The following is a 144,179-nucleotide window of genomic DNA, read 5'->3' as shown; positions in this document are numbered from 1 at the left end:
TGGATTAAGATTAATTATAGTATCTAAAATATATGTAGGAGGTAACGTCGGAAAGGAAGAGAGTATAGTACTTAGGAAATTTCTAACTTGGAGATACCTAAAAAAATGAATTCTTGGTAAGTTATATTTGTTAGATAATTGCTCAAAGGACATAAGGCAACCATCTAAAAATAAATCCAAAAACCGTGAAATACCATTAGTCTTCCAAATTTGAAAGGCACGGTCAGTGGAAGAGGGAGGGAAAAATATGTTACCTAAAATAGGAATCGCAAGCCCAAATTGATTAAGATCGAAAAATTTTCAGAATTGAAACCAAATACGTAAGGTATATTTAACTATCGGGTTACAAACCAGTTTACAGCCTTTCAAATCAAAAGGAAAAGAAGAACCTAAAATGGAGCCAAGTGCATAACCTTGAGCAGATTGTAATTCCAATGCTACCCATTTAGGAATGGATAGGGTATCTTGATCAAGTAACCAAAATTTTATATGTCGAATATTAATTGCCCAATAATAGAATCTAAAGTTGGGTAATGCGAAACCTCCATCTCTCTTAGCTTTCTGTAGATGTATTTTACCCAATCTGGGGTTTTTATTTTGCCAAATAAATGAAGAAATTTTAGAGTCAACTTTATCAAAAAAGGATTTGGGAACAAAAATCGGTAGTGCCTGAAATACATATAAAAATTTTGGAAGAATAAACATCTTAACAGCATTAATACGACCAATCAAAGATAAATAAAATGGAGACCATTTAAATGAGAGTTGAGTAATGTGATCGATTAAGGGTAAGAAATTAGTCTTAAATAAATCTTTATGTTTACAGGTAACTTTAATCCCAAGATATGAAAAATGATTATTAACCAATTTAAACGGAAGATTCTGATATAAGGGAACTTGCTTATTGATCGGAAAAAGTTCGCTCTTACCGAGATTTAACTTATAACCTGAAAAAAGACTAAATTGTGCTAATAAATCTAAAGCAGCAGGGATAGATTTTTGAGGATTAGAAATAGATCAAAGTAAGTCATCAGCATAGAGTGATACTTTATGGGACTTTAAACCCCGAGTTATTCCAATAATATTTGGAGATTCTCGAATGGCAATTGCAAGAGGTTCTAATGCAATATTAAATAATAAGGGACTAAGAGGACAACTTTGTCTGGTACCTCGAAAAAGAGGGAAAAAAGGTGAGCTTAAAGAGTTAGTACGGACTGAGGCCATAGGAGAGTGACATAGCAATTTGATCCAGGATATAAATTTTGGGCTGAAATTGAACATTTCAAGCACCTAAAATGGCCATTCGACTCTGTTGAAGGCTTTTTCAGCATCTAAGGAAATGACGCACTCAGGATCATTTTGTGAGGGAGTATAAACAATGTTTAACGGTGTACAAATATTATAAAAAGAGTAACGACCTTTAATAAAACCCGTTTGGTCTTCCGAAATAATAAGGAAATGCTCTTTCTAATCTGTTTGCTAATAATTTAGAAAAGATTTTAGAATCAACATTTAATAAGGATATTGGTCTATAAGATGCACATTGAGCAGGATCTTTATCCTTCTTTCAGTCCACTCTTGATTAACAGTGTGAAAATTAACAATAGACAAACACCAGAACTGAACGACAAATTAATTAAAATGCAACTGGACACTGGTCAGGGGCGGCGCTAAGCTGGTGCTACCTGGTGCTATAGCCCCAACAGAAGTTGCAATAGCACCAGCGTAGCACCACCAAGAAATTAACTGAAATTTCACATACAAATTGCAGCTGCTTTGCTTTCTCTGTACAGTTTTGAATACAGCTTGTTTTTCCAGTTGATCTAGTGAAACAGCGCCCCCAATTACCATAGCACCCACACAGCAATAAAGTTCTAAACTCTGTCAGATCCACTCTACACTTCTGCTTATTCATTCATTGTCAATGTCTTGCTGGTTGCTGTCATCAGATCAGTTAAGCTGATCTAAGATCTCTTAAGGTGGTGATGTCACTCACTCTCACTCATATAAGAGATTGATAGTATACATACAGCCGCAGATTCATGGTCTCACGAGACTAACAGATGCCACACACGCACACACACACACATTGTGCTTTTACAAGCTAGCGTCGGCCTGGCACGTGCATTATTTTGGCCAGCATGAAAAATTGTTCAATTTTTAGTGAGAAAACGACCTCATCCAGAGGAATCAGTGTGTTTCAGCCTGAGCCTGTCTTAGTTGAAAGTGACATGCAGAAAGAAGTAAGTGGGGGTTGAGGACGATAGCAGTTCATCAAAGGAGCGTGAGGGTGAAGTAGAGGACCAAGAAATGGAGCGGGATTCGGAGGAGAACGTGGGTGAAGCTGCTCTAAGTGTGAGTGGGAATACTGCCAGCGATGTTAGCCAGCAGCCTGAGGAAGGACCCCATTGGCCAGAATTGAAAAAGTACCCTTCGCAACAGTTTGGCAATCAGCAAAGGAGTTTTATTCATGGCTGGTTTGACTGACTGGAATATTCGATCACGCATGCAAGCATTTCCTGTGTGGAGGACATGGGTTCCATTCTGAGTCTACCTTCACTGTCACTGGTTACTACAACTGGCGGAAAGCTACAACAGCTTTCAAAACCCACCATGTAAGTGCAGCTCATAAGTTTTGCTATGGAGCCACGGGCCGAATTCAGATTGAGAAAACAAGACGGTTCAAATTGGGAAATATGCTTGATAAAGGACATGCAAAGATTGTCCAAGAAAATCGTGAGTATATGAGAGCAGTGGTTGAGTCTCCAGCAAGGACAGACAATGAATGACAGAGTGGAATTTCTAGCTCTAATGAGACCCTACCGCAATGCATTTATAGATTTATACAAACTAATCTGCATATCACTGACTTTACCTGTGACATCTGCCTCATGCAAACGGAGTTTGTCTTGCCTCAGACGCCTCAAAAACTACCTGAGGAATAGCAGCGGCGATGCTCGGAACAGCAACTTGGCTCTGTCGGCCATAAACAGCCGGAGGACCAAGGCACTTGACATCCAGAAAATCATTGATGCTTTCACCACCAATCACAATAACAGACGGATTGTGCTTCTCTGTAACCATCAATGGTGACTGTAGTTGATTTTTAAAAAATTTGGGCCAAGACTATTGCTGATTATTATTATTATTATTATTATTATTATTATTTTGTGGTGGATACCCCATAGTCCTTATGTTTCCTGAAAATCCTAAACTATTACATTTACTGCTATTAAGCCTACTGGTTTTGCTTAGACTTCCAAGTGGTGATTCTGTTGATTTTTGTTTTAAATTCAGTAGCCGAATTAGTTGAGGTATTGCATGGTCAGAGTATGATTTGTCCAACTCCTGGTAAGGCCTTGCATCTGTGTTTGCCTGATTTGACTTTAACAACAGTGTATCTTTTGGCATTGTCTGTCTATGTAATGCGAATAGCAGTAGACATTGTGAGTTAGTGTTGTGTTTTTCAGTTGAAAAGCATGCATTTAATGCTGATTGCGGGATTGGTGCATGATTCACATTGTGCGCTGTGGGTCGGATGCTTGTTTGTTGATGCTCTGTGTAGCCCAGGTTGTCTCCAATGCTGTTGACACTGTCACAGTTAACTTCTATATTAGATCTATCAATTGCTGTTGCCTGTGAATCAACAGAGGCATTTATAGTAGGCACATAATGCTTGAAACTGACTTTCCAACGCCATGCAAATGCATATTACCATACAGTATGTCCCTCAGCACCATCACTGAATAATTCAGCCCCACTGTAGCACCAGCAAGAAAAAATCTCTGGTGCCATCACTGACACTGGTTCAATCAGAAGATTTGTCAGATGACGTTTGTGGATGAGGAAACCACGAGGAGAGATCAAATTGTAAGGGGAACAATAAAGCGATTAATAAGAGAAAACTCCAGTGAACAAAATGCACCTTCCCAAGATCAAGAAGAACAAACTATAAAAAGAAAGGTGGTGACCACCGTCAGAACCACTTCCTACAGTCTCAGAGTCAATTCCTACAATCACAATGGAGGATTTACCAGAACCTGAGTTTGATTTCACTGCTCTAAGTCCTAGCTGCTAACCAGATTGCACACACAAAATGCTGGAGGAACTCAGTGGGCCAGGCAGCATCTACGGTAAAAAGTACAGTCGATGTTTCAGGCCAAGTCCCTTTGGTCAGAAAAAAATGAGGAGTTGATTTAAAAGGTGTGTGGGGGAGGGGAGGCAGGGAGAAGCACAAGATGATAGGTGAAATCGGGAGGGCGAGTGATGAAGTAAAGAAGTTGATTGTTGAAGAGTTACTGGGCTGGAGAAAGGGGAAACTAATAGAAGACAGAAGGCCATGGGAGAAAGAAAAGGGGGAGGAACACCAGAGGGAGGCGACGGGCAGGCAAAGAGATAAGGTAAGAGAGGGAAAAGAGGAAGGGGAATGAATGGTGAAGGGGGACGTTACCAGAAGATAGTGAAATGGATGGTCATTCCATCAGGTTGGAGGAATATAAGGTGTGTTCCTCCAACCTGAGTGTGGCCTCACCATGACGGTAGATGAGGCCATTGATATACATATTGGAATGAGAATGACAAGTGGAATTAAAATGGGTGGCCACTGGGAGACCCGCTTCTTCTGCTGGACAGATCGTAGGTGCTCGGCAAAACGCTCTCCCCATCTACGTCAGTTCTCACTGATATTCCAGGAGGCCACAGCGGGAGCACTGGACACATATGACCCCAACAGACTCACAGGTGAAGAGTCGCCTCACAGGTGTATGCATTCACCTCACCTGGAAGGACTGTTTGGGGCCCTCTTTTGCCAATTCTCTTGTCAACCAGATTAACCTCCTTTGTCAGGAAATAAGTTATCCCACAAGCGTAAGAATTCCTCTGCAGTAACTGAATCTTTAGTCCTGAATAGAACAATTTAAAAGTTACTGTGCTGTGGATGTCTGTATGTAGAACTTGTATTGTATAATATACAGTGATACAGTGGAGGTGCATTCAACATTGAGTTGGAGTTTATAGCTAAGCAGAGAGGAGTGTTGTGTGTTTGATATTTCAATAATATTTGAGTAATCTTGTGTATAGGTTGATTAAACATTCTTGTTCATTTAAAAATAATATATTACGGGTAATATGTAAAACACGTAGATTGCGTCAACACGCAGCACATAATACGTGTGCGCCTCGCTTAAAATAAACTCGAACTAGATCTGAAGTAACTGTATAAATTTTACAGTTCGGAATGTACCGATCACCAATGCGAAATTTTTATTGTTTGCATTGTTTCTTCTTCTTCTCTATTTCTTTATCATGAATAAAGTCGAGTTTTGAAAGGGGAAAACTTCGTGATAATAGGGCACAAACGACACAAAATCTGAATTATTTAGCGAGCACCCTTTCGGGGTTTCGCAGCACCGGACATGTTTTTCCACGTTCTTTTATGGTTTGTGCTGTCTTTCGGAGTTGCAGGCAGGAACGTGGCTCCGTTGTAAATCGCGCTGCCGGGCGCGATCTCACCCCAACAACAGTCAGGAGTCTAAAAGATTTACATTCACAGGCACAAAGGGTTAAATAGTACATTGGTTTTAATGAAGCAACACACTAACGGGAGGTGAGTATTGTAACCAGCAAGGACTGGTTCAGCACGTACTGGTGATGTGTACATGCCCGAAAAACTTCTATAGATGTACCGTGGAGAGCATTCTGACAGGCTGCAGCACTGTCTGGTATGGGGGAGGGGGAGGGGCTGCTGCACAGGACCGAAAGAAGCTGCAGAGGGCTGTACAGACTACCCAGGACATCTTCAGGAGCGGAGTGTTAGAAAGGCAACGTCCATTATTAAGGATCTCCTGCACCCAGTCCACGTTCTTTTCTCAGTGTTACCATCAGGTAAGACATACAGAAGCCTGAAGACACACACTCAGCGATTCAGGAACAGCTTCTTCCCCTCTGCTATCCGATTCCTAAATGGACTTTGAACCCTTGGACACTACCTCACTTTTTAAAATGTATAGTATCTCTGTTTTTGCACGTTTTTTAAAAAAATCTATCAATATACGTAATTGATATACTTGTTTATTTATTTTTATTTTTATTATTATAATTATTATTATTTCTCTGCTAGTTTATGTATTGCATTGAACGGCTGCCACTAAGTTAACAAATTTCATGTCACAGGCTGGTGATAATAAACCTGATTCTGATTCTGATTCTGAAATCTTGTCAGCTCCATCTTGGGTACTAGCCTACAAAGTACCCAGGACATCTTCAAGGAATGGTGTCTCAGAAGACTTGGTCCAGAAGGGGAGGACTGTTAGCTCAATATTCTGGGGATCTGCTGTTCTAGACATGACACAGCGAAAGGGATTAAATGGAGAGGTGGTGTTACTGGTCGGGGAAACAGTTCCGACTGTGTTCTGTCAGGACGGACTGAAGAGCTTGACTAGTGAGACTTTATGGTTGGAACTGAAAACAAGGTAGTTATGACCACATTAATGGGGCTGTGTCATTTACCAACTAGGATTTAGAGGAACAAATATGTAGAGAGACCTCAGACTGTTGTAGGAAATGTAATGTTGTTATAGTAGGTGATTTTTCCACATATTGACTGGGACTTCCATTCTGTAAAAGAACGAGATGTGATAAGAGGTTGTCAAATGTGTTCAGAAAACTTTCCTTAATCAGTACATGGAATTCCCAATGAGAAAGTGTGCAATACTTGATCTGCTATTGGGAAATGAGATAGAGGTGACAGAAGTTTGTGCAGAGGAACATTTTGCATCTAGTAGTCACAATGCCATTAGTCTCAAAGAAAATATGGAAAAAGATGAGTCTGGTCCTTGGATTGAGATTCTAAATTGGAGAAGGGCCAATTTTGATGGTATCAGAGATGATCTGTGAAGCCTGGAATGGGACAGGCAGTTTTCTGGCAAAGGTGTACTTAGTAAGTGGGAGGCCTTCAAAAGTGAAATTATGATAGTACAGAGCTTGTATGTGTATGTCAGAATAAAAGTAAAGGTAAAAAATGTATGGAACCTTGGTTTTCAAGAGATATTGAGGCCATGGTTAAGAAAATGAAGAAGGTGCACAACCTGTATAGGCAGGGAGGAGAAAATGAGGTACTTTTGGAGTATAAGAAATGCAAGAGAACACTTAAGAAGGAAATCAGGAAGGCGAAACAAAGGCATGAGGCTGCCCTTGCAAGACAATGGGTTCTTGCATCTGTATTTACTCGGGAGACAGACATCGATTCTATGGAAGTGATACAAAGTAGCAGCAAGGTCATGGACCCTGTACAGATTACAGAGGATGAGGTGTTTGCTGCCTTGAGGTAGATTGGGATGGATAAATCCCCAGGGCTTGACAAGGTGCTACTTTGGACCCTGCAGGAGGCAAGAGCAGAAATTGCAGGGTCTCTAGCAGAGATATTCAAATATCTTTGGCGACAGTTGAGGTACCAAAGGATTGGAGGATCACTATGTTGTTCCACTGTTTAAGAAAGGCTCTAAAAATATACCAGGAATTATAGGCCTGTGAGCCTGACGTCAGTAGTGAGAATATTATTGGAAAATATTCTAAAGTATTCTTGGAAAATATGATTGGAAAATATTCTAAGTATTCTAAGTATGAGTATTTAGGTAGACAGGGACTGATTAACTTTGTGCCTGGTAGCTTGTGCCTAACCAAACTTGTAGAGTTTTTCCACATGCTAAAGACCATGTAGACAACATCTTGGCTGTGGGAAAGTTTGATAAGTCAACATTCTGAAAGGTTGATTTGACTCTAATGATAATGTTGATGTTAATCACTTTTAACAGTTGAGGGGGGAGAAACACTTGCAGTTTTTGAGCCATCAGTAAATCTTGGTGACAGCTGCTGCACAGAGGTCCAAAGGAATAAACGGGTAGTAAATTTATTCAGTAAACAGCACACATTCAAATTTCATCCAAAGCCCCTTTTCCTGCAGGTCCTGTCACTTGTCACATTGTATTTCATTTACCACTTCTTTGCCCATTTCCCAGTCTTTCTGCAGACTCTCTGTTTCCTCAACACTAACCACTCCTCCACCTATCTTTGTATCATCGGCAAATTTAGCCATAAATCCATTAATTCCATAGTCCATATCATTGACATACATCATAAAAAGCAGTGGCCCCAACATCTACTCCTGTGGAACTCCACTGGTTACCGGCAGGCAGCCAGAATAAGATCCCTTTATTTCCACTCTGTTTTCTGCCGATCAGCCAATCCTCCACCCATGCTGGTAACTTTTCTGTAATTCTATGGGATCTTACCTTGTTAAGCAGCCTCTTGTGCTGCACTTTGTCAAAGGCCTTCTGAAAATCCAAATACACCACATCTACTACAACTTCTTTGTCTACTTGGCTTGTAATTTCCTCAAATAATTGCAGTCGGTTAGTCAGGCAGCATTTTCCTTTTAGGAAACCATGCTGGCTTTGGCCAAACTTGTCATGTGTCTCCAGGTACTCTGTAATCTCATCCCTAACAATGGATTCCAACAACTTCCCAACCACTGATGTCAGGCTAACAGGTCTATAGTTTCCTTTCTGCTGCCTCACACCCTTCTTACATAGCGGAGTAACATTTGCAATTTTCCAGTCATCCGGTACAATGCCAGAATCTATTGATTCTTGAAAAATCATTGTTAATGCCTCCGCAATCTCTCCAGCTACTTCCTTCAGAACCCGAGGGCACATTCCATCAGGTCCAGGAGATTTATCCACCCTCAGACCATTAAGCTTCCTGAGCACCTTCTCAGTCGTAATTTTCAGTACGCATACTTCACTTCCCTGACACTCTTGGATGTCTGGTATACTGCAGATGTCTTCCACTGTGAAGACTGATGCAAAACATGCATTCAGTTTCTCTGTCATCTCTGCATCTCTCAGTACAACATCTGCAGTATCATTTTCTATTGGTCCTATATCTACCCTCAACTCTTTTACCCTTTATATACTTAAAGTTTTTTGTAGCTTCTTTGATATTAGTCGCTAGCTTCCTTACATAATTCATCTTTTCCTTCCTAATGACATTCTTAGTTTCCTTCTGCAAGTTTTTAAAAGCTTCCAATCCTCTGGCTTCCCATTAGCTTTGGCTCCCTTGTATGCCCTCGCTTTTGCTTTTACTTTGGCGCTGACTTCACTTGTCAGTAACTGTAGTGTCCTTCTTCCATTTGAAAATTTCTTCTTATTTGGAATATATCTGTCTTGCACTTCCCTTATTTTTTCACAGAAACTCTAGCCATTGCTGCTCTGCTGTCCTTCCTGCTTGAGCTCCTTTCCAGTCAACCTTGGCCAGTTTCCTCTCATGCCATTGTAATTTCCTTTATTCCACTGAAATACCGACACATTGGAATTTAGTTTCTCCTTCTCAAATTTCAAAGTGAATTCGATCATATTGTGATCACTGTTCCCTCAGGGTTCCTTAACCTTAGGCTCTCTTATCACCTCTGGATCATTACACAACATCCAATCCAGCACAGTCGATCCCCAAGTGGGCTCAACAACAAGCTATTGTAAAAAGACATCCCTTAGATATTCTACAAATTCTTTCTCTTGAGGTCCAGTACTGGCTTGGTTTTCAAAATTCACTTTCATGTTAAAATCCCCAAAGATTATCATGAGATTGCCCTTCTGACACGCCTTTTCTATCTCCTGCTGTAATCTGTAATCCACATCCTTGCTGCTGTTTGGAGGCCTGTATACAACTGCCATTAGGGTGCTTTTACCCTTGCCATTTCTTAACTCAACCTATCTTTCTGATAGACCATATATCCTTGGACGTTCAGCTCCCAATGGCAGCCATCCTTTAGCCAAGTTTCAGGGATGGCCACAACGTCATACTTGCCAATCTGTAACTGAATTTCAAGATCGTCCATTTTATTTCTTGTGCTGGTGCATTCAGATAGAACATTTTCAGTCCAGTATTTGTTGCTTTCTGTTTTAACTGCACCACACTTCTATTGCCCTGTAACTCATCCCACTGGCTGCAATTATGCCTCAGCTCCCGCCTGTCTTTTCTATTGTCTCTGTTGCACACTATCTTTGATTTATTTCTGTTTTCCCTTCCTCAGCCCTATCACTCTGGTTCCCCTCCCCCCCTGCCAAATTACTTTAAACCCTCCCTGACAGCTCTATTAAATTTGACCGCTAGGATATTGGACCCCTTTGGGTTCAGGTGTAACCCATCCTTTTTGTACAGGTTGTACCTCCCCCAGAAGAGGACCCAATGATCCGGGAATCTGGAGCCCTGCCCCCTACACCAGTCTCTCAGCCATGCATTAGTATACCTGATCATGCTATTCTTGCACTTGTTAGCATATGGCACAGGCAGCAATCCTGAGATTACTACCCTAGAGGTCCTGCTTTTCAGCTTCCTACTCAACTCCCTGAATTCTGTCTTCAGGACCTCCTCCCTTTTTCAACCTATGTCATTGATATCAATGTGTACCAAGACTGCTGGCTGTACACCCTCTCCCTTCAGAATACTCTACACCTGATCCAAGACATCCTGTACCCTGGCACCTGGGAGGCAACACACCATGCGGGTATCCCTATCAGGCTGAGAGATCCTCTTCTCTGTTCCCCTTCCTATGGAATTCCTTATGACTACCGCATTCTTCTTCTGTCCCTTCTGTCAGGTCATCCCCCTCAACAGCATCCAAAATGAAATAACAATTACTGAGGGGGATGGCCACAGGGATGCTCTCTACTATCTGAGATCTTCTTTTCCGTTCCCTGACAGTCACCCACTTGTCTAACTCCTGCAGCCTCAGGGTTCCCAACACCCTGTAGCTCCTATCTACCTCCTACTCACTTTCCTAGTAAGCTGTAGGTCATCAAGCAGCAGCTCCAGATCCCTAACACGGTCTCTCAGGAGCTGCTTCTCTGAGCACCTGGTGTAGATGTGGCCAGCTGGGAGACTGGAAGATTCACAGGACGCCCAAAGGAAAGTACTAACCCTACAGGCATGCTCCCTATTTCTCAAAAAATGCAAGGAAAACCGAAGTTCACTTACCCACTTACCTTCGCCAAAGCCCGAATGAGCCAAGGCCTTACCACTCTGACTCAGACCGCTCCGATGATGACCACTCCGCTAGGCAGTGTCTTCCTTTTCTGCCTGAACCTTCCCTGTTCTCCAACACACAATTGGTGCTCTGGTTATTGGTGAGTTCCCACAAATCTTTCCCCTTTTAAACTTTGTTTCCGGACTGGCGCGCTGCCTTCTTTCTCTTAGCTTTCCAGCTCACAATTGGTGCATAATTAGTGTTATAATGGATGACAAAGAAATGGAAGACTAACACAATGAGTACTATGCATCTGTCCTTACTGTGGAAGACACTAGCAGTGTGCCAGATGTCTGTGAGTATCAGGGAGCAGGAGTGCGTGCCATTGCTATTGCAATGGAAAAAGTGCTAGGCAAACTGAAAGGTATTGAGGGGGGTAAGTCACCTGGACTTAGATAGATGACATCCTAGAGTCCTGAGAGAGGTTGCTGAAGAGATACGGATGCATTGGTCATAATTTTTCAAGAATTACTTGATTCTGGCATAGTGTCAGAGGACTGGAAAATTGCAAATGTCAGCCCACTCCTTAAGCAAAGAGGAAGGCAAAAGAAAGGAAACTTTATGCCAGTTAGTCTAAGCTCTGCAGTTGGGAAAGTACTGGAGTCTATTATTAAGGATGAGGTTTCAGGGTACTTGGAGACAAATGATAAAATAAGTCAAAGTCAGCATGGTTTCTGTAAAGAGAGATCTTGCCTGACAAATCTGTAAGAATTCTTCGAGGAAATAACAAGCAGGGTGGACAATGGAGAGGCAGTGGATGTCATTTACCTGGACTGAGGCGTTACAAATTAGATACTGGCATGGATAGAGGAATGGCTGACAAGAAAGAGGAAGCGAATGGGAATAAAGGGGCTTTTTCTGTTTGCCTGCCAGTGACTAGTGGTGTTTCTCAGGGGTCAGTATTGGGACTGCTACTTTTCACATTGGTTGTCAATGATTTAGATAATGGAATTGATAGAGTTGAGGCAAAGTTTGAGGCTGACATTAAGATAGGCACAGAAGTAGGTAATGCTGAGGAAGCAATGCATTGCAGCAGGACTTAAACAAATTGGAAGACTCGGCAAAGAAGTAGCAGACGGAATACAGTGTTGGGAAATGTATGATAATGCATTTTGGTAAAAGGAACAATAGTGCTGACTATTATCTAAATGGGGAGAAAATTCAAACATCAGAGATGTAGAGGGACTTAGGAGTCCTCGTGCAAGACTCCCTAAATGTGAATTTACAGATTGAGTCTGTGGGATAGAAGGCAAATGAAATTTTGGCTTTTATTTCAAGAGGAGTAGAATGTAAAAGCAAGGAGATAATGCTGGTCTTTTTAAGACACTAGTCCGGCCACACTTTGAGCATTGTCAACTGTTCCCCTTCCTGAAGTCAGCAATCAATACCTTGGACTTCCTGGCATTGAGTGCAAGGTTGCCGTTGTGACACCATTCAACCAGTTGATTTATCTCACTCCTGTACTCCTCCTCTTCATCATCATCTGATATTCCGCCAACAGTTAACATCAGTTAATTTATAGATGGCATTTGTGGGTGTAGAGAGAGTAGAACAGTGGGCTAAGCACTCGTCCTTGATGTACACTTATGTTGATTGTCTGTGAGCAGGAGATTTAATTACCAATTCACACGGACTGTGATCTCTCAGATGAAGAAGTAAAGGACACGTTTGCAGACGGAGTGACAGAGCCCCTCGTGTATTGAAGCTTGTTGATTAGAACTGAGGGGATGGGCAGCACGGTAGCGGTGTGGTTAGCAGAACAGTTTACAGTACAGACGACCAACGTTCAATTCCCACTGCTGTCTGTAAGGGGATTGTATGTTCTCCCTGTGACTGTGTGGGTTTCCTCCGAGTGCTCTGGTTTCCTCCCACTGTCCAAAAACGTAGCGGTTTGTAGGTTAATTGGTCATTGTAAATTGTCTTGTGATTAGTCTAGGGTTAAATCAGCTGCAACTGTGCACTGTGGCTCAAAGGGTCTGTGCTGTATCTCAATGAATAAAGTATATGACTGTAATCAATAAGCAACAGCCTGACAGGTATTACTTTTGTACAGGTGAGGAAGAGCCAAGTGGAGAGCCAGTGAGACTGCATCTGCTCTGGACACATTGTGGTGATAGGCATTGCAGTGGGTCCAGGTCCTTGCTCAGGCAGGAGGTAACTCTATCCGTGACCAACCTCCTTAATGCACTTCACCACAGTAGATGTGAGAGTTCCCAGGTGATAGTCATAGAGGCAGCTCACCCTGCTCTTGGACACTGGTGTGAGAGATATCCTTGTGAAGCAGATGTGTAATTCTGACTGCTGCAGAGAGAGTCTGATTGTGATGTCCTTGAACCCCACTGGTAACAGATTGCATCCTGAAAATGCTTTATCGTTAGTACTGTGCCCTGACGCTATGGGCTCTACGTTCATAGTTACACAACATGGATAAAGTTCATACCTGCCACTGTCATTGGTGGCTGTAAGAAAATTCAGCTGTAATGTGATAGTTGTGTTCTGAAGAATTCCTGTTTTAGAGACAATCACGGTATTAAAAAAAGTTAAGCCAATGTGAAAAGCGGGGGTGGGGGGAGGGAAGTAGTGACTGGAGAGTATTCGACTTACAATAACAAAGTTATTTCCTCCAACAGGTTTTTCAAAATTATTTTATTACTTAAGAATGTGTTACCATGTGAAAATGTTCTCTTCAGTTCCCTAATATGTCAGCAGTAAAAGCAGAACCTGCCCTTTTAATAGTCATTTGTGTCTGGTTACTGCAGAGACGTTACACCAACATTGCTTGTCCTTCTGCTTCTCAATTTCTAAATTAATTCTTCACTGCATCTCTAGTTTCCGATCAATACCGATCACAAAATTCAGCCTGCATAACACAGAGAGTGTTCCTGAATTCATTAATCGTGTAGTATCCAACAAGTGCTCTGAAAAAAATTTGTATAGCAAAATTATTTGCATAATTGTGTCGATCTGCCTCTCTACCAGAGGCCTTTAGGTTCAGACCCAGGGAATAATTGTCAAAAACAGTTTATTTAAAAGTATATACTGTTTATTAGCAAGCTTGTGTCTCTCAGTTGAACTGCAGAGCCCCGCTCACAGAGTTTCGGAAAATCTGCAACCCAAGTGAGCCCCCAAGTACTGTCTGGGCTGCTGATATACATTCGTTACCACATACATACTTTGATATGGGTAGATGGAGCAGCTTTCTCATGCAACAAACACTTGTTTGTTCATACATTTATTTTTTTTATTTCAAAATATACTTTATTCAAAAATAAATATATACAATGAACCATTCAATAACTTTTCATCCTTTACATACGTTTCCATTATAGTCAGTACATATCCGTATTTATAGCCACCCACGTGGCACTCCAGTAGTTCAGCTTACCATATCATTGTTGAGGGGTATACTCCCCACCCACCGACCCCTCCCACTCCCACGGGTGGAGAAACCTATACTGTGGTCCTTCCCCACTGGGCCCTTGCGGTGGCTGCACCTGGTTTCAGTGCATCCCTCAGCACGTACTCCTGCAGCCGAGAATGTGCCAGTCGGCAGCATTCTCCCACGGACATCTCCATGTGCTGGTAGATCATCAAGTTTCGGGCCGACCAAAGAGCGTCTTTCACCGAGTTGATGATCTGCCAGCAGCACCGGACGTTGGTCTCCGTGTGCGTCCCCGGGAACAGCCCGTAGATCAGAGAGTCCTCTGTTACGCAGCTGCTGGGGATAAAACGTGACACTAGCCCGTCCACCCTCCTCCACACCCTCTTTGCGAACTGGCAGTGTGCAAAGAGGTGGGTCGCAGACTCCTCCTCACTGCAGTCCTCCCGTGGGCAGTGGGGTGCGGAGACGACGTTCCGGGCGTACAGGAGGGCTCTGACTGGGAGGGCCCCTCTCACCGCCAGCCAGGCGAGGTCTTGGGTCCTGTTGGTTAGATCTGGCGATGAGGCATTTTGCCAGATGAACTGGACAGACTGCTCAGGGAACCACCCCACTGTGTCCATCACGTCCTTCTCCTGCAGTGCCTGCAGGACATTACGTGCCGACCACTGCCTGATGGCCCTGTGGTCAAAGGCGTTCTCCTGGAAGAACTTTGCTACATAGGACAGGTATGCCGGCAACGACCAGCTGACTGGGGCGTTGCGCGGGAGTGGGGCCAGACCCATCCTTCGTAGCCAGGGCGACAGGTAGAACCTGGGCACATAGTGGTACTTGGTGCCCACATACCTGGGTTCTACACACAACCTGATGCAGCCACATACGAAGCTGGCCATCAGGGTGAGGGCAACATTGGGGATGTTCTTGCCCCCGTTGTCCAGGGACTTGTGCATGACGGTCCGTCTCACCCGCTCCATCTTGGATCCCCAGACGAATCTGAAGACAGCCCGGGTGATTTCCGAGCTGTAGGAGCGGGGGACGGGCCAGACCTGCACTAAGTACAGCAGCCCTGAGAGCACCTCACACCTGATGACCAGATTCTTGCCTGTTATCTGCCCTCCCCACAGTCCCAGTTTCTGTTTCACCTTGGCAGTCCGCTCCTGCCAGTTCTTGTTGCACGCCTCAGCCCCTCCGAACCAGATCCTCAACACCCTCACGTGGTCAGACCTGATGGTGAAGGGGACGCTGGATCGGTCGGGCCAGTTGCCGAAGAGCATGGCTTCGCTCTTCGTGCGGTTGACCCTGGCCCCCGACGCTAGTTCGAACTGTTCGCAGGTGCCAATCAACCTGTGAACTGACCTCGGATCAGAGCAGAAGACGGTGACGTCGTCCATGTACAGGGAAGTTTTCACTTGGGTCCCTCCACTGCCTGGCAGCGTCACCCCTCTTATGCCCTCATCCCTCCTGATGGCTTCCGCAAAGGGTTCTATGCAGCAGACAAACAAGACAGGGGAGAGGGGACAGCCTTGCCTGACTCCAGACCTGATGGGGAAGCTGTCTGTTTCCCACCCGTTGACCTGGACTGCACTACGGATGTCTGTGTAGAGCAGTCTGATCCAATTCCGGATTCCCTCCCCAAATCCCATTTTGGAGAGCACGTCCGCCATGTACGTGTGCGATATCCTGTCGAAGGCTTTCTTCTGGTCCAAGCTGACCAGGCAGGCATCCACCCCCCTGTCCTGCACGTAGGCGATGGTGTCCCTCAGCAGCGCGAGGCTGTCTGAGATCTTCCTGCCCGGTACAGCACAGATTTGGTCCGGGTGGATCACCTGTCCCAGAGCAGACTTGACCCTGTTGGCGATAGCCTTGGACAGGATCTTGTAGTCCACATTCAGGAGAGAGATGTCTCCAATTTCTAATGTCCTCCCTTTCCCCCTTCTGCCTATAGATGAGGGTGATGATGCCCTTCCTCATGGACTCAGACATACTGCCGGCCAGAAGCATAGCGTTGTACACTTCCAGCAGGTCTGGGCCCATCCAGTTCATACATTATTCTCACAGCAGGACTTGTCAAGCTGCCAATAAGTGTGTTAGGTTTTAGCCCTTTTAATTCTGCATATAATTCCTGATTCCCTCCTTTTGTCAACCAGGATTACACTGGACAACAAAGATTTTGCTTCCTGAATACCTTTAGGTGTATCTGGTTTATTTTGAGCTACTGATCATGAAAATCACTATTAAATTTCTCTGTCATGCTCCATTTTTTGAAATCACTTAAGTTAATTATTTCAATTCATAATTCAAGTCAATTAAAATGTTGTCTACAATGTAAGCTGGAAAGTTTCCCATCTTGTCCAGGCATACTCGGGCATGTTTAGGCGGCGCGGCTGCTGCATGGCAGGACAGGTTTTAGTAACAATTATTGGGTTCAGGACTGTAAGGATGGAATTTGCTATCACCAGGCACAAAAATTTCTATGAAAGATTTTCATATTTGAGACAGATGCTTCCCAGAATAACTGATGCCAAGATTAAGGAAAGCATTTTTATTGGTCCACAAATCAAACAGGTCATCAATGACAGGCAATTTGAAGAATTTCTAGTGGGACCGGAGAAACTCACATGGAAGGCATTCAAGGAAGTTGCTGAAATTTTTTTTGGCATCTACAGAGCTCCAAACTACATGCAGCTGGTTGAAAGCATGCTTCAAGCAAATAAAACCATGAAATGCACATTTCGCTAAAGATTCATCTTCTGCATTCCCATTTAGACTTCTTCCCTGCAAATCTTGGTGCTGTTAGTGATGAACATGGTGAAAGGTTTCACCAGAACATTGCGGTCATGGAGAAAAGGTACCAGGGCAACTGGAATCCATCGATGCTGGCAAATTATTGTTGGAACCTCAGACACAGAGTACAAATGAAAATCATTAACAAAATATTTTTAACTTAGTTGAACTATTGCAAAGCATCAGCACCATCATGTAATTAAAGACATTACATTCAATAAAAGTTAATTGGTTGTTTCTCCAAATTCCTATGTGATGTAAGTAGTTTGAAATTATATTTGTGTTCACCTTCAAGCAGCCTATCAGAAACAAAAGAAAATTCTGAGGAAGCAACAGTTCTGAAAAAATTTGTTGTCCAGTGTTATCAATGTCAGGGTTGTTGTACATCATAATTTTCATATCTGTGTTAGAAGGGTGGATAGCAACCCTTGGGATAAGCCAAAGGGCTTTCTGCGTCATCAAAGTCTCCATCCTCATCAATTGCACCTTGGTCTCTCTGAGGTCCCTTTCCTTCTAGGGGGACTCTTTGTATAAATATCCCTGTGGGTGAAGGGCAAATACACCGGCTGACAAGGGGCCCGACACGTCAGGAAAGTGCAATAGGTATGAATACTCCTGCAATGATGATGGCATCATGTAGCAGTATACCGCTCCATCCTGCAAAGATGCCACTGAAGGGCCACAATCCCCCTTTAGAGCTAAAGCAATGTAGGTTGGCCCTGGTTTTCTGAATTTTATTTATCTCCTTTTTGAATGTGAATGGAGACAGAGGTAATGTTCTCTGATTCATCTGGGATGTAGGTGCAGCACTCTTGTCCTATTACAGCACATGCACCTCCTTTTTTAGCTAGAACAAAATCGAGGGCCATTCGGTTCGGCAAAACCATCTGTCGTAGCGCCATCATTTCAGCGGTGATGGCCCTCATCTGATCCTGGACACCATCCATGGCCTAGGCGGTACTATTGGCCATCTCGAAAATGGCGGCCAGGTTGATGATTTCCCTTGAATTGTGGGCCGCCCTGCAGAAGGGGAAAGCTATCATCCGGAAGCACTCTGGTTGTGAGATTCCTCGTATTTGCCAAAGGAGGGAAGGGTGCTAGTCCAGGGTTTTCAGCATTCGCATGTGGGGTACAAGGTAAGCCAAGAAGCAGCATCCCATCTGATTTCTGCTCTCTCGTTGGGTGTCCCATCAGCTAGTTGTCTCTCCTGGGAGCCACAAGTAGGCCCTTTCCCTGCAAACCCTTCGGATTGGCTGATGCAGGTGCCGGGGTTTAGCTGTTTTAAAAAGAATAGGATGGGAGGTAGAAAGGTGGGGGGCTGAGTAGCATTGCTGGTCAGGGATAGTATCATGGCTATAGAAAGGGAGGACGCTACAGAGGCAGTGTCCACTGAATCGGTGTGGGTGGAAGTCAGAAAAAGGAAGGGATCAATCACTGTGCTGAGAGTAGTCTATAGGGCCCCAAATAGCCCTTGGGACACCGAAGAGCAGATAAGCAGGCAGATTTTTGAATGGTGCAGGAAATACAGGGTTGTAGTTATGGGTGATTTCAACTTCCCTCATATTGACTGGCACCTCCTGACTGCAAGGGGGATAGATGGGGCAGAATTTGTCAGGTGTGTTCAAGAAGGATTCCTGACACAGTATGTGGACCGGCCGACGAGATGAGGGGCCATACTGGATGTAGTTCTGGGTAATGAACCTGGTCAGGTGGCAGACCTCTTGGTGGGGGAGCATTTTGGTGAGAGTGACCACAACTCCCTTAGCTTCAGCATAGCTATGGAAAAGGATAAAAACAGACAAAATTGGGAAGTGCTTAATGGGGGAAGGGTAACGCTGAAGGAATGAGGCAGGAAGTAGCGAGAGTAATTTGGAAACAGATGTTCAAGGGTGAAAACACAGAAATAATGTGGAGGAAGTTTAGGAACCACTTCTGCTGGGTTCCGGATAGGTTTGTCCCACTGAGACAAGGAAAAGGGAACCGTGGGTGACAAAACACGTTAGGCAACTCGTCAAGAGGAAGAAAGAAGCATACGTTAGATGTAAGAAGCAGGAAGGGCTCATGAGAAATACAGGGTAGTCAGGAAGGAGCTTAAGAAAGGACTTAGGAGTTCTCGAAGGGGGGCATGAGAAGGCCTTGGCATGTAGGATTAAGGAGAACCCCAAGGCATTCTATGTGTATGTGAAGAACGGAAGGATGACAAGAATGAATGTGGTGCCACTAAGGGATAAAGAAGGCAACATGTGCCTGGAGGCGTAGGAGGTTGGGGAGGTCCTAAATGAATACTTTGCTTCAGTATTCACAAGTGAAAAGGACCTTGATCAGGGTGAGGTCGAAATAGAACAGGTCTGTCTGCTGGACAATGTGGAGATGAAGGAAGAAGAAGTGTTGGATCTTCTTAAAAATATCAAGATTGATAAGTCCCCAGGGCTGGATGTGATATACCCCAGGTTGCTGTGGGAACTGAGAGAAGAGATCGCTGGAGCAGTAGCTATGATCTTTGAATCCTCTTTGGTTGCAAGGGAGGTGCTGGAGGATTGGAGAATGGCAAAAAGGTAATAGGGAGAATCCTGGGAACTATAGACCAGTGAGTCTTATGTCGGTGGTCTGCAAGCTATCGGAAAGGATTCTTAAGGATAGGATCTATGAGCATTTGGAGAAGTACTGTTGACTCAAGGATAGTCAACATGGATTTGTGAAGGGAAAGTTGTGCCTCACGAACCTAATTGAGTTTTTTGAAGAGGTAACAAAAGAAATTGATGACGGTAGGACAGTAGATGTTGTGTACATGGATTTTAGCGAGGCATTTGACAAGGTCCCGCACTAGACACTCATCCAGAAAGTCATGAGGCATGGGATCAGTGGAACCTTGGCTGTTTGGATTAAAAAAAATTGGCTTACAGGAAGAAAGCAGGGGGTAGTAGTGGAAAGAAAGTATTCTGCCTGGAGGTCGGTGACTAGTGGAGTGCCGCAAGGATCTGTCCTGGGACCCCTGCTCTTTGTGATTTTTATAAATGACCTGGATGAAGAGGTGGAAGGATGGGTGAGTAAGTTTGCGGACAACACAAAGATTGGAGGAGTTGTGGATGGAGCTGTAGGTTGTCAAATGTTACAAGAGGATATAGACAGGATGCAGAGTTGGGCAGAAAAGTGGCAGATGGAGCTCAATCCAGATAAGTGTGAAGTGATGCATTTTGGAAGGACAAGCCAGAAGGCTGAGTACAGGGTTAATTATCTGTTACTTAAGAGTGGACAAACAGAGGGACCTTGGGGTTCAAATCCACTCATCCCTCAAGGTCGCTGCACAGGTTGATAGGATAGTTAAGAAGGCCTATGGGATGCTAGGCTACATTAATAGGGGCATTGAGTTCAAAAGTAGAGAGGTCCTGTTGCAACTCTACAAATCTCTGGTGAGACCACACTTAGAGTACTGTCTTCAGTTCTGGTCACCTCATTATAGGAAGGATGTGGAAGCTATGGAGAGGGTGCAGAGGAGATTTACCAGGATGTTACCTGGATTGGAAAACAAGTCTTATGAGGCAAGGTTAGCAGAGCTGGGACTTTTCTCTTTGGTGCGTAGAAGGATGAGAGGGGACTTAATAGAGGTCTACAAAATTATGAGAGGCATAGATAGGGTGAATAGCCAGTACCTGTTTCCCAGGGCATGAACAGCAAACACCAGAAGGCATATGTACAAAGTTAAGAGAGGGAAGTTTAGGGGAGACATCAGGGCTAAGTTCTTTTACATAGAGGGTTGTGGGTGCCTGTAATGACTTACCAGGGATCGTGGAGACGGATAGAATATTAGGGGTATTTAAGATCCTCTTGGACAGGCACAAGGATGAAAGAAAAATAGAGGGTTATGGGGTAGTCTGGGTTTCGTACGTTTTTTTTAAGGAATATATGGGTCGGCACAACATCAAGGTCCGAAGGGCCTGTACCGTGCTGTGGTATTCTAGTGTCTAGTGTCTAGTTCCATTCAGGGGGCATGGTGGCTTGGCTGTTGTATAAATGGCACAGATGCTATTGCCCAGAAAGCAAGTCCCCTTACCTTTGAAATTACAGTAGCAGATCGTACTCGCCGGTTGGTCGATCTGACAATGGTGGAGGACCATGAAGTCTGACCTCCCCATTGGATGGCGTTTTCCAGCGGGATGAGTGTACCAACCATCAAAGCAGTGGCACCCACAGTCTCCAGTCACATCACTGGTGTAATTCTGGGCCTCACTAGTGTGAGTGTCATCAGAAAAGGCACAGACTGACCGTTGTTCACTGCTCAGTGGAATGGCCATTAGGGGAACCCCTATCTTCCCGTGGGGAGGAATCACTGCACACACCCAGCAGGCAGATGAGTTAGCTTTCCCAGCATAATTATAGCAAAGGGACAGGAAGGTGTATGGCTTGGTTACTACAACACAAGTGCTTAAGATTACAAGTATAGACGGTAATAGCTTAGTCATGAATGCACACGTTTGATGTGTCCTAGATATGTCCATTTTGGAAGTCCTTGTAGTTTGACTGCCATCGGAGTGGTCAGTAACACTTGGTAGGGTCCTTTCCAGTGAGGCTCAAGCTTCTTTCTAAGATGGTTCTTTACGAGAATAAAGTCTCCTGGGCAAAATCGATGTTTATTTTCCATTTCCTCTCATTCCCTGTGGACTTCCTTCACTTGCGAATGCAAGTCGTGGAGAGGTTTGGATAGTGCCAGGATATACCCTATAATTTCAATCGACATTTGATTCAGGTCCATCTCAGGTAATTTTGTGGTCGGCAAGGCAGACTTACAAGGGGTTCTTAACGGTCTGCCATATACTATTTCGTCCGTCAACAGACCATGTTTGAAGTGATAATGAGTTCCCATCTGGAACAAGACTATCGGTAGCCCTTTGAGCCAATTTTTACCAGTTTCTTGTCCTAGTTTAGCCAGTTTGTTTTCCAGCATCCTATTAGCCCCTTAAATCAGGATGGTGGCCTGAGGTCTGTGGGGCAATGGAATGTCTGTTTAATACCCAGAGCCTGGCACCATTGGGTATTAATCTCAACCATAAAATCAGAGCCGTTGTCAGATACAACTTTCTTCAGTTCCTCAATCTGGGAATGATTTCTTTCAACAAAATACGCACCACGGTATCTGCTTTGTTATCTGCATTGGGATATGCTTCAATCCATCTACTAAAAGAATTAGAAGACAATACTTGTAATGGTGCATGCACGGTATTTCAATAAAATTGAGTTGGAGTTGGCAGAAAGGTTACCTTGGCAAAGGGGTATATCTCTTTGGGCATGGGGTGCCTTTTCCTGGATTGTGGTCTTGGCATATCAGACATCGTCAAGCAACATTCTCTACTGCTTTTCTCTGGGTCCGGGCTCCACTGTGATTCCAAATGTTGTCTTGCCATTCCCTCCTTGCCAGGTTGAGTATCGTTATGTACAAAATCTACAATATGGCCAGGTATAGTTTCAGGTACGCAGACCTGACGGGCAGGAGTAAGTCAGAGGTGTTCGGTCAGAGTAAAAACATCCAGCCGTTTCCCAGGAGGCTTTCTCTTTTCCAGAGGTGTCTCTCTGTAAAACACAAACATTTTCAGTTCCAGGCATACCCTTTGATTTGGAAGTGGGGGATTCAGTTTTTCCCTGGCAATTCATTATTTGGGGAACAATTAGTGCTCTGGTAAGGGCAGCTTGCTTCACAGCTGAATCATCTCTGTTGTTTCCACGATCAATCTCAGTCGTACCTTTAGTGTGTGCAGAGCATTTAACAATGGCCAATTGTGAAGGAAGACAGATGGCGGTTGTTGATGTAAATTTTATTAATGATGGGCCTACCAGAGGAGCTGACGTAACCTCCAGCTTTCCAAAGTTGTCTGAAGTCATGAGTGACTCCAAAGGCATATCTAGAGTCTGTAAAAATATTGGCCGATTTTCCAGTGGCTTGATGCATGCTGCAGGGAGTGCAAAGTGTTCAGTTTGCTACGCCAAGTGAGGAGAAAGAAAGGAAGCGGACTGCACGGTTTCTGTGTCGGAAACAATAGCATATCCTGCACGGTGCTGGCCTTGGTTGTCTATAAAGGAGCTCCCATCTACATAGAAGACTAAGTCCGGGTTAACGAGGGGGACATCAGTCATGTCAGGTTGGACTTCTGTCAATTGGTGATTTTATTGTTGTTCAGTCATGGGGTGGTGAATCTAGATGCTCAGGTGGGCATTCTGAAAAGGTGGCTGGCTGGGTTCATAGTAGAACGGGGGAGAAATGGAGAAGGGGGTTCTGCAGGGGAGGAACCTCATATCTAGTGCAGTGTAAACTGACAAGACCAAGGAATTTATGCATCTGAGTTGGCGTAGTGTATTAACAATGGGGGTTAATTAGCACAGGTCAAGAGCTGAATCTGGTACCTTCTGGCCTATTAAGATCTGTACTACATTGATGCCACACTTGATAACGAAACCTTTTAAAAACAAATTTTTTTTTCTGCCAAACTGAAACACTAGATTTTTTTTAAAAGTATAATGTAGTGTCATTATATTTGCTCAGAATTGGACAAAATCAAAAATCAACCTTTCCTCACAAGGAAAGGAAACAAATTAAAATATAGAAGATTGCTCCAGCCACCCAATGAAATGTTATGTACTAAAATTTAAATGAACCTTTTTCCCCTCAGGTGGCCTCTGTGGTTTGCTTTGAAAGACTGAACTATGACATTTCTTTCTGACAAGGCCACAGATTGTTAATACAACTACAATGATAAATAATGAACCTCTTTATCTGATTTACAGCTTTCCTAGAAATAACTTGTCTTTGTGAACTACTAATTAATTTTAAATGGCTTTCTGAAGCTTGAGTGGATTCTGGCCAGTTCATATTGTTGACCTCAACCCTGTCGCCACCTTGCAGGGCAGGGCTTGGAGGAGGAGAAGAACACAGCAGTGTGGGGACAGGTTCCCTGCTGCGTACAGCAGATCTCCCAATCGTGCAGAATAAACGGCATTAAAGCATTCTAGGAAATCATCAGGAATCTCACCTTTCCTGAGTTTACACTCTAAGACCTTAGTTAAATCTATGGAGAGGGCAGATCGTGGGACAAGGGGTCCAATATATTTTCAATCATCCGCGGTTCAGTTTGCCCGGTCGCAATTAACTGGTCGTAGTTGTGATTTTAGAGCCGAGTGGTGAATCGTGTCTGATCAGATGGTGTAAGGGCAGCCTTAGCCAGAGGGAACAAATCTTGGGAGTTAACGGAATAAATAGTCAGGACATTGCTTAGATAATTACAGAACCCTTGGGGGTCGATCTTTCTGTCGGGGCGGCATTCAATATACTACAGAGTTTGGAAGCGATCCAGGGTTTATGGATCTGCATAGCAGTGTCATGGTCCAGTCCGTGAAGTCCGCATTCCAGTTCACGGTCTGATCTGTCGATTCCTTATTCTGTGTTTTCCTGTTTTCCCTTGTTCCATTGGGTGCCTTAATTGAGGCACCTGATTCTTGTTTTGGGCTGGCACATATCACCTCTCAAACCAAGGATTCCCTGCTGGACTGTTCCCTTCACCTTCCTTCTGAATCTTCGCCTGCAACCTCGCCTGCTATCTTCGTCTGCCTTTTCGTCAGAATTCCCCATCAAGTTAATCCTCCGGAGAAAGACAGGAGCCTTGTTGTGTCAAGATAAGGAACAATCTATCACTGACTTTGGAGCTGTTTCTTTGTGTCCTCGTGTTTAGCGTTCTGTGTCTAGTAGAGTCCCGGCCCTATGTCCTGTTCCCAAGGAGGGGTCCTGGCTCTGTGTTCCGTATTTGAGTCCTGGCCCTACGTCCTGTTCCCAAGGAGGGGTCCTGACTCTGTGTGGAGCCCTGGCCCTAAGTCCTGTTCCCAAGGAGGAACCAAACCAAGGAGGCCGAGCCAAACCTAGTCCAAGAGCCACGTCCTGCCCAGGAATACCTCACCCAGCCCAGTGCTGGAGTTCCCTCGTCCTGTCCAGGAGTCTCTCGTCCAGTCCAAGCCACGTCCAAGAACCTCATTCAGTCCAAGTCAAGGCTTTGTGTTTTCGTCCTGTGCAGGAGTTCCACATCCAGTCCTGTAGCCACGAGTTGTCCTCACCTAGATCCGGGGTCCGAGCCCGAATCGAGACCAAGGTTCCGGGACCCTGTCCAGTCTCTGGCTCGGAATCCTAGCCCAGGCTCCTAGTTCCAAGTTCTTTGTCCTGGTCCCGCTTTTCTAGTCCAAGTCCTTGCCCAGGCCCTGTATCCTAGTCTCATCCAGGGCCTGTGTCCCTGTGCAACGTCATTTCTTCCTGACCCCCCTTGCATTCTTGATAACCCTTGTCCTGTTCCTAGTGCTTCAGTGTCTGTGTCTTGCATTTGGGTCCGCTCCCAACACCCCCTTATGACAAGTAGGTGCTTGTCCTGCCACTCCAGCTTGTGAGTTAGGAACAGTCCTCATGGGCAATTGATGCTCAGTCTGTATCGGTCCCGGTAAAACCAATGGCCCTTGTTCAGGGTTCCAGTCCGGGAGAAGTCCAGCCTGACTGCATGTGCAGGCAGAAACAGGGAACGGGCTTCCCAACCGTTCTGGAGGAACTTTAAGGTAAGGGGTGGGAAGTTCAAGGGGGATATTAGAGGAAGGTTTTTTACTCAGAGAGTGGTTGGTGCGTGCAATGCACTGCCTGAGTCAGTGGTGGAGGCAGATACACTAGTGAAGTTTAAGAGACTAATAGACAGGTATATGGAGGAATTTAAGTTGGGGGGTTATATGGGAGGCAGGGTTTGAGTGTCGGCACAACTTTGTGGGCCGAAGGGCCTGTAATGTCCTGTACTATTCTATGTAACCTCTATGTAACTGTATCGGTCGGTGGCGATGCAATGATTTTCGAGTTGGTGACTGGGTCAACAGAGCGAGAACCATATGGGTGTGGGGGACTTGACCGTGGTAGAACAGACACCAACGTAGCTGTGGATAGTACGGCGAGATTATTAGGTCGCCTTAGCCATTCTCAATCATCATCAGTATCGTCTGGGGAATCGGTCCATATGTCTGGATAGAGGTGGGTTACCCCAGAATTATTTTTATTTTCCATTTCCCTTTTCCCTTTATTCGTTTTTCCATGGTCAGTATAAGTACACAGGACTGGTCAGCAACTGTCAGCAGGCTGGATGGAGAGCGAGGTGTCTCCCAGTGGAGGCTGGTTGTAGGGGATTCGTAGCCCATTCTTTAATTAGAGCCTTCAGCATTTTGGGCATCGAGGGAGAGAGGAAGAGGAGAGCCATCCGCAGTACCACCGATGGTGCAGAAAGGACCTCAAGATGGCTGTGGCTCAAAAGAGGGGAGCCATGGAGTCATAAGTAGCTAGCCATCTGGACACAAGCTGGGGTCTGATCAGCCCTGGCTGGGTTACCTGGAGGAGGTTGTATGATGTTGAAAGACCCGAAACACCCGATGATTCCAGGAACATCACTGAAGATGTGTCCAGAAGCATCAACAGATGTATGTACACAGCAGTCTCTGAAACAACTTATTTCCCCGTCTCCTTTGTCTGTTTCTGTCCCTTATTCCATTCTTCACAAATCACTCTCAACTCTTGCTGACTGCTAGGATTGTCTCTTTTATCATGTACGCCGATCCTTCTTGGCTTAGTGTTATCGGTCTAACAATTTGACTTATGTCTGTCTTCTTTTATTTTTGCCTCTTGTCATCATAGCCAATCAGGCGACCCTACTCTTTCCCTGCCTTCCCTTTCCATATTCCCTGTTCCGCCTGCCGTATTAAATTGAAATCAAATGTACCTCCTGCAGGACAATTGTCTTTTCCCAAATGTTTAGACAATTGGAACGACATTTGTCTAAGTGCACACCCATCGTATTCCGGGGGACTTGAACCGCCCGTCTTGACTTACTATTCTGGGGGACTTGAACGGCCCATCCTCTTTATTCCCTTTGGTTCCCGTCAGTGGATTTTCCCCGCCAAAATGAGGGAACAAACAGAGTCGTCAGAGAGCAGAGAGGAACCACGGTTAAAGCTTACCTTGTGGGCCCATTCGTCTCTGATTCACCCCAACGGTCTGTTCGTCCACTTATTCAGTTTTGGCGAGGGGTCAACCACATATTGGGACCCTGCTCGCTGCTGTGCCAAGATCTGCCTCTCTACCAGAGGCCTTTAGGTTCAGACCCAGGGAATAATTGTCAAACACTGTTTACTTACAAGTACATACTGTTTATTAGCAAATCATCACATGTGTGCTGTGATACGGGTAGACAGAGCAGCTTTCTCAATCAAAAAAAACTTCTTTGTTCATAAATAATTCTCACAGCAGGACTTGTCAAGCTGCCAATAAGTCAGTTAGGTTTTAGCCCTTTTAATTCTGCATATAATTCCTCAATTGTACAAAGAGCTTCTCTCTAGGCCACTCTAGTGCTCTACTTTCCCTTTCCTTCCTGGCCCTCTGCTGAATTCTGAAATATTTCCAGTCTTGGGATTTACTCTTTTTTTTGCAACATTATAGCTCGTTTCCCCTTGCATGATTCAACCTGCCATCAGTGTGGTTGTATTCATACCTGTGTGAAAGTAAATGCTTGAACATGAATAGATTTTAAGCCTCATTTCTTTTCGCCATTGTTGTGTACACAGTATTCATGCCAGCTGTGCTTATTATGATATCCTCCGAATCCAACTAGCTAATTCTGGTCCATACTTGTTCCTCTAGTGTTGAAATTAATAAAAGAGAGCTCTCAGCCATCCTGCGGCCCTTTCAAAGGTTTCAGTCATTCTTACATTTTTGTTGCTACATCTTCAGCCTGAAAGAAGCCCAATAATTAATGACTAGCTGTTTTAATCTGTTAGACAGATTAGATTCATCTGATCATGTTTCCATGCTTTCAGTCACTAATCCTATTCTCATTCTTTAAAAGGTGTTACTTTCCCCAGCTAAACCCTCAGTGTAGGAAATCAGTTCTTTATCCTTTGGTTGTCAGGAGCAGCTGTAGCCTCAGTCCAAAGTTGTAAGGTATCGGTTTTAAAAGTCTTTTCAAGTTGATTTGTTTTATTCAACATTAGCTGCCATTAGTTTGTGGGTTTCGTATTTTACTCTGCAAGTTTAGTACAGCCAACCTGCATTGAACAATAATACAGGTTTGTGTGCCACTAAGTGGGAAAACATTTAGGCAATGCAGGAATAGGATTTGGGTTGAGCTCCTAAATGGCTGACAAGATTCAAGAACATGTATTATCAAAGAATGTACAAATTATACAACCTTGAGATCCTTTTGCCTTGTATCCCTTTCGTCAATCAACTTCCCAGCTCTTAGCTTCATCCATCCCCCTCCTGTCTTCTCCTATCATTTCGGATCTCCCCTCCCCCCCCCCACTTTCAAATCTCTTACTATCTTTGTTTTCCCGTTAGTCCTGATGAAGGGTCTCGACCTGAAACTTTAACTGTACTTCTTCCTATTGATGCTGCCTGACCTATGTGTTCCTCCAGCATTTTGTGTGTGTTGCTTGAACTTCCAGCGCCTGCAGATTTTCTCTTGTCAACCTTGAGATTTGCTTGCTTGCAGGGAGCCACAAAGAAAGAAACCCAAAAGATCTCAATTAAAAAAAATAAAAGAGCAGCACTTGATGCACAAGTGAAAGAGAAAAGGAGGGAAATATCATACGAACAACTGAAGCAAAGAGCATTGCAAACCAAAAATAAGTCCTCAGATCTGAACTCGTAGGCCCAAAACCTCACTTATCAGTACATCATATTAGCACAATATAGTCAGAATATTAGTGACAGACCAATAATAGGAACATTTCATTCTGCTTGAAAATGAATTTATTCAAAGGGATGTCAATTAAGAATTGAGGGGAAGTAAGGAGAGCAATTAAGTTTTACTCGAATGATTTCACTCCTCGTTGAAAGATACGGCAGAGGTGTAAATGATGAGGTAGCCTTCAACTATGCTTTACCGCGGTATGAGCCTTGATCAAGTCCATGCTCGCCTTTTTCTCATGGAAGTGAGGCATGAGATTAAGTACAGGACAATCATACAAGGTGAAATGTGTGAAACTTCTCCCAAAATGCCAGAGAAGGCCCAGTAACCTGTACTGAATCTGAAAACGTGTCAGCAAATCAGTCTTCAGCAGTGAATCTGATTTTTTTTAAAAATGTTAGATCTCAGTGGCTGTGAAAGCAGGTGACAGCTGCAGCAAGTCAGATCGTCCGCTCCCTGTACTATGGTGACCCGAGCTGCATAGAATACTCAAGTTCAGGTCTGATCGATATTTTATAAAGTTGTACATAACTTCCCTGTTCTTTTATTGAAGACTTGACTAAAATAAGCCAGTATCCCACATACTTAACTGTATCACCTATCTGTGCTGCCAAATTCAAGAATACTTCGACTTGCAAACCAATGTCCCTCTGTTTCTCAATACTCCTGAGGAACCTATCATTTATGTTGCTTGTCCTAGCCTTAGTAGTCTCAAAATGCATTAACTCTGATCAGGTTTGAAACTGCATCTGTCATCTCTCAGCCCATTTGAGCAACACATTGCTTACTCCCCACACTCTTAACAACTCCACTGACCTTTGTCATCTGCAGATTCACTGATTGTGTATTCACATTCAGATCATTCACATACATTACAATCAGTGGGCTCCCTAGCACTCATCGCTCTGTTGTAGGCATACAGTCACAAACAACATTCCGTTATCAGTCTGTCTCCCATTACCAAGCTAGTATTGGATCCAATTTGCCAACCTGTCCTGGATCCTACTGGCCCTAAAGCATTGGACCAGTCTTCCATTTTGGACCTTGTCAAAGTCCATGTAAACCAGTCTGTGGAGAAGCATGGGTCTGTTCCTCAGGGTAAGATTCACACTTGGGGAAAGGCCAATTTTGATGGTAGCACAATGGTAACTGATGGAGTAGAAGAAACACAAGAAAACACTGAGGAAATCTGGATGGCTAAAAGAAGGAATGAGGTTGTCCTAGCAGAAAAGGTGAAGGAGAATCTGAAGGGATTTTACAGATGCATTAAGACCGAAAGAATGGTAAGAGATAAAATTGGTTCTCTTGAAGATTTTATTAATTTTTATTTATTTATTGGGATATAGCATAAAATAGGCCCTTTTGGCCATTGGATCCACATTGCCCAGCAATTTCTCAGTTTTTAATCCTAGCCTAATCATGGGACAATTTACAAAGACCAATTAACCTTCCAACCAGAAATTTGGAGGAGCCTAGAGGGCTATTGTCCGGCTGTAGGTCGATAGGACGAGGCAGGATAATAGTGTGGTGGAGACTAGATGGGCTGAAGGGCCTGTTTCTGTCAAGCATTCTGGAACTATCTACTGCAGTCTTCAGAGATACACAGTTACTTCAAAAAAAAGTTGATGTTCTCTTTTTGTGCTGTAAGGTATTTGTATTTCACCACATCAGCAGAATTATTTTCTGTTTTAATTCCAAACAGCTAGGAGTAAGGAAGTAATTGGGACCATTGGTTCATGAGTTTTTCTGGATCCTGAACACCAAGGTGATCTCAGCAGGAGTGAAATTTTATGGACCTTCACTGGCAGCAACAAAAGCCCTGTTACTATTTTGGATTATGTTCCAGATAAATCTGTGGAGGAACCATATGAACAATTCAGATCCCATTTACAGTTTAACGCTTCTACTGGCTGTCTGCTGGTAGACAGGATAAAACCTGAGGATCAAGGTGTTTATAATTTTGATGTAGATGAGAGAAGAACAACTACAGTAGAATTGCTTCTCTTCTGTAAGTATTTATTTGTTTGTATATTTTGGAAGCACTGATGCTGGTGAATACTTTGCCCATTTACTCTAGAACGGTTCACATGGGGGTTTGTGATTGTTGCCTTCATTGCAAACGAAACTCATTTCTTCACCCATTGGAAAAAACACTAGTAAATGAATGCAGCTCTTTAATCATAGATTTGTACATCCCAGATACAAGCCCTTCAGCCCATCATATCTATGCCAATCTTTCTGTTGTTTACTCCAATCCCATCTGCCAGGTTACCGTTCAAGTCCAAGGGGGGAGAAAGGAAGTTTATCCAATCTTTCCTCATAACTGTATTCCTCCAATCCAGGAAACATCCTGTTGAATCTCATCTCCACTCTCTTGAGCTCAATCATGTCTTTCCTATAGTGTGGTGACCAGAAATTCAAGTGCCGCATAATCAGTGTTTTGTAAGTTTGCAAATTAACGTCGCAACTTTTGTACTCTGTTCCCTGACCTATGAAAGCAAGCATACCATTCAGCTTCTTCACCAAACCTAGTGATATATGTTCAACATTCAGGGAACTATAGACTTTGAGCCATTGGTCTCTGCGTTCATGAGCATTGCTGCCCAACTGTTTACTCACAAGTCTCCAGGGGCCAACCAAAAATATTGTCTTTTTTTAAATATATTTTTTATGATTGCAAGTCACTGCTGGACATTAATAATTTAAAGTTCTGCAGGTCTATCCCATCATGAGTTGCTCATTGGTGGAGAAACTGAAGGAGCTGGACTTGGTATGGACCGTGTTGCTCCAGGGGTGTCGGAGTTGATGCACGAAGGTGATGTGCAGTCTAACTGCAAGTGCTTATCGTAGTCGCTTTTCAATAGATATATACTTATTGATCATAGATAGACATAGACATAGATAGATAGACATACTTTATTGTTCCCAAGGGAAATTGGCTTTCATTACAGCAGCAGCAACCAAGAATAGAGCATAAATACAGCAATACAAAACCACAAACAATCAAACAACAATATGCAAACTATGCCAGATGGAAATAAGTCCAGGACCAGCCTATTGGCTCAGGGTGTCTGACCCTCCACGGGAGGAGCTGCAAAGCTCGATGGCCACAGGCAGGAACAACCTCCCACGATGCCCAGTGTTGCATCTCGGTGGAATATGGCCGGAGTCCAACAGCAAAAAGTTCAATATCCGGGCTACAAACACGTTCCTTGATTGTAATATGACCAGGATTGCACCATCTGTTGTTAACCAGAACAGCAAGCCCCCTTCCTTTATGCTTACCGCTCTCAGTGCACTTCCGGTCAGCTCGAACGGTCTGGAAGCCCTCCATGGAAACGCTTTGGTCGGGTATGTCCTCGTGCAGCCATGTTTCAGTAAAACACATAACACTACTCTCCCAAAGTGTTCTCTGATTCCTGGCTAGCACCGTCAACTCATCCGTTTTATGACCCAGAGATCTCATATTGCCCATAATGAGGGAGGGAAGACACGGCTTATAACTCTTCTTCTCCGTAAGTCTCTGTTGTCTCGACCCAGTCCTCTTTCCTCACCTTTTCGATCCCCCTCTGCATTCCCTGTGAGTTTTCCTCCAGATTTCAGCCGGGGTGTCCGCCGCTCTGTTCACTAAACCGGCTGGCATAAACGCAATCAGCTGGACCCTGGAATAAACAATGCGACCATATCATAGACAGAATTACAGTGTCACAGTAGCATTACAAGTGCACAGATGTACAATATTAGAGGAGAAGTTAGAAGAATAAATTTTTAAAAAAGTTACCTTAAACAGTCTAACACAAGGGGTCATCACTTCCCCGGCTACAGGTTGACTCATTATAGACCCTAATGCCCAAGGGTGAGAATGACCTCATATAGCGCTCTTTGGAGCAGCGCAGTTCTCTCAGTCCATTACTGAAAATGCTCCTCTGTTCAGCCAAGGTGGCATGCAGAGGGTGAGATACATTGTACAGAAATGCCAGGATTTTCCGTTTTCCTTTGGATCCTTTGTTCTGCCACAGCTTCTAATGTGTCCAGTTTGACTCCTATAACAGACCCAGCCTTTCTAATCAGTTTATTGGATCTGTTGGCATCACCCGTGTTGATGCCATTGCCCCAGCACACCACTGCGTAGAAAATTGTACTCTTGACAACAGACTGGTAGAACACGTGAAGGAGAGGCAGGTATACTCCAAAGGACCTCAGTCTCCTTAGAAAGTAAGGTGATTCTGGCCCTTGTCTACAGCCTCTGTTAATGCTTCATTCAAGTCTGGTGTCCAGGTGTATCCCCAGGTAATTGTAGGTCCCCACCACGTCCACGTCCTCACCATCAATAGTAACAGGGGGCAGAGCAGGCTTGGTCTTCTGAAAGTGCATCACCATCTCCTTTGAGCTGCAGATGATTCAGCCTGCATTATTCTATAAAGTCCACCACCAGTTTCCTTTATTTATCCTCCTGTCTTCCCTTTATACAGTCATTGCTGAGTCATCAGAGTATTTCTGCAGATGACGTGACTCAGTGTTTTATCTGAAGTCCGAGGTATACAGGGCAAACAGGAAGGGAGCCAATACAGTCCCCTGTGAGGCCCCAGTGCTGTTTATAGCCGTGTCTGACACACAGCTCTGAAGCCACACTAACTGGTCTGGCAGTCGGGTAGTCCATTATCCAATATACAATGGAAGTGCCAATCTGCATTGAATGGAGCTTTCCCCAGCAATGAGGGCTGTGTGGTAATACAGGAACATGAGAAATCAAAAAACATGATCTACACAGTGCTGCCTTGCTTATCAAAATGGTAGTGGCTCTGTTCAGTAATTAGATCACAACACCTTCGAGTCCAATGTGCTCCTGATCGAGGGCTGGTCTGACCATTGTCGTCTCCTACTTTAAATCGGCATTGAAACAAAGAACAAGACCAAAACACTGATATCCTGTCATGACCACAATCTTAATTCTGTCTCATGTACAATTAAGTTCCACTTTCCCCATGAATCAAATTTCCATAACTCTTGCCTGAAATTTCCCTCCTGCCTACCTCAGTATCAACCCTCCACTATCCCCCTACCCTTGTTCCCAATCCATGATGCTTCCACAACTGAAACTTCAACAATTCTGAACTGTACAACACCCCTGATTTTATATCACTTTCTCCATGGGTTAACAAGTATTGTCACAGCAACATGGAGGACGTACACTGTACATTCAAGTTCAATTGGCATTCAGTCATACATGAATACAGCCAAATGAAATGGTGTTACTCCAGGGACAATGTGCAAAACACAGCAACAACAGTCACACACAGCACAACGTACATTTAAGGTAGCAGTAAAATACAGTCACAAAGAGAAAAAAATACATAGTTGAAGTCTCTGAGTCCATGAATGTTGCAGTAGTCTAGTCGAACAGTATACTGCTCATCTCCTGCTGAGCGAACACTGGAGAGCAGCACCAACTCAGATGTCTCTCTCCTGGATGGCTGCAGACAGGTTTGAGGCCTAGTCCTTGCTATGATTGAGGGGGTACAGCACCCCCATCGTCCACTCCCAGTATTCATTAATAGACCTAGTAACCTGGCATCAGTTATCTTCATTGGGGAAAGCAAAGTTCTTATATTAAAGATATTTATATGTAAACTGCATTCCCAAAGAACCAACTCCAGTGTTAAAACTTTACCTCTGTCAGGCATATTATTGCATTAGTTTAATATCACAATTTAGTACGGAGAGAGTTGGCTGTCAGTGCTCAGACATGTGTTTATTCACCTGATATCAATGACAGAAAGGACTCTTTCTGAGAAGAAACTATTATTTCAATGAGTTAACTCTGACCCAGTTAAATTCCAGTTTAAAATGGCACTACTGAAGGTGAGCGACAACTTTCTGGCAATTTTCAAAGCCAGTAATATGACAAAATATTCCATTAATAAACAATTTTTGTGTGGAAAATTGTGGGATACAATCACCACAAACAATGAAGAGGTGAGCAAAGATGAGGCTGATCCGAGGGTCGAGGCATGCGGGTGAGAGACGGCATCGGAGTGTAGTTGATGCGTGTTCGAGATGAAGTCGGAGTTCTAGAGAGCAGAGAAAGCTTAGAGTGGAGTTGTTTCGGATCCCATCCATCTAAACTGGGAATGAGGTTGGATCTATCGAAGCACCAGGCCGATTTAGAAACGGCCAGCACGGGCCCAGCTGCTCCAGGCCTGGTGTCTGTGAGCTTGGTGCCAATTTGTCCCACTGTGTGATGAACTGAGACTAGGCCTATGGGCCTGTTCCGACTGCTCCGGGCTCTGGGTTTGTGGACTCAGTTTCATTCTGAATGCTGATGATGGCTTTTATTGTTTGTATAGTTTGTTTAGTTTTTCCTCTTTCTCTGCACATTGGGTGTTGGCTTTTTTTAAAATTGGGTTCTTTCACACTTCTTGTTTTTTGGCTGCCTGTAACCAGATGAATCTCATGTTGAATAATTTATACAGTCTTTGCTAATAATTGTACTTTGAATCTTTGAGTTTGTTGCAAACATATTATTGATTCTTCTGCACCCAATACAACATAATGCAGTGCATTATTGAGAAAGTGATGTGCCATTTTGGAAATATTTCTTTAAATTGCGATCCAGTTCACCAATTCCACTCGTTCAGGACCTCAACATTTTATTAGCTCTCATCTAGTTAAAATAGCAGTAAATTTGGGAGTGACCGTTTTCAGTTAGATCTGTGGATGAGTGATCATTCTATCCAAATGCAGGATTCTTCTTATCTTAACCAGTGAGAGCTAATTGGAAGTGAAGAATGAAATATTATAATTCATTCATATTTTTTCCTCTAGATGAGCTGTCGAAAACTTTGATAAGGAGCTATAGTACCCCCGGTTACACCATCCAACTCACCTGTGAGGTTGATGGAAATCCTCAGAAAAATGAATGGCTGAGAAATGGAGGGAAAATCTCCCATCGTCACTGGTTAATTAAAGGAAACACAAGCCTTGTCATCTTGACTCACCTGACAGGTGAATGTGGAACATACACCTGTGTTGCCTCCAATCCTGTCAGCTCTGACCAGGCAAATTACACCATAAATCTCCCAGGTAAGCTTCATTTATAGATATAGATTTAGATGTAGATGTCTATAGATGTAGATGACCTCTTGAGAGCAAACTTTATGATCTTTGTGAACTTTGCAATGCAGCCTGTTTAAATCACACTGTATCAAGGACAGCATAAAACAGGTTTAATGGAATTGTTACTGTGACTTAAAAACGGCTTTGACAGGGTGAGGAAGGGTAACTTCCGGCTGGGAGACAGGATTGTTAATTAGTTATCACTCAGAAAGAGGAAGGATCAGGAGAAATTCTTTACTGGGGTCGTTGGAGCCTGGGCTGTTCTGTGAAATGGATTGAGTGAGGTAGTGGTTATTGATTTTACAACACTGCAGTTTCTGAATTCCAGTCGGTTTCTGATCGAAATGTTTCTCATACCAATCCACAGCCACCAACCACTTGACCCATGGGTTCACAGAGCATGGGGAAGGGCCTTTCCTACCCACCATGTTTGCAGTGTGATTCAAGAGTCACTGTCTACCACTTTCCATCAACTGACAACTTGCTCCCAGTCTTTGGGACCTGCTCCCAACGGGGGAAATGCCCACAGTTCTAGTTTATAGTTCCCTGAGAATCTGTAGTGTCCCTTCAGCACACAGTCCCAGATAAAACCTGCAGGAGGGCTAACAAAGTGTTCTCTGAGAATGAATGCTTAGTTGAGATCCTGTTTGTTCTGCTTGAGTGGATGAGATATAATAATAACCAGTCCACTCATTTCAGGAGAGACACATATCACTCAACCAATAGTCACAAAGTTGATTCTCTGTTTTTTCACATTGAACTTTACTGAGTTCTAATTGCAAGTCCCACATTGCAAGAGTGACTGCATTTGAGGTAATCTATCATCTGGGAACTTCTTGGAATATATTGGAATTTGAAAGATGCTATTAAGTTTTTTTTAATACCCGTAGATTATTGACTGAACCCACTGAGAAACTAAGTGCATGGAATATTATTAATGCAGCAGTTACAGAATATCATGTGCACCACCCATTCTTGCTTTGAATGGCAACTGTTTCTGACAGTAATTCACCTGCTCAAAAAGGAAAAATCAATCATTGTGGGTTTGAAACCTTGAAAACCAGACCCAAGCAGGACTGGCATGTTCACTGCCTAAAGAAATTCAACGCGACAGTTGGGTTGTGACTGATGTTGGGGCACTTCTGGTCATTTTTGCCAGTCCTGTGTAATTTATTATGTAGATATTTTAATTGCAGGTATTTCCAGTGAAGACTCTATAATTATTATTGCATCGATCTCCGGGCTGGTATTTTCTTTGGTATGTCTTGGTGGATCATTGCTTCTGTGGTGTTTGGAGAAGAAATCAAAGCGAGGTATGTGTCAAATGTTGAAAAGGTTGGGAGATTTCAGTATCCATTACCAAAGTTAGTTACTGCCTGTTATACCTCTGGCATTGAAGGAATCACTGAATGAGTGACAGAAAAAGGAGGCATTTTATCAGGTTGGTATCAAATTGTTATTACGAGATTTGAGGTTTATAGAGGAACTACGAGAGCTATTAAGAAAACCATTGAGTGCAAAAGGGGGGCATTAAATGGCCTTTGAGCAACGGATCAAAGAAATTCCCAAAACCTTTTATAGATCTTTTAAAAGAAAGAGAGTAGACAGGAAATAGTAGGTCCCCTTGGGTGACAGTGGATTTGAACTGTTTTCGTTTTGTATCTCCACAGCGTCTTTGAGCTTGATGATTTGCAGAGTTCTATTTCTTGCTGCTACCTTTGTTGCACTTGCCTCCTGGATTGGGATTAAAGGTACGTCCACAAATAGTAAACCCTATCACTTCATTATGTCTGGGATGTTTAGAAATAATATCTGCCCGTACATTGTGAAAGCTGTTTGGCCACTAGCATTTGTGTGTGTGTGCCCCACAACCCAAAGCCATTTATATATAAACTTTATGACACTATTGATCAGGAAGAGATCAATCGGGTGCTCACAATACTCTTTCTATTTTAAGTGTGAGAACTTGGTAAGAGTGGCAATATAATATAAAGGAGGCAGCACCACTCACATCCAATAGTTTCTGTTAATGAGGATGTAATTCAAATTGTGTCTGTTTATGTGTTTGATGTAAATTAAGTTTAAAGATTGGAAATAATATATAAATGAGAACAATAAATTTATGGACGAGCAGCCTGTGTGAACTAATGGAATTGAAGTAGAAATCCGTCTTCGATCACACTGGCTCATGAGTTATTCAAGTGGAGTTTTGTGTTGAAGGCACGAAGGAGGAGAAATCTAGAGTGTCTGCTTCAGAGTTTGGTCACAGCTCAAAAAGAGCCACAAAGTCACTGATTGACATAGGTACTGCCGCCTCATAGTTCCAGAGACCCAGGTTCAGTCCTGACCTCTTGATGTTTCCTGAGTTCTGAACGTACAATCTCCCTGGGACTGCATAGATTTTCCCTCATATGGTTTCCTCCCATATCCCCATGGTAGAAGGCCCAGCGTGAGGAGAAATCTAAACATGTGCATCAATGGATCTTGCTTCAACAGGGAATGAGTGAGGCCTCTGTTGGTCAAGATCGACCATAGATGTTGCAGTCTAGCTGTCTAGATATGCAAGCCTGGGCAGTGTGATATGGAGAGCAAGCTGCTGCCAATGTAGCAACTCTCTCTCTCCATGCATCTGATGAACCCAAAGAATGGCAGAGGCTGATACAGTTTGGTATCAACAGTATCGTAGGAGTTGCCAGTCAGCGTTGGACTCAATGTGGGACCACCTCAGGAACTCCTGCTCCGGATTTTTCCCTCAGGGTTTATTCCCGATTCCTTCCCCATGAGTGGGTATAGCTGCAAGGTATCGGAGGTTTGAGATCAGAATTTTCCTTCTCCTAGATGAGCTGCCAACTATGGCTGACGAGCCCCATCTGCCCGAATGCCTCAACAGTAATTGTGGCCACAGGTAAACAGCCTCCAAGTGTGATGGAAAAGAAACCAACCGTATTTTAAGCAAGAGAGATAAAAGTCTGTTAGAGGAAAGGAAATGAAATCAAACTGCGGATTCAACAAGCTTCTATGGTTACAAGTGACAGGTGATCTTCTTTTGCAAGATCGTAAATCAGGAGACTGAGAAACAGTAACAGAGCAGATGCATCCTGTTTGTATAACCGTTCAACGGATATTCTCAGAATCATGGGTACTAGTAGAAGTCTTGGCAAACATACTGAAAGGTTGAGCAAGTACAGAAGAAGACATTGGAGGTAAATAAGGACTTTATATATATATTGAGTAGGCACTATACGAGGGGTGATTGATACGTTCGTGACCTAAGGTGCAAGGAGTCAATTTTAGAAAACGTAGCGCATTTATTTTTCAACATAGCCCTCTCCTACATTTACACACTTAGTCCAGCGGTCATGGAGCATACGGATCTTGGACCTCCAGAAAGTGTCCACAGCATGGTTGATTGATAAGTTCATGGCCTAAGGTAGAAGGGGAGGAGTTAGCTCTTGTTACGTGCACATGCAGTTCAATTCTTTGAGTGATTATGCAGAAAGTATGAAGTTAATAACTCATCTCCTTCTACCTCAGGACACGAACTTATTAATCACCCCTGATGAGTTATTAATTGATGAGTTATTAACTGATGAGTTGGGAGAGTGTAGGACCACAGGACACAGCCTCAGAATACAGGGGTATTCTTTTTAGAATGGAGATGAGGATGAATTTCTTTAGGTGGAGAGTGGAGAATCTATGAAAGTCTTTGGCATAGGCAGCTGTGGAGGCCAAGTCTATGTGTAAATTTAAGGTGGAGGTTGCTTTCTTGATTGCTCAGGACATGAAGGAATATGGGGAGAAGGCAGGAGATTGGGGCTGAGTGGAACATTGGATCAGCCGTGATGAAATGGCAGAGCAGACTTGATGGGCCGAATGGCCTCATTCTGCTCCTATATCTTATGGTGCTGTGGTTCCATCTGCCAGCATCTGACCTGTCTCCCTCTCTTCTCACTACTATCCTTGGGTGTGAGGTGCCGGAGTCTTGACCCCCTGCACTCGCCTCAGCGATGAAATAGCCGGTGGCCGTGGTCTCACTTTCAGGGCTGCGGATAATTTGCCACATGTTATTTGTTTACTCTTTATATTGTTTGCACGATTTGTTTTTTTCCGCGCATTGGATGTTTGATGTTCCCTGCTGTGGGCTTTTTCATGGATTCTTTTAAGGTTTTGTTTTGTGGCAGCCTACACGAAGATGAATCTCCAGGCTATAAATGTTATACATAATTAGACAATAAATGTACCTTGAACTTAAGGATTTTGAACAATACTGACCGGGTGGGGAATTCCAAAATCTCACTCCTGTACTGGTGTGAGTCAGCTCCTGAATCTTTTTCAATGTTCTGACATTCAGTCCATTTCTAGCTTGTGTCATGTCCGTGATGCTGGTGTCATCGTCAGTGTGGCCGTCACACTATCAGTGCATGAGTGTGTCACTCAGGATGATGAATGACTTGGAGGGGATCTGGAAGTAGGAGTGTGTCCATGTACTTGTGGTCCCTGGTGATAGAGGTAGCAGATTTGCAGGTTGCTAGTGGGGTAAGAATAGCCACAGCCGATTATTATGTCGTACACATTACACTAAGAATCGTTGGTGGGAGCCGCAAATGTTTCCAATGGTGGATGAGTATCAATGAAACTAACTGCTTTGTGCTGTATTGATTGGCACTGAACTGGACAAATGAACAGTATTGCACCATATTTCCAACTTGTACTTTGTAGGAAAACTCATTTCAGAATTCTCAGCCTTTGCCCTGTTCTTGTAGCAAAAGTATTTGTGTGGCTGTTGCATTTAAACATTTTAAACTGTCATTGCTGGTGACAGACAAAAGCTGAAAAAACTATCATCAGTTCCACAAACATTGACATTCTAGGGCTCTTAGACTCTCTTTGTGGAGATTGTTCTTGCCTGACTTGTCTTGTGCAAATGTGCTTTGCCACATCACTCTGTGTATACAGACATGAGTTGCATGATGTTCTGAGGACTTACAAATATAAGTGAACATGCTGATTTCAAATCTTCTGATGTCCGATACCACTCTGACAAACTCCTGAGATGATGTCTGAAAGTAGGAATGATTGACTTTGAGCAAATACATCCATCTATCTTTGTGTGACCTATGACCCCAAGCAGTGGAGAGATACTTTACCCTGGATTCTTCTGGACTTCAGTTTTGCAAGGGCCTCATCAAAGGTGCCTTGATGTCAAGAGCAGGCCTCTGGCATTCATCTCTCTTGTCAATGTCGAGATCTGAAGGCCATGATGAGATCTGAAAGCAAATAATTCTGATAAAAACCTAAACTGGGCCTTGCGAGCAGGTTACATGAGTGTAAGTTGAAGGCACATGTTCCATTTTGGTAAAATTTATGCTACAGTTTGAGAGGGAGGAGATAAAATCAGACCTTTCAGTATTAGAGTGAATGGAATTACAGAGGCATGAGAGAGAGGAGATGGCTAAAGTTGATTGGAAGGGGACACAAGCAGGGATGATGACAGAACAGCAATGGCTGGAGTTTCTGGGAGCAATTCGGAAGGTGCAGGATAGATGAATCCAAAAGATGAAGAAGTATTCTAAAGAGAGGATGGGGCAACTGTGGCTGACAATGGAAGTCAGACGTAGTACAAAAAGGAAAAGAGGGCACATAATGTAGCAAAGTTTAGATGGAAGTTAGTAGATTGAGAAGGTTTTAAAAATCAATAGAAGGCAATTAAACGAAGCCATAAGGAGAGAGAAGATGGAAAGGAACTAGCCACCAGTATAAAAGGATATTAATTCATTTTTCAGATACATAAAAAGTAAAAGAGATGTGAGAGTAGATATCTGACCACTCGAAAATTATGCTGGAGATGTAGTAATGAGAGACCAACTAAATAAGTATTTTGCGTCAGTCTTCTTAGTCTTCTAGCAATATGCCAGAAATTCAAGAGTGTTAGGAGGCAGGAGTGAGTGTAGTTGCTATTACTAAGGAGAAGGTGCTGCGAAGATAAAAAGCCTGACGGAAGGCGAGTCACCTGGACCAGATAGACTATGCCCCAGCGTTCTGAAAGAGGTAGCTGAAGCGACTGTGGGGGCATTTGTAATGACCTTTCAAGAATGGTTCCAGAGGACTGGAAAATTGAAAATGTTCTTCCTCTCTTTTAAGGAGGGAGGGAGGGAGGCAGTGAAAAAGAAATATAAGCCAGTTAGCCTGACTTCAGTTGTTGGGAAGATGTTGGATTCCATTATTAAGGATGATGATTTGGGGTACTTGGTGGCACGTGATAAAATTGGCCAAAGACAGCATGGTTTCCTCATTTGGAGGTCTTGCCGCTCAAAATCTTTGAGGCAACAACAAGCAGGGTAGACAAAGATGAGCCAGTGGATTTTCAGAAGGCCTTTGACAAGATCCTGCACATGCAGCTGCATAACATGATGTTTCAGAAAAGATACGAGCATGTATAGAAGTTTGGCTGACTGGCAGGAGGCAAAGAGTGGGAATAAAGGGGACCTTTTCTGGTCAGCTGCCAGTGGTTAGTGTCATTTTGCAGGGGTCAGTATTAGGACTGCTTTTCACATTATATGTCAATAACTTGGATGACAGAATCGATGGCTTTCTGGCCAGATTTGTGGACAATACAAAGATAGGTGGGGTGGGGGCAGGTAGTATTGAGGAAGCAGGGAGTCTGCAGGTGGACTTTAGCAGATTGAGTGAATGGGAAAAGTGCAGATGGAATATAGTCGAGGGAAGTGTATGGTCATGCAATTTGGTAAAATGAATAAAGGTGTAGAATATTTTCTAAATGGGGAGAAAATTCAAAATTCAGAAGTGCAAAGGGACTTGTGCAGGACTCCCTAATGGTCAGCTTGCAGGTTGAGTTGGTGGTAAGGAAGGCAAATGTGATGTTAGCATTCATTCCAAATGCACTGGAATATAAAAGCAAGGGTGTAATGCTGAGGCTTGTCTGGCATCAGTCAGACCACACTCGGAGTATTGTGAGCAGTTTTGTTCCTCTTGTCTATGAAAAGATATTCTGGCATTGGAGAGGATCCAAGAGAGGTTCGTGAGAAATATTCTGGGAATGAAAAGGTTAACTTGTGAGGAGCGTTTGATTGCTTTGGGCCTGTACTCACTGGAGTTTAGAAGCATGAAGGGAGTCTCATTGAAATTTAGCAATTATTGAGAGACCCACATAGAGTCTGGGGGGTACATCTTCAGAATAGAGGGACGTCCATTTAGAACAGAATGAGGAGGAATTTCTTTAGCCAGATAGTGGTGAATCTGTGGAATTCATTGCCACAGATTGCTGTGGAGGCCAAGTCATTGAGTATAATTACAGTGGGGTTTGATAGGGTCTTGATTAGTCAGGGTATCAGAGGTTATGGAAATAAGGCAGGAGAATAGGATAGAGAAGGATAATAATTCATCCATGAAGGAATGGCGGAGCAGACTCAATTGGCCGAATCGCCTAATTTTTGCTCCTATGTCTTCTGGTCTTATTGAGAGTAGATGGATTAGGTTTGTAGTGCCTATTGTGAACAAGATTTACCTGCTGTGAAGCATGGGGCAAAATGTCAAAAAGAACAAAATCAGTCACCAATATTCCTAGAAGACGTGTAAAAAATGTGTAATCCTGTGCTTGTGACTTCTCTTGGTGCTGCTCATCAGTTTAATTTCCCAGAGGAATAACCAGCCAATATTGTTAAATCTTTGCTCTCCAGGTGCCAACTTCATCCCCACTATTGCATTATGCATGGTGGGTGTTCATCTTCTGGCCATTGTTGCATCTGTTGCCATTCAGAAGTCCAGCTGCTTGTTTACTGAGGAATTCCAAGAAAAGAAAGGTATGGAGCAATTTGCCTATTTAATAAAATTTACAGATTTAAAGATAAAACCATATATTCCAAACCAATTATCATTTGTATTTCATAGATTCTCATCCTTCCACTTGCTTGAATGATATGATTGTGATCCTCATTTTGGTCACTATTTTGATGGAGGAGATTCAGCAAAGCAGTAAGTTTACTACAGTGCTTGCTTACATGGTATTGTACATGAAATAATTCCATATATCTTTGCGACACAGAAGGCCATTCTGACCATAAAGTCAATTCCAGCTCACAGCAGTGCTATTTCCAGACTAATTCTCCTGCTGGAGTCACAGGGAGAGAGAGCATGGAATGACCCTTCTGCCCATTTAAGGACATGTTGATCATCAAGCACCACTGTTTTCCCCCATCAGTCTTTGTGTCCACCCGCTCATCCCCTCTCCCCTAATGGCTGCCATTATCTCCTTCCTTGCTTATTTTCCTGCACTGGTTGCATTTGTGTTAAAGCTTATTGCCCTCCTCTATTCATTACATTTACCCTCCTGCCCCACCACCTGGCTACATCTGCCTCTTCATTTTCTGTCTGTTTCCGTCTATCATTCATCTGACTGCCAATGCCATCCCTCTCTTTCCCTCCCCACACTCTGCTCAATCTGCCTTTCATGCTTCACCCCTCCTTGGTGCATCAATCACCAAATGGCTCCTGTCTCACTTCTTCCCCCTCTCTCCTTTATACTCAGTATCTCTTTAGTCCTGATGCACAGTTTCAAGCAGAAAAGTTGACAGTTCCTTTCCCCTACAGATGTTCATCAACCATCCAACAGACTGTTTCCCTGCAGACTTTTATGTTCTTTTAGATAATTCAGCATCAAGTTTAGTTTGATAATACATCTGAGAAATTCTCTGGAATGGTTTACACAGTAAAAAGCCATATTAATGCAGGTTTTTATATTTTCCCATGTGAGATGTCCATTGTGAACTCAGTGTATTCGATGTTATACATTTACAGAACAAAGTTGTCACACCAGCATTTATAAATGGACTGTACCTACTGCGCTGATAGTCAGCGGTGTTACAGTCATCTCTATGTTCCTTGCAACGTATCGCTGTAAGTATTAAATCTTATAATCATGTTCATTTTGTATGAGGAAGAAGAGGTCTCACCTCTGCTGGACTCCTTGAACAGGAAGCTGAGAAATGGTTGTTTCACCGGAACTTGATGATTTGTTTGAATTTTCTTCATTATAATATTAATTCTATCCAGTATGCACATTTGTGCGGATGGTTGTAAATTTAGACCCATCACATTATCTCCTCTGTCTTGTCCATTTTGTCGTTTCTGTCTCTCTTTGCCATCTGTTTTCCTGCTGCTGCTATATCAGCATAATCATTTGATCACAGCACATAACAAAAGCTCTTCTGTTTGTCCTAGTGCCTCGATTTGAAGGATGTCGTAATTTGCGTGAAGTTGTTGCTGCATCCGGATCTCCTCAAAGCCTTTAAAATGGCTGAGAAATATTGTCCATGAAAACACTAAATATGTGTTTCATTTGGGAATTTACTATTGGAAACACCTCGTTGTTACATTTCAGGAAACAGTATTTCCAGATGATGTGACACGTTGACTCAGGATCGTCCCCTGAATGTGAATAAACATGGAAACAAAGAAACCTACAGCACATTACAGGCTCCCTGGCCCACAATGTTGTGCCAAACATGTAACCTGCTCTAGAAACTGCCACGAATTTCCCGAGTGCATAGCCCTCTACTTTTTTTTAAGCTCCATGTACCTAAGTGTCTCTTAAAATATGCGATTGTATTCACCTCCACCGCCGCCGCTAGCAGCGTATTTCACATATCTACCACATTCTGTGTGAAACACTTAACCCTGACATCTCCTCGCTACCTATTTTCAAGCACCTTAAAAATATGCCCCCTTGTGTTAGCCATTTCAGCCCCAGGAAAAGCCTCTGAGCATCCGCACGATCAATGCCTCTCAGTGCCTTATACACGTCTATCAGGTCACTTCTCATCCTCCGTGGCTCCAAGGAGATAAGGCCAAGTTCCCTCACCCTATTCTCATAAGGTATGCTCTCCAATCCAGGCAACATCCTTGTAAATTTCCTGCACACTCTCTCTATAGTATCCACATCCTTCCTGCAGTGAGCTGACCAGGGCAGTGAGAGGCCAGTAACTGAAAGAGCCACTGCACAATTTTTTTTTATGCATTTGTTGGGCAGGATGTGACAAGAGCAGCAGTTACACTGGTCACAAAGATTTTGCTTCCTGAATACTTTTGGGTGTATCTGATGGATTTTGGGCTGCTGATCATGAAAATCACCATGAAATTTCCCGATCATGCGCCATGGTTTTTGGAATCGCCTATATTTGTTCTTTCAATTCATAATTCAAATCAATTGAAGTATCACCCACAATACAAGCTGAAAAGTTTGCTTTCTGTTGCCAGCCTGACCCATAACAATGATGTCTTTTTATTGATTCTTCAGTGTTGATCTTGAACGCTGTGCAGTTACACAACAGCAATGTCCACCCTTCAATACCGATTGTCTATGCAGTACACATGAAGGAACGCTACTGGAATTTGGAAGTCTTGCTGAAGCACAGACAGTACAGCAATTGTAGGATAATGTAATTGGTGGAAATGTACAGGATTCACAACCACGAACATTGGGTTGGGATTTACTTTCAGAGGTTTGTCTGACGTGATGAGGTAATTATATACAGGACCTTTAATGTGCTTTGTATTCAGATTTTTGATGTTGAATAAATGGATTGCTACGTATTTTTCTAAACATTAAGTTCCTCCACTGTTTTATTTGTGAAAACCTACATTGGTGATCCCGATGCTCTCGGATGATTCCAGAGTTATTGAACATGTCGGCCAATGCACTGCTGGAGTTTTGGGAGCAAAATGCCATTGCTTGGTATGTGCAAGCCAAGGCCCAATTTGCGCTGAGAGAAATTTCCAGTGACACCACCAAATATTTCTATGTGGTAGCGTCACCCAGCAGTTCCACGGCTGCGAGAGTGGTGAGTCTACCAGAACACCCACCTAAACATGATAAATACCAGTCACTGATGTTACGTACCCCGTAACTGGGTTGCCAAACCAGCAGAAATGGATCACTCGGTTGGAGTCTGGATTACTAGAACTAAGAAAGTCTTATTAAAGAAACAAGCAACACAGTACTCAACTCAAAAGGATAATAAATGCAACAGTTCAGCAATGATACACACACATGTACACAGAATTAAGATAACAGGATCAATCAAGCTCTATCGTTGTCTAGGGGTAAATGACCAGCTTCAAAGTGACACAAAGTTCAGTTCAATTTAGTTCAGTTCAGTTCGCAGTGGAGGGAAGGAGAGAGAGAGCAAAACGAATGAATATTCAAAACGGCTTCTACACAGACCTTCGCAGTCAGCTTTCAGGCGAGCCCTTTGTGATGTCATCTGAGGTCACCAACCGTGACCCCTCCATTTCCAGATAGGAGCGTTTCCCTGCGGTGAACCCGGCACCCAGGCAAGGGTGGACACACACCAGGTTCCCACCGATCGTGCCTTTCCACCCTGAGCGTCTATGGCCTGGTCCCTCAACCGGCCTTCCAAAAGCTTCCCACCGACTTGTGAGAGGCGCACCGCTTCCAGGGTCTTGTTACCTCGGGTGTCGTGTGTCTCTTGCCTTAGCGAACCTGTCCCTTTTTATCCCCCTGCTGGGGTATCGCCTGTCCATCACTTCAAACAGTTCAGCGTTCAAAGGGGGAGCCGAACTTGACAGCTCTCTCCTTCTGTTACTTTCTCTCCCGTCCCTTCATTACACATCTCCAAATGCTGCTCCATTGTTTTCCTTATCTCTCTCTCTCCTGAAGACAGGTGGCAGACCAACTGCTGATCCCACTGGTGCCAGCACAGGACAGCTACATCTTAATCTATGTGTATTCTTGTCACACTGAAAACTCACCTTTTACAGACTTTTGGACTATCAGACTCTCAGCACCCCAAACAGCTGCTCTCCTTGCCCGGCCTCAGCGATTTCAGAGCTAATGCTGTCTCTTCCAGGAAATCACTATCCTTGTTTTAGTTTTAAAGAACTCTTCATGCAGCAAACGCCTGGTCAAGTTTGCATAGCCCTCCATAATGCACCCATGATGGACTATGGGGAAACAGCTGATAAGGCTGATAGATGACTCTCAGCCAGGCAACAGTGCATCATTCTTCCTCCTCTCTCCACCTCAAATAAGCCCAGTCAGCAAGGCCCCCCAACGTAAGGACGCCTGCGGCTGTGAAAGAGATGACATCGGGCCTGTGCTTTTAACCACACTCACTTTGGTACGAATGCCAGACAGTGCCAACAGCATTGCAGCATCAACCATGCCAGCATGGCAACTGACAGGTAGGTTCAGGCTTACTGAACAGCGGTCGCAGGCCAGCGGTTGGCTGACATTAAGTTTGGGGAAGCTGGGATTTCTCTCCTGTGTGATGTTTCAACCAATCACACTTGCCCCATAGTGCTCGCAAACTGGAGGCAGAGTATTTTTGACTCCATCAATGGCCTCTCATATCTGGGCTGGAAGCCCTCACAGAAACTGATTGCACTAAAGTTTGTGTGGCATGGCCTTAGAAAGGACGCACACGACTGGACTGAAGCCCGTGTGGAGCGGCAGTGGGCAAAAACTATCCATCATGTCCAGATGCCATTGGCATATTTTGAGGTCCTGAACTACAGTTTGACCATGTCAATGTGGACCTTGTTGGCCCTCTTCCCCCCCCCCACCACCCACCCATGGGTCCACACACCTCTTTACCATGGTGAACTGACCACCAATTGGCTAACGGTTGTCCCTCTAGCATTGATGATGTCTTCAGACATGGTTCAGCACCCTATCTGATATTTCCTCTGACTGTGGTTTCCAATTCATATCAGATCGCCTGGGCTGCGATGGCCCGGAACCTCGGCATTAGGGTGGATCACACCTTGGCGATACGGCTGCAGTCCAGCGGCCAATGCGTGTGTTTCACCGCGCCTTAAAGGCTGCTCTGAGGACTTCCCTGATGGATGCGTGTTGCCATGATTGTCCTCCGTGGGTCCTGCTGGGGCTCAGAAGAGCTCCACAAGAGGATCTTCAGTTGTCTACAGCTGAGTTGGTGTACAGGTAGCCTCTCATCTGTATCCCACCCTTCTCAGTAAATTCAATTTCTTTTCCTATTCCTACCTCCCTTCATGGTGTGCAGCACTCTGGGGTTCCTGTGTTCCTACACCTCCTCCCTCACTACCATCCAGGCCCTAACCAGTCCTTCTCGGTGAGGCGACATTTCACTTGTGAGTCTGTTGGGGTCATTTACTGTGTTTGGTGCTCCTGGTGTGGCCTCCTGTATACTGGTGAGACCCAACGTAGATTGGGAGACTGCTTTGCCAAGAACCTACGCTCCATCCACCAGAACAAGTGTGGTCTCCAAGTCACCACCCATTTTAATTCCACTTCCCATTCCCATTCCGATATGTCCATCCATGGCCTCCTGAGCTGTTGTGATGAGGCCAGACTTGGGTTGGAGTAACAACACCTTGTACTTCGTTCGGGTAGCCTCCAACCTGATGACGGAAACATCGATTTCTCAAACTTCCAGTCATGCTCCCGAGTCTCCTTTTCCCTCTCGCGTCATCTCACCAATCAACTTCCCAACTCTTTACTTTATCCCACCTCCTCCAGGTTTTACCCAGCACCTGGTGGTTCTCAGTCCCCTCCTCCCCACCTTTTAAATCTACTCCTCAGCTTTTATTCTCCAGTCCTGCTGAAGTGTTTTGGCCTGAAACATCGATTGTAATTTTTTTAATAGATGTTGTTTGGTCTGTTGAGTTCTTCCAGCATTTTGTCTGTGTGTTGCTACATTCCACCTCATTTGTTTTTGTCCATCATGATGTTCACCAACCTCTGCTTAGGCCCATTTTGTGCCTTGAAAGAGGAAAAAAAGATTTTTGTCATAAATGAGAGGGGAAAGCCTGAATGTGTTTTGGTGGATCACCTTAACCTGGCCCACCAAAATCTGGAGGATTCAGCTACCTTGTTCCTGTCATCACAACTTGACGATGAGCATGTCAACACCCCACTGGGCGAGTCAGATACCCCTGCTGTTCCTCCACCCATGGAACATAGGACCCGAGCTGGAACGCTTGTTCAAGCTCTAAACAGGCTCACACTGGCAGTTTCAGTTAATTCTGGGGGTGGGCCTGTGTAGGGTAAAGTAATTGGTGGAAATGTCCAGAATTCAGAATCATTATCGTTGGGTTGGGGTTCACTTTATTTGTGGAATTCTTTGCCACAGGCAGCTGTGGAGGCCAAATCTTTATGTACATTTTAGGCGGAGGTTGATAGATTCTTAATTACTCAGGGCATGAAAGAATACAGTGAGAAAACAAGAGATTGGGGTGATCAGTCATGATGAAATAGTAAGCCAGACTGGACAAACCAAATGTCCTAATTCAGCTCCTACACCTTATGGTCTGACATGAGGAAGCAATTACATAAATGACCTTTACTGTGTTTTGTGTTCAGTTTCTTTGGTATCCAGTAAATTAGTTACTATATTTTTTTCTAAACCTAACACTTATACTGTTTTATGTGTGAAAACTTACATCTGGAACATTGGACTGGAAACAATACTTGCTTCAAGCGCTCATCACCCATTCCTGAATGCAATCATTTTCTGAGGAATTTTGAATGGAATGAAACATTCATTAATATCTCAACTGCTGACATTTTGAAGGAATGCAGCTGAAGATGGTTGAGCCTAGGAACTCCTGCACTGACCTCCAGGGCAGGGAAAATTGAGTTCCACCAAACACAATATCCAGCTTTCTGTGGCAATATTTGGAACATTTTCCCCTTATCACCACACTTACTTGAAGTGCTGACTAGATGTCAAGTGCAGACACATGTGTTTCACCGCTAGATTTTGGCTTCTGGTTTAAAGTTTGGACCAAGGCTGCAGTAAGGGTTGGAGCCAATTAGCCTGGGAGAAATTCAACCTGAGCTTTGGTGAGCACAAGACTCAGTCTATTCTAATTGAAACATTTGTGGGGAAAATAACTTGTTTCAATTTGAATGGATTACTACTGTTCATAGAGTCACTGTTTGGATTACTACTGTTCATCCCAGTTTGGCAAAAGAATAAATCAAGGAAGGTAGTGCACCCGTGGCTGACAAGGGAAATTAGGGATAGTATCAATTCCAAAGAAGAAGCATACAAATTAGCCAGAGAAAGTGGCTCACCTGAGGACTGGGAGAAATTCAGAGTTCAGCAGAGGAGGACAAAGGGCTTAATTAGGAAGGGGAAAAAAGATTATGAGAGAAAACTGGCATGGAACATAAAAACTGACTGTAAAAGCTTTTATAGATATGTAAAAAGGAAAGGACTGGTAAAGACAAATGTAGGTCCCCTACAGACAGAAACAGGTGAATTGATTATGGGGAGCAAAGACATGGCAGACCAATTGAATAATTACTTTGGTTCTGTCTTCACTAAGGAGGACATAAATAATCTTCCAGAAATAGTAGGGGACAGAGGGTCCAGTGAGATGGAGGAACTGAGCGAAATACATGTTAGTAGGGAAGTGGTGTTAGGTAAATTGAAGGGATTGAAGGCAGATAAATCCCCAGGGCCAGATGGTCTGCATCCTAGAGTGCTTAAGGAAGTAGCCCAAGAAATAGTGGATGCATTAGTGATAATTTTTCAAAACTCGTTAGATTCTGGACTAGTTCCTGAGGATTGGAGGGTGGCTAATGTAACCCCACTTTTTAAAAAAGGAGGGAGAGAGAAACCGGGGAATTATAGACCGGTTAGCCGAACGCCGGTGGTGGGGAAACTGCTGGAGTCAGTTATCAAAGATGTGATAACAGCACATTTGGAAAGCGGTGAAATCATCGGACAAAGTCAGCATGGATTTGTGAAAGGAAAATCATGTCTGACGAATCTCATAGAATTTTTTGAGGATGTAACTAGTAGAGTGGATAGGGGAGAACCAGTGGATGTGGTATATTTAGATTTTCAAAAGGCTTTTGACAAGGTCCCACACAGGTGATTAGTGTGCAAACTTAAAGCACACGGTATTGGGGGTAAGGTATTGATGTGGATGGAGAGTTGGTTGGCAGACAGGAAGCAAAGAGTGGGAATAAACGGGACCTTTTCAGAATGGCAGGCGGTGACTAGTGGGGTGCCGCAAGGCTCAGTGCTGGGACCCCAGTTGTTTACAATATATATTAATGACTTGGATGAGGGAATTAAATGGCAGCATCTCCAAGTTTGCAGATGACACGAAGCTTGGTGGCAGTGTTAGCTGTGAGGAGGATGCTAAGAGGATGCAGAGTGACTTGGATAGGTTGGGTGAGTGGGCAAATTCATGGCAGATGCAATTTAATGTGGATAAATGTGAAGTTATCCACTTTGGTGGCAAAAATAGGAAAACAGATTATTATCTGAATGGTGGCCGATTAGGAAAAGGGGAGGTGCAACGAGACCTGGGTGTCATTATACATCAGTCATTGAAAGTGGGCATGCAGGTACAGCAGGCGGTGAAAAAGGCAAATGGTATGCTGGCATTTATAGCGAGAGGATTCGAGTACAGGAGCAGGGAGGTACTACTGCAGTTGTACAAGGCCTTGGTGAGACCACACCTGGAGTATTGTGTGCAGTTTTGGTCCGCTAATCTGAGGAAAGACATCCTTGCCATAGAGGGTGTACAAAGAAGGTTCACCAGATTGATTCCTGGGATGGCAGGACTTTCATATGAAGAAAGACTGGAGGAACTGGGCTTGTACTCGTTGGAATTTAGAAGATTGAGGGGGGATCTGATTGAAACATATAAAATCCTAAAGGGATTGGACAGGCTAGATGCAGGAAGATTGTTCCCGATGTTGGGGAAGTCCAGAACGAGGGGTCACAGTTTGAGGATAAAGGGGAAGCCTTTTAGGACCGAGATTAGGAAAAACTTCTTCACACAGAGAGTGGTGAATCTGTGGAATTCTCTGCCACAGGAAACAGTTGAGGCCAGTTCATTGGCTATATTTAAGAGGGAGTTAGATATGGCTCTTGTGGCTAAAGGGATCAGGGGGTATGGAGGGAAGGCTGGGGCGGGGTTCTGAGTTGGATGATCAGCCATGATCATAATAAATAGTGGTGCAGGCTCGAAGGGCCGAATGGCCTACTCCTGCACCTATTTTCTATGTTTCTATGAAACATTTGTGGGGAAAATAACTTGTTTCAATTTGAATGGATTACTACTGTTCATAGAGTCACGCAGTACGCAAACAGGTTCCTTGGCCCAAATACTCCATGCTAGCCAACATACTCATCCAAACTAGTGTCATTTGCTGAGTTTGGCCTAGGGCATTCTAAACCTTTCCTGTCTACATACCCATATCTTTTAAAAGTTGTTATTATACTGTATCTGCCTCAACCACTTCCTCTGACAATGCAATTTAAATACGTACCACCCTCTTTTAAAAATAATATAGTTACCTCTCAAGTTCCAAGTACATCTTTCCAGTCTCAACTTCAAACTAAGCCCTCGTGTTTGGGGGTTCCCAATCATAGGAGAAATATATTCATCCTATCAATGTGCACCATTATGTTTCACACCTCCGTAAGATCGCCTCTCATTCTCTTACGAAGGAAAATAATTAAAGCTTGTACAGCCGCTTCCCTATAACTTTGTCGCTTGAGTCCTGGCAGCATCATTGGAAATATTTGTGGCACTCTTGTTGATTTAATAATAGTATTCCATACCAGGATGACCCAAAGCTGAACACAATACTCTAACTGTGTGGAAGAATTAAGACTCTTTGGATATGTAGGAGTTAACCCAATAGCTTGTGAATGCTCTTAAAATTCAGCTAAAGTCCTCGCTCTTAGAATTTAGCTAAAAGTCCTTGATAAAGTCTGAAGAAAAATGTTATGGCGCCACATTTACATGATGCTATTGTTTGTTGAAATTTAGGCCAAGTTCAAAGTCACGTTGTTTGTTACATTCTAGACCTAAGTTCACAGTCAAGCAATGTTATTGTTAAGTGCTTTTAGTTACGTACGCTGTGTCCATATAATGAAGCGTGTCTGAAAGCTAACCAGAGCATCTGAACACCGCTTTTAGGAAAAAAGGCTCTCCGTGATATCACGTATAAATAAAGTCCTTTAGTCCGAAACAATTCTCTGAATCGGCCTGAATTGTTCTGTCTGCTGCTCTTGAGATTTTTCTGCAATGATTGGCGACGAGGATGGGATCCTCAATAAGAGCAGGATCCAGAAAAAGAACCCTAGGCGGAAAAGGAGAAGCAAGACAGGTGTCCTGTCTCCTATCTGAAAGGGGGACAGCTGGGTGTGCTCGTGGGAGTACCAAGGTAGCTACCAATCAATTCCATGACTGAACTCAGAGACCTGTGGAAGGACAGAGGAAACACACCAGTGAGCGCTCATTGTGTACATAGTGTGTATAAAGAAACTTTGTGTTGTCTTAGCTGAAATTAAAATCCTAAACAGGAAAAATGGGAAGTGCCAGCAGTCGATCGGCTAGCGCTGATCCTGGTAATAAATCGAAGAGTTCCGGAGGTAAGACCAAGGCTTTGAACACCCAATTGCAGGTAGGAAAAAGACTGCCAAAAAGATTAAAAAGATAAAACAGCACCACCAGCAAATAGGAGACCCCTTTGTCCCGCCTGGATCCCTGGCAGATATGGTAAATCAGAGAGACCGGAGCTGATCGTTGTGCAGTAACATTCAGTAGTGATTTGTATGAATGGTCACATAGGGATTGGCCGTATGGGGGAAGTTTTAATTCGAGACTAATCCAGCACTGGGAGGACACCACCCGAAATGGGGACGGCGACCCAAATTGGGATGCTGATTACATGTTAAGATGCTTTAAATGATGGAAGGAGGTGGCTAAAAGACACCAACCTCCAAAGAAAAGGAGATTAAGCAGTCTGAAATAGAGAAGGCTGGGGCTGAAATGAAACCTACGATGGGACTTTATCCCTAACTCCCCATACGGGCCAGTGCCTCATTGGCACCCAATAGTGAAATAGACAATTCAATAATGACGACGACTGCCATGGGACAGTCGTGTTTTTTGAGTGTTTTTTTAGTCATCTCTGATACTGCTTTCACTTCCTTCAGCACCCCCTGCTTACAACCCCCATGCCAGAAGTTCAGGCACCTGACACCCCCAGGGGAGCAGACATCACTGTAAAGAGAGAAGGGTCTCAGGAAAGAGGAATTGAAGCTGGGGGTGCTGAAGGAAGTGAAAGCAGTATCAGAGACGACTAAAAAAACACGCATGAAAAGGCAGACGAAAAAAGAGGCAGGAAAAGAGAAAAAGAGAATGGAGGAAAAGCTTTTAACAGACACCCTCATTATATCTAAAACAGCCCCGCTTCCCCTGCTGGGTCCGCAGACCCTTTGTAAATTAGTGGCAACACTGCACTGTACAGCTGAAGGTGTATACACGGAACTTCCCCAAATTAGGGCCCCTCAAATGCTAAAATTAATGTGTGGGCGAGGAAAGGACAGTTCAGAACCCATACTATACCGTCGCAATTGTTAGAGTGAGTTTTTTGGGTAGATGATTTGTTTACACTTAAATGACTTTGGCCACCAGACTTCTATTTGACGATTTGACAAAGTACTGTGGATTGCGTCCACAACAATGCGCTCCCTAAAAAAGTGTGAATACCAGATGCTTCTGGCGCCGTAGTTTGACCTGATGCTGTAGTTTTGAAGACAGTATTATCTATACATTATAAATATTAATTGTCTTCCATGTTAGCACGTAAAGTGCCAAATAAATGTATTGTGGATTTAATTGCATTCCTAAAAGCTGTGGATACCAACCCAGACATGTTGGCGTCGGAAGGAAAGGATGAAGTTAGAAGGTGTGATATTTGTATGTGGCTTCAAAAGGAAGCATTGTCTATAACTTTTTAAGCAGCGATTGCCTTTGTGTTTAGCATATAAATATTGAGCCCACATTGGGCTAGCAGACCTTTCTATGGAAAGCGTCTCCGTTGGTATGATGCCTGCTGTACTTTGTTGTGTGGAATAAAGAAGCTGCTTTGTATCTACCAGTGACTCTGTCTCTCCGCTGATTTCATCCACGTTACAGCATTTAGTGTTAGAAGTGGGATACTTCGTGACCCGTTGTGTGGCCAGCATTCCCAGCAGTCTAAGTTGGTGAGTTTTTTTCTAAAATAACATTCACACTTGGATCTGTTCGGCCGGTGGAGAACGGGACACGAAGTATCACGAATGTGGAGAGCTGAGCTGGTAGATATAAAAGTAGTGTGTGCATGTGCATGTGTGTTTATGTAAGTGAGGAATCTTTGCATGTTAACTTGGTGAGACTTGGACCACCAGTTGTGAAAGGTGGTATCCAACAGTATTGTTCGAGACGCCGGAGTGGGGGCATGTATACCCGATCGGGGAGCTGCATTTTAGTGTATGCGTGTGCAAGTGTGATGCAAAGGAATACAGCAGGCATCATCAGTTCAGGTACTCAAAAGTGGCAGATTGTGGAATACATACTCTGCGGTTTTAACAATGTGTTGTTTAACTGGTACCTGTCTTTTATATTTTGCATAGTGTGGGAATCAGTGTGGGGATATCTCAGGGAGAGGTTTTACCCAGAGAGATCAACCAGAATGGCACCTATTGAAGTCAGGCAACATCAGGTTGAGAACCCTCCGATCCAGCCCTTGACATTGATTACGACCATTCATAAGCCCTTCACCCTAGGGGAGAAAGAGAACATTTTGTCTGAGTAGCCCTCACTTAAAGTCACCTGTGGGAATTCAGAATTCTGGCGCTAGCTCAAGGAAATGGTTGAAATTCACCAGATGCACCCTAAAGATATACATATGTTAGTGAAAGCCAAGGGCCCGAGGAATATGTGGGACAGGATGGCCCGGTGGTGCGGGATGGTGCATGGGCAACTACTGGGAGCACCAGTAATGAAGGGGAAGTGAGGCAGCGGCTGGGAGGAGCCGAGAGTAGCTGGGGAACGATAATGGAAGTGATTCAAAAAGCTGACGAGAAAGCCATGGATTATGCAGAACGTAAATACCGAGCATATGAGGAGTATTCAGGGTTAGATAATCCAGGGAGAGGTGACCGAGTCTTCCTAAAAGTGTTGAAGGAAGGCCTGAGCTCAGCCCACCAGGAAGTTGTAGATTTAGGCATAACAGTGTGGTCCAACTACTCTGCGATAGTTTTGTGGACCAGTGAGATAGACCAAAGAAAAGGCAAGAGAAATCATAAAGTGGGTATAGTGGATGCAGCTGCTGTGATGTCCCGGAGAGTTTGTTTTGCTTGCCAGCAGCCAGGGCACCTAGTAAAGGACTGCCGGACTGGGTATAAAACAATGAAGGATTTGATATGCTATAGCTGTCGCCTGGTTGGAGACAGTGTTCCAAAAGGGAGGAGGAAAACCCAGGTGAAGGTCATGGCAGACACCCAGTCACACACCCCATCAGCAACCAGTCTGACTGTCAATCCGATCAAAGAGCTAGTAACGGCGCCTCTTAGGGCAGAAAAACATGTGGCTGCGGGCTCCACTTTCATCGCTGGTGACTCACGGATGTACACAATGGCATTGTTAGGGGGACGGCAATGCAATATGTTAGTGGACACAGGGGCATCTGTATCGATAACAGACTTACCCTTACCAACAACCATACAGGCCAGTTATATTAGGGGTGTAGGAGGGAAAACACTTAAAGCAGAAAGAAGCAAGAAGCAAATACTAGAAATTGGGGGAGTGCAGCTTCCACTGTATTTCTGGGTATGTCCAAATACTGAGGGCACGATCCTTGGAATAGACATCCTAAGGGAACCAGGAGCTGTTATAGATTCAGGAAAAGGAGAAATAACATGGATGAGTCAGGAGCAGCGAACGCACAAGGAGCAGTAGAATACACAAGCAAGATTGTGGTCGAGTAAAGATAAGCTCAGTTAAAATAGAGGAGGGTCTGTATAAAACCCCTAAGCAGGACCCTGTACAAACTGACACACTGACCATTGTTCAGGGTATAGCGAAGGAACAAAAACACCAGGGGATACTCAGAGAGACTGCGGCCACTCCAGAACATAAAGTTTTCCCAGTTCCTCCGAGGGCAGACATCACTGCGAATAAGGAAGCAGGGGAACAAGAGGAAATTGAAATTGCAAGTGTGCAGAAGGAAATGACAGAAGCCAGCTTAGTAAAATTATATGAAGAAGTAGAGGCAGAAGAGAAGGACAAATGAAGGAGAAAGGGAGCAAAACAGGGACCAAATGGGTGCTGGACACACGGGGAGGAAAGAGTCGCGTTGGCCCCACCCTGTATTAGACAGATACTACTAAAGTTATATCATGGACTAATGCATCAGGGAAGGCACAGCAGGATGACAACCCTCCGGCAGAACTGGTGGTGGCCAGGGATGGGCGGAGATGTTGAGAAATTCTGTCGCCGTTGTATCATTTGTGCCCAGCATATCCCTGGTAAGGGCAGAATGCTACAGTTGGCAAATCAGCCTTGGCCGAGGGGACCCTGGGAAAACATCCAGATAGACTTCACAGGGCCCCTGCCAAAAAGCAGGGGGAAAAGCTACTGTCTAGTAATCATGGATCACTTCACCCGGTGGGTAGAGTCTTTCCCAACAAGGGACTGCACCCCCCGCACCGCTGCACAGATCCTAGTTCAGGAAATCCTTCCAAGGTGGCGAACCGCAGTTCAGGTGGATTCAGCTAGCTCTTCCTTCAGTTAGTCCTGACGAAGGGTCTCGGCCCGATACATCGACTGTACCTCTTCCTAGAGATGCTGCCTGACCTGCTGCGTTCACCAGCAACTTTGATGTGTGTTGCTTTTAGAAGCCATACAGTTGCCACAGACTTTAGCAATAATTAAGTGCGAGGCACACACCTCAGCTGAGAATGAGATCTCCAAGGGAAATGGGTTTGCAGACATGGTAGCAAAATAGGTGGCCCTTCAGCGACAACCTGTGCTACAGACCCCTCGGGTTTAATCAGGAGGGAAGGAGCTCCCTGTGAGTATGGACATGCAGCAGTTGCAGGAAGCCCAAAATCTTGCTTCACAGCAAGAGAAATGTGCCTGGAGCAAACCTGCGTGTTACCAGAATACCGGGCTAAGGCGTCACCCAGACGGCCAAGTAGTGTGCCCGCAGAGTTTATTTTTGTCTCTGGCTCGCCTGGCACATGGCCAAGCTCAGATGGACAAAGGAGGGATGCAGCATGCCATCACTCAGCAATGGGACACCCCAGGGATAACAGTAACTATCGAGGAGGCAGCACGAACTTGTTTAGTTTGTCAGCAAAACAATAGAGGAAAGGCGCCCACTAGATTTGATCACCTTCCCCAACCGGAAATTATACCTAGATTTGGAATGCCCCATGGGATAAATAGCGACTGGGGAACTCATTTTACAAATAAATTAGTGCAGGAACTGAAGGAAGCCTTGGGGTTCCAGTAGAAATTGCATATCCCCTACCAGCCTCAGTCCTTAGGTATGGTGGAAAGAGCAAACGGGGAAGTAAAAGTGGCTTTAACAAAAGTTTGTCAGCAAAGCGGTCTCGGACGGCCAGAGGCAATGCCCTTAGTAATGTACAGTCTGCGAAAATCAGAAGAATAGAAATACAGGACTTGCCCCTCATGAAATTTCGATGAAGCAGCCTATGGCAACAGGAACTAAGCCCCCTATGACCGCAGAAAAGGCAATGCTAATATGGAATGATGAGAAGACACTGAAATATGCACAAGCATTGTGTCAGGAGGCAAGGAAATTATGTGAGAGTGTCTGGCGAGCCCAGACACCTTTAACTGAAGGTAACAGGCAGATAGAATATACATGAGATCAATGAATAAATATTCTTTCTCTCCCAGGTGGAAAGGCCTCTACCCAGTGCTGCTAACAACCCGAACTGCGGTAAAGGTTGAAGGAAAAGGAGAATGGATTCACGCTACTAGGTGCAAACTGCACCAGGAGTTGGAAGGAGTATGAAGCTAACAAGCCAGATGCTTTTACGGGGACTGATACTGGGGGGAGGTAGTACGGCCTTATCCAAAAACACCTTTTTGTCTTTGTCACACTTATGCCAGTCAACAAAGTGAAGAGTTGGACTCTTGTTGGGTGTGTGTAAAGATTCCTTAGCATGCCGCCCAGAGAATGTCCCTGGAAGGGATCCCCCTGAACAGAAGCAAAATGCTTTCTGTGCGACTTATGAACCTACTCAGCACATCCTATTCCAACTTTAGAACAAGAGACTGGCAAAAGATGATAAAGGACTGTGATGTCAGTGAAGGAGATTGTGGATGTACCTGTTTCAAAGGATGGTACCTCCATACCCCGACAGAGGGGAAAAAGGATGCCCTCCTTTGAGTTAGTAATACACAGAAAACTGTAAATAGCATTTGTTATTGTAATACAGCAGGGGGAAATTGAACATTTTTGGGTAATAGCTCATACTGAACAGAGCGGTATGCGGGGAAAGAGCTTATCCTTGGTTTCCAGGGCCGCCAGGCAAAAATGGGAATGTGTCCCCAGGAAATTGGACGGGCTGCTGTTATTTGGCCTATATAGTGCCCTCCATGCATCCTATAAAACAGGTGTCCCCAACCTTTTTTGCACGGCGGACCGGTTTATTATTGACAATATACTTGCGGACCGGCCGACCCGGGGGCGGGGGGAGGGTGGGGGGGGGGTAGGGTCACCAACGGCCAAGAGTAGCAGTCAAATACATTGTGTTTACCCAGAGAAAGACTACAATGACCATGAAGCCTTGCGCGGGCACCATTGCGCATGCATGTTCCTGCCGATTTTTTTTTCTGCAAATTGTTTTTGGAGATTCTGTTTGCGGGGGGGGGGGCTGTTAATCACGACCGGAATATAGGTGATAAGTGGCTAATACACTCAATTTCATTTCTAAAAGTGTTTATCTAACGAATTTAATATTAAACACACAGCGCGTACTTTCCTCGCATGAATATAGTGATAAGTCAATTATCAGGGGAGCTTGAAGTAAGTGTTGAATGAACTTCCAGTAGAAGTGGCAGAAGCAAGTTTGATATTATCATGTAAAGAAAAATTGTATAGGTATATGGACAGGAAATGAATGGAGGGTTGTGGGCTGAGTGCAGGTCGGTGGGACTAGGTGAGAGTAGCGTTCAGCACGGACTAGAAGGGCAGAGATGACCTGTTTCCGTGCTGTAATTGTTATATAGTTATATAAGTCAATAGCATCATAACATTTTAAGTAACGTTTGGATATTAAACACACAGTACGTATTTTCCCCATATGAACATATAAAATCATTGCACACACCAATATCGCTGAATCAGTGGGAGCCCTGGGCTTGTTTCCCTGCAACAAGACGGTCCCATCGAGGGGTGATGGGAGACAGCGATATTCGAAGGGGATTCCTTATGTCCAGTCTATTCCACAATTTAGTTTTTGTTGCATTCATTGCAAAAAAGCCCCGTTTCACAGAGATAGGATGTTGGAAATGGAAGCAATGTTTTCAGTGCTTTCGTGGTTATCTCAGGATATTTAGTCTTGACTTTGATCCGGAATGCCCGAAAATACTTTTCAGCCCACCGTCATTTGCAAGCTCGAGGGGTTGATCTTCTTCCCGCGCTGACACGGATAACACGCGGGTAATGACCTCGCATACGTAATGGCTCAACAAGGCGTGACAGGGAATGGGAAAAGGTGCAGCTGACTCATATCGCCATATCATATCGTTTGCTCGCGGCCCGGTAGCACATGCTTTGTGGCCAGGTACCGGTCCACGGCCCGGTGGTTGAGAACCCCTGCATATCACAAAAGCCTTATTTAAGGCGAAGCAAGCAAGGGATAACGGAAAGTGAAAGGTTTTGGATGGTAGCACTTCCCTCATATGGTGTGGCCCGAAATTCTCGAGAAATTAATATGGCAGCCGCTCTAGAGAAATTGGCCAATGACACTGAAGATGTCCTAACTGAAGTGCAGACGCGATGGTAGCCTTGCAAAATAGACTGGCCCTGGACCTACTCTTAGCCAAAAAAGGAGGGACATGCACTGTGGTAGGGCAGGAATGTTGTACTTATATTCCCGATGCCTTAGAAAACATAACTGACTTTAGTCAACACATAAGGGGAAAAATTGAGGAGATTAGAAAGATAAAGAAACAGTTTAAGAATTTTGGTTCAGGAACAAAATGGTGGGAAATAATAGAGGGATGGTTTTCTGGCTGGGGAAACTGGATTACCCATGGGATAATTATAGTGGTAATGGTTTGTGTTTTAGGGTGCTGTGTATGTGGAGCATACGATTGTGTTGTTACCAGTTAATGAAAAGAGCCTTCCTTGGACCTGAAAATGTCCCTATGATACCCCAGATGGTGAGGGAAATGTGCAGTAGGTGAAACTGGTGGGGAGAGGAGGTACATCCTAGCAAAAAAGACCCTTTCGGGAGGGATATGAACCCCCCTATGAGGAAGAGAAGGAAATACCTCATGAGGAGTGTTGACCTGAAAGGATCAACAAGGAGGGAATTGTGGAAGAATTAAGACTCTTTGGATATGTAGGGGTTAACCTAATAGCTTGTGAATGCTCTTAAAATTCAGCTAAAGTCCTTGCTCTTAGAAGTTAGCTAAAAGTCCTTGATAAAGTCTGAAGAAAAATGTTATGGCGCTGCATTTACGTAATGCTATTGTTTGTTGAAATTTAGGCCAAGTTCAAAGTCACGTTGTTTGTTACATTCTAGACCTAAGTTCACAGTCAAGCAATGTTATTGTTAAGTGCTTTTAGTTGCGACCGCTGTGTCTATATAATGAAGCGTGTCTGAAAGCTAACCAGAGCCTCTGAACACCGCTTTTAGGAAAAGAGGCTCTCTGTGATATCACGTATAAATAAAGTCCTTTAGTCTGAAACAATTCTCTGAGTCGGCCTGATCTGTTCTGTCTGCTGCCTCTGAGATTTTTCCACAACAAACTGCAGCTTCATGTTTGAGTTCAGTTTCAAATTTGAAAAGGAGAAGCTGGTATCAGGTGTATCGATATTTCAGTGGAACAGGGGAAATTACAGTGGTATGAGAGAGGAACTGGCCCAAGTCAATTGGAAAAGTAAACTAAATGGAGGGACGGCAGAGCAGAATTGGATGAAATTCCTACAAGAAATAAGGAAAATGCAGGAAAAATATATTCCAAGAAAAAAGAAAATCATGAATGGAAAAATGGCACAAATATGGCACAAACGAGAGAGGTTAAGGCAAACATAAAAGCAAAAGAAACGGTGTACAAGGAAGCAAAAATTAGTGGAAAAAATTAGGACTGGAAGACCTTTAAAAACTTACAGAATGAAACTAAGAAAGTCATTAGGAAAGAAAAGATGAATTATGAAAGGAAGTTGGCGATTAACATAAAAAAGGATACTAAGAGTTTTTTTAAATATATGAAGGGTAAAAGAGTGACAAAGTTAGATGTGGGACCAATTGAAAATGATACTGGAGTAGTTATAATGGATAACAAAGAGATGGCGGAGGAACTAAATGAGTATTTTGCATCAGTCTTCACAGTGGAAGACATGAGCAATATACCTGATAGCCAGAGGTATCAGGGAATAGAATTAGGTACAGTCAAGATTACTAGAGAGAAAGTGCTTGGGAAGCTAAGTGGACTAAGAATACATAAGTCTCCCGGCCCGGATGAGGTGCACCCAAAGGTTCTGAAGGAGGTGGCTTTGGAGATTGTGGAAGCATTGGAAATGATCTTCCAGGAATCAATAGACTCTGGCATGGTTCTGGAGGACTGGAAGGTCGCAAATGTAGTTCCACTATTTAAGAAAGGAAGGAGGCAGCAAAAAGAAAATTACAGACCTATTAGTCTGACATCGGTGATTGGAAAGATATTGGAGTCAATCCTCAAGGACGAGGTTATGAAATACCTCGAGGTGCATGACAAGATAGGCCGAAGCCAGCATGGTTTCATGAAGGGAAGATCCTGCCTTACCAACTTATTGGAATTTTTTGAGGTAATCTTGAATAAGATTGACAAGGGAGAGGCTGAGAAAGTTGTGTATTTGGATTTTCAAAAGGCCTTCGATAAGGTGCCGTATATGAGGCTGCTTAATAAGATGAGAGCCCATGGAATTACAGGAAAGATATTGGAATGGGTGGAGCATTGGCTGATAGGCAGAAAGCAAAGGGTGGGAATAAAGGGATCCTATTCTGATTGGTTGCCGGTTACTACTGGTGTTCCGCAGGGGTCGGTGTTGGGGCCGCTTCTTTTTACGATGTATATCGATGATTTGGATTATGGATTAAATGGTTTTGTGGCCAAGTTTGCGGATGACACCAAGATAGGTGGAGGAGCAGGAAATGTTGAAGAAACGGAAAGGTTGCAGAGAGACTTAGTCAGTTTAGGAGAGTCGGCAAAGAAATGGCAGATGAGATACAACGTTGACAAATGTACGGTTGTACATTTCGGAAGAAGAAATAATTGGGCAGATTATTATTTAGATGGGGAGAAAATTCAAAAATCGGAAGTGCAAAGGGACTTGGGGGTCCTCGTGCAGGATACCCAAAAGGCTAACCACCAAGTTGGATTGGCTGTAAGGAAAGCGAATGCTATGTTGGCATTCATTCCAAGAGGTATAGGGTATAAGAGTAAGGAGGTGTTGATGAGGCTCTATGGGGCATTAGTGAGACCTCATTTGGAATACTGTGTGCAGTTTTGGGCCTCCTATCTTAGAAAGGATATACTGATGTTGGAGAGAGTTCAGAGAAGATTTACGAGGATGATTCCTGGAATGCAGGGGCTAACATATGAGGAGCGTCTGTCGGCTCTTGGATTGTATTCATTAGAGTATAGAAGAATGAGAGGGGATCTCATAGAAACGTTTTGAATGTTGAAAGGGTTGGACAGAGTAGATGTGGAAAGGTTGTTTCCCTTGGTGGGTGAGTCCAGGACAAGAGGCCATGGTCTTAGAATTAGAGGGTACCCAGTTAAAAGAGAGATGAGGAGAAATTTTTTTAGCCAGAGGGTCGTGGATTTGTGGAATTCATTGCCACATACAGCTGTGGAGGCCCGATCATTGAGGGTGTTTAAGGAGGAGATTGACAGGTATCTAATTAGTCAGGGTATCAAGGGATATGGGGAAAAAGCCGGAAATTGGAGCTAGATGGGTGAATAGTTTAGCTCATGGGGAAGCTGCAGAGCAGACTCGATGGGCCGAATGGCCTACTTCTGCTCCTTTGTCTTGTGATCTTGTGATCTCATCAGCCTCTTGTGCAACTGCATCATAACTGGCCAACTTCACTGTTAAGGCCCTGACTCCTGAAGTCTGCTGTGCCAAAATCCTTCTTCATCACTCTGCCTGTGATTCTACTTGTATGGAATCATGTCCCTGAACTTCACGGTTCCTCTGTTCAACAACGCTGCCATCATGGTGAGAGTTCTATCTTGAATTGACTTTCTAAAATGTAATACCTGCCAGTTATCTGAATTAAACTCCATTTCCCTTTCATCAGCCATTTACTCAGCTGATCAAGATCTCGCTAATTTTTGATATCCAAATCCCTCCAGCCCGCAGAGAGTCACCAATCTACACTGGCACTATCTGACTCCAGGACAGCAAAACCAGAAATCCATGAGCTGGCAGTCATCGGAGGATCAGGGTTGGAGAGGGTCAGTAACTTTAAATTCATGGGTGTCAGTATCTCAAAGGGCCTGTCCTGGACCCATCACAAGTAAATCCCTCCCAACCACTGAACACATCTACATGAAACGTTGCCATAGGAAAGCAGCATCCGTCATCAAAAGATCCTCACCATCCAGGCCATGTTCGTTTCTTGCTGCTGCAATTGGGTAGGAGGTACAGGTGTCCCAGGACTCACACCACCATGTTCAAGAACAGTTACTACCCCTCAACCAACAAGGTCTTGAACAAAAGGGGAGAGCTCCACTCATTAAAGGAGTCTGTTATATTGTAATGTCATGCTCATTATTTATTGCTATTTATTTATATCCGCATTTGCACAGTTTGTTTACAGTGAACAGTTCCTGATGTTTACAGTTTCTGTACTATAGATTTGCTAAGTACGCCCACAAGAAAAAAAGAAACTTAGAGTTTTGTGTGGTGACATGTACGAACTCTGCTGATAAATTTTAGTTTGAACTTTGACATCCTTCACTGTTGACATTCCAGCTGTTGTTGATGTAATCTATCATCATTAGATTCTATCTAATTAGGCAAGTACTGGCGTGTGTTCCCTGTAGGTTTTCACATAGCATACTTGCTGTCAGTCCTAAGAATGAAAGTCAAAGTTCAAAGTAACAAATCCATATCTGAAGATTCAAGTTTTTAGTTGTGTTTACACAGTTTGGTCGTATTTCAATAACCTTTATTATTATTTACTTAGGTAAATGGTACTGGCTCACAACTATCTGTTTAGTCTTTGTTTACACAGCTGCATACTGTAATTTCAGTTGTTAATGGCGGAAAGCACTGACTGTTTTCAGAACATCAGCGATCGGAACAGGCAAATCAGCCTTTTGGGACTGTGCCGTTCATCAAGATAATGATTTACTGTCCCTCAATTCCATTTTCCAGAACTGTTCCCTTATCCCTACATTTCCTCACTATCCAGAAATCTATTTATCCCCATTTTGATTGAACTCAATGACACACCCTTCCAAATGAGAAGAATCTAAAGATTTACTACCTGTTACGTGAAGAAATTCCAAGGAACACACACAAAAATGCTGAAGGAACGCAGCAGGCCAGAGAGCATCTATGGAAAAGAGAAAACAGTTGACATTTCAGGCCAAGATCCTTCATCGGGGCTGGAGAAAAAGATGAAAAATCAGAGTACGAAAGTGGAGGCAGGGGAGGGGAGGAAGAGGTACAGGGATGTAGGTGATAGGTGAAAGAGGGGTAGGGATGAAGTTAAGAGCTAGGAAGTCGATTGGTGAAAGTGATAAAGGACTAGAAAATGGGGAATCCGATAGGAGAAGACAAAAGGCCATGGAAGGAAGGAAGGGAAGAGGAAAGGAGCATCAGAGGGAGGTGATGGGCAGGCAAGGAGATAAGGTGAGAGAGGGAAATGGGAATGGGAAATGGTGAAGGGGAGGGGGGACAATTAACAGAATTTTGAGAAATCGATGTTCATGCCATCAGGTTGGAGGCTACTCAGGTGGGAAATAAGGTGTTTCTCCTCTAACCTGAGTATGGCCTCATGGTGGGAGCAGAGGAAGCCATGGTCTGACATGTCAGAATGTGAATGGGAAGTAGAATTAAAATGGGTGTCCTCTGGTTGATCCTGCTTTTTCTGGCGGACAGAGTGTAGGTAAAGACGTCTCCCAATCTATATCATGTCTCTTCGATTTACAAGAGGACAATCGTCTGGAGCACTGGATACAGTAGATGAACCCGACACTCCCAACACGCTGGAGGAACTCAGAGGATCGGGCAGCATCCATGGAAAAGATCGGTCGACGTTTCGGGCCGGAACCTTTCACGAAGGGTTCTGGCCCAAAACGTCGACCGATCTTTTCCATTGATGCTGCCCGACCTGCTGAGTTCCTCCAGCGCGTTGTGAGTGTTGCTTTGACCCCAGCATCTGCAGATTATTTTGTATTTAAGCTGAACCCAACAGACTCACGAGTGAGATGTTGGCTCACTTGGAAGGACTGTTTAGGTCCTGAATGGTGATGAGGGAGGAGATGTAGGGGCAGGTGTGACACTTATTCTGCTTTCAAGGATAAGTGCAGGTGGGAGATCAGTGGGGAGGGATGAATGGACTAGGGAGTTGCGTAGAGAGTGATCCCTGCAGAAAGTGGTATTTCTAATCTATCTATGCCTCTTACAGTTTTGTATGCTTTAACAGCTTCCCCCTCTGGTATTCTGTAAACAATCCAACCTCTCCTTATGGCGAATGTTCTCCAGTCCAGGCAACACCCTGGTAAAACTCTTCTGCACCATTTTCATATAATTCCTCTTATGAGCAGACAGTATTACAAATGTGACCTAACTGAAGTTTTAGACAGTTGCATCATGACGTTCTCGTCCTACCCTGACTGAGGAAAGTATGCATGCCAATTGCTTTGGTTTTACTGCTCCAGCTACTTGTGTTGCCACTTTCATGGAGCTGTGGACTTACACAATATTCTTCTGCACATCAATCCTCCTAAGAGTCAGTCGTACCATTTACCGGATACTCATATCTTTGGCCTCTCCAAATAAAGAAGAGGGCTGCTTATGTGAGAATGCTGTTCTTGGTCTACAGTTCAGCATTCAACACCATAATTCCTTCGAGGCTCAACAAGAAGCTCGGAGACTTTGTCCTTCCCCCTGCCTTGTGCAATGGGATCCTGGACTTCCTGTCAGATCACCAGCAGGTCGTAAGAGTGGGCTCCCTCAACTCTGCATCTCTGACCCTCAACACCGGAGCCCCTCAGGGCTGTGTCCTAAGCCACCTCCTTTACTCTCTGTATGCAAATGACTGTTTCACCACCCACAGCTCCAATCTCAGACATCCCACCTCTCCAGGAAGTTCCGGGAGTCTCCCGCATATCGACAGTAGCTCCCTGAAGCCTTCAAATTATACAGATTATCCGCAAATCGATTTTTTTTTGAAAGCTAGTGACTAAGAGAGAGAGAGAGAGAGACAGAGAGAGCATCCTGATTGGTCTCTCTTTGTGCTAAGTATACCTATCGGTTTTCTCTGTGGGCAGGCTTTACAGTCGATTTATAGGGGATTAGAGCGGGGTTTAAATTGGAGCAAAATTCCAAAATCGACCGCAAAGACATCTTTAAAAACGCGCTCGCAGCAAGCAAATTATTTGGGGGTTTTTTCTTGAAACACTTCCACTTGCAGGTACATCGAAGCCCGCGATGGACTGGGTTTAAGTGCAGTCGGCCACCACTGAGGTCTCGTCATTAGGACAGCGAACTGTTTACCTGTACTGCGCACTGTATATGCATTTTGAATTACACTTTATTAAATAATGTGGTAATATATTGTTTTATGTGGTGTGTGTGATATATGTATTGTGGCCACACCATGGTCTGGACAGAGGTTGTTTCATCTGTGGATGATCAGCTAGATGACAATAAACTTGAACTTGAAGATACAGAACTTATAAACCACTCATTTAAAATCCCCCATTTTGCTGTAAAAAGGTGAGTTCTGATCCCGACTATTGCAGGCAATATGTGTGTGTGTGTGTGACTACAGACTTATATGTGATCGGACGTTGTCCGAATGGACGTTAAGCGGCGCACACCTGTAATAAGGATACACCTTATGCTTTTATTTCTTTTAGGGAGGCCAAGCACAGGGAAGGCTGCTCATGTATTTCACATTTCTTTTCAGCAGAAAACCAAAGTCTGACAGACAAGGTCACCAAATGAGGTGTATTTTTCAGCTCTTATCGTTGAGCATAACCTGCCATTCCAATATCCACAATTCCACCATACAGACGACACACGGCATATATTTCCATATACAGCAAGAAAAGGACATTTAAACTCACAGGGAGCATAGGCCATCAACTTTTTGCTGTTGATGTTTCTGTAGCAGGCAATTTCCTTTTTACGTGGTTGAGTTGCTAGCTCGACACTCAACCCAACATTGATGGAAGGCAGGGAGCCAGCTGGTTTCGAATCTGGGAACCTTCGCTCCAAAGTCTGGCGCTGATGCCACTACGCCACCAGCCTGCTACATAATACAGTAAATCGCATAAAATATACAGGACCGTGAAGAGAGGAGGGCAAAAAAGACTGCAAAAACAAGATCATGATGCATAAGAAAATCAGAAAAAAGTCCATGGTAATGGTAGTGCAAAACTGGGGGGGGAGGAGAAAATGGCGGCACGACGCAGTGCATGCGGCCACTCCGAATGATATCATATTTGTGAACTAGGATGCCGTGCACAATCCTGATTTGATGGAGACAGCTGTGAGAAGCACAGAGAAACATCTGGAGAAACTTCTGAAATGCCTGCTTCACTGCCACTGCTACTGTGCAATCGAGAATCTCCAGAGGGGAAGGCCCCAAATCCTTGGCTTTGGCTATTGCCTATTGCCGGGGCTGGGGTCGAAGCGCTCAGCAGAGATGGTGCTCGGTGTCGGAGAGCTGGTCAGAGGCTCGAAGTTTTCGGATGGACTCAGAGTCGGACTGCGGTCGGGTGCTTCCAGGATGCTGCATCGACAAGTTTGCAGTGCTGGAAGCTTATGGCAGGGAGAGTTTCTCCCTTCAATCATCTGCATGAGATGATGGGACTTTTGAGAGACTTTGAGACTTTTTACCCTGCTCATGGTCTGTTCTATCAAATTACGGTATTGCTTGCACTGTTGTAACTATATGTTATAATTATGTGGTTTTTCTCAGTTTTTTTTTATTCTTGGTTTGTCTTGTGTTTCTGTGGTATCATTCTGGAGGAATAAATTGTATCATTTCTTAATGCATGCATTACTAAATGACAATAAAAGAGGACTGCGTGTCCTCATAATCTAAACGTGGTCCATAGTGTTTATTGCTGTGGCAGGGTTGGGTTGTGCACGGCGATTCAAGAACCTCACATTTGTCAGAAAGCAGGCTTCTGTCCCTCCTGCTTACCACAGCAGTGTTGTAAAGTGAACAACGTCACCAGAGAGACACTGAAGCTAGTGGATATAGAAGTGTTTGTTTAGCAAAAAACGAGCAACAGGCATCATTCAGCATCAGAAGCACTCTTGGAAGGAGAGGCCTGCCACACCCAGTGTTATATAACATTTTTGAAAGCTAAGATCAAAGGTAACAGCAGGATAATTCTGTAGTCACATTGTTTCTACATTGCTCCCTTTGGAAGCATTGCTCCCATACAATTTTGAAACACCTCCATCTAAACACCCACGCTCCAGGCACCCAAAATGAATGTTAATTCCCACCAACTCGGGGCTGCATTCATACACATGCAGGCTTCTGCGACCAAACGGAGTGTTTCTTTGTCTGCAACCAACCCCCAAAATGCAGATTATTCAGAGCCGCAGTTTAAATTCAATCTACAATCCACATTGAGGTCTGAAGACTGGCTGATATAAAAATTAGTATTTCCTTTGTACCATAAAGCAACAAGTTAAGGCATTCCGAAACCCACCGGGGGTCGTTGCTAAATAATCGATCTATGCAGTTGGAGCACCAATATTCATAGCCGATAAAGACACACACACAAGCAGTAGTAGAGCAGCCATTCTCAACAAATACTGCAGGGAAAAAACCGATATAGGATTTGCATAAAAACAGCTGAAGAAAAGGATAAGAACAACGTTGGTTTCCTACAACATAATTAAAAAAGCGTAATCTATGCCTCTGAACTGAATACACATTTGCATTGCTGTTTAAAGAGTGTAATTTAATAAGTTCGCATGTGCTACCAACAATAATCTTTTCTCAAGAGTGTATTAAATATAAACCACCTTACAATCAAATACTTAACTTTCGTAAGGCAGGCACTGCGGACCCCGACTTGCATATTTTATTTAACATCGTCTGCGGAAATCGACGGTGGGGGGCGAGATTGAGTTGTGGATTGGAAATAAAACATAGTAACATAGAGAACCAAGAAATCGCCAGAGGCAGCAAATAAACTAACGCATATCTGGGCTCCTAATCTTTCCCCACCATGCAGCGAAAACCGGGAAGATGAATTTTCCGTTACCACCGTCTCTGTCTTTGTTTGGTTATTCGACATGTTGCTCTGCTTTCATTTCCTCTTGCTCTTTCTGTTGCCGTCCCTGGGAGCTCCAGGTAAGATTTTAACCACCACGGGACGGTGGAAAAAAGTATTCTCATTTTAGTACCTATTGATAAATTTGTCCAAGTGTAAGCGCTCTGTTATTAGTTTGTTGTTGGGATGTTCGGGTGGGACCGTGGTCGTCAACACGGTCCAGAATTACTACTGGCCAGCGCTATTTATTCTTATTTTAAAATGCGTTCATGGGATTATGGTGGGACGTTCAAATTCATTTATTGTTACATTTTAGCTGGGGTTATAAAGTTACGCGCTTGTAGGTCACCCGAATTGTAACCGGGGTGTGTAAATCACCTCCCCGTCTGTATGTGACTGAGTGGGTTCTCTCCTCGGGTCTTAGCGCCTGCTGTGTTTTTTTTGCTTATCGCAATTAAACGGGGCCCTTGTGGCAGCACTGGATCGGCGTTACGGCGAGAGTGTATTAGAGTAAAAAAGCGTTATTTATACTTCTGCGTCGTTGCAAACCATACGCAGTGCCGACGCGGATCCTCCGCCAGAAATGTGACTGGGTGTGTGAGTGTGTTTTCTCCCTGGGTCATAGTTCCCTATCTGTTTTTTGTAGTAGTTACAATAAATTGGCTGTTAGTTGAATGAGTTCTTCTAGTCTGTCATCATGGACTGAATGTTCGCCACGATAGGAGGAATGATTGATAAGTTCGTGGCTTAAGATAAAAGGATTCAATTTTAGAAAACCTAGCACATTTATTTTTCAACATAGTCCCCTCTTACATTTACACAATTAATTCAGCGGTCGTGGAGCATACGGATCTTGTACCTCCTGAAAGTGTCCACAGGAGAAGTGATTGATAAGGAGAAGGAGATGAGTGAAACAGCTCTCGTTATATGCACATACAGTTTAACTCTGAGTGATTATGCAGGAAGTTTGAAGTTAATACCTCGTCAGTTAATAATTCCTCAGTTAATAAATCCTCAGGGGCGATTGATAGGTTCATAGCCTAAGGTAAAAGGAGTTGATGTAGAAGGAACTCCTTGCACCTTAAGTCACGAACCTATCAATCACCCCTTGTATATAATAGATCTGTTGGTATTTCATACTTTGAAGCCACACACCATCTACACTGGTGGGTTTAGAGCTGTTTGATACAGAGAGGGCCCTGGAGTTTACATTAGGAGTTCGCTCTGTATTCCCAATGTGGAAATAATGTTCTCAAAGCTATCTGAAATGCTCCTTGTGTTAATCACCTCAGAGTTCCCATTAGTTTAGCTGATGTTATACTTTTTCAATAAAGCTTTGAGAAATCCTCTGATCCTGTCTTCTGTACAGCTGGCAATCTCGAACTATGACAGAGCTGTCTGCCATTACTTTTTGCTTGCTTAACACCTTGCCCTCAAACTTTTCCCTCCCCTGCTTACAGTCTCCAGTATTTCCATTCCTCCAGTACACACCATCTCCACAGTTCCTTACAACATAGAACAAGGCCATTTACCCCATCATCTATGCCAACTCACAGAGGAATCCCATTCCCCACCACATTTCCTACAGGCTATTCTGCCATTTCTGTCTACATTACCATTCAAACTGCACTGCAGACTATTTACACTCTTCACTAACCTACCAGGCTCATGTTGTTGGGATGTTGGAGGAAACCAGAGTACCCAGAGAAAATCCACATTGTCACAGGGCGAATGTGTAAACTTGAGATAATGCCAGAGATCAGGATTCAAGCTAGATTACTGGAGCTGTGAGACTGAGTGCCAATGTGCTGCATCCTGAGTATCCTATAGTACATCCACCAGCATTCTACCTCTTCCAGCACACCCCCACCCATTGTCAGAGACTCAGCATAGAACTGTGTTGAATATGGATCTCAAATACTCCAAATGTACTCTGATCTCAAATACTCCAAATAAGGAGAAGATGGCGGCCTGACACAGCTCGCAGCTGCCACTCCGGTGGTGATGTCTGTTATTTGTCAAGTAGGGTGCCGTGCACAATCCTGATTTGATGGAGACAGATGTGAGAGCATGGAGGAACATCTGGTGAAACTTCTGAAATGCCTGCTTCACTGCTGCTGCTACTGTGTGGTCCAGAATCTCTGGAGGGGAAGGCCCCGAGTCCTCGGCTTTGCTTGTTGCTTGGTGGCCAGGGTGGGGTTGAAGCGCTTGGCAGAGGATGGTGCTCGGAGAGGCTGGTCGGAGGCTCGAAGGTTTCGGATGGACTCAGAGTCGGCTGCAGTCGGGTGCTTCCAATGGTGCTGCATCGGCAAGTTTGTGGCACATGGAGGTTCATGGCAGGGAGAGTTTCTCCCTTCTGCCAACTGCGTGAGATGATGGGGCTATCGGGACTTTGAGACTTTTTTTTTACCATGCCCATGGTCTGCTCTTTATCAAATTATGGTATTGTTTTGCACTGTTGTAACTATATGTTATAATTATGTGGTTTTGTAAGTTTTAGTCTTGGTTTGTCCTGTGTTTTCTTGTGATACCATTCTGGAGGAACGTTGTGTCATTTCTTAATGCCTGCATTTCTAAATGACAATAAATGAGGACTGAGTGTCCTCATAATCTAATCTATTTATGAGGATCAGAAATTACCTGAACCCCACTAAAGGAGACGTATAAAGACATTGGTTAAGGAGTGTGATGAAACCCAGAGTCAAGACAAATGAAGTTTTTTGTCATTTCCACAAGTGTGGTGAGGTACTGATGTGATGGAAGACTTGCTTGCATCAACATTATGGAGATGTAGGTTCAGAGATCACACAGCTTAAAGTACACCAGACAGTGAAGAAATAAAGATGCTGGTGGAAAACAAAACTACAGATCCATGGTTGTGTAAGATATTCCTTTGCTGAGGTTGTGCAGATTGGTTCAAGGACCTGATGGTTGTAGGAAAGTAGCTCTTCCTGTGGAACTTCAGACTTCTGAACCTCTCGTCTGACGATAGGAATGGGACCCTTGTGGTGGGGTCCTTGATGGTTGCCTTGAATTGCCCAATTACACAATTCCTGATAACACTTACTCACATTCCCATAGCACTCTTAATAACTGGTCCTGGATAAACATATACCCACGTTCCCATTACAATCTTAGAAACACATCCTTCCTGTGCTCTGGATTGTAGCTCCAATTTCATACCTGATCTCAGCTCCATCTTCCCAGCCTTGTATACTGAGGCTGTGCCCTCTTAAAGCTCCCCCACTATTGGAAATATCTTCACAACATCAACTCTGTTTAGACTTTTCAATATTCAATACATTTCAATGCACCTTCCCCCCACAATTCTTCTGCACTCCACAAACCCACAGCTGTCAAACACTCCTCAAACGCTAACCCTTTTCATTCCTGAGGTCATTCTTGTTAACCTCCTTTGGTGCCTCTCCAAGACCAGCATATCCTTTCCGAGATAAGGGGCCGAAAACTGTTCACCGTATTCCAAGTTTTGTCTAACCAATCTGTTATTAATTCTCAGCATTATTTCCTTGTGTTTATATTCTAGTCCTCTCAATATGTACGCTAATGTTGCATTTACCTTCCTTACTAATGACTGAACCTGCAAGTTAATTTTGAGGGTATTCTCCAGTAGATTTGCACCTTTGATTTCTGAATTTGATCCCTGTTTAGAAAATCATCTACATCTTTATTCTTTCTACCGAGGTGTGTAACTATACACTTCCCTACACTGTATTCGACCTGCCACTTCCTTGTTCAGTGTCCTAATCTGTCAGTCCTTTTGCAGGCTCCCTACTTCCTCAGCTGCACGTTTAACCACGTCTGCGTGTTTTTACACATTGAGTTGCTGTCCCATGTTTGGCTGATCAGATATTTGCACGAACAAGCAGGTTTACCTGATAAAGTGGCTAAGACAAAGGTATAGAGTTCCAAAAAGGGAAAGAATGAACCTTGTGAAGATAAGAGCCATGTGGAAAAAGGCGGCAAAATTAATGAAATTTTGAGTTCTATTTTGATTCTCGGACACAGAATCAGGACAGTCATTATCAGAATCAAGTTTATTAAAACATAAAATTTGTTGTTTCAAAGCAAAGACATAACATTTATATAGATTACAAAATAAATAAGTGCATAAATGAAGTAAAAATAAGGCAGAGTTCATGTGTTCATGAACTGTTTCTAAGTATGTTGGTGGAGGGAAGAAGCTGTAACTAAATCATTGAGTGTGGGTCTTCAGCCTGAAGAGGGCATTCCTCGAATGTTGTGGGCGCTTGGTGATCAACACCCAAAGGGGTCCAATATCCTCGCGGGAAGGTATAATAGAGCTGTTAGTGAGGGTTTACTCTGATTTGGCATGGGAATGGGAGTGATAGGGCTGAAGAAGAAAAACAGAAATAAATCAAAGATAGTGGGCAACAGAAATGATAGAAAGGACAGGCAGGAGATGAGGCATAATCACAGCCAGTGGGATGAGTTACAGGCAATAGAGGCATGGTGCAATTAAAACAGAAAGCAACAAATACTGGACTGAAAGTATTATATTTGAATGCACGCAGCATAAGAAATAAAATTAGGTGATCTTGAATTTCAGCTACAGATTGGCAAGTATAACTTTGTGGCCATCTCTGAAACTTGGCTAAAGGATGGCCGCCATTGGGAGCTGAATGTCCACGGGATATACAGTGTATTGGAAAGATAGGTTAGTTGGCAGAGGGGGTGATGTGGCCCTGTGTATAAGAAATAATATTAAATCATTAGAAAGGGATGACATGGGATCAGGAGGTGTAGAGTCTCTATGGATAGAGTTAAGAAATGACAAGGGTAAAAGAACCCTAATGGCAGTCGTACACAGGCCTCCAGACAGCAGTCGGGATGTGGATTACAAATTACAGCAGGAGACAGAAAAGGCGTGTCAGAAGGGCAATGTCATGATGATCGTCGGGGATTTTAACATGAAAGTGGATTGGGAAAACCAGGCCTGTATTGGACCTCAAGAGAGAGGATTTGTAGAATGTCTAAGGGATGGCTTTTTAGAACAGCTTGTTTTTGAGCCCACTAGGGGATCAGTTGTGCTGGATTCAGTGTTGTGCAATGATCTGGAGGTGATAAGAGAGCTTAAGGTTAAGGAACCCTTAGGGAACAGTGCTCACAATATGATCGAGTTTACTTTGAAATTTGAGAAGGTGAAACTAAATTCCAATGTCATCATTTCAGTGGAATAACAGAAATTCCAATGGCATGAGAGCGGAACTGGACAAAGTTCACTGGAAAGGGACGCTAGCAGGAAGGACAGCAGAACAGCATTGACTGGAGTTTCTGTGACAAATGAGGGAAGTGCAAGACAGATATATTCCATATAAGAAGAAATTTTCAAATGGAAGGACGCTACCGTGGCTGACAAGTGAAGTCAGAGCCAAAGTAAAAGCAAAAGAGAGTGCATACAAGGAAGCCAAAGCTAGTGGGAAGATAGAAGATTGGGAAGCTTTTAATAACTTGCCAAAGGAAACTAAGAAGGTCATTAGGAAGGAAAAGATGAATTATGAAAGGAAGCTGGCAACTGATATCAAAGAAGATACTAAAAGCTTTCTTTATGTATATAAACGGGAAAAGAGAGTCGAGGGTTAGATATAGGACCAATAGAAAGTGATGCTGGAGATATTGTAATGAGATGCGCAGAGATGGCAGAGAACTGAATGCGTATTTTGCATCAGTCGTCATGGTGGAAGACATCTGCAGTATACTGGACATTCAGGAGTGTCAGGGAAGTGAAGTATGTGCAGCAAAAATTATGACTGAGAAGGTGCTCAGGAAGCTTAATGGTCTGAGGGTGGACCTGATGGAATGCACCCTCGGGTTCTAAAGGAAGTAGCTGGAGAGATTGCGGAGGCATTAACAATGATCTTTCAAGAATCGATAGATTCTGGCATTGTACCAGATGACTGGAAAATTGCAAATGTTACTCTGCTATTTAAGAAGGGGGGGAGGCAGCAGAAAGGAAACTGTAGACCTGTGAGCCTGACATCAGTGGTTGGGAAGTTGTTGGAATCAATTGTTAGGGGTGAGATCACAGAGTACCTGGAGGCACATGTCAAGACAGGCCAAAGCCAGCATGGTTTCCTGAAAGGAAAATTCTGCCTGACAAACCTGCTGCAATGTTTTGAGGAAATTACAGGCAGGGTAGACAAAGGAGATGCAGTAGATGTTAATTGCCGACGGGACATCAACCGTCTCGACTTCACCGCACCTTGTCCCCATTCCAACCTCACTCCTTCGGAACACTCTGCTCTCCACTCCCTCCGCACTAATCCTAACCTTATTATTAAACCCGCCGATAAGGGGGGTGCTGTTGTAGTCTGGCGTACTTACCTCTACCTTGCCGAGGCACAGCGACAACTCGCGGATACCTCCTCTTATTTACCCCTCGATCGTGACCCCACTAAGGAGCACCAGGCCATTGTCTCCCACACCATCACCGACTTTATCCGCTCAGGGGATCTCCCATCCACTGCTACCAACCTTATAGTTCCCACACCCCGCACTTCCCGCTTCTACCTCCTACCCATGATCCACAAACCTGCCTGTCCTGGCAGACCTATTGTCTCAGCTTGCTCCTGCCCCACCGAACTCGTTTCTGCATACCCCGACATGGTTTTATCACCCCTTGTTCAATCCCTTCCGACCTATGTTCGTGACACTTCTCACGCTCTTAAACTTTTCGATGATTTTAAGTTCCCTGGCCCCCACCGCTTTATTTTCACCATGGATGTCCAGTCCTTATATACTTCCATCCCCCATCAGGATGGTCTCAAAGCTCTACGCTTCTTTTTGGATTCCAGACCTAATCAGTTTCCCTCTACCACCACTCTGCTCTGTCTAGCGGAATTAGCCCTTACTCTTAATAATTTCTCCTTTGGCTCCTCCCACTTCGTCCAAACTAAAGGTGTAGCTATGGGCACCCGTATGGGTCCTAGCTATGCCTGCATTTTTGTTGGGTTTGTGGAACAATCTATGTTCCGTGCCTATTCTGGTATCTGTCCCCCACTTTTCCTTCGCTACATCGACGACTGCATTGGCGCTGCTTCCTGCACGCATGCAGAACTCGTTGACTTTATTAACTTTGCCTCCAACTTTCACCCTGCCCTCAAGTTTACCTGGTCCATTTCCGACACCTCCCTCTCCTTTCTAGATCTTTCTGTCTCTGTCTCTGGAGACAGCTTATCCACTGATGTCTACTATAAGCCTACTGACTCTCACAGCTATCTGGACTATTCCTCTTCTCACCCTGTCTCTTGCAAAAACGCCATCCCCTTCTCGTAATTCCTCCGTCTCCACCGCATCTGCTCTCAGGATGAGGCTTTCATTCTAGGACGAGGGAGATGTCTTCCTTTTTTAAAGAAAGGGGCTTCCCTTCCTCCACTATCAACTCTGCTCTTAAACGCATCTCCCCCATTTCACGTACATCTGCTCTCACTCCATCCTCCCACCACCCCACTAGGAATAGGGTTCCCCTGGTCCTCACCTACCACCCCACCAGCCTCTGGGTCCAACATATTTTTCTCCATAACTTCCGCCACCTCCAACGGGATCCCACCACTAAGCACATCTTTCCCTCCCCCTCCCTCTCTGCATTCCGCAGGGATCACTCCCTACGCAACTCCCTTGTCCACTCGTCCCCCCCATCCCTCCCCACTGATCTCCCTCCTGGCACTTATCCGTGTAAGCGGAACAAGTGCTACACATGCCCTTACACCTCCTCCCTTACCACCATTCAGGGCCCCAAACAGTCCCTCCAGGTGAGGCAACACTTCACCTGTGAGTCGACTGGGGTTATATACTGCGTCTGGTGCTCCCGATGTGGCCTGTTATATATTGGCGAGACCCGACGCAGACTGGGAGACCGCTTTGCTGAACATCTACGCTCTGTCCGCCAGAGAAAGCAGGATCTCCCAGTGGCCACACATTTTAATTCCACATCCCATTCCCATTCTGACATGTCTATCCACGGCTTCCTCTACTGTAAAGATGAAGCCACACTCAGGTTGGAGGAACAACACCTTATATTCCGTCTGGGTAGCCTCCAACCTGATGGCATGAACATCGACTTCTCTAACTTCCGCTAAGGCCCCAGCTCCCCCTCGTACCCCAGCTGTTACTTATTTTTATGCACACATTCTTTCTCTCACTCTCCTTTTTCTCCCTCTGTCCCTCTGAATATACCTCTTGCCCATCCTCTGGGACCCCCCCCCTTGTCTTTCTTCCCGGACCTCCTGTCCCATGATCCTCTTGTATCCCCTTTTGCCTATCACCTGTCCAGCTCTTGGCTCTATCCCTCCCCCTCCTGTCTTCTCCTATCATTTTGGATCTCCCCCTCCCCCTCCAACTTTCAAATCCCTTACTCACTCTTCCTTCAGTTAGTCCTGACGAAGGGTCTCGGCCTGAAACATCGACTGTACCTCTTCCTACAGATGCTGCCTGGCCTGCTGCGTTCACCAGCAACTTTGATGTGTGTTGCAGTAAATGTGATGTCCTGGATTTTCAGAAGGCTTTTGACAAGGAGACCGCCCCTGTCTGCAAATGAAGTAGCAGTAATTTTGTGCTGCTCTTAGTTTTCTTTCTCTCCCCCAGTTTAAGCTTCAAATTTAAAATTTTTATTTGCTGATTCTTAAGGGGGAATAATATTCTATGTCTACGAGGAGTGGGAGGAACCTGTCTGAACCTAGTGACAAAGGTAATGGAAAAAGAAAGATGCCAAAGGAAAGATCTGATGAAATGCCACATGGGCTGAAGATATCGTTCGGACACTGACTTCGATTAAAGATCAGAATGGGTCAATTAAAGACCAACTGGAAAAGAATAGTAATGAAATGAAGTCATTTCTGGGAAAACTTCAAGGCTTGGAAACTCAAGTTATTACACATGAAGAGGAGTTGAAGATAACTAAGCAAAAATTGTTTGAAGCTACAACCTGTTTGGAAAGATATCAAAATAAGATTTACGATCTGGAAGCTAGGTCTCACCGAAAGAATATACAAATTGTTGGGCTGCAAGAAGGAGCTGAAGATGGAGATTTAACTGCTTACTTTGGTAAGCTTTTTCATACTTTATTTTCTACCATTTTATCACAGCCGCCTGCTACAGAAAGAGCACACAGAGCATTTACTTTGAAATTTAAGGATCCAAATAAACCAAGATCTGTTCTGGTTTGTTTTCATCACTTTAAAATTAAAGATCAAGTAATGCGACAGGCAAGAAAACAGAGAGTTTTTAGATTTGAGGAGTCTGAGCTCCATTTTTATGATGATTGTCTGAGGGAGGTAATGGAACAAAGATCAAGATTTGCTTTGGTATTGAAACAGTCATATGATAAGAAACTGTTTCCTTCTCTGCATTACCCAACAAGAATTAAAGTTTTTCTCCTAACTCTTCTCTTCGTATATTTTTTGATCAAAAGCCGCACTGGACTTCGTTCAGACTATACCTGCCATCGCTACTGAATGAACTATCTGAAAGGTTGTTTGGTCACCTGTATATTATTCGGATTTCAGAAAGAAGATTTTAGATTATGAGGACACGCAGTCCTCTTTTATTGTCATTTAGTAATGCATGCATTGAGAAATGATACAATATTTTTCCAGAATTGTATCTCAGAAACACAAGACAAACCGACTTAAAAACTAACAAAAACCACAAAATTATAACATATAGTTACAACATTGCAAAGCAATACTGTAATTTGATATTAAGAACAGACCATGGCACGTTAAAAGTCTCAAAGTCTCTCGCAAGTCCCATCATCTCATGCAGACGGTGAACCTCCAGCACCGCCAACTTACTGATGCAGCATACTGGAAGCATCCAACCACAGTCCGACTCCGAGTCCGTTTGAAAACTCCGAGCCTCCGACCAGCTGTCCGACACCGAGCACCGAGCACCATCTCTACCGGGCGCTTCGACCCCGGCCCCGGCAACTGACAATAGGCAAAGCCAAGGATTTGGGGCCTTCTCCTCCGGAGATTCTCATCACACAGTAGCAGCGGCAGCTAAGCTGGCATTTCAGAAGTTACTTCAGGTGTTCCTCCATGCTTCTCACAGCTGTCTCCATCAAATCAGGATTGTGCACGGCATCCTAGTTCACACATAATCGACATCATTCGGAGCTGCCGCGCGCGCTGTGTCACACAGCCATCTTCTCCTCCCTATTTGGATATTCCATTGAGAGACTAATAAAAGAAGATAAGTAGATTTGTTCATTATTGCATATTGTTGGTTTTCTTTTGAAAAGAAGATTTATGGTTCAAGTATGACTGCTTAAATGGTTATTTGGACATTCGACTGAGAAAAGAAGATAAAGGGATTTGGTTCTTTAACCTAATACCTGGTTTGATTTTTTAAAAATTTCTTTCTTAATTAACTAAATTAAATGGCGGGAGGAGAGAGAGCAGCGCGCCGTGCGTGCGCAGCCCTCCAGTGAAAAATGATATCCTATCCGTTATATAGGGGCTGTGGATAACTCTGATTTGATGGAGATAGACGTGAAAGCACAGAGGAACATCTGGAGAAATTTCTGAAACACCAGTTCGCTCCTGTTGTACTGCGCAGTCGGGAATCTTCCAGAGGGAATGCCTCAAAATCCCCGGCTTTGCCTGCTCTTGGCGACTGAGATTGAGGTTGAATCGTTCGGACAGAGATGGCGCTCAGTACTCGGTGTCGGAGAGCTGATTGGAGGCTCAAAGTTTTCGGATGACTCAGATTTGGACTGTCGTCAGGCATGGCAGGGAGAGTTTTTCTTTCTTCTCCCGTCTGTGTGAGATGTGGGACATTTGAGAGACTTTGAACTTTTTACTGTGCTCATGGACTTCTTCATCAAGTTATGGTATTGTTGCACTGTTGTAACTATATGTTATAATTATGTGGTTTTGTTAGTTTTTTTCTGTCTTGGTCTGTCCTGTGTTTTGTGATATCACACTGGAGGAAATATTGTATCATTTCCTAATGCGTGCATTACTAAATGACAATAGTCTTTATATATGTATATATATATATATTTGGGAGGGTTTAATTACTTACGACATTATTAATTAGTATTTTTGAAAATTTAGATTGGTTAAATATACTATTAACTTTTTTTCTGTTTTATTATAGCGTCTTATAACCAAATTTAAAGTTTTTTCAGGGACTTAATGTTAAACTTAAAGATGGCATTTGTTTTTCTCTCTAAGAGATAACAGTATTTTGGTTTTCTATTGTTTAATAGATAATGGAATGTAAATACTTACCTTTGTTGAAACTTTATTGTCTTTCTTACAAGATCACTGTAATTTTTTACTAACTAGGGGGAGGGAAAGAAAATACAGACAGAGCCGTCCTTGGCTTTATCATAGATTGCTTGCTTTTCCTTTGGGCTTTCGGAGAGGGGGGTGGGGTTAGAGTTAGGAGTTTTTTCCCATTGGGTGGTTCCAGAGCATGCGTTTTTTCTATGTGGTTGTATTCTTCATCGCCGCCATTTTTGATCATCCCGTATTGGTATGTGCTCTGCACATGTATAAAGTAAATAAAATGATAGTATGGTATTTATTTAAATGGATTAATGCTATAAGTTGGAATGTACGTGGTTGGAGCCATCCCATCAAATGAAAGAAGACTTTAAAATTATTAATCAATTTCAACCTGATATAATTTTTGCTCAGGAGACACATATCAGGGGGGAGATCAAAATAGGTTTTTTGGATGGTGGAGAGGCTTGCAATTCCACTCTACCTCTCAGAGTAAAACTAAAGGCGTGTCTATCTTTATTAAATCCAATATATTTATTCAAGAGGATATTGAATCAGATTCTAATGGTAGATTTTTAATTGTTAAAGGAGTGATCTGTAACAGAAAAGTTGTTTTAGTCAGTATGCATTGTCCTAACTTAGATGATCCTTTTTTTTAAAAAAGTATTTACTTAACTGCCTGATTTAAATGAATATATGTTGATTATGGGTGGGGATTTTAACTGTTGTTTAAATCCTATGATTGACAAGAGCTCAACCAATCAGCAACTTCCAAATCATTCCATATCACTTATTTATTCCTTTTTGATCGATTTCGGATTGATCGAATTATGGAGGCATCTGCATCCCGATAACAGAGAATATTCCTTTTTTTCACATGTCTATAAAAATATTCGAGGATCGATTATATTATAATTGATCCCCGCTTCTTGCCTAGTGTTAAAAATTGTGAATATGACACTATTGCTATATCTGATCATGCACCTCTGAGTTTGTTTTTTGAATTTGATGATGTCATTCTTGCCCACCCACCTTGGTGCATGTCTCAGATATTATTACAAAACTCTGACTTTGTTAGTTTTATTGAAAACCAGATAAAAGAATTTTTTCTTTTTAATGATATAGGGGGTATATCTAAATTAATTATATGGGATACATTTATAGCATTTTTGCGTTGTCATATCATTTCTTATTCAGCAAAACTTAAAAAACAGACTAAAGCAGAATTAGATAAAATATCAAAACAAATTAAAGATTTAGATAATATTTATGCAATTTCCCCTAATATTGATTTATTTAAACAAAGGGTGGAACTTCAATCACAATATAACCTATTATTAACTCATCCCATTGAAGGCTATTTGCTTAAGTTAAAGAGCCAATTTTATATGTTTGGAGATAAAAATAACAAACTGCTCGCATCTCAATTAAAAACAGCTGGAGCCAAAAGACAAATTCTGGAAATCTATAGGAAAGATGGTACCCTGGCTCGGGAGTATGAAGAAATTAATAAGATTGTTCAAGATTTTTATACTGAACTTTATAAATTTCAATTTCCAGTAGATCTATCGGAAATGAATGCTTTTTTACGAAAGATTGCTTTTCCTAAAATTTCTGTTGAAGATCAAAAAAAACTCTTGATGCCCAAATTACTGAAGCCGAAATTCATAAAGCAATTTTTTCAATGCAATCTGGTAAGGCCCCTGGACTTGATGGTTATCCTGTAGAATTTTATTAAAAATTTGGAAAATTGCTTTCTTAATATTTGGTGGAAAAGTTTAAGAATTCTTTTGTGAAAGGTGATTTACCCTCTACTTTTTATGAGGCTTCTATTTCTTTAATTCTTAAAAAGGATAAAGATCCTACTGACTGTGCCTCATACAGACCTATCTCATTACTGAATGTTGATGCTAAGAATCTGTCAAAGATAATGGCCAATCGGTTGGAGAATATTTTAGGTAAAATTATTTTTAAAGATCAAACAGGCTATATAAAGGGTCGCTATTCTTTTTTAACTGTTCGGAGACTATTTAACTTTATATATTCGTCTTCTTTTAAAACTCCACAATACGTCGTATCTTTGAATGCTGAAAAAGTGTTCGATCGAGTCAAATAGAAATATTTATTTAATGTTTTAGAGAAATTTGGCTTTGGTGTTAATTTTAATAATTCAATTAAAATGATATATAAAGCTCCTATTGCTACGGTTGTCACTAATAACTGTAGGTCTCCTTTTTTTCCAGCTTTCACTGGGGACAAGACAAGGTTGTCTATTAAGTCCTTTATTATTTAATTTAATATTAGAACCCCTTACTACTGCTCTTCGTGAAGCTAAAAATATTCATGGGAATTTTGTGAATGAGACCATGCATAAGATCTGTCTTTACACTGACAATTTATTGGTTTAGGTATCTAATCCCAACAAATGTATTCCTGCCTTGCTAAGATTATTCAATGAATTTGGAGATTTTTCAGGATATAAAATAAATTTTAGTAAAAGGGAATTGTTTCCTTTAAATGAATCTGTCTCTATATATGATAATACTCCTTTTAAAGTTACGGATTCTTTTAGATATTTAGGTGTTATAATCACTAAAGAATATAAGGATCTTTATAAAGCCAATTTTGTTCTTTTAGTAGACTCTATAAAGTATTTATTTAGTAGATGGAGTCCACTTACATTTTCACTTGTTGGTCATATTCATATAGTTAAAATGATGATTTTACCAAAAGTTTTATATTTATTTCAGAATATCCCTGTTTTTTTGACTTAAGAAGTTTTTTGATGGGATTGATTGTATTATTTTATCTTTTATTTGGAATAATAAAAGACCATGGATTGGTAAATGTCATTTACAAAAGTTGTAAAACAATGGAGGTCTTGCTTTGCCTAATTTAAGAATGTATTATTGGGCTGTTAATGTCCGATACATGTCCTTTTGTTTGTATTGGGTTGATAAAAACGATCGGCCAATTTGAGTGGACCTGGAACTGAAAGCTGTGAAACAGTTTTATTTAACCTTGTTATTGGGAGTTGCTTTACCTATACAATTAGCTAAAGTTGCTAATTTAAACGTATAGCCTGTGATTAAGCATTCTTTACAAATTTGTCTCCAGTTCCGCAACTTTTTTTAATCTTAAAAAATTTAACTTTGTAGTTTAATTTATTGAAATTATCTTTTTAAGCCTTCTTTGAGTGATCCAATTTTTTTACTTTGGAAAAATAAGGGTATTCTTTTTTGAATTTATTTAAAGAAGATAGATTGATGTATTTTGAACAGCTAGTTGATAAACGGTATTGCTTTGCCCTATTGTACTATATGTTATAATTATGTGGTTTTTGTCAGTTTTTTAGTCTTGGTCTGTCTTGTGTTTCTGTGATATCATACTGGAGGAACATTGTATCATTTCTCAATGCATGCATTACTAAATGACAATAAACAAGGACTGCGTGTCCTCATAATCTAATCTAATCTAATTCTCTTTCATACTCACACTTTTTACAATACCTTCAAGTTAGACATTTCTTACAAGAATATTTAAGTAATTTTCCTTGCATATTGGAGGCTGACCTGTTAGATACTATTATGAGTATAAACCCTTTAACGAAGGGTACTATTGGAAGAATTTATAATTTATTATTACAATGGGATAAGTGTCGCTTATCTAAGATTAAAGAGGATTGGGAAAAGGAACTCAATTTGACTTTTATGATGCAGGATTGGACATGGTTCTGAAACTGGTTAATTCTTCTTCGATCTGTGATAGTCATTCACTGATTCAATTTAAAATTGTACATCGTTACCATTTGATGGAGGAGAGACTCTCTAAAATATTTCCTAATGTTGATAGTCATTGTGATAGATGTAAAACTGAGATAGCTACAAACACATATGTTTTGGTCTTGTTCTATACTGGAACAGTTCTGGAAGTCAGTTTTTTCGACAATTTCCAAAGCACTTAAAATTAATCTACAACCTAAAAAGTTAACTGTGCTTTTCGGAATAATTCCTCAAAATATCCATGGTATTTCTGTGCCTGACCAACATGTTATTGCATTTGTTACATTGATAGCTAGGAGGGCCATTTTGTTGAAGTGGAAGGATGCATCAGCTCCTACTTTGTCCCAATGGTTCTCTCCAGTGATACTATGTCTTAGTTTGGAGAAAATTAGAAGTTGAACCTTTGAACCTTTATTTGATTTTGAGAAAAGATGGGGCTCATTTGCTTGTTATTATCATTTGAGCTAATTGATAGGTTTTCTCCACAATCTAATTGTAAATTTTTTTGTATATTTTTCTTTCTTGCTGGTGGTTTGATGTTTATTTTTAGAAGCTTTTTGTATGACACATGGCTCCATGGTTGTACACCTAATGGGTTTTTTCCCCCATTGTTTTTGCTTAGTAGGGTTTTTTTATTATCACAAAATTATTCAATCTTTAAGATGATGGTTTTTTTCCTTGAGACATTGTAAGTGTTATTACTTCGATGAACTCGTGTTTTTTTGGAATAATATAATAATAAAAAGATTTGAAAAGAATTTTTTTGATGCCTTCCCAAACCTTCGCAAACTCCTAATGAAGTAGAGATGCTGCTTTGCTTTCTTCAAAATTGCACTTACGTGCGAGGCCCAGGATAGGTCCTCTGAAATGAAAACACCGGAGAATTTAACATTGCCGACCCTCTCCAACTCTGATCCTTTGAGGACTGGCTCATGGACCTTTGGTTTTCTCCTCCAGAAGTCAATAACCAGTTCCTTGGTCTCACTGAAATTGAATAAGAGGTTGTTATTGTGGAACCGCTCAGCCAGATTTTCAGTCTCCCTCCTATATATGATTGAACACCACCCTTGTTTTGGCCTATGACAATGGTGTCATCAGCAACCTTAAATATGGCATTGCAGCTGTGCTCAGCCACACAGTCTTGAGCAGGGGGCTAAACACGCTGCCTTGCGGTGTACCTGTGCTGATGGAGTTTGTGGACAAGATGTTATTGCCAATCTGAACAGACTGGGGTCTGCAAGTCTGAAATTGACGATCCAATTGCACAATGAGGTATTTTGGCCAAGGTCTTGAGGCTTATTGATTAGTTTTGAGGGGATGATAGTATTGAATGCCAAGCTGTGGTGAATAAAGAACATCCTGATGTAGGCACCTTTGCTGTCCAGTTGCTCCAGGGTTGAGTGAAGAGTCAATGCGGTGACATTTTTTGTGAACTTGTAGTGCCAGTAGGGTAATTGGAGTGGTTACAAGTCACCTCTCAGGGAGGAGTTGTTGTATTTCATCACCAACCTCTTAAAACACTTCATCACTGTGGATGTAAGTGCTATTGGATACTGGTCATCGAGGCAGGTCACCGTTCTTCTTAGACACCGGTATAAGTGAAACCTGCTTGAAGAAGATGGACTGCCAACGTGAGAGGTTGAAGATCTGAGTGCACACTCCAGCCAGTTGATCCGTCTGGGTTGGATGTATTTCGTGGGTTCACCCTCCTGAAGGATACACACACACGTCAGCCTCAGGGACTGAAATCACAGGATCATCGGGGCTGCATAAGTTACCAATGGTTCTTCCATGTCTATCATCTGCTGAAGGATTCTGTGAGTGACCAGCCCTGGCCCAGCATCTCCCGAGATGATATGGTACACAGATATTGGTTTTGTTGATTCTCAAAAAAGTGGATGCTGTGCTCTGTGATGACAGTGGATGGGAGTGAGACGTGTCTCAGATTCCTGCTTTAGGAATGTAGGAATTGTTTTACCACTGAGGTTAAAATGTAGAAAAAAGGCTTTCAATATTAAACAGGCAGCAGGCCTGAATAGGGATCTTGACAGGATGAAAGTCTGGGCAGACGACTGGAATGTCACCTTTGTGCCTACTAAGTGCAAGGCAATGGTGATGTCTAGGAAGAGAAATCCATCTAACCCCGACCTGTATTTTGGGAACTGAAAGCTAGATTTAAAGAAGGAGCTAGTAATCCTTGGTGTTAATATTGACAGCAAGTTGGTGTGGGATAAACACCTTTCCACTATTTCAAACAAGGCTGGACGAAGACTTGGAGCTCTGCAAACAGAAGCATCCAAACTAGACAAAGAGGGCAGAGCCACGGTTTACAAAGCCCAGGTACGAAGTATCATGGAGTATTCCTGCTTATCATGGATGAATGCCTCACAGAGTGTCCTCAGCCAGCGTGATACCATTCAAAGAAAGGCTCTCAGGATTATAGGTGTAGATGAAGCCACAGCTCATGAGAAGCTAGCTATCAGTAGCTTACACCACAGTCGACAGGTTGCTGCAGCTACTGTGCTATACAAAATGCACACCAGCCACAGCCCTGCAGACCTTCGCGCCATGATGCCTTCACCTTATGAGAGACGGCGCACCACACGATCAAGTTTATCTATGCCTGCTCATGCTGTTTCTATGCCTGATGCGAGAACCCACACACTGGATAGAAGCTTCCTTCACTGTGCTATCAGAGTTTGGAACAGATTTCCAGATGCTGTGGTTTGAAACATCTACAATGATGGAGTCCAAGCCTTCAAGAGTCGAGTGCACAAACACCTATCATCTCTGGGAGGGAAGTCACAGGCTTCTTCATAAGCTATCATGAAGGGGACCAGGATGGCAATACTTGGTTGTTGGTAGGTAGGGTTAATACCTGACTTTCAAGAGCACTTGTGAGTTATGTTCCAGCTGGACTTAGTCCTTAAACTGCTGGAGAACAGTGTGGAAAGTACAGGTGTTGTTTTCTCCCGGTAGGGATTCGTTTTTAGTTCCAAGTGCTCCTGCCATGTTTTGTCACCCTGCAACCTTATCCTTCAATCTCTTTGAATTATGGAGGACAGCATGTGTATAAATGTCTCTCTCTAGCAGACTTCATCATGATTATCATGACTCCAGTACTTCTACTATTTTTTAATGTTTCTTAATTGTACATATGAATTTTGTGTTCTATCACTGAGCAGCAGTGAACCATCTGATTGGCCTATCAGAGTTCTCTTTGAGAACTAGTTGACTTGATCAGCATTTCTGATCTGACTATTGTTCACGATTGCACTTAATATATTAAAAAAACATTTTTTTCCTGAAAACCTTAGATGGTTACATTTTGCATACTGGCATTCAGTAATCTAACACCTGAGTAACTAAATTGGCTGCAATTTGGAGCTTTACAAAATATAAAGAAAGGCTGTTTTTAAGTATGTTGATCTTCCCTCTGACCTTCTCAGGGAGCTTGGAGAGGCCAGGTGATGGTTGCTGTGTTTAAGAGGAATTTAAAAAGGTACATGAAAATGAAGGGAATCGAACATGCAGGCAGATGGGATTTGTTTCATTTGTCATCGTGGGCCAAAGGGCCTGTTCCTGGCTCTACTGTTCTGTGACGTGGATGAACCCATTAACTTGGTTGACACGACTGATGGAAATTCTGGTTCCACATGGCCAAGTTCCAAAACTCTAGGATGGCATTCTATAAATATCTGTTGATATAATATATTGTGATTTGTGATCGTACCTCAGTTATGCTGCTGAATAATCAGAATTCTACCCCTAGAGTTCAAAGAATGTTTTTCTTTTTTTAATCCAAATTAGAGAAATGGAAAGTAGTAACTGGGACCATTGGTTCATCGGTTTTTCTGGATCCTGAACACCAAGGTGACCTCAGCAGGAGTGAAATTTTATGGACCTTCACTGGCAGCAACAAAAGCCTTGTTACTATTTTGGATTACGTTCCAGATGAACCTGTGGAGAAACCATATGAACAATTCAGATCCCGTTTACAGTTTAACACTTCTACTGGCTGTCTGCTGGTAGACAGGATAAAACCTGAGGATCAAGGTGTTTATAATTTTGTTGTAGATGAGAGAAGAACAACTACAATTGAATTGCTTCTGTTCTGTAAGTATTCACTTGCTTGTGTACCTTGAAAATGCTGAAGCTGTTGAATTATTTACTCATTTGCTCCAGAACTGTACATACAGGAGTTGTGATTATCGATACCATTGTAAATTAATTAGTTTCTTCACCCAGAAGATATAACATTAGTAAAATAAATGTAGCTGTTCATTCAGCCTCTGTTGTATTTGCATATATATTCACTCTCCCTCTGAGGAGTTGCTACGGAATTGTGATCTACCATATATTTCTGTCCCGGAGAAAATCTGCAGTCGCTGTAAATCCAAACAACTCACAGAAAATGCTGGAGGAACTCAGCAGGCCAGGCAGCATCTATGGGGAAAAAAACAGTCAATGTTTCAGGCCGAAATACTTTGTCAGGACTGGAGGGAAAAAAATGCTGAGGAGTAGATTTGAAAAGTTGGCAAGGGGAGAGAGAAACACTGGGCAACAGGTGAAACCTGGAGGGGGAAGGATGAAGTAAAGAGCTGGGAAGATGATTGGTGAAAGAGACAGAAGGCCATGGAAGAAAGAAAAAGGGGGAAAGAGCACCAAAGGGAGGCAAGGGGCTGTCAAGGAGATGAGTGAGAGAAGGAAAAAGGGAATGGAAATGGAGAGGTGGGGGGAGGGTTGGGGAGCATTACCAGAAGTTTGAGAAATGAATGTTCATGCCATCAGGTTGGAGGCTACCTAAAAGGAATATAAGGTGTTGTTCCTCCAACCTAAGTGTGGCCTCATCACAACATTAGTTGCAGGCCACAGCTTCCATTTAGTGCAGACGAGTAAACCCCAATGAGTACCAGTCAAGAAGATATAACAGCATCTACACTTACTGAGGGGATTGAAGTGTGCAAGGCTCTCTGTCCCCATCCTAAGAACTTTGTGTAGGAGTAACATCCAGTGTCCTGTCTGGCTGCATCATTTTATGGTACAGAAGCTGCAAGACAACAGACTGCAGACCCTACTGAGGATAGGGGAAAAAACCACTGAGAGGATCATTGGAGACTCCCTCTCCCTTATTTGTGACTTCTACTGAAAGCGTTGTAGACTGAGCACCCAAAGTATTGTTGAGAACCCCTACCACCCATCACACAAACGCTTTGACCCACTATCATCAGCAAGGAGTTAGAGGTGTATCAGGACTAGGATGGCTAGATAGGGTAACAGGTTTTTCCCTCAGGCTGTGAGATTAACCCAAACTCTAAATCTAATGAATACCCGGCTACCACCAAGGTCTCGTCACAAGAGGTAAGAAATTAAAAGTTGTGAGTTTTTACAACCCTGGGACGCAGTCCATGCTGGTTCCCTGTGAAATTTCACTCTGCCGGCTGCCTCTGAATATATTCTAGAAAGCGATATCAGATTTCTAGACACTCAAAAAACACCCAGCAGGGATACGGATAAAACAACGGTGTTTAAAATAGCAACTCAGCCACAATTGTATTGAACAGCAAAACAGGTTCGAAGGCCAAACATCTGATCCCTCCTGTTAAATTTTCTGTACCATTTATCTCTAACCTTTTGGGACTGACTGGGTATATAAGTCAGAAAATCCTTTTGAAGATGAGGAATTAATTTCTTCACCAAAGATTTGTCACTGGTATGTAGAAATCTCCTGTCCTTCATTGGAACCTGATAGTATCTCCCCTGCATGCAGACTTTTCAGGTTTTCAGGTGTACCCGTAAGTGAGGTCTATCATTGAACTGTTGGGTTCAATCACAAAGCCATTGACAGCCAAACCCAAGATTGTCATGATAACAGTCTCTCCTTTCCTCAGTCATTATTTCTATTGAGTGAGGTGCCCATGGACTGAGGACCTCACACAGAAAAATAACGTTGACTGCCATTCCATAAAAGGCATTTATCAATGCATTTACTGGTGTCTTGTCTCTCTGCCTGCTGGAGGGCCCCCTGCTGGTAACATTGTGTAGTTGCCAGCAGCAAATTTCGAGAAGTAAATTCATAAACTTAGAAACAACTTTTGGACTGGTATCATTTGCCTTTTGTGGAAGAAAAATTCAAGTATCCTTTGTGTGGAAAAGTGTTCAAATTTCACACATAAAGCACTGGCTCCAATTTCAAACTGTCTTATCATCCAATGTTTTTTGGTTTATTTTGTTGATCTACAATCATTCTATAAAATGTATTTATTTGTTTATAACTCGATCAACGAGGGCTAATTTGAAAAAAGAATGAAATATTACTGCTCATTATTCAACATTTTTCCCTCTAGCTAAGCTGTCGAAAACTTTCATAAGGAGCTATAGCGTCCCTGGCAACACCATCCAACTCACCTGTGAGGTTGATGGAAATCCTCATAAATATGAATGGCAGAAAAATGGAGGGAATATCTCACAGCGTCACTGGTTAATTAATGAAAGCAGAAGCCTCATCATCTTGACTCACTTGACAAATGTATGTGGAACGTACACCTGTGTTGCCTCCAATCCTGTCAGCTCTGTCCAGGCAAATTACACCTTAAATCCCCCAGGTAAGCTTCATTTATAGAGATTTCTTAAAGGTATATGTCACGATCTTTGTGGACTTTGGAATGCAGGCTGTGTTAATCAAACAGTGGCAAAGTTTGCCAATAGTGGAATTAATAGATATTTTGCTACAATTTAAAAGGGTTTGACTGAGCGAGGAAGGGTGACTCTTGGCTGGGTGAAAGGATTGCCAATTAGTTATCACTCAGAGGAAGATGAAGGGAAGGGTAATCAGGAGAAGTTGGTGGATTCTGAAATGTTCTGTGACAGGGATTGGGTGAGACGATGCCCTCTTGAATTCTTTGGGGAAATCCAATTAGTTTAACAACATGAACAACACACACACAAAATGCTGGACAACTCAATAGGTCAGACTACATCTATTGGAGGAAATGAACAGCTGACGTTTCATGTAGAGATCCTTCATCAGGACAGGAAAGGAAGGAGGCGGAATCCAGAATATAAGGTTAGGAGGAGGGGGAGGACGACGAACTGGCAGGAAATATGAGAAGAGGGATGAAAGGGAATGATGTGAGAAACAAGGAGGTGAGAGGTGGTAGCAGTAAAGGGTTGTAGAAGGAGGAATCTGACAGAATAGAAGATCATGAAACAAAGGGAAGGAGGTGGGGAGCCAGAGAGGTGAAGGACAAGTCATGAGGTCCGTGTGGGCGAAGAGCTAAAGTGAGAGGCCACTGGAATAAAGGAAAACAAAGGGCAATGGTGGAGGTTGATGGGAAACAGTGTGTGGTTATGGGAAATTAGAGAAATTGATGATCATTCCATCATATTTTGTGTATCTTGCTCTAGGTTTCCAGCATCTGTAGAATCTGTTGCGTCTTGGTTTTATAATATTGCAGTTTCTGAATTTCAGAAACAAACCTTTCTCTTGCCAACAGTTACCAAAAATCATATTGATTTGTGTAGTATCCTTCCTCACATAAGAATGCTGAAGTAGATTTTCCCTGGTCTTCAGTTATCAGGCTCAAGCAGCTTACAAACCGGGCAGGTTTGACAGTAAGTGTAGGATATCAGGCTTCTTGGATATGACAGCACTTCTCCTGGCAGGAATGCATAATCAGTCTGAGTGTGGAATTTACTTTACAGGGATTGCAAATGGGGAGACTGACTGATTTTTACTTTAACTAGCGGTATGTGGGACAACGATCACATCCTGACTATTGCTGATTAGCTCTGTGTGTCAGATCAAGTAATTTGCCAGCATCTGCTGCCCAGTGTTATATATGATGAGAGACTACTTGGGCAAACCCTTCTGTAGAGAATGTGCAGAGAAAATAAAACATGAGCCGACAGTGGGGAACGGAGATAGCTGTTATTTTTCATTAACACATCTGTACAAAAATAACATGTGGTATAAAACATGCTGTTGTTCTGTCAGCACACACTCTGGTACCACATATGACTAATTTCATTGATTTGTTCCCAGTCCAGACTATTTTCTCCTCCCTACCAAAAACATTTAGACACCTGCTGAGCTGGAACTATTACCTGATATTTTCAGCTTTTGATACCTACATTACATCTTCCTGTGCTTATGCACACTCAATGAATCAGGAGAAGGTGATTCCAATCTGCTATGTTCCAAGCAATGCTTCAATTCAAAGCATGAAGAAGATTTCTCCTTTTCTTGATAAACTATGTCAGTTGTTGTTTTCGATGTCATCTTTAAAATCACAAGAGGCCTCTTTCTCTTTTGGAGAACATTGCAATACATAATAAAAAATATGACCTGTAATTATATAATGAAATAAGTGCAAAAGAGAGCAAAATGGACAAAAATACTGATTTGTTGTACCTGGTTTCATTGTCCATTCAAAAATTCTATGGTTGTTGTCAAAAAGCTGTCACTGTGTTGCCCTTAAGGCATTTATTGGACTTTGTTGGGTCTAAGTTTTAAATGATTTGTTTGTAACTATTTTCTAGTTAAAGTTAAAGGTTGATAATTAAGTTACAGTATAACAAAGGTAAATTCATTGTCTACGGTATATCGCGGCATGTGATGACGTCACCTCTGGTTTCGCCGCGGCATGTGATGACGTCACCTCTGGTTTCGCCGCGTCTTGTGTGTAGCCTCTGGTTCGGGAAGGTGTGAAGGTGGGTGCCATGCATGCAGCATGATCGTGAAGAGCTCTATTTCTACCCACAAAGAAACATTATAGAAGCAATGCCGTAAGTTCATAAGAATGTATTTGAAGTAAAAATATTAACGCAGTTTCTGTTAAGGAAGCGGTGGTTCGGGTAGCGCACGTGCCGGCTTTTCAATTTCAAATGCGGGGTGGGCTCGAGCCCGATGGCAGTTTGTCGCGAACCCCTCGCCCGCTACGCGGGGCGGCTGGAGACTCTTCCTAAAAGAAGAGAGCGTGCATGGTCTCCAGAATGAAACAGAGGCTGTATATGTTTGTATTTTTTTTATCAACAGTTTTCACCATACGATGTTAATGTGGAAGAGTGCACAGTAAATGGTTAACCTTATTACGACGCTGTCTTGATTGGCTCCAGTTTAACTTGGTGTTTAGTCAGAGCTTCAACACACTGCACGAGAACACTACAGTCACTAAAACATTGCGTATATGTCTTCAGGCTCCTGTACGACCTCCTTGATGGTCGCAATGAGAAGAAAATGTGTCCTGGGTGATGGGGGTTGTTATTGCTGGATACCACATTGTGGATATCTTCAGATGGCAAAGTCTCACAATGCTGGGAATGCAAGTTCCAATGATGGAGCTGGCTTGTGTGTAACTTTCTGCAGCTGTCTATGATCCTGTGCAGTGACCCCTCCATACCAGATGGTGATACAATTAGTTGGAGTGCTCTCCACAGTACATCTGTAGAAATCTGTGAGTGTCTTTGGTGACATACTAAGTCTCTTCAAACTCTTAATGAAATGTAGCCACTGTTGTGCCCTCTTTGTAATTGTGTCAATGTGTTAGGCCCAGTATAGATCTTCAGAAGTGTTGCATCCAGGAACTTGAAACTGCTTACCCTTGTTGATCCCTTGATGAGGACTGATGTGTGTACCCTCAACTTCCCCTCCCTGAAGTCCCCAATCAGTTCTTTGGAATTACTGACATTGAACGCTGGGTTGTTGTGGTGACACCACTCAACTAGCTGATCTATCTTGCTCCTCGTCACCATCTGAAACTCTGCCAACAATATTTATGTCATCGGCAAATTTATAGATGGTGTTTGACATAGGCCTCACAGCACATTTATGGGTGTAGAGAGACTAGACAATTGTTTCCAAACTATTCTGACAGTCATTCCCCATTGAGGAAGTCAAGGATCCGGTTGAAAACAGAGGTACAGAGGCCCAAGTTTGGAGCTTGTTGATTGGTACTGAGGGCATGATGGTGTTAAACGCAGAGTTGTAATCAATAAACAGCAGCCTAACACAGGTATTACTCTTGTCCAGGTGATTCATGGCTGAGTGGAGTCAGTGAGATTGCATCCTCTGTAGATGTATGTTGGTGATAGGTAAACTGCAGTGGTACAGCTCCTTGCTTAGGCAGGAGTTGATTCTCATCATGACCAACCTCTCAAAGCACTTCATCACAGTAGATATGAGTGCTACTGGGCAATGGTTGTAGAGACAGCTCACCCAGCTCCTTTTGGGCACCAGTGTAATGGTCGCCCTTTTGAAGCAGCTGGGAATCTCCAACAACAGCAGTGAGAGACTGACGATGTTCTTCAATATTCCCATCAGCTGGTTGGCACAGGTTTTCAGTGGCCTACCAGGTATGTCAGAGCCTGACATTCTGCAGAGGCTTGTCCTCATGAAAGGTGTTGTGATGTTGGCCTCTGAGACAAATTATAGGGTCACCAGGTGGTGTTGGGATTCACACATGTCTAGTTTTATTCTCTCTTTCAAAGTGTTCATGAAAGGTGTTTAGCTCATCTGGAGTGAAGCATCAGAGACATTCATAAGACCATAAGACATAGGAGCAGAATTAGGCCATTTGTTCCATTGAGTCTGCTCCCCAATTCAATTATGGCTGATCTTATTTTCCCCTCGTCAGCCCCATTCCTCAGCCTTCCCTCCGTAACATTTGATGACCTGAATAATCAAGAACCTATCAAACTCTGCCTTAAGTACACTCAACGACCAGGCCTCCACAGCTACATGTGGTATTAAATTCCACAAATTCACCACCTTCTGGCGAAAGAAATTTCTCCAAATCTCTGTTTTAAATGGATGCCCCTCTATCCTGAGGTTGTGCCCTCTTGTCCAACACTTCCCCACCATGGGAACCATCCTTTCCACATCTACTCTGTCTCGGCCTTTCAACATTTGAAAGGTTTCAATGGGATCCTGCCTCATCCTTCTAAATTCCAGTGAGTACAGACCCTGAGCCAATAAACGTTCCTCGTATGATAATCTTTTCATTCACAGAATCAACCGCATGACACTCCTCTGAACCCCTCCCCCTAATGCCAGTTCATCTCTTCCCACATCTTTTCTTAGATGAGGAACCCAAAACTGTTCAAGATGTATCCAAGGCAAGGCCTCATCAGTGCTCCATAAAGCCTTAGCATCACACCGTGTTTCTACACTCTAGACCTCTTGAAAGGGATGCTAACATTGCATTTGCTTTCCTCACCACCGACTCTAGCTGCAAGTTAATTTTTAGGGTTTCTGCACAAGGACTCCCAAGTCCCTTTACATCTCAGACTTTTAGATTTTCTTGCCATTTAGAAAATAGTCTGCACATTTATTTCTTCTACCAAAATGCACGACCATGCATTTTCCAACATTGTATTTTATTTGCCCGTTTCGTGCCCATTCTCCTAATCTGTCTAAGTCCTTCTGCAGCCTACCTGTTTCCTCAACACTACCTGCCCCTCCACCAGTCTTCGTATCATCTAGAAACTTGGCAACAAAGCCATCTATTCCATCATCTAAATCATTGATGCACAGTGTAAAAAGAAGTGGTCCCAACACTGACCTCTGTGGATAACCACTAGTCACTGGCAGCCAACCACAAAAGGCATGATGTTAGGTTTTGCCCTGTAGGAAATAACAGTCTGCAAGTACTGCAAGTAAGCACAAAATCCCAGAAGTGCTTTCTGGGCCATGGCCCTGTTTTGGGTGTGGTACTTCTTTCAGTGAGAAAGAGAGGATCAAAATAAGCTGCAGAGAGTTGTAAAGTTAGTCAGTTCCACCATGTGCACTAACCTCTGTAGTATCCAGGACATCTTCAAGGAGCGATGCCTCAAAAAGACAGCATCCATCGTTAAGTAACCCTATCAATCAGGCCGTTACTTGTTTTCATTGCTTCCATCAGGAAAGAGGTACAGAAGCCTGAAGGCACATATATGTACATACTGCAATTCAGTGTTTTATCCCATTATAATGTATTGCATTGTACTGCTATCACAAAGTCAACAAATTTCACGATGAGGGCTGGCGATATTAAACCTGATTCTGATTGAGTTCACTCTTGTGCTCCAGAATATTTATTTCTCAACCATTATTAACAAATCAGATTTTCTGTTTCAGCAGATTAAATCTTCCTCTTATAAATTGCAACAGAGAAATCATAAAAAAGGCATCACATTCTCTAAGAATACACTAGATAGATCAAGGTTTTGGTTTATAACTACACATAAATTGATCAAGATCTGTGACGAGTTGAATGATCAACTAAATTAATACAGGCATCGCTGAATAGACCACATTCACCATGCATTCTTGGAAGCATGATAACTCAGTTGCAATAACGCAGTAGACAAGAACCTTCAACCATTATGGATTTGAAGCAACATCAACCCTAATTTATTCTGAATTTCCTGACAGATGAGTATACCAAATGGCCTGTATTGAAATATGGGAGGATTAATGGTCATTTTCTCTAATGCTTTTTTAAATTGTGTGATTAGATAGGCTTGGACTCTTCACTGGCAAAAGGGAGGCTATCAGGTGGGTGATCTTAATAGAATTTTAAAAGCAATCAGGAGGAACGTAGGAAAGATGGATTGTCGCAGTCTTTTTCCCTTGGTAGGGGAGTCTAAAACTAGAGGTCATAGGTTTAAGGTGAGAAGGGAAAGGCTTGGGGGAGCTGAGAGAAAGGTGTTTCACACTTGAGGGGGTGGGTATATGGATCAAGCTGTCAGATAAAGCAGTAGAGGCAATTACAAAATGTAAAATACATTCAGAGTGGTGTGTGTATAGAAAAGGTTATGAGCAGGGGTTCCAAATCTTTTTACACCATGGACTAATAGAACTTGTTACTTATCCTCTTCAGCCTGTGGGCTGATTGTATTCCTTACATTAATGGCTAGAAAATCTATTTTATTGAATTGGAAAGAGGTCAATCCCCCTACTACATTTCAATGGTTTTCTCAAAGTATTTCTTCTTAAATTTAGAGAAAATTAGAAATGGCACCTTTGATCCCCGGTTAAATTTGAAGAAACTTGGAGACCATTTATTCAACATTTCCATATGATGTAGCCTGACTTTTTTTGAATCCTTTTTTTAAAAACTGAAACTATATGGATAAAGAAATGGAGTTAACAACATTCATGATTGTATCCAATGTAATATGCTAGCCGATTTCGTTTTAGTTTAGCTTAGTCTAATTTTGCTTAATTAGTATATTATCTTTCTAGTTTGGGTTTTTTTTAGTGTATTTTTTTTTCCCATTTATCTTTTACCATGTTCAATTATATTCAGACGTGGGGAGGTCTAACATATCTGTACTATTAGCAATTTTATATTTGCAACTGTTAGTTATCAATAATATAATCCCATTCTCCGTTTATCAATATTATTATGTTTTAAATTTTGAAAATTAATAAAAAGACTGGAAAAGAAAGAAAGAGAATTTGTTGGGCATCCCTGGTTCAGAAGGACGTGGGCTAAATGCAGGTAACTGGGACCATCTCAGAAAGATACTTTGGTTGACATGGACAAGTTGGGTCAAAGCACCAGTTTTTGTTGTTTATAACTGACTCTGTTCTATTATGTGAATATTTCAATGACAGGTATTTCTGGTGAAGACTCTATAATTATTATTGCGTCAATCACAGGACTGGTATCATCTGTGGTATCTTATAGTGGATTCTTGCTTCTGTCATGGTTGGAGAAGAAATCAAACCAAGGTACTGTATGTGTCCAATGTTGAATAGGTTGTGAGGCTTTAATATCCATCACCGAGTTTTGCTGGGTATCAATAAATCAACCAGCTAGCCAGAAAGATATCACTGTCAGAATGGGTCTGAGGTAGAGGAGGGAAAACCTGACTTGGCTTTGTCCTTCCTAATCCACCTGTAGTGGATGCTTCTGCCGACAATAGTGTTAGTGGAAGTGAGTGCCACACAGTCCTTGTGAAGGCAAGTCTTTGCACCTTCCATCATGTTGTGTTTCTCTGCAAACATGCTGAATAGGATTGACTTGCAGTAGAACAGATTTGGCAGCTTTAAAACTAGGCATCTGTGAAACATGGTGGATCATTTTCATTGGCAGAAATGCATATGTGTACAGCATGGTGTTTGTAGCCTTTCTGGAGTGCAGACCATCAATACTATAGGTGAGATGTTGTGGGTCTCATCAATACTATAGGTGAGATGCTATGGGTCTCATAGCTTTTTCTGTACCCAGTGCAATCATCTCCTCCTTGATCTCATGTGAAGTGGATCAAATTGATTGGAGAATAGCCTCTGAGTGTCAGGGATCTCATGATGAGACTGAGATGAATCTTTATCTTCTGGCTCGCACTTTCTCACTTTTAAGAACGTATCATTCTTCTCCCGGCATGCCATTCCATACAGTTGCAACACTGACATCTACGCAACCTTGTAGAAAGTTGGACAGAAGACAAAAAATCAGGACAACTTCAATCCAACTAATTGATGCCTAATCAGCCCATTCGGAATCAACAGCAAAGTGATTGAACCTGTCATTAAAAGTGCTATTAAATACCTTTTCATCAATAACTTATTCACTGATGCTCAGACAAGGGCGATTAGGGATGGGCAATTAATTGTCAGCTGCACTGAGATACAATAAGACAAATACATTTTACCTCAGAAACAAGAGAAAATCTGCAGATGCTGGAAATCCAAGCAACACACACGAAATGCTGAAGGAACTCAGCAGGCCAGGCAGCATCTATGGGAAAGAGTACAGTCGATGATTGGGCCGAGTCTCTTCATCAGGACTGGAGGAGAAAAGATGAGAAGTCAGAGTAAGAAGGTGGGGGGTGTGGAGGAAGGAACACAAGTGACAAGTGAAACCCGGAGTGGGGGGAGAGGTGAAGCAAAGCGTTAGGATTGGTGAAAGAGATAAAGGGGTGGAGAGGGGGAATCTGATAGGAAAGGACAGAAGGCCATGGAAGAAAGGGAAGGAAGAGGAGCACCAGGGGGAGGTGATGGGCAGGTAAGGAGATGCATGAGAGAGGGAATGGGAATGGTAAGGGGGGGAGGTGGCATTACTGGAAGTTTGAGAAATCGATGTTCATGCCAGTAGGTTGGAGGCTGCCCAGAAGGAACATTAAGGCGTTGCTCCTCCAACCTGAGCGTGGCCTCATCACGGCAGTAGCGAAGACCATGGACTGACATGTCAGAATGAGAAGTAGAATTAAAATGATTAGCCACTGGGAGATCCCGCTTTTTCTGGCGGATGGAGCATAGGTGCTCGGTGAAGTGGGCTCCCAATCTACGTTGGGTCTCACCAATTTACAGGAGGCAACACCGGGAGAACTGGATACAGTCGATGACCCCAACAGACTCACAGATGAAGTGTCACCTCACCTGAAAGTGTTGGGAACTCTGAATCGTAGTGAGGGAGGAGGTATAGGAGTAAGTATAGCACTGGTTCAGCTTGCCAGGTAAGTGCCAGCAGGGAGATCAGTGGGGAGGGGTGAATTCTCACAGCTATCTGGAATATACTTCCCACCCTGTTAGTTGTACAAATGCCATTCCCTTTCTCTCAATTCCTCCATCCTCACTGCATCTGCTCTCAGGATGAGGCTTTTAATTCAATTCAACTCAGTTTACTTCAACTCAATTCAAGTTTAATTGTCATTTAACTATATATGAATACTAATGAATACAGCCAAATGAGGCAGTGTTAGTAGGAGTCAAGGTGCAAAGACACATTAACTATAGTCACACACAGTAAGCACAGACAAAATAACAATCACGTAATAAGAGTCCTGACACCCACCACCTCTCCTCCCACCCCGCCCCCACGACACGATGCTCAGTTCCTGCACATACGTCAACAAACCCATATGGAATAGCAGTAAAAATACAACAATGCAGAATATACATGTATATATACAGTTCATTCCAGAATTATGGAGACATCCTCCTCCTTCAAAGAAATAGGCTTCCTTTCCTCCACCATCAATGCTGCTCTTACCCACATCTCTTCCATTTCCCACATGTCTGCCCTCACCCCATCTCCTGCCACCCCTCCAGGGATAGGGTTTTCTTCTCCTTACCTACCACCCCACTAGTTTCTGTGTCCAGCACATAACTCTCCATAACTTCTGCCATTTCCAGTAGGATCTCACCTCCAAGCACATCTTTCCCTTCCACCTACTTTCTGCTATCCGCAGGGATTGTTCCCTATTCGACTCCCTTGTCCATTCATTCCTCCCCAACGATTTCCCTCCTGGCACTTATCCTTGCAATCGAAACAAGTGCTACACCTGCCCCCTACACCTCCTCCCTCACTACCATTAAGGGCACCAAACAGTCCTTCCATGTGAGGCAACACTTCACCTGTGAGTCTGTTGGGGGTCATTTACTGTGTCCAGTGCTCCCAGTATAGCTTCCTGTATATTGGTGAGACACGACGTAGATTGGGAGTCTGCTCCATCGGCTAGAAAAAACGGGGTCTCCCTGAGGCCACCCATTTTAATTCTACAACCTGTTCCCATTCTGACATGTCAGTCCATGGCCTCCCCTATTGTCATGGTGAGGCTACACTCAGGTTGGAGGAGCAACACATTATATTCCTTCTGGGTAGCCTCCAACCTGATGGCATGAACATCAATTTCTCAAACTTCCGGTAATGCCCCCCCCCCCCAACCTTGAGCATCACCCATTCCCATTTCCCCCATTTCCCTCTTAGATTATCTCCTTACCTGCCCATCACCTCCCCTCGGTGCTGCTCTCCCTTCACGTTCTTCCGTGTCCTTCTGTCCTCTCTTGTCAGATTTCCTTTTCTCCAGCCCTTTATCTCTCATTTCATTTCATTTTAAATCTTTTTATTAATATATAATCTTCTTCAGCTGTAAAATACAGAAATTCAACAAATTAGTATATGTGTAATTAATAAAGCTGAAGGAAAAAACTTATATATGCTAATGAAAAAAAAAATTATAAAAGAAAAAGAAGGAAAAAAGAGAACCCCAGCTAACTAAACAAAAACCATGAACTATAAAACAAAACAAAAAGAAAAAAAAAACCATTAGGAACCAACTCCTGGATCAATACATCTTACAATTTTATATATATATATATAAAAGAAGAAAAACAAAACAACAACCGCCAAATCGCATTTATATAACATAAAATTGGAAGGAAACCATGTAAATTGATTCAAATTAAATGATAATATTTAGCAACAGAGCCCCACCTTCTCTCAAAATCAAATCGGGGATCAAAAGTTGTACTTCTAATTTTTTCTAAACTAAGACATAACATTACTTGGGAAAACCATTGAGTTAATGTAGGAGCAGAGGTATCTTTCCACTTCAGTAAAATAGCTCTTCTTGCCAACAATGTAACAAATGCAATTACATGTTGGTTTGAAAATGAAATACCCTGAATATGATGCGGAACTATTCCAAATAGGACAGTCAATGTATTATGTTGTAAACTAATTTTCAAGGCTTTATAAATTGTAGAAAATAAAGATTTCCAAAACGATTTCAACGAGGGACATGACCAGAACATATGTGACAAAGTAGCTGCTTCATTTTTGCACCTATCACAATAATTATCTATATTAGGGAATATTTTGGATAGCCTCTCCTTTGTTCAGTAATAACGGTGAACAATTTTAAACTGAATTAAACAATGATTGGCACATATCAAAGAAGAATTAACCATTTTCAGAACTGGCGACCAGTCTTCATTAACAAAAGTCATATTAAGTTCTCTCTCCTAATCTTTGTTTAATCTTTAGTGAGAGGTTATCTTTTTGTAGTACAAATAAATTATAAATTCTACCAATGGAGCCTCTGACTAAGGGATTCATATTCAAAATAATTCCCAAAAAATCAGATTCTTGCATATATGGAAACATAGAAACATATTTTTGTAAAAATTGTCTAACCTGTAAATATTGCAAGAACTGTGTGAGAGAGAGAATATTTACTACTGTAATTAACTCTTCAGAAGACATCAATCGACCATCACTAGATAAATCTGCAAAAGAACAAATCCCCTTATTTCTCCATAAAAGAAAGATGGGATCAGTAATTGAAGGTTTAAATAGCAAATATCGAAATACAGGACTAGACAATTTAAATTGTTTGAAATTAAAAGAGTTGTGAAACTGAAATCAAATCTGTAAGGACTGTTTAATAACGGTAGAAATTTAAATTGGAAATTTTAGCAAGTTGTAAAGGCAATGGAGCTCTTAATAGTGAAGTTAAATAATATTGATTAATAGCTTTAAATTCTAAATCAATCCAAGCTGGTTTTTGGTTCTTATCGAGCCAATATAACCAAAAATATAATTGTCCAATATTAACAGCCCAATAATACAATCTTAAATTAGGTAGTGTGAGTCCACCTTCTATTTTAGATTTTTGTAAATGAACCTTATTAACTCTTGGTTTTTTATTATTCCAAATGAAGGATGAAATAGTAGAATCAATTTGATCAAAAAAATTTTTGGTTAGAAAGATAGGTATATTTTGAAAAATATAAAAATCTAGGTAAAATCATCATTTTCACGGCATGACTACGACCTATTAAAGAAAGTGTAAGAGGATTCCACCTAGAAAATAATTATTTCATTGAGTCCAATAAAGGAACTACATTAGCTTTATAAAGTTCTTTATTTTTTTTGTAATGATAATACCCAAATATTTAAAAGAATTCACAATTCTAAATGGAATATCCTTATGTATAAAAACAGGAGCATTTAAAGGGAACAATTCACATTTATTTAAATTAAGTTCGTATTCTGAAAATTTCCCAAAATCATTTAATAATTCCAAAAGATTAGGGATAGATTCTTCAGGATTCGAGATATAAACCAAAAGATCATCTGCATAAAGAGAAATCTTATGTATAGTCCCATTTATAGAAATACCATGAATATTTTTAGCTTCACGAATTGTTATAGCCAAAGGCTCCAATGCGAGATTAAATAATAAAGGACTTAATGGACACCCTTGTCGAGTGCCACGTGAAAGTAAAAAAAAATGGGAGACCTAAGATTATTAGTAATGATAGAAGCGATAGGGTTCTTATAGATCATTTGAATCCACTTATTAAAGTTATTACCAAGCCAAATATCTCTAATACATAAAACAAGTAAGTCCATTCAATTCTATCAAATGCCTTTTCTGCATCCCGAGAAATAACACATTGGGGTGTTTTGGATAATGGTGAATATATAATATTCATCAATCTCTGAACATTAGAAAAAGAGTAACGGCCTCTAATAAAGCCTGTTTGATCCATAGAGATAAATTTAGATAAAATGTTTACCAAATGGTTAGCGATTATCTTGGAAAGAATTTTAGCATCCACATTTAATAGCGAAATAGGTCTATAAGATGAGCATTCATTAGGATCTTTATCTTCCTTAAGGATTAAAAAAACAGAAGCTTCATAAAAAGAGGAGGGTAAATTACCTTTCTCAAACGATTCATGAAATAATTCCAAAAGGTATGGAGAAAGTAATTTTTCAATTTTTTAAATAAAATTCTACCGAATAACCATCGAGTCCAGGAGCTTTACCTGATTGCATTGACCATATAGCTTTCTGAATTTCATGCTCGACAATTGGAGCATCAAGGGTCTGTTGATCTTCAGCAGTAATGTGAGGAAATTTAATCTTATATAAAAAAGATTTCATTTTAGAGGGATCTGCTGGAAACAGAGATTTATATAGATTGGAATAAAAATCCTGAAAGATATTATTAATATCATAATTACTACTATATCTCCATTATCTTTATGAATCTTTAAAATTGGTCTTTTCGCTTTAGCAGCACTTAATTGTGAAGCTTCCCCTTCTCCAGTCCTTTATCTCTTTCACCAGTCAACTTCCCAGCTCTTTACTTCACCTCTCTCCCTCTATTGGTTTCACCTGACACCTATAACAGAAATTCTGCAGATGCTGGAAATCCAAGCAACACACAGAAAATGGTGGAGGAACTCAGCAGGCCAGGCAGCATCTATGGAAAATAGTAAACAGTCAACCAGTTCTGATGAAGGGTCTTGGCTTAAAACGTGAACTGTTTACTCATGTCACATGTCTTTAGAGAGGTAGTGGAGCTTGGGGATGGTCTGCTAATATTTATGAATGAGTTTTGATACAGAATGGTGATGTCTGATTTGTAAATGGTAGGAGCTGTATTTGAGAAGGGGCGCTGTTAGGATTATGAACCAATAGAGCCCTGAAATGGTGTTGTGATTGGGAGTTGGATATTATCAGCATGTGTTTAGGGAAGTTTTCATACTAGGCAGTGGAAGATGTTTGGTGAGGTTGGTTCAACAAGAAAAAGGAAAGGAAGGAAGGTGCAGAGAAACTAATGGTTTTAATCAACGAATAATCCAGGTGCACCTAATGTTTTATTGAAAGTGAAGCATAAGAGACAAAAAAGGTGAATTTGGGCAAGTAAAAGTGAGTGTTAGCTTTGTATTTCATAACAATCTATGAGCCATCACTGTCACTGTCAATCTTACCCACCCAGGTCCCTTCAATATCACCTGAGATGATGGTTGTGTACATTTTATTCATATTTATAAATAGCTGTCAAGTAGGTTGAAGTGGAGTTAAGCCATTCTAATGTTATTGTTCATTTCTCTGTAGTGTTTCAGAGCCTCATTAATTGCAACATTTTGTCTGTTGTTGGTGCCTTCGTTGCCCTCATCTCCTGGATTGTGATTAAAGGTATGAGCACAAAGATGTGTTTGGTCCATATCCCTCTCAAGCTCAGTGACCCTCTCCAAATGTCCTTTGTGAATTGTTACTTTGTTACTGTCTCCATCTCTGCCACTTCCTCTGGCAGCTTATTGCATATGTCCAGCACCCTCTCAGTGGAAAAACTGGCACCTCACATGCTCTTTGAATCTCTGAAACCATCAACCAAGATTTCCTTAACCTGGAAAAGGAGAGTGTTCTCATGACTTTATTACCTGTATAAGGTCACTCCTCAGGGGAATCAATTCCAGTTAGTGAAAAAATAACATAATCTTCAGTACATCAAATTGGACCATAAGACCATAAGATGGAGGAACAGAAGTAGGCCATTCGCCCCATCGAGTCTGCTCCGCCATTCAATCATGGCTGATCCAATTCTTCCAGTCATCCCAACTCCCCTGCCTCTTCCCCAGACCCTTTGATGCCCTGGCTAATCAAGAACAGATTCATAATTGATGCAGTGGAAACTGTGTATTGAAATGAAATATCCAAAATTTGAAAGCTTATTTTGCAATTTTCATTCAAGGAGAAAGAACTATTTAGTAAGGAGTAGAATGATTAGTAGGAAAGTGAAAAATGCAATGGAATAATAATTACTGGGTTCATCTCCAAATCCTTGTGGAGAATTTATGCAGTTCATCTGCTCATGTAAGAAGGCTTAGGCTCAGACAAAAATAAGGGTATCTAGATCAGGGTAAAACTATCCTTGTCAAGAAGATCAAAACAAATGTATAGGTCCAAATGTTATTCTTAATGCTTCAACCTACCATTGAAAATTCTTTTGGTTGTCCCACACTGTATTCACATTGATAGTTTACCTACAATTCCACAACTCAAATTGCCGAGGAAAGGACAGCAGGTGTATGAAATCACAATCACCAGTTGGTCCCTTGCCAAGTCATAACAATTCTGATTTGCAAATGTCACTAATTTTCATTGTTGCTGAGTCTTGTGTCACTATGGGGGCATTTTCTGGTGCTTTGCTGCCTGCAACAATGGAATGGGAGGCCTTGTGTCCAGGAAGCTTAGAAATGGGCACGAGCCCAAGATCAACAACATTTTTCACCAGTCTCACTGATGAGTGCATTGAAGAGGATTGAAACAGCGAGGTGAGTGAGGAATCTGAGCGAGTGTTCAGCACCTGATACCAGCCTCTTGCTCACTGTTGCCGTAGGAAGTTGTTCGCATGTGACGGTCTCCCCCTCCACCCCCCCCCCGCTCACTGCTCCCAATGGAAAATTCCCTGCACTTGAATGACCTCACTTTCCCTCGATGCTGACAGAGGATGGTACCGAAGTTCTGAGTCTGCGGTTTATAGATTGGAATGTATTTCCTGGTAGCTGCTTTATCTGTTACTATTTTGTGCAACTTTGCAGCCTGCAGGTAATGAATACTAAGCTGAACTGAATATGGACTCTTTTGATTTTGCGTTTTATATTTCTGTGCTTTTGATCATTCCTTGTTGTTCCCCTTTGCGCGTGAGGGGGGTGTATGATGTACTTGTTACCATTTGTGTGATTTGTTTTCTGCATTTGGGGGGTGAGGTTTATGTTTTTCTTTGAATGGGTACCATGGTTTTCTTTGTTTTGTGGCTGTCTGTGGAAAAGACGAATCTCAAAGTTGGATACTGCATATATCCTTTGAACTTTGAATCTTTTGAATCCTTTGAATTTTCACCGGCTGTGCTCCCAAGGTCTACCCAGACCCCCAAAATATGAATTTGAAAGAAATTTAAATGTATTATGAATTACTAACCGGTATTGTTGAATCTTCCCTCCAGGTGCTGTCTTTATATCTGTTGTTGCATTATGCACTGTCTCTGCCCTGTTTTTGGCCATAATTACACCAACTGACATTCTGAAATTTGGCTGCTCCTTTAAAGGTAAACAACAGTTCAATATTGTACAAAATTTCTTGTTTTAACAGTAAAACTAATTATATCATTTACATTTGACAGGATCTCAACCTTTCATTGCCTTGAGTGGTTTCATTATAATCCCCATTTCAATCACTGTCCTAAAGGAAGAGATTCAGCAAAACAGTGAGTCTAACATTGCAAACATCGGCATTTCTGTGTACTCAGCATGTTTTAAAGTCACAAGTACTGTATGAAGTGGCCACTCACATCACCACTGTTAAACCCAGATTAATCTGCAATCAGTACATGTTATTTTCTGTGGACATACAGGCCTTACTTCAATGTTGGCTAAACAATCGAGCTGGTTGTTGACTTCAGGGGGTGCACACGCTCCTGTTTACATCAAAAGTGCTGATGTCGAGAGGATTGAGCGCTTCATGTTCTTAGGAGTAAACTCACTATTAGTCTGTCTTGCTCTAACCATGTAGATGCCGTAGCCAAGAAGGCACCATGCCTCTGCTTCCTTAGGAGGGGAAAGAAATGTGGCACTTCCACAATTTTTATAGATGCACCATATAAACATCCTATCAAGATGCATCACAGCCTGGTGTGGAAACTGCTTTGTCCATGACCATAACAAACTGCAGGGAGAACTGGAAACAGCTCCGTATATCACAAAAATCAGCCTTCACTTCATAGACTATCTAAACTTCTTGCTCCCTTGATAAAGCAGCCAATGTAATCAAAGAACACACATAAAAGTTGCTGGCCTGAAACGTCGACCGCACCTCTTCCTAGAGATGCTGCCTGGCCTGCTGCGTTCACCAGCAACCTTTATATCTGTTGCTTGAATTTCCAGCATCTGCAGAATTCCTGTTGTTAACGTAATCAAAGACCTCCCTGATCTCAGACATCCCTTCTTATTCCACCCCACCCCCCTGCCCGCCGCCCCACCTTTCCATCGGGTAGGAGATATTATACCTTGAAAACATGGTCAGTTCCTTGAGGGCAGTTGGTATCCCTCTGTTATAATACTACCGAATGGTCCTGTAGTATGAAAAGATGGACTTTTGACCTCACTTTTGACCTTGTCCTGGTCTTGTACCCTGTCTTCATGCTTTGTGCTTTCTCTGTAACTGGGTCACTATATTCTTCATTCTGTTCTTATTTTCACTTCTTTTCAATTCACTGATACTCTGATCAGTATGGATGGCAGACAAAATAAGTCGAGGGATAGAGTTTAAGAGTCGCAATGTAATGATGCAGCTCTGTAAAACTCTGGTTAGGCCACACTTGGAGTACTGTGTCCAGTTCTGGTCGCCTCACTATAGGAAGGATGTGGAAGCATTGGAAAGGGTACAGAGGAGATTTACCAGGATGCTGACTGGTTTAGAGGATATGCATTATGATTAGAGATTAAGGGAGCTAGGGGTTTACTCTTTGGAGAGAAGGAGGATGAGAGGAGACTTGATAGTGATGTACAAGATATTAAGAGGAATAGATAGAGTGGATAGCCAGCGCCTCTTCCCCAGGGCACCACTGCTCAATACAAGAGGACATGGCTTTAAGGTAAGGGGTGGGAAGTTCAAGGGGGATATTAGAGGAAGGTTTTTTACTCAGAGAGTGGTTGGTGCGTGGAATGCACTGCTTGAGTCAGTGGTGGAGGCAGATACACTAGTGAAGTTTAAAAGATTACTAGACAGATATATGGAAGAATTTAAGGTGGGGGGTTATATGGGAGGCAGGGTCTGAGGGTCGGCACAACATTGTGGGCCGAAGGGCTTATACTGTCCTGTACTATTCTATGTTCTATGTAAAATTATTTTTTCACTCTACCTCGGTAAATTTGAAAATAGCAAACCAATTTACTAACTTAATTTATGTGGATGAGGCTGAAGAGGCTTTTCATCAGCTTGGTTCCCTTTTCTCCTGCCACAACCCTGTACAAGCTGTCTGCTTAAGATCTCCTTCAGTGAGGTCAATCCTGATGTTATACAATTGGACATTGAAGACCCCTACTAGAGTAGATTCTGCCTCCTTGCTCTACTCAATGCCACTTCCAAGTGGTGTTCAATTTGGAGAGTTCTAATTAATTTTGCTGAGGGAGGGTAGTTGGTGGCAAACGGGAGGCCTCTTTGAATGCACTTGACTTTGCTTCGGAAATTTATGGAGTTCAGAATCAGTAAAGAGGATAATCAATAGTAGTCCCTGGCATTTGCTTCTATACCATGCTGTGCTTTCCTGGTGAGTCATCTTGTGCAAAGATATAGCCAGGCATGGTGAAATTCACTGGGGCATTGGTTACAGACCATTGGTTATGTCCATTACTTGACTACTTTTTGATTGAGCCTTCTCAATTTGGCACAAACTCCAGATGGTAGAGTGTACATATTGTGCAAATATGATGTGTCCAGCCCTTGGGTCTTCCTATCTATGTATATCATAAAGTTTCTTTCTGTAGTATGGTATCAAGTTTGTGTGCTAATGCTTATTAAAAATTCTTTGGGTTGTTTTACCATGGTGAAGGTGCTAAATGGGAGACATTCAACTTACTCAGTGTTTCCTTCTCACATATTTTCAGATCAAAGTTGTCACACCACCATCTTGACATGGAGCATACCGATTGCATTATTGGTCAGCTGTGTTATTATAATGTCTGTGTTTTTTGCAGCATATCGCTGTAAAGATCGTAAGTATCAAATCATATTAAATACCATAAGAATCTTCACTTCCTGATGAATTCAGAATTGTTGACCTAAAATGTGATCAGATCTTCTTGCAAGTCCAAAAAACTAGATAGATAACCCAATTAATTAAATAACACAAAAAAAATTATACTTGTTCATTTATTGAGGGAAAATGATCCAATATTACATGTATTTGTTGGAAAAAGTATGTGAACCTTTGCTTTCAAGAGCTCATGTACATCAATAACCTCAACCAAATGCTTCTGCTAACTGTTGATCAGTCCTGCACATCGGCTTGGAGGAATTTTCTTTCTTTCCTCCTTACAAAACTGTTTCAACTCTGGGATGTTGCTGGCTTCCTTGCACTCCAGCGTGCGGTGAAAACTGCCCAGCGGATTACCAGCACCCAATTGCCCACCATTGAGAAATTTGTCATAAACACTGCCTGGGCAGGGTGAAAAGCATTATCATGGATAAATCTCAACCTAAGCATGGACTTTTTACTCTCCTTCTATCCAGTTGGTGCTATAGGAGCCTCAGCTCCCGCACCAGCAGGCACAGGAAGAGCTTCTTCCCTGAGGCTCTCATCACAGCGCTAAGCAGTATTGCATCCGTATTGTACTGTCTCAGTACTTTTACATTTGTGTGCTGTAGCACTTTTTTATTCACAGTTATTTTGTAAATAACCCTATTCTTTGCATTTCTGGTCAGATGCTAAATGCATTTCATTGGCTTTGTATCTGTACTCGGCACAATGACAATAAAGTTGAATCTAATCTAATGAACTGCTTCCTCCAGCTCCTTTCACAACACTGCTATAGGATTAAGGTCAGGACTTTGACTCGGCCATTTCAAAACACAAATCTTTTGAAGCAATTCTGTTGTTGATTTACTCTTGTCCTTTGGATGATTGTCTTCTTGCATTATCCAACATCTATTAAGTTTCAGGTGATGGACTGCTACCCTGACATTCACCTGTAAACTGTCTTGATACAGTTTTGAATTCATTGTTCCCTCAATGATTGCACGCTGTCCAGATCCAGAGGCAGCAAAGCAGCTCCAATCCATGATGCTCCTTCCACCATGCTTCACAGTTGGGATGAGGATTTGGTATTGGTGTTCAGTGCCCTTTTTCCTCCAAACATAGCAATGTGCATTTCTGCCAAAAAGTTCCAGTTTTTGTCTCATCTGCCCTCACAACATTGTCCCAGAAGCATTGTAGAACATCCAAGTGGTCTTTTGCAAACTTGAGAAATGCAGCAATGTTTTTTGGAGAGCAGTGGTTTCCTCCGTGGTGTCCTTCCATGAATACCATTCTTGTTCAGTGTTTTTCTTGTATTGGACACATGAACAGAGACTAGCAAGTTATAGTGTTTTCTGCAGGTGTTATCTGTTACCCTTTGGTTCTTTTCCACCTCCTTCAGCATTGCACACTGTGCTCTTGGTGTGATCTTTGCTGGATACTCTCTCCTAGGGAAAGTAGCGATAGTATTAATTTTCCTCCATTTGTAGACAATTTCTCTTACTCATAGTCATAGTCATACTTTATTCATCCTGGGGGAAATTGGTTTTCGTTATAGTTGCACCATAAATAATAAATAGTAATAGAACCATAAATAGTTAAATAGTAATATGTAAATTATGCCAGTAAATTATGAAATAAGTCCAGGACCAGCCTATTGGCTCAGGGTGTCTGACCCTCCAAGGGAGGAGTTGTAAAGTTTGATGGCCACAGACAGGAATGACTTCCTATGATGCTCTCTGCTGCATCTCGGTGGAATGAGTCTCTGGCTGAATGTACTCCTGTGCCCACCCAATACATTATGTAGTGGATGGGAGACATTGACCAAGATGGCATGCAACTTAGACAGCATCCTCTTTTCAGACACCACCGTGAGAGAGTCCAGTTCCATCCCCACAACATCACTGGCCTTACGAATGAGTTTGTTGATTCTGTTGGTGTCTGCTACCCTCAGCCTGCTGCCCCAGCACACAACAGCAAACATGATCGCACTGGCCACCACAGACTCGTAGAACATCCTCAGCATCGTCCGGCAGATGTTAAAGGACCTCAGTCTCCTCAGGAAATAGAGACGGCTCTGACCCTTCTTGTAGACAGCCTCAGTGTTCTTTGACCAGTCCAGTTTATTGTCAATTCGTATCCCCAGGTATTTGTAATCCTCCACCAAGTCCACACTGACCCCCTGGATGGAAACAGGGGTCTCCGGTACCTTAGCTCTCCTCAGGTCTACCACCAGCTCCTTAGTCTTTTTCACATTAAGCTGCAGATAATTCTGCTCACATCATGTGACAAAGTTTCCTACCGTAGCCCTGTACTCAGCCTCATCTCCCTTGCTGATGCATCCAACTATGGCAGAGTTGCCCGAAAACTTCTGAAGATGACAAGACTCTGTGCAGTAGTTGAAGTCCGAGGTGTAAATGGTGAAGAGAAAGGGAGACAAGACAGTCCCCTGTGGAGCCCCAGTGCTGCTGATCACTCTGTCGGACACACAGTGTTGCAAGCACATGTATTGTGGTCTGCCAGTCAGGTAATCAAGAATCCCTGATACCAGGGAAGCATCCAACTGCATCGCTGTCAGCTTCTCCCCTAGCAGAGCAGGGCGGATGGTGTTGAACGCACTGGAGAAGTCAAAAAACATGACCCTCACAATGCTCGCTGGCTTGTCCAGGTGGGGTAGACACAGTTCAGCAGGTAGATGATGGCATCCTCAACTCCTAGTCGGGGCTGGTAGGCTGGTGGGGATCTAAGTGTGGCCTGACCATAGGCCGGAGCAGCTCCAGAACAAGTCTCTCCAGGGTCTTCATGATGTGGGAAGTCAATGCCACCGGTCTGTAGTCATTGAGGCCTCTGGGGAGCAGTGTCTTTGGCACAGGGATGAGGCAGGACATCTTCCACAGTACAGGAACCCTCCGGAGCCTCAGGCTCAGGTTGAACATATGGCGAAGTACTCCACATAGCTGAGGGGCACAGGCTTTGAACACCCTGGTACTGACACCATCTGGTCCTGCAGCCTTGCCTGGGTTGAGACGTTTCAGCTGTCGTCTTACCTGTTCAGCTGTGAAGCCCACCATGGTGGTTTCGTGTAGGGAATGGCTATAGTCGTGAGAGCAGGGTGGGGGACTGTGAGGAGGGGTAGGAGGGGAGAGTGGAATATGTGTTGGTTGGGGGCCGACAACAGATGACTCATGTGGGGGATGGGCAGGGGCCACAATGTCAAATCTGTTAAAGAACAGGTTAAGTTCATTGGCCCTGTCCACACTGCCTTCAGCTCCTCTGTTGCTAGTTTGCCGGAACCCAGTGATGGTCCTCATCCCACTCCAGACCTCTCTCACATTGTTCTGCTGGAGTTTCCACTCAAGCTTTCTCCTGTACCTGTCTTTAGCCTCCCTGATCCTGGCTTTCAGGTCCCTCTGTATTGCCCTCAGCTCCTCCCTATTTCTATCTCTAAACGGCCTCTTTTTAGCATTCAGGATGTCCTTAATGTCCTTTGTCACCCATGGCTTGTTATTTGAATAACTAAGGACAGTTCTTGTCGGAACATTGCAGTCCACACAGAAGTTGATGTAATCAGTGATGCACTCTGTGAGCCCATCAATATCCTGTCCATGTGGCTCACAGAGTGCCTGCCAGTCTGTCACCTCAAAACAACCCTGGAGCGCCTCATAAGCCTCCACCGACCACTTTCTCACTGTCTTCGAGGTTGCAGGTTTACTCTTCACCAGAGGCATGTAGCAGGGTTTTAGATGCACCAGGTTGTGATCTGACCTTCCCGGAGGGAGTGGGGGGAGGGGAGAGGAGCTGTATGCATCCTTAACGTTAACGTACTGTGGAATGATGAACACTCACGTCTTTAGAAATGCTTTTATAGCCTTTTCCAGCTTGATGCATCTATGCAGTTCTACTGCTAAGGTCCTCGGAAAGTTGTTTTGATCGAGGCATGGTGCACAAAAATGGATGTTTCTTGAGAAGAGCAGGCATTGTCAGTAATTAACTTAGAAGTAGATAATGGAGGCAGCAGTGAGGGCAGTTGAGTGCTCCGTTTGCAGAATGTGGGAAGTTGGGGACAGCACAATCGCCCCTGATGACTACACCTGTAAACGGTGCATCCAGCTGCAGCTCCTGACAAACCGAGTTAGAGAACTGGAGCTGGAGCTGGATGAACTTTGGATCATACAGGAGGCAGAGGCAGAAATAGACAGGAGTTTCAGGGAGATAGTCACCCCTAAAAGTCAGGAGACAGGTAGCTGAGTGATTGTCAGGAGAGGGAAGAGGAATAGACAGAATGAGCAGAGCACCCCTGTGGCTGCTCCCATCAATAATAAGTATACCGTTTCGATGGGGATGACCTACCAGGGACAAGTTGTAGTGGTCGCATCTCTGGCACCGAGATTGGACCCTCAGCTCAGGAGGGAAGGAGGGAAAAGAGGAGAGCAGTAGTGATAGGGGATTTGGTAGTTAGGACAAATAAGAGGTTCTGTGGGAGAGATCGAAAATCCCGGATGGTCTGTTGCCTTCCTGGTGCCAGGGTCCATGATAGCTCTGACGAGTTCTCAGTATTCTGAAGAGGGAGGGTGAGCAGCCAAATGTCATGGTCCATTTAGGGACTAGTGTTGTGGATAGGAAGAAGGAGGAGGTCCTGCAAAGAGAGTTGAGGAAGTTAGGTGCAAAGTTGAAGGACAAGACCTCCAGGGTTGCAATCTCAGGAATGCTACCCATACCACGTGCTAGTGAGGCTAGAAATAGGAAGATAATGCAGCTAAATACGTGCCTAAGGAGTGGGTGCAGGAGGGAGGGCTTCATGTTTCTGGACAATTGGGCCTTGTTCCAGGGAAAGTGGGTTCTGTTCCGATGGGACGGGTTGCACCTGAACTGGAGGGGGACTGACATCCTTGCGGGAAGATTTGCAAGGGGGACAGAGGGTCCAGTGAGATGGAGGAACTGAGGGAAATACATGTTAGTAGGGAAGTGGTGTTAGGTAAATTGAAGGGATTGAAGGCAGATAAATCCCCAGGGCCAGATGGTCTGCATCCCAGAGTGCTTAAGGAAGTAGCCCAAGAAATAGTGGATGCATTAGTGATAATTTTTCAAAACTCTTTAGATTCTGGACTAGTTCCTGAGGATTGGAGGGTGGCTAATGTAACCCCACTTTTTAAAAAAGGAGGGAGAGAGAAACCAGGGAATTATAGACTGGTTAGCCTAACATCGGTGGTGGGGAAACTGCTAGAGTCAGTTATCAAAGATGTGATAACAGCACATTTGGAAAGCAGTGAAATCATCGGACAAAGTCAGCATGGATTTGTGAAAGGAAAATCATGTCTGATGAATCTCATAAAATTTTTTGAGGATGTAACTAGTAGAGTGGATAGGGAAGAACCAGTGGATGTGGTATATTTGGATTTTCAAAAGGCTTTTGACAAGGTCCCACACAGGAGATTAGTGTGCAAACTTAAAGCACACGGTATTGGGGGTAAGGTATTGATGTGGATAGAGAATTGGTTGGCGGACAGGAAGCAAAGCGTGGGAATAAACGGGACCTTTTCAGAATGGCAGGCAGTGACTAGTGGGGTACCGCAAGGCTCAGTGCTGGGACCCCAGTTGTTTACAATATATATTAATGACTTGGATGAGGGAATTAAATGCAGCATCTCCAAGTTTGCGGATGCCACGAAGCTGGGTGGCAGTGTTAGCTGTGAGGAGGATGCTAAGAGGATGCAGGGTGTCTTGGATCGGTTAGGTGAGTGGGAAAATTCATAGCAGATGCAATTTAATGTGGATAAATGTGAAGTTATCCACTTTGGTGGCAAAAACAGGAAAACAGATTATTATCTGAATGGTGGCTGATTAGGAAAAGGAGAGGTGCAACGAGACCTGGGTGTCATTATACACCAGTCATTGAAAGTGGGCATGCAGGTACAGCAGGCGGTGAAAAAGGCGAATGGTATGCTGGGATTTATAGCGAGAGGATTCGAGTACAGGAGCAGGGAGGTACTACTGCAGTTGTACAAGGCCTTGGTGAGACCACACCTGGAGTATTGTGTGCAATTTTGGTCCCCTAATCTGAGGAAAGACATCCTTGCCATAGAGGGAGTACAAAGAAGGTTCACCAGATTGATTCCTGGGATGGCAGGACTTTCATATGATGAAAGCCTGGATGAACTAGGCTTATACTCGTTGGAATTTAGAAGATTGAGGGGGGATCTGATTGAAACGTATAAAATCCTAAAGGGATTGGACAGGCTAGATGTAGGAAGATTGTTCCCGATGTTGCGGAAGTCCAGAATGAGGGGTCACAGTTTGAGGATAAAGGGGAAGCCTTTTAGGACTGAGATTAGGAAAAACTTCTTCACACAGAGAGTGGTGAATCTGTGGAATTCTCTGCCACAGGAAACAGTTGAAGCCAGTTCATTGGCTATATTTAAGAGGGAGTTAGATATGGCCCTTGTGGCTAAAGGGATCAGGGGGTATGGAGGGAAGGCTGGTACAGGGTTCTGAGTTGGATGATCAGCCATGATCATACTGAATGGCGGTGCAGGCTCGAAGGGCAGAATGGCCTACTCCTGCACCTATTTTCTAAGTTTCTATGTTACTGCTCTGGGGGGTTTAAACTAGATTTGCAGGGGGAGGGGAACCAGAGTGTTAGAGCAGATAGTGAGGTGGAGGAGGACAAAGGTCATGCGAGAACTGCAAGTATAGTGCATGGAGTAAAGCCAGATCTAACATATAAAGAGGCTTTGAGGAAAGAGAAGCAGAATAAAGGATGTAAAGGTAGTAAGTGAGAAGGGCTAAAGTGTGTGTACAGGTTTCCCCTGCCATCTGAAGGTAGAGTATTCCTATGAAATGGTTCATAAGCCGGAATGTCGTAAAGTGAAGAAGCAATTACCATTTATTTATATGGGAAAAAATTATGAGCATTCGCAGACCCAAAAAATAACCTACCGAATCATGGCAAATAACACATAAAATCTAAAATAACAGTAACATATAGTAAAAACAGGAATGATATGATAAATACACAGCCTACATAAAGTGGAAATACCTTTCTACAATCATTACCGCACTGTCCACCGGAGCGAAAATCTCACGCAAGCACTCTCGGCAGAAACACTCTCTCCAGTAACCTTTAAGCAATGAAGCTGCCAAATCATACCAAATAACACATACAAATACACAACCTATATAAAGTAGAAATAATGTATGTACAGTGTAGTGTCACTTACCGGAATCGGGAAGACAGCGCCGAGCACACTGATGATGGTGTGTTAAGCTGAGTTGTCGGAGGTTGGGGTGGTGTAGTGGTCCCCGACCTCCAGGCTGCTGACCGATACTGATCCGCAGAGAATGCAGGGGTGCAGCATGCGGTGGCACAGTGGTAGCCGGAACGCACCTAGCACATCTTTAAGAAAAAAGCCAAAATAAACAAGCTAATTAATGAGGTGCCACCCAGCATTAATTAGCTTGTTTATTTCGGCTTTTTACTTAAAGATGTGCTGGGTACGTCCCAGCTACTGCTGCATTCTTCACGGATCGGTATCGGTCCACGACCTGGAGGTTGGGGTGGTGGGACACTGGGGTGTACAGATTGGATGGGTTGCACCTGAACTCGAGGGGGAGCAATATCCTTGCAGGTGGGTTTGCTAGCATATTTCGGGAGGGTTTAAACTAATTTGCAAGGGGGATGGGACCCAGAGCGATAAAGCAGTGAAAGAAGTACGTGGAGTAAAGCCAGATCTAACATATAGAGAGGCTTTGAGGAAAGAGAAGCAGAATAAACGGTGTAAAGACAGTAAGGTAGAAGTGCTGAAGTGTGTGTACCTCAATGAAAGAAGCATCAGGAACAAAGGTGATGAACTGAGAGCTTGGATACATACATGGAATTATGATATAGTGGCCATAACAGAGACTTGGCTGGCACCAGGGCAGGAATGGATTCTCAATATTCCTGGATTTCAGTGCTTTAAAAGGAATAGAGAAGGCGGAAAAAGGGGAGGAGCGGTGGCATTATTGATCAAGGATACTATTGCAGCTACAGAAAGGGTGGGTAATGTAGCAGGATCCTCTTTTGAGTCAGTATGGGTGGAAGTCAGGAAGAGAGCAGTTACTCTATTTGGGATATTCTATAGGCCCCCTGGTAGCAGCAGAGATACAGAGGAGCAGATTGGGAGGCAGATTTTGGAAAGGTGCAAAAATAACAGGGTTGTTATCATGGGTGACTTTAACTTCCCTAATATTGATTGGCACCTGATTAGTTCCAAGGGTTTAGATGGGGCAGAGTTTGTTAAGTGTGTCCAGGATGGATTCCTGTCACAGTATGTGGACAGGACGACCAGAGGGAATGCCATACTAGATCTAGTACTAGGTAATGAACCGGGTCAGGTCACAGATCTCTCAGTGGGTGAGCATCTGGGGGACAGTGACCACCGGTCCCTGGCCTTTAGCATTATCATGGAAATTATCAGAGAGGACAGGAAAATTTTTAATTGGGGAAGGGCAAATTATGAGGCTATAAGGCTAGAACTTGCGGGTGTGAATTGGGATGAAGTTTTTGCAGAGAAATGTACTATGGACGTGTGGTCGATGTTTAGGGATCTCTTGCAGAATGTTAGGGATAAATTTGTCCCAGTGAGGAAGATAAAGAATGGTAGGGTGAAAGAACCATGGGTGACAAGTGAGGTGGAAAACCTAGTCTGGTGGAAGAAGGCAGGATACATAAGGTTCAGGAAGCAAGGATCAGATGGGTCTATTGAGGAATATAGGGTAGCAAGAAAGGAGCTTAGGAAGGGGCTGAGGAGAGCAAGAATGGGGCCATGAGAAGGCCTTGACAAGTAGGGTAAAGGAAAACCCCAAGGCATTCTACAAATTTGTGAAGAACAAAAGGATGAGGAATGAAGGTAGGACCGATTGGAGATAAAGGTGGGAAGATGAGCCTGGAGTCTGCGGAAGTGAGCGAGGTCCTCAATGAATACTTCTCTTCGATATTCACCAATCGGAGGGAACTTGATGATGGTGAGCACAATATGAGTGAGGTTGATGTTCTGGAGCATGTTGATATTAAGGGAGAGGAGGTGTTGGAGTTGTTAAAAGACATTAGGATGGATAAGTCCCTGGGGCCTGATGGAATATTCCACAGGTTGCTCCACGAGGCAAGGGAAGAGATTGCTGAGACTCTGGTTAGGATCTTCCTGTCTTCATTGTCCACGGGAATGGTACCGGAGGATTGGAGGGAGGCGAATGTTGTGTCCTTGTTCAGAAATAAGGTAGTAGGAATAATCCGGGTAATTATAGACCAGTGAGCCTTATCCCTGTGGTGGGAAAGCTGTTGAAAAAGATTTTTAGAGATGGGATCAATGGGCATTTAGAGAATCATGGTTTGATCAGGGACTGTCAGCATGGCTTTGTGAAGGGCAGATCATGTCTAACAAGCCTGATAGAATTCTTTGAGGAGGTGACCAGGCATATAGATGAGGGTAGTACAGTGGATGTAATCGACATGGATTTTAGTAAGGCATTTGACAAGGTTCCACACGGTAGGCTTATTCAGAAAATCAGAAGGCATGGGATCCAGGGAAGTTTGGCCAGGTGGATTCAGAATTGGCTTGCCTGCAGAAAGCAAAGGGTCATGGTGGAGGAAGTACTTTTGGATTGGAAGGTTGTGACTCGGTTTGTTCCACAAGTATCGGTTCTGGAACCTCCACTTGTCGTGATTTTTATTAAAGACCTGGATGTGGGGGTAGAAGGGTGGGTTGGCAAGTTTGCAGATGACACAAAGGTTGGTGGTGTTGTAGATAGTGTAGAGGATTGTCAAAGATTGCAGAGAGACATTGATAGGATGCAGAAGTGGCCTGAGAATTGGCAGATGGTGTTCAACCCGGAGAAGTGTGAGGTAGTACACTTTGGAAGGACGAACTCCAAGGCAGAATACAAAGTAAATGGCAGGATACTTGGTAGTGTGGAGGAGCAGAGGGATCCGGGGGTACATGTCCACAGATCCCTGAAAGTTGCCTCACAGGTAAATAGGGTAGTTATGAAAGCTTATGGGGTGTTAGCTATCATAAGTTTAGGGATAGAGTTTAAGAGTCGCGAGGTAATGATGCAGCTCTTGAAAACTCTGGTTAGGCCACACTTGGAGTACTGTGACCAGTTCTGGTCGCCTCATTATAGGAAGGATGTGGAAGCATTGGAAAGGGTACAGAGGAGATTTACCAGGATGCTGCCTGGTTTAGAGAGTATGCATTATGATCAGAGATTAAGGGAGCTAGGGCTTTACTCTCTGGAGAGAAGGAGAATAAGAGGAGACATGATCGAGGTATACAAGATATTAAGAGGAATAGATAGAGTGGACAGCCAGCGCCTCTTCCCCAGGGCACCACTGCTCAATACAAGAGGACATGGCTTTAAGTTAAGGGGTGGGAAGTTCCAGGGGGATATTAGAGGAAGGTACTTTACTCAGAGAGTGTTTGGTGAGTGGGATGCATTGCCTGAGTCAGTGGTAGTGGCAGATACACTAGTGAAATTTAAGAGACTACTGGACAGGTATATGGAGGAATTTAAGGTGGGGGGTTATATGGGAGGCAGGGTTTAAGGGTCAGCAGAACATTGTGGGCCAAAGGGCCTGTACTGTGCTGTACCATTCTATGTTCTATTAACCTGACCTTGTTTGTCTGTTCTGTAGGGCAGGGCACTTCTACAACTCTCACCTCCAATCTCATCTCATTGATTGGAACTCTGGACTCCAAATACCTTTTGTGGAAGGCATTATCCCAGAACTCACATACATTTTCCAAGAGACACATGTCATATTGTATAATTTTTCTCAATAAATAAGTGAACAAATATAATATTTTTTTGTGCTCTTTATTTAATTAGGTTCTCTTTATCTGGTTCTTGTGAAGATCTGATCACATTTAGGTCATATTTATGCAGAAATAGAGATATTTCTCCAGGGTTCACAAACGTTTTAGCACTATGTATATCCATATTCTGTGCTCTGTTGAGTCCAGAAGTTTATTCCCAAATAAAATTATTTATTTAACAAGATTAAATCCTGTGGCGTTACAGGAAAAATACTGGAATGAATAGAGGAATGGCTGACAGGCAGGAGGCAGTGAGTGGGAATAAAGGGGGCATTTTCAGGTCGGCTGCCAGTGACTAATGGTGTTCCTCAGGGGTCAGTACTGGGACAGATACTTTTAACATCCTTTGTGAATGATTTAGATAATGGAATTGAGGGCTTTGTGACAAAGCTTGCAGATGATGCAATGATAGGCAGAGGGGTAGGTAGTGCTGAGGAAGCAAAGTGATTGCAGCAGGACTTAGACAAATTGGAAGAATAGGCAAAGAAGTGGCAGATGGAATACAGTGTTGGGAAATGTATGATAATGCATTTTGGTAAAATGAGCAATAGTATGAACTATTATCTAAATGGGTAGAAAATTCAAACATCAGAGTTTCAGAGGGAATTAGGAGTCCTTGTGCAAGACTCCCAGTAGGTTAATATACAGGTTGAGTCTGTGGTAAAGAAGGCAAGTGCAATGTTGGCCCTTATTTCAAGGGGAATAGAATATGTGCAAACTAAGGAGATGATACTGAGGTTTCATAAGACCAACTCAGGTCGCACTTGGAGTATTGTCAACAGTATTGGGCCCCATATCTCAGAAAGGATGTGTTTTCATTGGAGAGAGTCCAGAGGAGGTTCAAAGGATGATTCTAGGAATGAAGTGGTTAACATATGAGGAACATTTGGCAGCTTTGGGCCTGTACTCACTGGAATTCAGAAAAATGCAGGGGGATCTCACTAAAACCTACTGAATGTTCTTCTTCTTATCGTGTCCACGGACAGTCCATACATGGCCCAGCCAGAACTGGACACATTTTTGTGCCTTGTTGTTGAATTCAGTAAGATCTGCAAGAGTACAGGGTTCCTCTAGTGATGGGCATTGCAGGAGATCTTGTGTAGTTTGTGGCTGAGTTCCACATTCACAAGTTGTCAGGCTGGTTGTATATCCCCATTTGCTTAGTGACACCTTTGAACGACCTACACCAATCCTAAGTCTGTTAAACACTTCTAGGCTGCCCAGTTGCAATTAGCTCCTGGGGGAAGGCTTTCATCTGGTGGAATTTCCATCGTTGGCGGTTGTTTGAGACTGGCGAGCCAGTCTTTCCACAAGGCGATGCGGTTGATTGTAATGGAACAACGCCGTTCAGGAAGCTCTTCCTTGACTCTAGGCGGCTGCGTGTAGAAGTATGACCATTTAGAGGGTGCCCCTGATCTGATGTTTGATGGAGTCTTTCTTTCTTGCTGGATATCTTTCTTCTTATATCGGGGGAGCGATACCCGCCAGGATATATAGGCTGCTGGTGTTTGTTGGTTTTAAACAATGTGTGATAAGTTGGCAATTTGCATTCAGAACAGCATCCATCTTCTTAGAATGAGTAGATGTTTCCCATGCAGGGCAGGCATATTCGGCAGTGGGATAGCAAAGAGCAAGTGCTTGCAATGTTTTCAATCTTGCTCCCCGTTTTGTGTTAGTGAGCTTATTCAGGACGTTGTTTTGTGCGCTCACTTTTGCCTTTGACTTACTGATGTGATTCTTGAAAGTGAGGCATCTGTCAAGGGTGACTCCTAAGTAGATAGGGTGCTCGCAATGCGTCAGTGTTGCTCCACACCGGATTACTTTAAGCTGTCATTTGGCTTCACAGTTCCTGAGGTGGAATGCACAAGCTTGCGTCTTTGATGGGTTTGAGCGGAGGTGGTTTTCTTCATACTGAATGATGAAAGGACTACATAAGGTGGATGTGGAAAGGATGTTTCCAATGGTAGGCTTATCCAGATCTACAGGGCATAACCTCAAAATTGAGGGGTGATCTTTTAGAGCTGAGGGAAGGAGCAAGTTTATTTCAGCTGGAGAGTATAGAATGTCCGTGGAATGCTCTGCCAAGGCCACAGTGGAGGCCACATCTGTGGCTATATTTAAAGTGAAGGTTGATAGTTTCCTGATTGGTCAGGGCATCAAAGGATAGGGTGAGAAGGCTGGTGTATGGGGTTGCGTGGGATCCAGGATTTAACATGATGGAATGGCGGAACAGACTTGATGCGCTGAATGGCATAATTCCGCTCATTGTGTTCTTAAGGTCTTAAAGTCACAGAGCACCTAAAGATTATTTCACAGTACACCCAATGAAATCAGCCCCACAAAATGAGTAAAATGATTTTTCCTTTGATGATTTAGCCTCTTCTAATGTCTGTTGTCCCTAAAATCCCTACAGTATGTTCAATTACAGCTATAGGGAAATCACATTAACCTGGACCAAAATATAAGAGAGATTGTGTCAAATCTGACTTTTCCACAGAAAAATGGTGATGAGAAACATAGAAAACCTACAGCACAATACAGACCCTTTGGCCCATAATGCTGTGCTGAATATGTACTTATTTTAGAAGTTACCTAAGTTTACCCATAACCTTCTATTTTTCTAAGCTCCAAGTTGCTGTCCAGGAGTCTCTTAAAAGACCCTAACGTACCTGCCTCCACCACCGTCACTGGCAGCCCATTCCACGCACCCATCACTCTCTGCGTTTTTAAAAAAAAAACTTACCCCTGACATCTCCGTACCTACTTCCAAGCACCTTAAAACTGTGCTCTCTCGTGTTAGCCATTTCAGCCCTGGGAAATAGCCTCTGAATATCCACACAGTCAATGCCTCTCATCAACTTATACACCTCTATCAGGTCACCTCTCAACCTCTGTCGCTCCAAGGAGAAAGGGCCAAATTCACTCAACCTATTTTCATAAGGCATGCTTCCCAATCCAGGCAACATCCTTGTAAATCTCTGCACCCTTTGTATAGTTTCCACATTCAAAGAAACAATGTTCTTTGTTAACTATCTAGAATTTATAAAGGTTTATTTTATTTGTTATAGACAGAAACAGAAATGCAAGCATTGAAGTAAGACAGCAGGTATGTTATCATCTAATTGTCTGCTATTGGCTAAAACTCAGTTATAATATGTATAATTTAATATGTATTTATAAAAATGAGATGTAAATCTGGCTTCAGGCAGAGAGTGGTTTGGGGGAGCAATATTATTGAGCATGTACCAAATGTTTGATAATTTAAAGTAATTCTAAAATCTGTTGTTCCATAGAATTGTTACAATGCAAAAGGAGGCCATTTGGCCCATCAGATTTATGCCAGGTTTATTACAGATATCCCGTCAGTTTCATTCCACTGCTTTCTGCACCCTACCGCTCACTGACATGCAAATTGCTTTTTCTCATTTGTCTGAATAATTGACATCTAAAAGCTTTGACTGATATAGTTTTAACCATAGTACAATCAGTGAGTTCTAGAATATAATCATGAAGATCTGGAGGGCTAAGGGGAGTAAGCTCTTAGAACAGGGGTTAGAATCAGAATCAGGTTTATTATCACCAGCATGTGTCATGAAATTTGTTAACTTAGCAGCAACAGTTCAATGCAATACATGATATAGAAGAAAAAACAAAATAATAATAAATAAATCAATTACAGTATACATATATTGAATAGATTGAAAATCATGCAGAAAACAGAAATAATATATATTAAAAAAAGTGAGCTAGTGTTCACAGGTACAATGTCCATTTAGGAATCAGATGGCAGAGGGGAAGAAGCTGTTCCTGAATCGCTGAGTGTGGGCCTCCAGGCTTCTGTACCTCCTACCTGATGATAACAGTGAGAAAAGGGCATGCCCTGGGTGCTGGAGGTCATTAATAATGGACGCTGCCTTTCTGAGACACTGCTCCTTGAAGATGCTCTGGGTACTTTGTAGGCTAGCACTCAAGATGGAGCCAACTAAATTTACAACCCTCTGCAGCTTCTTTCGGTTCTGTGCAGTAGACCCTCCATACCAGACAGTGATGCAGCCTGTCAGAATGCTGTCCACGGTACATCTATAGTAATTTTTGAGTGTACTTGTTGACATACCAATCTCTTCAAATTCCTAATGAAGTATAGTCGCTGTCTTGCCTTTTTTGTAACTGCATTGTGTTACGCACCCTGTAAATGGGTTGCCAAACCAGCAGAAATGGAATGCTCATTGGAGTCTGTGATCACCAGGAACGAATAAAGTTTTATTAAAGAAAGAAGTAATACAGTACACTAATCGTAAGGATATAAATGTAACAGGTTAGCAATGATAATACACACATATACACAGAACTAGGGTAGTAGGAATCAGCCAAGCTCTGTCTCAGTCTAGGGGTAAAATGATCAGTCTTAAGTGAAGCAGAGTTCAGTTCAGTTTAGTGCAGTTCGAAGTAATTGCTGTTGTCGTACCATTGGAGAGAGGGAGAGAGATGCAGTTGGTTTCAGGCAGACCTTTTGATGTCTTCTAATCCCGCTGTGGTCACCGACTTTGATCCCTCCGTTCCGGATACGATCGTTCTTCCGCGGTGAACCCGGCACCCAGGCAAGGGCAGACACACACCCCAGGTTCCCACCGATTGTACCTTTACACCCTGTGAGCCTCTGATTGGTTCCCACGAACCGGTCCTCCAAACTCCCACCACTTGTGGGGGCACACTGCTCTTTCCAGGGTCTCGTGGTGTGTGTCGTGCCTTAGCAAACCTGCTCCTTTTATCCCCCTGCTGGGGTATCACCTGTCCATCAAACTTCAAACAGTTCAGGTTCAAGGCAACTGGTTGGTCAATATCTGAATTGTGTTTCTTTCTCGTTAATCTCTGTCTTCTCTCTCATTAGCATTTTGAATGTTTCTCCATTGTCTTCTGTTATCTCTCTCATTGGAATCATCAGTCCGGTTGCTCTGCTTGGCGTCACACATGACACCCCCACCCTTAAAAGGAATTTTACTGGGGTAAAAATTATGGGCATGAATGCATATTATAAGATACACACTAGTATACAGGTAGTCATCAGCTATTCGGCTAATGCAGAGAACTTTAAGTTTTAACACTTTGACAGACAATCAGCAATCACATTGTCCGTTCCTTTTATATGTTTTATCTTAATATCAAATTCCTGTAAGACCAGGCTCCGACTTAGTAAGCGTTTGTTTTTATCCTTCATTGTGGCCAAAAACACTAATGAATTGTGATCAGTGTAAATTATCAGTCGTTTCCGTGCCGGACAAATATAAACCTCAAAATGTTGTAATGCTAGTATGATTGCCAGTAATTCCTTCTCCACAGTGGAATAATTTCTCTGATGGGCATTAAACTTCTTAGAAAAATAAGCCACTGGGTGTTCAATCCTCTTTGCCTGTCTGCAACAGCACCGCCCCTGCCACTTCATCGCTAGCATCTGTTGCTAGGGAGAAGGGTTTTGAAAAGTCAGGCGCATTCAATACAGGGTGGTGACACAGAATCGCCTTCAGACTCTCAAAGGCTTGTTGACAAAGATCGTTCCACACAAACTTTGCATTCTTCGGCAAGAGCTTAGTAAGAGGGTGGGTAATACCTGCAAAGTTTTTGCAGAACTTCTGATAGTACCCCACCATCCCCAAGAGCCTTCTCAGGGCTCTCTTGTCTGTCGGGATAGGAACTTCAGAGATAGCCTGAACCTTAGCCTGCATCGGTGCCAGCTGCCCCTGTCCTACCACATACCCCAGATAAGTGACCTCAGCGTGGCTGAACTCACTTTTCGCGAGGTTCACTGTCAGGTTGGCTTCAGACAGCCGTTTAAACAGTTCCTCTACTGCCACAATGTGCTCCTCCCATGTGTCGCTCCAGACCACTAAATCGTCAAAATACGCTTCTGCGTTCTTTAACCTTTTTATCACTGAATTAATCATCCTATAGGGGTGTTGCTTAATAGGCTGATCTGATGTGACAACAACATCACGTACCATCCCCTTGCCTCGCCTCGGAACATCTGGACATACTTCTGCATTCCGGTTAATTAGCTTTATCAGCGGCTCACTCTGTTCAGGGATTAAGTGAGAGACCTATCAGCAAAGTTGGCCAAAACAATAGAGTTCTCCAATCTAGTCGGCACCATATTTATCTTTTCAAGATGGGTTTTCCCCTTATCATTTGGTACCCCAACCTCATTAATTTTCGTGATAACACTGACTAGATCTGCTTTCTGATTGTGGTAAGCTTTTAACATATTAATAGGCTCTAACTGTCTCGGCTCACGTCTACAATACTCAATAATATCCTTCCTCATGTTCGGCCAGTAAAACTCTTTCATAATTCTATCGACTGTCTTCCTCACCCCAAAATGTCCACTGAGGGGTATCTTGTGGGCCAGGTTAAAAATCTCATCCTTATAAATTTTTGGCACGACCACCTGGTGTACCACCCCCCATTCCTCATGTGCGGGCATGGTACTTGGTCTCCACTTCCTCATCAGTACTCCCTCCTTCACGTAATAGCCCACTGATTCCCTTTTTATTTCTGCTTTGGAGAGAACTGTCTCCGTCAAAACCATCAGCTCCTCGTCTCATTCCTGTGCCTGTATAAATTTCTTCCTTGCTAATGATAAATCTACCTCACTTTCTTCCGACACGATGCTCCTCCTTTTCACTTTCTAACCCCTCCTGTTATAAGGCTGGTAAAAACATCTCGGCTAAATCTACATTCGCATCGGCAGCCTTTCTGGACATGCGCCGAGTTACTGCGCAAACGGGATAAACCTGTGAGTCCATGGGTGGGTCCTCAGTCCTGGCAGGCTTGCTTGTCAGCTTTACTGCTGGGTACACATCTCCACCTGCAAGGTCGTTACGGAGTAAGACCTCCACGTCTTCCATCAGTAATTCGGGCCTCACCCCTATTGTGACCGGTCTGGAGACTAAGTCACTTTTTAGGTGTATCTGGTGCAAAGGTACTGCTTCAGTCCCTTTCCCAATGCCTTTTATCACACTGACTTCCCCAGTCTCGGTCTCTGAACTAAAGTCTAACACCCTCCTTAAGATCAATGACTGACAAGCCCCAGTGTCTCTCCAGATCCGTACTGGAAGCGGGTTTGACTGCTGCTTCACCAACACCAATCCGGCTGAAATAAACTTCTCGCGCCCTTCCTGAACTCTATCAGACCTCTTCTCCCCTAGCGGTTTGTTTGCCGGCTCAATACAGCCGGTCAGAGTCGTCGTTTTTCCTTTCCCCGTACCTTCTTTGGGGTAAAACACCTGGACGCAATGTGACTGGCTTTCCCACAGTTATAGCATACGACCCCAGGAGACTTCCTACCAAACTGCTTCCTGTCTTCCTCATCCTTCTCACTAGTCCCCGGCTTACTTTCTGGCTTTTCAGGCGGATTTTCTCTGCCCTCTTGACTACCCTTCTGGTAGCTCTAACTCGGGATAAACTTTGCTTTGTGTGTTAACGCAAACCCATCCGCTAACTTAGCAGTCGCGGCTAAGGTTTCTGCCTCTTTCTCATCTAGATAGGGCCTCATACCTTCAGGGACACAACCTTTAAATTGCTCAATCAGTATTAGCTGTAGCAGTCTGTCATAATCCCCACTGACCCCTTTTGAGGCGCACCAAAGCTCACAATACATCTGCATCTCACGGGCAAACTCTAAATACATGCGGCCCCACTGCTTCCTCACATTCCGGTACCTTTGCCGGTATGCCTCCGGGACCAACTCAAAAATCCTGAGTATAGCCTCATTCACTACATCATACCTCTAGGCATCTTCTGCTGACAATGCCAAGTTAGCTTGTTGAGCCTTCCCTTTCAGCACGCTCTGAAGCAAAACAGCCCACTTATCCCTCGGCCAGTCCTGACTTGCAGCGACTTTTTCAAAATGTAGAAAGTGCCGATCAACATCGGCCTCCTCAAATGGGGGAACCAACCTAACCTCCTGGGTCGCCTGAACCCTCCACCTTGGTTTGGCATTTGGGCCCTGTCTAGTGGAATCCTTAACTTCTCAAGCTCAAACTCCCTTTCCTTCTCTCTCTCTTCTCGTTCTAGCTGCTCTATTCTCTCCTCCCGTTCTAACTGCTTCTCTTCTCATTCCAGCTGCTTTACTTGAAACTTGTGCTCAAGTCTTAATTTTTCCATTTGCAGCTGCACTGCTTCTCCACCAGGTTTGCTCATAGATACCACCTCCAGCTCCCCTTGGGGAAACACACCTTTAGATACATAGTGCTCAATGATAGCTCTGTGCATCTCTGCTCTCCTCATTGTCGGCTTCCCCTTAAAAAGATAGAACCATTTGGCAACAGTCGCCAATTCTGATTTCCTGGCATCCTCTAATGCCTCCAAGGTTGGCGCCTTTAGAAATTCCTCAATCTCCATTTCTGCTGTTTGCCTTCTTTTTTTGGGGGGAATTTTAATCCAATCAATTTACCCAGTCCCAAATTTTGGCATTCAAAATCCCGGAGGAAATCCCCACTTATGTTACGTACCCTGTAACTGGGTTGTCAAACCAGCAGAAATGGAACGCTCGTTGGAGTCTGTGATTACTAGGAACTAATAAAGTTTTATTAAAGATGTTGTGTAATTTAATTAGTTCGAAGTAATCGCTGTTGTTGTACCAGTGGGTGGGGGGGGGAGAGGGAGGGAGGGGGGGCGGGGGGGGGAGAGAGAGAGAGAGAGAGAGAGAGAGAGAGAGAGAGAGAGAGAGATAGATAGATATGCAGTTGGTTTCAGGCAGACCTTTGTCTTCTAATCCCACTGTGGTCACCGACTGTGACCCCTCCATTCCGGATACGATCGTTCTTCCACGGTGAACCCGGCACCTAGGCAAGGGCGGACACACACCCCAGGATCCCACCAATCGTACCTTTACACCCAGTGAGCCTCTGACCAATTCCCGCGAACTGGTCCTCCAAACTCCCACTACTTGTGGGGGCACACTGCTCTCTCCAGGGTCTCGTGGCGTGTGTCGTGCCTTAGCAAACCTGCTCCTTTTGTCCCCCTGATGGGGTATCACTTGTCCATCAAACTTCAAACAGTTCAGATTCAAAGCAACTGGTCGGTCAATATCTGAATTGTGTTTCTTTCTCGTTAATTTCTGTCTTCTCTCTCATTAGCATTTTGAATGTCTCTCCATTATCTTCTGTTATCTCTCTCATTAGCATAATCCGTCCGGTAGCTCTGCTTGGTGTCACACATGACAATTGATATGTTGGGACCAGGTTAGATCCTCAGCAATCTTGACACCCAGGAACTTGAAACTGTGCTCTTTCTCCACTTCTGATCCCTCTATTTGGATTGGTGTGTGTTCCTTCGTCTTACCCTTCCTGAAGTCCATTCCCCTGTGACCATCTCCCTCAGCAACAAGTGTGCCCCTTTGGATGCTGCCGAGTGGAGGGTGGATGGCCTACCAGGGTGCTGCAGCAGCAGCCAGGCCCATGGCACTGTGTCCGGCTCCGATGCTCTGCCAGGAAGGATGCAGTCATGTCATCGGAGACTCGACAGTTACAGGGGTGGCCAGGAGATTCTGTGACCATGAAAGGCACACCAGAATGGTGTGTTACCTCCCTGGCGCTAGAGTGCAGGATGTTTGAAAGCAGCTGCAGAGGATTTTCAAGAGAGAGTGTGATCAGCCAGACATTGTGGTACATAAATGTCACCAATGACATGGGTAGAAAGGGGGAAGAGGTCCTGTTAAGTGAGTGTAGGGAGTGAGGGAACAAGCTGAAACTCAGGACCTCCAAGGTAGTAATACTTGGAGTACTCCTGGCACGTGGTTATCAGGCAGTAATAGGATGATTGTACTGATGACTGAGTAGCTGAGGACATGGTGCAGGGGACAGGATTTCAGATGTCTGGATCATTAGGATCTTTTCTGGTGAAGGTGGGACCTGTATGAAAATGGCGGGTTACACATGAACTCGAGCAGGACCAAAATCCTTTGGGCAGGTTTGCTAAGGCTGCTAGTGAGTGTTTAAACTAATTTGGCAGGGGATGGGAACTGAGGTGATTGTGCTGAGGATGGGGCAGTTGGTATACAAGTCAAAACATTGTGTAGTGAGTCTGTGAGGAAGAGCAGGTGGATAATAGGGCAAAATTGCAATCAATTGGATGAGATGAAGTGCAACAAGGTGGCAAAATTGTTAAGTGTGATGAATGCAGGACTGAAGGTGTTATATTTGAATGCACGCCATATACAGAATAAGGTACATAATTTTGTAATGCAGTGAGAGATTATATATACATTGTAGACATTGTAGGTCGTGGCTGAAAGAACATCATATTTGCGAGCCTAACATCCATATTGTGTCGAAAGAACAGGCTGGTAGGCAGAGGGTGGATCTGTTGGTTAACAAAAATGAAATCTAATCCTGAGAAAGTGGTGACACAGGACTGGAAGACGTAGAATCCTTGTGGGTCGAGTTAAGAAACTGCAAGGGTAAAAAGAAACTGGTGAGAGTCAGATATAGGCCTCTGAACAGTAGTCAGGATGTAGGAGAGAAATTACAATGAAAGATGGTAAAAGCATGTCAAAAGGGCAATATTACAATAGTCATGGGAACTTTAATGTGCAGATAGATTGGGAGAATGAGGTTGGTGCTGGATCCCAAGAGGGGGAGTTTGTGGAATGCCTATGAGATGGCTTTTTAGAGCAGCTTGTGATTAAACCCACTGGGGGATCAGCTGTTGTCAATTAGATGCTGTGTAATGAACCACAGTTGATTAGGGAACTTAATGTAAAGAAGCCCTTGGGAGGCAGTGATCTTAATATGATAGAATTCATCTTGCAGTTAGAGAGGGAGAAGCTAAAGTCAGATATAACAGTGTTATAATGGAGGAAAGGGAATTAAAGGAATGATAGAAGAACTAGCCAAGATTGATTGGAAGCAGACTCTAGCAGGGATTATGGTAGAACAGCAATGGCCTGAGTTTGTGGGTACTTATTGGAAGGTGCAGGATAGATACACCCCAAAGATGAAGAGGTATTCAAAAGGGAGGGTGAGGCAATTGTGGCTGACAGGGAAGTCAAAGACGGCATAAAAGCAAAACAGGGCATATAGTACAGCAAAAATTAGTGTGAAGTAAGAAGATTGGGATGTTTTTCAAACCCAACAGAAGGTAACTAAAAAGCCTTATAAAAAGACCAAAACGTCAACAGTATATTCATTTCTATGGATGGTGTCTGAGTTGCTGAGTTCATCTAGCATTTTGTGTGCATTGCTCTGGATATCCATTATCTGCAGAAGTTCTTGGGTTTTTGGCTTGCTTACTTATAGAACAGATGAAATAAGAAGGTAAGGTAGCCAATCATATAAAAGAGGATATCAAAAGTTTTTATCAGATATATAAAGAGTAAAAGAGGGGCGAGAGTGGATGTTGGACTGCTAGAAAATGATGCTGGAGAGGTAGTGTTGGGGGACAAAGAAATGGCAGATAAACTTAATAAGTATTTTGCATCAGTCTTCACTGTGGAAGACACTAGCAATATGCCAGAAATTCATGAGGAAGACATGAGTGTCATTGCTATTACAGAAGTGCTTGAGAAGATGAAAGAACTGAAGTCGTCTGGACCAGATGGACTACACCCAAGGTTCTGAAAGAGGTAGCTGAAGCGATTGTGGTGGCATTACTAATGATCTTTCAAGATTCTGGAATGGTTTTTGAGGGCTGGAAAATTGCAAATGTCACTCCACACTTTAAGAAGGGAGAGAGGCAGAGCTGTTCAAGTCCACTGTTAAAGATGTGGTTTTGAAGTATCTGAAGTCATAGTCCATCAAATAGCCAGAATCAATATAATATCTCTGCCTTTGCAGTCTATGGTATTAGTTCTGAAACTTAGATTTCATACCCGTTGTGAATTGCTGACTGAATATGCTCTGACATTTTCACATACAGTACTGTGCAAAATCCTTGGGTACGTATACTGTATAGCTAGTCTGCTGAAGACCTTTGGACAGTACTGCAGTAATTTATGTGGTGCACTGTACTCCTGCTACAGAAAAAAAAAACAATTTTCATGACACGTGTGTGTGATGATAAACCTGATTCTGATGTGGGTCTCTATTGCAGGTTGAGAGTGGGAAGTGGGCAGGGAGAGGGGAATCATGGTTGGGGAAAGGGGAACTGAGAGAGGAGGAAGTGGGAAGCACCAAGAGACATTCTGTAATGATCAATAAACCAATTGTTTGTCATCAAATTACCTTGCCGAGTGTCTCTGGACTGTGAGTGACTGCACCAATGTCAACCCTTGCTCATGTTTCCTGCCCTTAAGTGAATTTCTACCCCAGCCAGTTATGAACCTTTAATTTCATGTGCCTTAATTTTGCTAACTAATGCATTATTTCTGAAAATGCATGTGGATGATATTTGTTTTCCCTTCTTAAAATGCTTGTCTTTATTAGAATATTCCCCACAATGCATCTGGTATAAGGATTGTTGTAAACTTCCCACTGTCTATTTTGCCCATTTCTCTGTTCAGTGCTGTTTACTACTGCTGGCAATTGGGGAAAATGTTTGATTTCTACATATAACCAATATGCTTTGTTCTTTTTAGGATACTGAAGACTTATAAGATTTCAGTATTATTGACATAGAGCTGGTTGCTGCAGCCGATTCACTTCAGACTCTTTAAAATGGATATGACGGGTATCAATTTTGGAACTGGGTACCAGTGGAAAAACTTTGTCCATCAATAGAGCAAATGCATGCCTTCATTCCTATGGAATGGCACTGTTATTTGAAACATATTATAACAGCCCTCTTTATGATTTCAGTATTGTTTACTTTCAAAGCACTGTTAGGATACATTACTTGGTAGGTCTGATATAAGAAGCACCCTCACCAAACTAAGAGTTCCTGACCAGAGAATCAATCTTGAAATGGTGCGGCAGTCTTTCCACATTGTGCTGGAGTTTGATGTGAACAGAAAATCAATGGAACAGTAATTGTAAGACTTGCACTTGACGACTGCCATTTGGTAGACCTGAGGACGGAAGTCGATACAGAGTCTATAGATACCAGAATCTGGAGCAAAAGACGTAAACTGCTTACCAAACTCAGAGGAACAAGCAGAATCTGTGGAGGCAATGCAGCAGTCTAATTTTCAGATTAAGATCCTGCATCAGGACTGAGAGTGCTGACCGAGAAATAGTTGCCATTTCAGAAGGCTTGTGCATGATAGTTGATGACAAATAATGGATGGAAAAGGTAACAAGGGAAGAGAGAAAACAGATGTATTGGTGGGGTATAAATGATCTGAAATTAGAAAATTCCATAATTATACCACGATAAGTTACCCAAGTGAAGTAGTAAATATTTTCATTGGATTACAGTAGTGATTTGTGTTTTCTTGTGTCTCTTTGTTTTTGCATGTAGAGTATAGTTTTAGCTTTCATTACGTATTTGTTTGTATAACCACTTGTAATATTTCAGACTGTGTTACAGCATAAAGGAAGAACATAAGTTTAAGTTCTTTATTGTTTTGATTTTACTTGCTGGATACTTGAAGCTCCAAAATGACACCAGTGACCATCAGTGATGTCCTGGAAACATTTCATTAAATTATTACTACTTCTCCTTCTTTTAAATTTGCTTCTAATACTAAACTGTGTGCCTATAATTTACAGTTTGACAATTTGTTTTTGGGAGAATTGAGCAATCTGGTGTCTTTGCTGTCTCCAGGGGAATTTGCTGTGTTTGAGAATGGAATGTGCTGCAAAACGGCGAAATGCGAACCCATGATCGGCTCCATTAATCACCAATCTCACCAATTTAAGCATTGAATAAGATTGAAATCAACACGGATGAAAGCAGAAGGCAAACGGGTGTTCAGTGCTTTCTGCCTGCATTGACCAGTCTCCCTCTCCCTCTCACTCATTACTGCAGGAGTCTTGGGTCTTTTGCATGGTTTGATTGGTGTAGATTGAGGCTGGCTCTCTTTTTAAAACAGGGTCTATGGATGATGTTACATGTGCTTCTGGTTACTTTTTTTTAATTGCTCTTTAGCCCGATTTTGATTGGAATTATTTGACACAGACTGGCTCTGCAGCTGCAGTCAGTGAATGATATTGTGCTAAATTGAATTGAACTGAACTAAACTGTTTCGAGGACTCTGTGGTTTGAGATTCAATATTCTGTCTGTTATTTGCTCATTTTTTTGTGTCATTTGTGTGATTTTTTCTTTTTATGGCGTGCTGGGCGTTTGATGTTTCCTCTGAATGAACTCCATAGTGTTTCTTTGTTTTTTTTGGCTTTCTTTGGAAAGTATGCATACATACTTTGATGATAAATATACTTTGAATTTTCTTGACTCTTCTGAATCTTCCTGATTTTACTTTCTGTCATTTGATGACACTTTCTGACCATACGTACTCTGATGATCCAGCTGGATAAGACTGCTGAACAAATCAGAACAAAATATACCGTCAATGCTGACTCTAATATAATATTCGCCAGGACTCTCGAATGTAATATGTCAGGTGGATGATATTAAAAAAGCATTGGGCAAGTTCCAGAGAATGCCTGAGGGAAAGAAGAAAACCAAATCAACATTCATAGTCTCATCACAACTAAGAGAGAATGTGTTAGAAACAATGTCAGCATGACAAAGACTGTGAGGTCTAAAGAATAGATGTGTGTTAACTGAACAAATGAGAAAGGAAAAGGAGAACTGTGACAAATTACAGTCAGTAAAAACTCTTATAGAGTCGATCTGCATTAATTAAACAAGAGAAAAGAAAAAGAACTGTGGCAAATTGCAAGATAGCTGGATGGTTGAGGATGTTAAATGTCTGGATGAGTTATTATCTCTGAAAATGATGTGCACGTATCAGGAAGTATGGCTCCTGGTACACCTCTGCAACAAGCAGAATTAAAAGCCCTGATTGAGGTCCTTAAGATGGAAAAAGGAAAAAAAAAATCATTAACATCTACACAGACTCCCAATATGATTTTGGAGTTCACAATTATGGAAATCTATGGGGCAATGGGCATTTCTTACAAAAATGGTCAGCTGGTACAAGAATTAATGCAGATCATGCAATTGGCATCAGTAGTGGCTGTACTGAAATGTAAAAACCACTGCAAAATTGTCACAGTTGAAAGCTGTAGAAATGAACCAGCGGATGAGGCAGCAGAAAAGGAGGGTATGGAAAGGAATAAAAGAAATAAATTAAGTGAATCTATCAACTAAAGTGATGAGAACAAACTTGAACTCCAGCACATACAGATATACAGCATATTTGAGAAATGCAAACTCAATGTTCTAACAGAGCCAAGTTGTCCTAAGTGGTGGGAAATTGAACAACTGGGCATAGGAATCATTTTCATGAACCTCCTTTGAACCCTCTCCAGTTCCAACACATCCTTTCTAATAAAGGGCCTCAAATTTTACAATACACCAAGTGAGTCCTCAACAGTGCATTATAAAGTCTCAACATTACATCCCTGCTTTTATATTCTAGTCCTCTTGAATTGAATACTAACATCACATTTGCCTTCCTCCCCACAGATACAATTTGCAAATTAACCTTCAGGAAATCCTACAGAAGCACTCCAAGTCCACTTGCATCTCAGTTTTTTTTTGTAGTTTCTCTCCATTTAGAAAAACTAGTCGACACTTTCATCCCTTCTACCAAAGTGCATGACCATACACTTCCTAACACTGTATTCCACCTGCTACTTCTTCACCCGTTCTGCTAATTGGTCTGAGTCCTTCTTTAGCCTCTCTACTTCCGAAATTCTACCTGCCCCTCCACCTATCTTTGTAGATTCTGCAAAATCTGCAACAAAGCTATCAATTCCACGTAACGTAAAAATAATTGCATCCCTCTCGAACACTAGTCACTGGGAGCCAACCCACAAGAAACTCCCTTTATTCTCACTCTGCCTCCTGCCAGTTGGTGACTGCTCTATCCATACTAGAATCTTTCCTGTAATACAATGGGCTCATAGCTTGTTCAGCAGCCTCATGTGTGGCACCTTGTCATATGCTTTCTGAAAATCCAAATACAAAACATTCATTGATTCTCCTTTGTCTTTCCTTCTTGTTATTTCTTCAAAGGATTCCAACAGATTTGTCAGGCAGGAGTTTCTCTTGCAGAAACTCTGCTGACTACAGCCTATTTTATCATGTGCCTCCAAATTCCCTGAAATCACATCCTTAATAATTGACCCCAACATTCTCTCAACCACTGAGCTCAGAGTAACTGGCCTATAATTTCTTTTCTTTAGCCTCTCTCCCTTCTTGAAGGGTGGAATGACATTTACAATTTTCCAGTCTTCCAGAACCATTCCAGAATCTAGTGATTCTTGAAAGATCACTACTAATGCCATCACGATCTCTTCAGCCACCTCTTTCAGAACCCTGCTGTCCACATCATCTGGTCCAGATGACTTATCTACCTTCAGACCTTCTCAAGGTTTTCCCAAGAACCTTCTCCCTAGTAATGATAATTTAGCACAACTCGTGAACCCTGACACCTGGAACTTCCACCATACTGCTAATGTCTTCCACAGTGAAAACATGCAAAATACTTATTAATTTCATCTGCTATTTCCTTGTTCCCCGTTACTATCACTCCAGCATCGTTTTTCAGTGGTATGATATTCACCGTCACCTCCCTTTACACTTTATGTATTCAAAGAAACTTTTGATAGTCCTTTTTTAATATTATTGGCCATCTTACTTTTGTATTCCATCTTTACCTTGATGACTTTTTTAGTTGTCTTTGCTTGATATTTGAAAGCTTCCCAATCCTCTAATATTCCACTAACTTTTGCTCCATTATATACCCTTTCTTTGGCTTTAATATTGGCTTTTATTTCTCGTTAGCCACGGTTGTGTTATTTTGCCAATAGAATGCTTCTTCCTCTTTGGAATGTATATATCCTGTGCCTTCCGATTTGTTTTCAGATATTCCAGCCACGGCTGCTCTACTGTCATCCCTGCTACTGTTCTTTTCCAATCAATTCTGGCCAATTCTTCTCTCATGCCTCTGAAATGCCCTTTACTCCACCGTAATACTGATACAGCTGACTTTAGCTTCTCCTTCTCAAATTTCTGGGGGAAATTCAATTAGATAATGATCACTTTCTCCTAAAGTTTCTTGTACCTTAAGTTGTTCTCTTCTCAATTTCATTTCATTTCACAACACCCAATCCAGAATAGCTGATCCCCTAGTGGGCTCAACCGTGAGCTTTTCTAAAAAGCAAACTCATAGGCATTTTAGAAATACCCCCTGTTGGAATCTAGCACCATCCTGATTTTTGCAATCTACCTGCGTATTGAAATCCCCCATAACTATTGTAAAATGTCCCTGTTGGTATGCATTTTCTACCTCCCATTGTAATTTGTAGGCCACGTCCCTATTACTGTTTGCGGGTCTATGTATAACTTCAGAGTCTTTTACCCTTACAGTTTCTTAGCTCTATCTACAATGATTCAACACCTTCCCACCCTATGCCACCTCTTTCTAATGATTTGATTTCATTTTTACCAACAGAGCAACATTACCCCCTCTGCCTTCCTGCCTCTCCTTTTGATACAATGTGTATCCTTGGATATTAAACTCCCAGCTATAATCTTCTTTCAGCCATGATTCAGTGATGCCTACAATAACACAAATGCAATCTGTAACTGTTCACCTACTTTATGTCGTATACTGTGCACATTCGAGTATAACAACTTCAGTCCTGTGTTCACCCTATTCAATTGTGTCCACCTTTTATGTTGCAACTCATCCTGTTGACTGCAATTTTGCCCTATCATTAACTTCTTACTCGGAGTCTCACTACCCACATTCCCCCTGTAAATTACCAACCTCATCTTCTGGACAGTCACCCTGGTTCCCATCCCTCTTCCAAATTGGCTTAACCCTACCGGAACAATTCTAGCCAACCTGCCTGCAAGGATATTGGTCCCCCTTGGGTTCAGGTGTAACCAGTCTCTTTTGTACAGCTCATACCTTCCCCAGGAAAGATCCCAATAATCCATAAATCTGAACCTCTGCACCCTGTACCAGTTCCTCAGCCACACATTCATCTGCCAGATCATTCTATTCTTACCCTCACTGGCGTGTGGCACAGGCAGCAAGCCAGTGATTACTACCCTGGAGGTTCTGTTTCTCAGCTTTCTGCCCAGCTCCCTAAGATCTCTGTTCAGGACCTGCTTGCCTTGTTTCCCTATGTCATTGGTGCCAATCTGCACCAAGACTTCAGGCTGCCCACTCTCACCCATGAGAATGCCATGGACTTGATCTGAGACATCTGTGACGCTGGCACCAGGGAGGCAACATCCCACCCTATGTCTCTATCGTGACCATGGAACCTAATCTCTTTTCATCTGATTAAGGAATCTATCAATAGTGCAGTCCTCTTCACCTCTCCACTCTTCTGAGCCACAGCATCAGACTTAGTGCCAGAGATCCTTTGTCTGTGTCTCCCCTCCCCCGGTAGTTTGCCCCCTTAGTAGTATCTAAAGTAGTGTACGTATTGTTGAGGGGAATGGTCACAGGAGTACTCTGCACTGGCTGTGCATTTTCCCTCCTTCTCCTGACAGTCACCCAGTTACCTGTCTCCTGCAACCTCGGCGTGACTACCTCCCTGGAGCTCCTCTCTATCACATTTTCCCGTTTGAGTCAAAGATCACTAGGCTGCAGCTCCAGTTCCTTAATATGTTCTCCCTGGAGCTGCATCTTAGTGCATCGGGCGCACATGTGTTCATCCGGGAGGCTAGATGTCTCCCAGACTTCCCACAACCCATACAGAGTTCAAAACACTGCCTCTGGAACCATTCTCACTAATATACCTTGTGTTTTGTATGGCTTGTGTTTTTCTCTTCACATTTCTAATTGGTCTTTGTTTAGATGATGAAGAGAGGTCCAGGAGGGGCAGACGCGAGCCTGTTTGTTTGCGAGCCGCGGTTCGATCAATCTTCGTGCGGTATCTTGCCCACAGCCGTTGCATCATGGGCGGCCTCGAGACGGCTTCGCCTGACGGGGTCATTGAAATACGCAAGCCTCCACGCGATGTCAACATGTTGATCCAAGTTGTGGAGGACGAATCTACTCTGCCCGAACAGATGAGTAATGAACAAATAACGAAAGAGAGAGGGTAACATATACGACAATATACCTCACCCAAACCTGATCTCGCCGAAACATGATAAGCAAAAGCCGCACTATACACTGGTACAGTCAATAGAATGGCCGCTTCGCTTGCACTTGAATAATTCCTATGGGCCCTTTGAATCCCTCTTGTTGAATGGACGCGCCTGAACTTTGGCTTTAAAATCTAGATTCAAAGGTACGTTTAATGTCAGAGAAATGTATACAATATACATCCTGAAATGTATACAATATACATCCTGAAATATATACAATATACATCCTGAAATACTTTTTCTTCTGATTGCTCTCCGAATTAAAAGATAGCTCTTTTTACGCAGCCCTTTTGTGGGTTGTCCAACCCAGAGAAAGCTGGCGCGAAGCTCTGCTTTTAAATCTAGAATGCGAACCTGACTGCAAGGTAGCTCTTCTTACACACTGCCTCTTGTTGATTGGTCGTTCGACAACTCAAAGAAACTGCGGCGAAACTCTGCCTTTGAAATCTCGATCGTCTTGATTAAAAGGTGGCTCTTATGCAGCCTGGCGTGAATTGTATAACTAAGAGAAAACTGGCGCGAAACTCTGCTTTTAAATCTTGAATGTGGACCCGAGGTTAGTATACCCATTACTTCGTCTGATGAAACATAGAAACATAGAAAACCCATGGCACAATACAGGCCCTTCGGCCCACAGAGTTGTGCCGAACATGTCCTTACCTTAGAAAATACTCAGCTTACCTATAGCCCTCTATTTTTCTAAGCTCCATGTACCTATCCAAAAGTTTCTTAAAAGATCCTATCGTATCCGCCTCCACCATCGTTGCCGGCAGCCCATTCCACGCACTCACCACTCTTCGAGTAAAAAACTTACCCCTGACATCTCCTCTATACCTACACCCCAGCACCTTAAACCTGTGTCCTCTTGTGGCTACCAGTTCAGCCCTGGGAAAAAGCCCCGGACTATCCACACGATTAATGCCTCTCATCATCTTATACACCTCTAACAGGTCACCTCTCATCCTCCGTCGCTGCAAGGAGAAAAGGTCCAGTTCGCTCAACCCGTTTTCATAAGGCATACTCCCCAATCCAGGCAACATCCTTGTAAATTTCCTCTGTACCTTTTCGATGCTTTCCACATCCTTCCTGTAGTGAGGCGAGTAAAACTGAACACAGTACTCCAAGTAGGGTCTGACCATGGTCTGATAACTGCAACATTACCTCTCGGCTCTTAAACTCAATTCCACAATTGATAAAGGCCAATACACCATATGCCTTCTTAACCACAGAGTCAACCTGCGCAGCTGCTTTCAGCGTCCTATGGACTCGGACCCCAAGATCCGACATCTGACAGCCCTCCAAACTATCCACAACACCTCCAACCTTTGTGTCATCAGCAAACTTACTAACTGTTCCCTCCACTTCCTCATCCAGGTCATTTTTAAAAATCACGAAGAGTAAGAGTACCAGAACAGATCCCTGAGGCACACCACTGGTCACCGACATCCATGCAGAACATGACCCGTCTACAACCACTCTTTGCCTTCTGTCGGCAAGCTGGTTCTGGATCCACAAAGCAATGTCACCTTGGTACCCATGCCTCCTTACTTTCTCAATAAGCCTTGCATGGGGTACTTTATCAAATGCCTTGCTGAAATCCATCTACTGCTCTTCCTTTTTCAGCATGTTTAGTCACATCCTCAAAAACTTCAATCAGGCTCGTAAGGCAGGACCTGCCCTTGAGAAAGCCATGCTGACTATTCCTAATAATATTATACCTCTCCAAATGTTCATAAATCCTGCCTCTCGGGATCTTTTCCATCAAGTTACCAACCACTGAGGTCACAGGTCTATAATCTCCTGGGCTATTTCTACTCCCTTTCTTGAAGAAAGGAACAACATCCGCACCTCTCCAATCCTTCGGAACCTCTCCCGTCCCCATTGATGATGTAAAGATCATCGCCAGAGGCTCAGCAGTCTCCCCGCTCGCCTCCCACAGTAGCCTAGGGTACATCTCATCCGGTCACTGCGACTTATCCAACTTGATGCTTTCCAAAATTTCCAGCACATCCTCTTTCTTAATATCTACATGCTCAAGCTTTTCAGGCTGCTGCAAGTCATCACTGCAATCACCAAGATCGTTTTCCGTAGTGAATACTGAAGTAAAGTATTCATTAAGTTCCTCTGCTATTTCCTCCGGTTCCATATATACTT

General features: G+C 43.0%; 2 protein-coding genes across 5 annotated transcripts; both read left to right on the top strand.

The window, feature by feature from the left end:
* The first annotated feature begins 2,310 nt into the window (after window positions 1-2,310).
* Window positions 2,311-46,695, top strand: LOC134347293 (uncharacterized). The gene is made up of 10 exons (XM_063049693.1): window positions 2,311-2,355; window positions 5,802-5,883; window positions 30,828-30,989; window positions 35,807-36,064; window positions 37,294-37,410; window positions 37,768-37,848; window positions 43,795-43,917; window positions 44,006-44,089; window positions 44,912-45,010; window positions 46,410-46,695. Exons 1-10 carry the CDS (start codon window positions 2,311-2,313, stop codon window positions 46,553-46,555), a joined length of 1,197 nt encoding a protein of 398 aa, XP_062905763.1. The 3' UTR covers window positions 46,556-46,695.
* Window positions 46,696-71,538: 24,843 nt separating this feature from the next.
* Window positions 71,539-137,099, top strand: LOC134346701 (hemicentin-1-like). 4 transcript variants are annotated; one of them, XR_010017992.1, is made up of 11 exons: window positions 71,539-71,727; window positions 90,510-90,815; window positions 93,047-93,304; window positions 100,300-100,416; window positions 107,324-107,404; window positions 109,215-109,316; window positions 109,392-109,475; window positions 111,874-111,981; window positions 125,920-125,957; window positions 134,399-134,468; window positions 135,420-137,099. XR_010017992.1 is itself a non-coding variant. In XM_063048255.1 (10 exons), the coding sequence occupies exons 1-10, from the start codon at window positions 71,670-71,672 to the stop codon at window positions 135,435-135,437; spliced, it is 1,170 nt and encodes a 389-aa protein (XP_062904325.1). In that variant the 5' UTR covers window positions 71,539-71,669; the 3' UTR covers window positions 135,438-137,095. The 4 variants fall into 4 exon arrangements, 2 of the variants coding, with proteins under 2 accessions (XP_062904325.1, XP_062904326.1); XR_010017993.1 differs by lacking the exon at window positions 111,874-111,981; XM_063048255.1 differs by lacking the exon at window positions 134,399-134,468 and having other exon boundaries at window positions 135,420-137,095.
* Window positions 137,100-144,179: the final 7,080 nt, after the last annotated feature.

This window comes from Mobula hypostoma, chromosome 5 (assembly GCF_963921235.1).
Source record: "Mobula hypostoma chromosome 5, sMobHyp1.1, whole genome shotgun sequence".
Classification (NCBI taxonomy): Eukaryota; Metazoa; Chordata; class Chondrichthyes; order Myliobatiformes; family Myliobatidae; genus Mobula; species Mobula hypostoma.
The sequence above is the reverse complement of the archived record's forward strand: the minus strand, read 5'-3'. Positions and strand labels throughout refer to the sequence as shown.

Bases quoted from the DNA above. Each gene is read 5' to 3' on its own strand.
- LOC134347293 (XM_063049693.1), top strand. From the start codon at position 2,311: ATGGAGCGGGATTCGGAGGAGAACGTGGGTGAAGCTGCTCTAAGT. The intron at 37,411-37,767 runs GTATGTGTCAAA...GTATCTCCACAG, and splicing joins GGAGAAGAAATCAAAGCGAG to CGTCTTTGAGCTTGATGATT. The intron at 44,090-44,911 runs GTAAGTTTACTA...ATACATTTACAG, and splicing joins GGAGGAGATTCAGCAAAGCA to AACAAAGTTGTCACACCAGC.
- LOC134346701 (XM_063048255.1), top strand. From the start codon at position 71,670: ATGTTGCTCTGCTTTCATTTCCTCTTGCTCTTTCTGTTGCCGTCCCTG. The intron at 90,816-93,046 runs GTAAGTATTCAC...TTTTCCCTCTAG, and splicing joins AATTGAATTGCTTCTGTTCT to CTAAGCTGTCGAAAACTTTC. The intron at 111,982-125,919 runs GTAAGTATCAAA...TATTTGTTATAG, and splicing joins AGCATATCGCTGTAAAGATC to ACAGAAACAGAAATGCAAGC.